The sequence below is a fragment of the Varroa destructor genome, unplaced genomic scaffold (assembly GCF_002443255.2).
Source record: "Varroa destructor unplaced genomic scaffold, Vdes_3.0 BEIS01000001.1, whole genome shotgun sequence".
NCBI classification, from domain to species: Eukaryota; Metazoa; Arthropoda; class Arachnida; order Mesostigmata; family Varroidae; genus Varroa; species Varroa destructor.
The window spans coordinates 5670926-5815104 of NW_019211454.1; the positions used below are offsets into that span (position 1 = coordinate 5670926).

At 40.8% G+C, this 144179-nt stretch overlaps 2 protein-coding genes across 14 annotated transcripts; one reads left to right on the forward strand and one right to left on the reverse strand.

The window, feature by feature from the left end:
- Positions 1-18432: 18432 nt before the first annotated feature.
- LOC111242938 (uncharacterized) lies at positions 18433-110657 on the forward strand. 13 transcript variants are annotated; one of them, XM_086993016.1, is made up of 8 exons: positions 18433-18680; positions 61139-61490; positions 72980-73072; positions 73697-73804; positions 83122-83361; positions 108219-108319; positions 108907-109038; positions 109677-110657. In XM_086993016.1, exons 7-8 carry the CDS (start codon positions 108984-108986, stop codon positions 110150-110152), a joined length of 531 nt encoding a protein of 176 aa, XP_086849142.1. In that variant the 5' UTR covers positions 18433-18680; positions 61139-61490; positions 72980-73072; positions 73697-73804; positions 83122-83361; positions 108219-108319; positions 108907-108983; the 3' UTR covers positions 110153-110657. The 13 variants fall into 13 exon arrangements, 9 of the variants coding, with proteins under 9 accessions (XP_086849142.1, XP_086849145.1, XP_086849138.1 ...); XM_086993012.1 differs by lacking the exon at positions 61139-61490 and having other exon boundaries at positions 18435-18680; XM_086993002.1 differs by lacking the exons at positions 18433-18680; positions 61139-61490 and adding an exon at positions 69630-70550 and having other exon boundaries at positions 108844-109038.
- On the reverse strand, positions 68264-70051 carry LOC111242936 (uncharacterized). The gene is made up of 2 exons (XM_022787888.2): positions 69662-70051; positions 68264-69220 (listed from the first exon to the last, which is right to left on the reverse strand). Exons 1-2 carry the CDS (start codon positions 70049-70051, stop codon positions 68468-68470), a joined length of 1143 nt encoding a protein of 380 aa, XP_022643623.1. The 3' UTR covers positions 68264-68467.
- Positions 110658-144179: the final 33522 nt, after the last annotated feature.

Genomic DNA, 144179 nt, shown 5'->3' on the forward strand with positions numbered 1-144179 from the left:
TCAAAGGACGCCCGAAACACTTTCGAGTGTGAAGGCAGGAAACATACAAGACAAATATGTGTACGTATGATGTTGTGGAACCGATGTAGAAGCTCAGATCACCGCGAATACGCGGAGAAGGTTGCATCACGTTCATAACTTTAGCATTGTTTATCTACCTATATGCCATAATGGCATCTACTCGGATCCCATCAAGGGAAACAATTGTGGAAGTTTATTTTCTCTTCAATTTACCCTCTTCCCGCTACTAACACCCAATCAATACAGTTAATAGCTATACGAAGTCATTGAGCGCCTTTCCACTTTCACCAGTAGGAAGTCTGTAGACACCTGCAGGAGAAAGTAAAATCGACGAAACGGGAAACGTTTCTTTGTATCGACCAACTAGAACGATAAACTAGCAAAAAGTACAAAAAAAAAAAAAAAAAAAAAAGGTTTAGTCATGTTTAACTTTGTTTCTAACTATAACAAGTGAGAGTCTGGCTTCTAACGGATCATGAAAGTGATCTTTTTGGCGCGTATTTTAAAATCAATCACATATAAGTCCTTGCAAGGCTAGGCCGGCAATCATGGTTTTTAGCGAAAGATGCCTTTGGCTCGTAGAGAAAACGGGATCTTACTCAGGCGTATGTTTTGTTGCAGTGCGTTTTTTACTATCGATATTTTATTCAGTCATAAATAGATTAGAATTGACAAAAACATGGCCTTAGTTCATATGCTTAAGCGTTTATTATGGGTAACTGACATCGTAGCACACTTAAAATAAATAACAGGTAAAATGGGGAAGTCTCTATAAATTGGAAACTAAATACTAATACTAATTGTATGTTTTAGCCATACGTTTACTCATTTCCACACACATATATATATATATATATATATAGCGAAAGCTAGATATATGGCTGAGAAATATAAACGACTTTCATGTCTGTTCGAGAGCCAAACGTCAGACGCGCACTAAAGCGTGGCAGCTGATTTTGATCGTAGATTCTTTAGGGGGTATATTTAGTGCACCTTTTTTCAACATTACAAAAAACAACATAAACTTATAAAAATATAGCTTTTTAACTTGTGTAGCACCACAGAATTACTATGAAGTGATTGAGATCGTTGCTTCATTGGAATTAACACTGTATATGCAAATAACGCGATGTGCAAATTCCTAGCTTTCCCTAGCTTCATTAGTTCTGCATTTTACGTTCAATGGAAAAAATATCAATATTATTATCGCCATGATTATTATTGGTAATTGTCAGGAAGTTTGCTCCCAATTTTTGGATGATTTGTGCAATTTTTCGAACGTTTCATGATAGAAACTTGTACATTTTTAAAAAACGACAAAATAAAAAAATTGAATTTTTGAAAATACATTTTTAGCGATTCAGAAATAAAATGGTGCACTCTTTGCGATTTTTGCAAGAATTGATTAATTAAGGCTGGAGAAAGAGGAGTGCGGTAGGCACTAAGAGAATGGTTTAGCGGGAGCGGGTGAGCGGATTACTTACTAAGTGATGCCGCAATGGCAACCCAATTCGTTGCAACTGAGCTGTGTTTTTAGGTAAGATTTCAACGATAAACTAAAGACACGAATAAGACTGGCTTTTAACTTACGCATATCAGTTTATTTGCACTCTAAAATAGGTGACTACTAACCAAATATATATATATATATATATACAACGTTTGCAAAAATAGTTATTTTTACGCTCGCGGTAGCCGCCGGTTGTAATTAACAAAGTCGATAGATAACGTGTCTAGTCACTTTATCGTAGTTCCTTCTAAATACATTTTTCCATTCGTGACTTGCATTCCCTTTATTTATTTGATGAAAAAAATTCCTTAACGCAAAGTTGCCTATTTCTTTTAGAAAGACAGGTTCGATGCTGTTTAGCATAGAAAACTGCTCTGCTCAGTATAGCTGGATACCATATGATGATGCCCTTGGTACTATCTTTTAAGGGAAGGCCTTCAGGGCTTTAAATCAATATAGCGCCCACGATATATGCCCTGAACGACTTTACGAGTAGGTCCAGTGTAACTTACAAGTATGTGAATTTGTTTATGTTTGATCGCCAATTGAGAGAAGGACACCCAACTCTACTACCGGACCGTCACGCTTGAATTTCACCGCTTAAATCTTCTGTGAGTCGTCAATTTCCAAAACAATATCTTTTACGTAGAAGGCCAAAGTCGATAACGCTCACTACAGGTAAAATCGGCTGCTAATATATAGGTACAACATCGTCCTTTACCAATGGATACCTGCTTGCTATTTGTTGGTTGTTCAAGGTTGGCAGCTAGTAATGCGATAGACAATGGTCGAAGGGTTCGGAGAAACCGTTCGTTTGGGTTATAGGTTAGTGTTCGGTGATTCAGTCCTTAAATATAATAGCTTTGAATTGAAATACAGTCTTGAAGAAGTTCAGTGTCTTCATGGGAACATCGTATTATGCTAACGTGTCGGGTATCCGGATTTGCGAGCCGTACTTAAAGCCAGTCCGGAAGTCAATGAGCTTAAAGGTATTCTTTTAACGCCATTAGAAACCGTTGAGTAGACCAACGAAACAGATGTTTTTGCTTCGACAATGCTTCCTTATGACTGTAGTATGGGACAAGCTGATATACTAAAAGATTCGACAAAAGTTTATAAATATTAGTTTTATTGAGTATTCCTCATCAAAATAATAGTTCTTAACGTTATGTGGATGAAACAAAGATTCCTTTGTGCTTATATGAGGCACTTTTAAATAGGTCTCAATGCTTATCCACGTGACACGAAGTATATAGTCTGATAGGAGGCGGATTGTAACGAGAAAGCAAGACAATTGAACCCGATGAAGTACGGGGTTGGTCGGACATTCTATGATAAGATCACCTCACCAACAAAGGCCATGTCCTTGAAACGATTAGAACATAACTATAATATCTGGCGTGCATTTGATCCATAGTTTCGATTAGGTTAGGTCTGTAATCACCTACGAGCGAAGTGAAACGATTTAGGTGCGAGACGACGATTTCGCAAGTTTGTTAAGTAGCATTTACATTTATGATTACAACTAAATCTTTAAGAGACATTGTTTTAAACTAGAAGACCAGATAATGAATCGTGCAACATAACCTTTATAACAATCTTTACTATGTCCTGACGTACAAATGTGTTCTTTTTTTAGGGGAGAACGTTCGCATTGCTTTCGAACCTATAAAAAGTAAGCGAACTCTATCAGACCTAAAATCCGGAAGTTGATTCGTTGCGTCTGACGGCATTCAATGGAGTTGTTACCACTTGCGGCAATAAGCGAGAACAGTCATGATAAACCGTACGTTCATCAAAGGAACAACTAGGTTGGCTGGAAGCGACAGCCATCACTCGGGGCACATACAGTCTGCGACATACAGCGCGTTTCCAGAATGCAAAAAGCCCAATAAGTATATTTAATCGAGAATTTATTAAGTTCGAAAGCTATTACATGGTCGTTCTTCCGTTTCAGAAGCAATAATAGAGTTATTGTTTTGAAGGTATTGAAAATCCCCAGCTTACATCCACTTATAAGTTCGACCATGATAAAACTTCAGTGAAGTTATACTACAAGAAATATTCACACTTACGCACAATAATCAGATATTTGAACTTTTTTGAAGCTTGCATTATACGTTATTGCTATTCTACGTTACGACTGTTTTCGCGTTACTATACAACTTAAAACGCGTTTCAATATACCGTAGCCTTGTCCTTTGCTAAATTTCCTATTGTTCACCTTATTATCATTGTCTACGTTTTTCTTGCATAGCTAAATCGAAAAAAATTTGAAAGAATGATTACTATTCGCTACCTTTGCATTCATTCTATGGCTGTGGCATTTGGAGCAAGTTGCCAATTGTGAGCCAAAATCAATGATGATACGGCTATTAAAAAATGATGGCTCGGGAAGTCGTTCGTCGAGTATTGAAAAAATAACAGCTGAAGTACAGCATAGAATAGGCAATAGAAATAGTATAGAATAGTATAGGCAGAATAGAGTCCTCACGAACAGCGTTCGCGATGAGTATCCAGTCCGATTATGACATTTAGGTGTTCGACGAATTCTCCCCTAGCGCTCCATTTTGCCATGCCTATTGGGAATCAAAATCCCCTTATGGCATTGCTGCTATCGGCGCTCCATTATAGGAATATCAATCTATTTAGGTGCGAACAAAACGGTGAGCCTAACGTTATCTATAGTAGTCTATTTAGCAGACTAGTTCGCACCTTAGAAGGCGCCAACTAACAAGAAAATAGAATAATAGGGCCGACAGGAAATACGACTTTTGAGAATCGCAATATCAATGATTAAGCAGGAGCGTTTACCAAACCCACTACAGCTTCGTCTATTGTAAAATTAATCAGAAATAGAGACGATACCTGGTGCGCATTCTGAGATTTTTACTCCGGCTGACATTGTTATACGCTTCGATCAGACGGGAGCATGTTACCAGAAGCGCTGATCAACGTTGCTGCACAAATCAGTCGCTGAGATTAGCGTCACGGACGCGGTGCAGGTTATCATTATTTTGTAGGGATGTTTTCTCTAGTACCCCAGTTATATTTGCGCAAGTATACAGGTATCGCCCTCTTTAGTTGCTTTCAATATTCACCAGCGGAAGACATTTCTCAACATCGAACTTTGCAATATGTTTCCCACCATCATACGTGTTTTCGATGCCAGGGGCATGCGATCAACGTTCGCCGTTTACTGAATTCTCTACGGACAGTTGTGCATAATCAACACGGCCTAATGGCCCGTCCATTCGTCGTGCGTCCCTCACCAGGCGTACCTCTCAGGCTAACTACTCCTTCACCAAATACACCTTGCATTGCCTTGGTCCACCTATAGCACAGGAATATGCCGCCTCCTAAGCTTGTCGTCGTGCTTTTTCAGGAAATCATACAGAAGTAGAGAACAACTTTATACGGCAGCACACTCAGGCACGCATTACCTGTGTGGAATAGGGAAATTTGACAAATGGTAAAACCTACGTTAATTTAGCAGTAATTGTATTTGATCTATGACCGAAATCTGTGTTGTGTTACACCAGTTGATCCCTCAGCCAAGAGCCTTAACAGGGGCACCCCACAATGCAACTGAATTCAGTAACAACTTCACTCAGAATGAGGAAGTTGCATCAGTACATATTTATCGTATTTATTTATTATCGTATATGGTGTCAACACTTGATGAGAGCATAAGATGCAATGCCCGATTTGAATCAGTGACCTTCGGCTAGGAAGATTTCAATGCCAGAAGGGACGACGCGGACAATAGCTGCAATACAGAGTTATTTACGTACGGTGATCTATACAGACCACTATACTTTGATTAAGGTCAAGTAGGACTGTGGCATAGCAGCACGGATGATTGCAAAATATGCTTGAAGAAGGGCAAGTCTTGATCATTTATGCCAAAATCGAAAAAAAAACAAGTGCTGAGAAAATCGATCAATCAACGAACCAATTAACTATTAATTAATAATCGGAACGAATTAGTGAGCGAGCTAACGAAAGGGCATTTGAGTGTATTCGAATGTTTGCTTCAACCGAATACAGATCACTAAGTTTCTTTTTTAAGTAAATTAAATTTAAGTAAATGCTGTTCCAGTCTTACTACTACGAGGCCACACACGTTCTTAAATAAGCGTTAAATAGAAATCTAAGAAGAAACCCCTCAAAAGTATGGCAATAGTATAATGTTAACCTAAAATTCAAACATAGCACATAGGCTTGTAGATAATTGAACAGAATGAATAATATACATTATTTGAACAATAAAGGCACAACCCAACGCTTTTTTGGGTTGCAACAAAAAACCAATGTTGGAAAATCATTAAACTTATATTGCTCAACGTAAATATCGATAGTTAACTTTTTAACAGCAGAAGGTATTTTTGATAAATACGTAAAAAGTAATTTAAATCGATTGTTTCGGGTTGTAGGTCAAGCATGCTTCTATTTTTATGGAGCGCTAAAATCGTTGCGTATGTTCGCCAATGAATAGAACAATTGCGACTGACAGTACCCACATATTTTCTTGTATGTGTAGTTAGAAACATATTAGCTTAAAGCTTAGCAAGGACATTTGTCTTCGGGACCACCTCTAATCGGCCTTTTTGATTTCAAAACTTGGACGTTCAAGTCACAAAGCCGGTGATTCTCAGTAATACGTACGGTAGTTAAGTTTAACGATGGAACGGGCTGCTATAGATGCCAGCTTGTCGCGTCCGTAATTATTTACAAATACAAATAACTTGAAAGAAAGTTGTGAATCGCAAGTAGAAATCGATAAACGCGATAAGATCTATATTTATAAGCCTGATGTCCCACTGACTGTGCCATCGTCCCGATTAATTATTGCTATAATTTGTAAATACGTAAATTTGGAAAGCTCACTAATGTCGGCGCAAATCGACCAAGGACGACGGTATACAGGCACCTTAAGAGATGCAGTACTGTCCCAGGACCATCAAAGCTCATGTATTTTATCGAAATGCTTACAATATTTTTACAATAGAAGCAGCAATAATCTCCCGTCTTTTTTCGGCGACTCATTAAAGAGATACTATTTGTAAAATTCTTACGGCCAGCAACAACTTGACAAAATCGATAACACGGAAATAGCTTTGCATTGGGTCTCTCTACTAACAAGCAGTATTATTTTATAACGTTGTATTATAAACAGTACAATGATATTCATTAGTAATAATATCATAATTTCGTTGATCGTACTGAAAAAGCAGGGCTATCGTAAAAGAGATATCAAAAAATGTGTTTTTTTTTATACAAGAATCATTGCCAAAACAGGGTCATGAGCTTTAAAAATCTGTCACTCGTAAACCTAGCACATGACATGTCGGCCCTTATTCCATTCGAGCCAGCATTATCAACTATCAGAATCTCTTAGAGTGTGGGTTGTGTTCTATATATATATATATATGACGATATAAAGTACGATCGTATAGCTTCACATGTGTGAGGGTATATATATCTGTATGTGTACATCGTCTCCGCATCAGCTTGATTCTGCAGAGAACTAAGCATTATCCGTAAAGATTGTCGCTTCTAGCGACGTCTCATCCGACGAAGACGACGAAAGCACAGCGGAAAAGATGGAGCAAAGAGGGCTGAAAAACGGGTCGTAGATGAAGCCAACCCGTATTGTTAGTGACGGCTTCATGCAAAGAGGCGCACTAGCCGACGACAGGACTGAAAAACTATTTCGTCGCTGGTCCGTTCACGCATTCATTCGGAACCGACTTTAGACATTTTCAAGCGACTGCCGTACCTCTAACATCGGCAGCAGCGCGACCAGCTAAGAACGCAAACAGACGACAGCTAACAGCGTTTGCTTACCTGACGCTAAGCTGGGCTGAAACGGGAAGCTGAGCCTGCCTTCAAGATATTGGAATCGGCTTAGATTCTCAAGCGAGCGGGCAGGACGAGGCGTGGATTAGGTGTTGGGACTGCAAGCTTGTCCCACCTTCATACCCATTTGCTTCTACCCATTCGAGGCCCATTTTCACGGGGCCACCAAGCCAACGCTGTTTTCGTCTTCTGCCACCATCCAAATTTGCTGACGATAAACGGATCTTTAGAATCTGTGTTGCACTAGATTCTACGCTACACGATTACGTCGATGAAAGCTGTAGCCTACCAAGAAAGAAACGTGTCACGTACTTCGTCTGCTACTCGTCTCGCTTCTACTTTGTCTCCCCGTCCTTAGCTAACAGTCAATACAGAGACGGTGTGCAGAATTTGCCGAATCGGTTGTGACGTTGTCATTTACTCTGTCAACTGGGGACGGCGGAACATTATGCAGAAATTTTGCATAAATTTCGTGCGTAGAAAACTTACGGGCTAAGACTCTCGACTGGTGCAAAAGTTTAGTAAAGTAATTGGTGGTGATGATGATTATTATGGTGACAATGATAGCAGTCATCATCAGTATCGGGAATGGATTCGCAGGCTTGAACCTGCGAGTGTGTTACTATTGGTTTAACCGATTTGTTAAACGCCATTGTCAGGCTAGAGTAAACTGTCGTTTCAGTATACGCGAACCGTTGTCCTGTCCCTGCTTTACGTTTTTCTATTCGAATGCTTCAACGAGACTTACTTTGCTGAAGCTTCTTCGTCGTCCTGCCATAATAAAAAGGAATAGGACATCTGCAATAATTTTCTTGTCTACCTTTTGACACCTTGCCCATTCCGTTATTCATTATTATTACAGCTACCCAAATTTTTCTTTAGCTCGTATAGTCGGTCTAAGTTTCGGCTTTGTACCAGTTTGTTTTTGAGAAATCACCTGGGCGATATTCCAGTCCAGCTGGAAACCTATTCTTGTGTACCGTCTCGTAATCCTGCTTGTAAAAGATACCGGTTTCTCGTGAAAATGTTCTTATAATTTCTCTGGTTTTTCGATTGAAATTATTATATACATATATATATATATATATAATTTGCAAAAGCTTAACAGTATTTATAAAAATTGCCATGATTTTCTATAGCGATGAAAAAGATTAGAAGTTTTGTAAAGCTGAATTGTCTACCTATTCTATAAGAGCATAGCAACCATTTGTTAAGGCAATGACGGATGAATGACTTTTCTTGGGTATCAGAAGCTACGCTTATTAGTACTTTCTTACTGAATTAATCTAGATAGTATGCGTAATCCTACGTTCTACCAATGGCGTATAAATATTTTCTATTGTTGAGCCAAGCGTTCACAACAGTGACAAGACATAGCCGTACGTAAAAGCCAATGTTGCAATTTTGCCATTCACTCATTTTCATCAGTCGATCTCTATTTACCTGAAATCCCCTGCTGTCCTTGGTACTTACCAGATAGGCCGTTCGACAGGTGTCGTGGTTATACTTCGGTGGTTATTTTGGGCCTAGAAAGCTATTGAGAAGCTAGAAAAAAAAGGTAGTTTCATCGGTCAATCAGTCGAAAAATATAGCACCAGCGCTACTTTATTGTCAACGCGGTAGGCCATCTTCCGAAGTTTGTTTGACACTTTGCTATTTACGGTGCGGCTGTACTTTTTTTAAGGCCTGCATAATTATGAGACTGGACTTCTGCTTCTTCCTGTTGCTATATATTTTCTCTGTAAAATTTCTAATGGCGTTCTCTCGTTTTTATGCTATGGTGCTCCACTGAGCTGCGTTTGACGTTCTGAAATTGTACCAGTAGAATAGGATAATTTGAGCATTCGTCTACGGCGACGATTATTAAGGACATATGGAAATAAAGAGTAACATATCATAGCCGTATAAAATTTCGAAACGATATCAGTCAGTGAAGATCAGCTTGAATTTACAGTAAAACATTGAAGAGTAGTCTTCAGATTATATTTATGAGTTGAGCACTTTTTCGTTTAAACAACTTTCTTTTCGGGTTTTTATTCAGCATACTTTTTTGGTGACAACAGCATTAGGGATTAACAGTGTTTAATGGCACTAGAATGCTCTCTTGTGAAACCACTTTTCGTCCGCAGAGCCAGCGTTGGTGTCTGACCCTGTGCGGTAAACTGAAATCCAAATATCACTGCAGTGGGTATAAATAGAAGACGTAGTAAATGAACCGCCATGGCAAAGTGCCCTTATTTTATATTTATATCGATACCTGGTAAAAGATGCGATCCGGATCAGGACTGTCGATTTATTTGAGTGCCAGGTCGTCGATTATTTTTCTGCTGGCAGTTGAGTTAGCTGTAGGCCCGGAGTTCGTATTCAGGCTACTTGGCCTAACTTCATTGCCTTTTATTAAACGATTTGATGCCATGGGTTAATTTGCTGGTTCAGAGGTTACTCGTAGCCTGTTTATAGGACTTTTTGCTCCCAATACCTTATCCAGAATAAGCACGAATATAGTAAATGATCGGTAAGGATTCGTGGTCCTTTTTACTTCGGTTTTCACTTTCTGTTTGTATATTGCGTATTCGCGTAATGAATTTATTTGGGCCAATTCGAATTCTGGCAATTCTATAATGCGACATGCATCTTTAGGTGAATGTTTCAATTACGTTTCAACTGCGTACACCCTGGTATAAAATAAAAATCGATGTGGTTCAACTGGGGATTTGGAATTACTAAGGTTAGATACGAGGCCTGTATTAAAGAACCCGAATATATAGAAGGTAAATCATCCCCAGTATTTGGCAAACGATACAAAAAGACGTAACGATAATAGGGGCAACCACAAGGAAGGTCCACGTTATTTTCTAGTCTAATTTAGGCCAGCTTTTTTCCCATATGGCCAGAACGCCAGTAATTACAATCGCAGCGAAAATTAATACCAACCATATTTCAGAAGTAAAAGACTTAGCAGGTTTGACATAGGTTGTAGGCTTACCTTGGCGCAGATTGCTATTTCCACTATTGAAATAAGTCAGATCCCTTTGTTGTGCACTTTTCCACCTACTCGTTGGTAGTATACCTGTTCGCATGTTAATGTCGCTAGGGTTCCGAGATTGCACCTAGAGCCGCAAGCGTAATTAATCAACGCTATGTTGAGACACGATATTTACCGACATAAAAGTACGTAATATGATTCAAGCAAACGAAAGATGACCTTTGTCCATAGCTGACATAGTAAGCGGGCCGCATTTCTTTTAGAGGAAGTCTGATACGTACCGGTCAATCTGGCAATCAATTGACGGCGGTGAAATCCCTGCACATACGGATTCCGCAGAACGTTTATCGTACGTAGTTGGTAAACTTATTTGAGATGTAAGTTGGCTGATAATTCTCGGCCAAATAGCCAAATAAGAGCAAGTTGTTATCGTACGCAAGTTGTATAATACTTAAAATTGTAGTTACTGAGCAAAATAGGCGCAGAGCTTAGTTCGAATGCAGGTAACTTAATTTTCATTGACCAGTACTGCTGCGGTCAGTATTTGTCTAAGCTTCAAATAACTTGAAAAAGTTGGAAAGAAACTGTGAAATTACATTTGCTTTACTTTATATATATATATATAGTCGAAATGACCCACAGGATGATTTTTCGCCTCTTCTCGAAAATCAAGGTCGACCGCAGACGACTTACAAATTAACTTAACAGCTCTGTTATACTGTGGTTTCAATGATTTTATTACGGTTGCAATTGAGTGGTAAGTTAAGAGTATGCAGCTACACTTGAGTTTACTTTGATCCAGTTGGAATAATTTAACACGCACATTGTTTGGGTAATATTTAAAGGTAATCGTCGACAAACACTGTCTTATTCCAGTGATGCTTAGCGGAGACGACAACTAACCGGAAACGGATATTCTAGTGTGATGGTCTTCATAGCCTCACATATATATTTTATGGCGAAACCTTATAAGGCTAGACGAATCAGTTATAACAATCATTCTATAACAGTGCGCATTACAGGCCAATGGGCACTTTTCACTTGTCCTTCGCCTTTTCTTTATAAAAGCACAGCTCGTAGGGAACATTCAGAAACAGACAAAGCTTTATGGAAGCTGATAAATGAATTGCGCTCGGATAACTTAGACAGCTGTGTTGGACGTGGAGCGTCATTGGGCAGCCGCGAACAAGGAATAGCGGTTTTACTTGCCGTTTGCCCGCGGAGCGAAATGAGAAGCCGACGCTTTAGCCACTCGGTCAGATTGTGCGATGGATGGCATCATCTGGCCAACTCTAACATCTATACCCAAAGATATTAGCTGCACAACCCCAGAAAAAGACCGGGTTAGCCAAACTATTTATAATCAATATAAGTGTGGCCAGAAAGGGGTTGGAAAACAACAGTGAAGGTTGACAATGATAACATAGACGACGAAACTGAAAGGAAACCAGTCGGCCAATAATATCAACAAGTTACCGTAATGCCACGAAGTCCGTGGGGTAAGCGACCATTGCTGTCTTAACGATGAACCAGAAGGAACTATGAGGCAATCCTACTGAGTGAATTGCCGTAACGATCATTTCTTAGCCTTAGGTATCCTAAATTAGTAAATAACTATGCATATATATATGTGAAGCCAATGACAAAGTAATACTCGCTTTTTTTAAACGCCTGCTTTCCACTTTTTATCTCTACTATCTGTGTACTTTTACATATCATCCAGAAGCTGTTATAATTTCATTATTAAGTGAACATAATTCTATCTGTTCTGAGTTCAGACTTCAAAAGAGATGTTTCTGGTGGAGAGAAATGTAACAGAAGAACCTCAGAATTGGGAAATCTGCTAGAAAGAAGTGCAAAAAGCATTTTTGATGCCTACTATACTACCCCTTTTCCCTAAGCCAAAAAGCTGTCGAAGCAGCCGGGAAAATTTATGCTTAACACAGCAAGAACCTACTAACCAAGAACATCGCCCGAAGGTGTTTGCTAAATCCCAAAATGGGATCTTGGACCTGAAAAATACACCCCGTCTTGGTCATTCGATATTGATGAGAACCGTGGATGGCAAACCGCTCGTCACTGTCGAGAAGATAAGCTGCGAACACTAGACTACTGCTTGATACCTTAAATGTATGGGATTTCATTAAGAATGAGGAAGCCTGGGTATGGCCTGACTTCTATGGAGTGTATAGTGATGTATTTGATGAAGCGCATAGGTAAACGCAGTTTCTCGTTGGCCTGTAATATTTTTTCTGGCACCGGTTTGTACACAGCTACAACGATAGATTTCTACGCAGAATTCCTACAGGTGACGCGAAGTGCTGTCTATACATCTATATTTTACACCGAAAGGAATGGGTAATTCCTTCAAAAATGGCTAAGCTCAGAATTGAGCCAGATTTTCATCCGAAAAATAGCATGATTTGCATTTAATAGGACTGAAAGCACCAGATACGTTACAAAATATGTCCAGTTCCCTCTACTGGACGATGCTGTCTAACAGGAAAGGCCGATAGGCACGAGGGGCAAGAGAACGTCATACAGCGAGGGCCGCTAAAGCCGCTTTGCAAAAGCTATATCCAAGATTGTTTCTCACCCTCCACATCTTCCAAGCCTCGTGCTCGTGGAATACTACCTTATTCTATCACGAAAAAAGTGAAACTCGTATTCGTACATTTGACAGCGGGGACGGCCTCAAAAATTGAATGGGCTTTAATAGAGTTCCTCAACACTAGACCTTATTATTCCTGCAAGAGGAAATAACTAGGTTGGTTAACGAATGCAGGAAGGATACGAAGAGTGACGACGAATACATTTTCTGTTAGGTGGGGAAACAGCTCATAGTTATGTTTTGCCCAAGGATGCTGTCTTCTCTAACGGTTTAAAAGCTGCCGCGTTTTTGAAGTTGGCCCGCACCTGGGTGCTAGCAAACACAATAATTTGCGTCTTGAGTGCAACACATGCTATGAGGTAATCGTGTTAATGATTCCGTCGTTGTTGCCTATTACATTGACACCGTCGTGTCAGTTATATGGGTCGGCTGTAATTTTGGGTCACTTTAGTCTTTGTTGTCTAAATCTATCACCGTAAGGCGATCTCCTGGCGTGTCCGTGAAATTACACTTAGATAGAGAGCCATCGGTCCAGTGACCCATTACACACCATTGAAAGGGTCGTCATCGTCAGAGATACATTTCTCTTTTCATCCCAATCAAACTTTGTTATCAAATACGACGCAGATGTTACATTGTAATACCATGTATCAAAGCCGAGCATTTTGATTTCTTTACCAAGTGGTTATACATGAACGCTTTTTCCTTACGATGCTTTCCGTTCCCAATCCTGATCATTGCTCTGAGCGAAAGAGATTTTATCAGAACAATACACACACAACCTACTGTTAGCGTTCAGATGTAACTCTTCAAATTCAGCTCGTGTTAGTAGGCTTGCCATCATTCGTTCTATTCCTGTTTAAAAGCGCTATACGTAACGCGGAGATTATATAAAACTATGGAATACTATTCCAACTTGCCAAACGAAAGACGCTGACATTAACAACTGCGTTCACTAAATTATACAGAATTTAAATTAATCTTTTATTGAAGTGTTTTTACATTTGATTTTCCAGTAGCATCACACATTTCCGCGGTAGTGTCTTCACACAAACAACTCTGTTGTAATAGTTCAGAGCAATACTTCGCTATCGTTTGTAAATGCAAAACACAGACTAAAAACCATTAGTTTTTATCACATGTGCAAAAAACGCTTAAACAGGAAAACTACCAAAACAGTAACACAACTAGCATACATCTGTTATATTGTATAATACGTAATAAAAACCGATGTTTCCAATAGACTTTGTCGATCTATTACGGTAAACTTTAGTGTTAGTTGGCCCATATTATTCAGCCACTTCAAAGGTACTCTATTTCTGCCAGACCTCATCTTAATAAATGTCACAATTTTCACCTCTGTGTTTATTTTTGTTCAGCTTTAAAACACTGTTATTTTAGGGGCCTAATAACCCCCTTCAGTACATAACAAGGCTTCGTAACTATTATAGATCACCTTGTTAAATGTCCTTAACTTTAGTAGACACATACCTTACTTTGAGAGTACTACGGAGCTAGGATACATCGGGCACCTTCAAAGATAGGATTTTTAGTCAAGTTTCAGGATTGGCTTTCCATACGCAAAAAGTTCTTCACAGTCAAAAACATAACTTTTGACCAAGTTTGAGAGCAAAATTTCCGCATACGAGGAAGTTATTGGAAGTCGAAGATTCTACCTATTTTTTTATGAAAGCCATATCGTAAAACGGTTGTAATTTTGCAGTGCGAACACCTAATGTCAACTGAGAGATGCCATTAAACCCCTACCGCTGAATGCTATATGGCCTTTGCTTTGACCCCAACACAAAAATTAATTCTTACGTTGTTCTTTCTGCTAGACCGAATATTTCGCCGCAGACTCTTTCTCGAATTGCCTAAAAATTGTGTATCTTTCACGTCACGACCGACGTTTTCCTTACCTTACACTTCTCAGATAAGAAAGTACGAGATAACAGAGCATAACGAGAGCCTGTGCAAAGAGAAAAAGAGACAAAGAAAAGAAGAAAGACGAAGTGTGTGTATTGTCTACTAAAGGAAACTGAATTGAAAGGGCGGTACGGCGAGAGTGACAAAATAACGATGCGTCTGCTATCGTCACTCAGCACCAGGGTGCAGGGAGCCTCACCTGTGTTTGCGTCATTCTTATCGCCGGTACCGTCGTCGCCGAGGTTCTCGTTAGGGAAAGATAATCCAAAGGCAGTCCAGCGGTCGCCAGAGGACCGCCGAGTCGCCGGGGTCTCGGGCTAAAGACGGGGTCAATTGCTGTTGCACGCAGCAGAAGATTTCTAATAAATATAATCAATAAAGGCACTCCGGCTGCAGTACGGAGTCGGCCAACAGACAGACCTTTCCGGATGAATTATATACTCACTCACTATGTTTCGTAAGCTATCCTCACCCGTTTCCCTTTTCCGTCTACTTTCCTCCTCTCCTTTTGTGTCTTTCTTTTAGCTGGTTGTTTCACTGCTTAACGCTTGGCACTCGCCGAATCCGAACTAGACTGCGACGATACGAGGCGACGCTGGGCTAAGCAAGAAGGCCGTTTTTCCTATTTTTCCTCCTACGGCCTTTTAAAGCATGACCCTCGGTGTGACGCACACTTCTAGCCTTGTTACTGCTTGCGGCGGCCGCGTCGAAGAAAAAGACCACACTGTGAGTTAAGGAGAAACGTTACGACCACTCGTTTCTTTCTAAAGTGTTCGGGAAAACGACCCCTACTCGCAGTCTTTCTGCTCTTATTCGTTTCGGGGTTTCGTTATAACTATTATGGTTAGGACTCAGTCGTAATTGCTAGACTATTTTTTCGGACAAGCTGCAATAGGCTGAACACATACCATGTGGCGATAGTGCAGTAGATAGCCCGGAGAATACACACTTGTATTAATTATATCGGTTTAAGAAGAGAGAGATAAATAAATTGACCATTGCTGATTTTTTTTTGCTTTTTTTATTCATTAAACAGCTGTTTAAGAAGGAAATGTGTACTCATGTATACAGAGTGGTCGATGTTTATACAACCGTCCCCTAATGATTATACGTGGGCTTAGACTCCGAATGACTCCTGCAACGTTTGTGAATGGTGATGACTTGCTCATGTTGTTTAGGTAGAGTGTCAGACTATACAGTCGTTGATCCGTTGTACTAATAGACGAAAATTAAGGGTTCACTTCTTGATCGAAACGGACATGGCTATAAATTAAAGTGCTCGAGAATCTTGTATGAAACAAAATGCAAAGCTGGGATAGATTTGCCTAATGTATTCACAGCAGCTATCGGTACAAAGCTGGATCTCTAAATCGTAAAAGCGAGAAATTTTGATGTCTGGGTGGGTTTGCGCGGGCCAACATAGTGTTGCAATATCGTTACTGTATAACTAAAACATCCAAAGGCGTTGGGGCGACCTAGCACTAATGCGAATAGACGCCTCGTGCGGTCGAAACAAGTTCAAGTAGAAGTTTCAAAGTTTATAACCACAATATACCTTTGAATCCTAGCGCGTGAGTAAACCTTTCCACCTAGCAGAAATTTCACGAGCTATGCCGGTTCTTAAATATGACTTGAAAGCTGCTGATCGTTTGCCGATAGACACACGTCATACAGCACATCTACAAATTTCTTGGATGAATTATGTTAGAAAATTAAAATTTGGGTAGATATGAAGACGCATATTAAATCTCTAGCTAATTGATGATAAAAGCCATTGCAGACATTTTAATGAAATTGATCAAATCGGTAAATCAGATATTAATTTTCTCGAGATTAAATTTATGGTGGTAATTTATGGATTATGTCGACATCCACAGTTTCAAAGGCATGGACAGTGCGTCAGTAAACTTAGAAAAAAAGGTCAAAGAGCACGAAAATGGCGGTTCGGCTAATTATTGAAGGCAAGCCGTGCGAGGCGCTCATACTTCGCTCCTTTTTGTCTATAAAAGTAACAGAAATATTTGCAACGTTTCATCATGCCTAAAAATGATGAGCAATTAATAATAGGAGAATATTTTTAATCTTTCGAAACTCGAAAACCTGTTTTTCGAAATAATGCTAGAGCTACCACGGCGCCCAGTGATGTAAAATGATAACAATGAAACGTTGTCTCTCATTGCCAAGGCATAGTTTATTTTATACTGTAAAGCCGGTTGGCATATCTACCCTAGCATTGGAAATCTTTTTGAGCCGCTCTGGTCTACCTAGAGCTCTTTAGTGTCCTCTCCAGCAACGCAACCGAAACGCACGCTCTACTTGTCCGCTTCGAAAAAAGCTAGACTACTGAAACTAATTTAACTAGTAGCTACTTGGTCGTTTGTTGGAATAGCGTAACATCAATGGGGTTGTTGGGAACGACAACGCCTCGTGGTGTGATTACGTGCCGGGAATGTCAGACAGATTTTTCGCGAGTGCCCAAAATCGCTATCTGTTGACACACGTCGGTGGGTTCCACCGAGAGACATTGTATTACACATTAGAAGCCTAATCATCTCGACAAGTTAGCAGCCTAGAACGTCTGCAAGATGCTTTTCCCAAACCGATTTTTCTAGACTGAACCAGCACTCTCTCAATACAGCTATGGGACTATAGAAATTGCCGACTACACTTGAAAAGAGATCATTGAAGACGCTAAACTTAGCTTTAGCGACCAATTTGTTCGTCGGCATTTTTCCCAAAATTCAAAGATTCGGGTCTTATCACATGGAGATTGAACTTTATAGTATCGAGGATCTACATTATGGAAATAACAACAACTTTGACCGGGCGCGATGAGGAAAAAGTTTACGAGAAGTATCGCTGGATTTGTGTTAAATGTTGCCATTACGGGATACAGTAATTCTTTGGAAAATTTTAGGAGTCTGGTAATATTTGCTAGATAGTGTAAAAAATCGAATGTGCATACAATAATCTATAATAACACGCGGGAGTAAAAATTTAGATTAAGTACGGCACGTGAAAAATTATCGTTTTATTATACGAATTCCTCTAACTAATTCACTAGACATAACAAACGCTAAGTTAATATCGAAACTTACTAAATTTACGCGCACGCAATATATCACTGGCCACAAATCGCTTATATCATTGTTCATTTTTCACTATTTGCCATTCGTACTCAACGAAACTACACTGAGTTTTACGTCCGGTACTGTCCCTAAGCAACGCACGTAATAACCTACAATTGCCTTTGGGCATCGTTCTCAAACGAGTATTCCATTTGAACTAAGCGAAGTCTCTATATGTGGTGGCATCCTATGCTGAGCCGTGCGTGTCACTTAAGCGTTCACCTTTTAATCATCAAAGGTTCAATCAACTATTTGTATGGAAAGCGAATAATTATCAACCAATCGTCGTTTATTCAAAGATAAAAAACAGGGGCAGGCATACATCGTCACTCTGTCCTCTTGCCTTTGTCGCTCGCCTTCTCTCGCGATCACGCACTGTCTTTTTGTTTTGCCTGTAAGCGTCTGTCCGCTTCGACGTTTGAACAAAAGTCATTCCAGCCAGTTGCAGCTGTAGTGAAAATAATCGCAACGGCTTAGCAACTGGAGCATCGTAAGAAACGGGCATAATAAGCCCATAAAAACGAACAGCGTGTGACCAAGAGATGAGACAAAACGACGAGACACCGAAAATACGAGCAAAACTGTAGCGTTCGTTTATCGTTAATGCTGGATGTACCCATTGCGCATTTTCTATCGGTATGTATAGCCAATTATTTTCGTGTGTGTTTTATCTGAACAGGACGCCTAACGGAGTTGGCCATTCTGCTGGCAGGCCGTGTGCCAACTAACCATTTTCGGCAGCTCTTTGGTCTCTTCCTAGTGGCTAGGGGGCATGACAATGGTTCGGGCGTCGGCCTTCGATAACGGGCGGTATTCTAGAAGGCCGTTACGCTTCCACACCGTGTGCCTGGTCACTAGGCCAGGGAAGAGCACAAGAGCCTGTAAATCCTATATGGCCTGTTTAGAGCTTATAGTGGAAAGCTTGGAAAGAAATGGATATCGGCAGTTATCTGCATTTGTCGTGTGACCTTCAACAGGCCCACGGACAGAGGATCCCATGGGCTGCCACCCATGATTTCCCAACCCTGCATAGTATTCAGTGTGTTCTCTGCGAGCTCGCATAGAAGAGGGAAAAATAATGCTCTGAGAAAGAAAAGCCTAAAGGAAAAAATGGGCGCGGGTGGCCAACGTTGCTGCCCTCTGGGTTGCGTTCGTTGTCGGTGGGGAACCCGGCATGGCGCATGATCGCCATGGTAACTGCCACGAGAGTCCACTAAAGAACGATGCCGTTCGACCAAAAATTGGTCACGGCAACCCACAAGACGCCCGTGCGGGCTATTATCTATATGGGTGTGCAATATAGATAATAGCCGGCCAATATAGATAATAGACCAAGGGGAAGAAGAGACGAAGGCCAAATATAGGCGAGGCCTGGCAGAACACCCGCTCTATAGGCCGACCTCGATGGCAATTGTCATGAGCTTTGTTTAGCCTTACTATACATTGCCTTGTTTGACTAGCTATGTTAACTGACCGTCTTGTTCTATAGCTTGCGGAAAGTCAAGTTAACAATAAACGGAACCAGGAAACAACGTAGCCTACGAGAGGTCATACAGTCGACAATCCAGTACGTCAGAAGCAGGAGAAATAATATATATATATATATATATATATAACTAAGCGAGAGGGAGCAGCACATAAGGCTGAGAGGTTTTAAAAATAATTGGGTCTGTACGAGCACTTGATAGCTATAGTACGACAGTTGAGTAACAACGTGAGCATTGGTCGTTTTCGTGGTAAAATTTATGGTAAGGGTATCTTACCTGCGGTGCGTGGTTCGTGCGCATTCGTCAAACTCATGCAAAACGGCATTCGAAATGGCAGGGCGATAGCACTGTTACCCACCCCTTTGCTTTTGAGTTTGCAAAAATACGAAAATCGACAAAAATCTGGATTAAGGACCTGGCATTGTTGCTGAGTTCAGTCTGGTGGCTTAGTCTGCAGCTAACGAGGGTATATGAATATGTTTAGGTAATTAAAATGCACTTTAATTATTTAGAATATATTGGATGAAAAATTATTCTACCACGTATTCTGTCACAACTCGTTAGAAGAGACTGGGTTAAAAGTAGTAGCAGTATAAAAATTAAATGAATATTATAATGCTACTACTTCAGAAACGTCACCGGCTACCACTGGCCCAACGGCCCTTGCTAAGTACACCTTTACCAAGAAATCACACCTACACAGCGCACGGATACGAAAACAATGCTAAACTCTAATTTATCCTGCCCATTGTTGGTGAGCTGCTTAATGATTTATTGAGAAAAACATGATTTGTTATGGTTTTTTTTTTAATAGCGGTGCAGACGGGGAATTATACTAGATTTCCAGGAAAGGGTATGTTTGTCTAGATTTTTTCATCCTTTGACCTTGCTGGGTTAACATGCGCAGGAAGTAACGAGTTTCAGCGGCGTCGCATATTGAGTCATTAATTTTCTCAATTCTCTAATATGACTTTGTGCGATGATCCATTTAACTGTGAAGTATTTTGAATGTGTTGCGTTCCTGTGGCTGTTACTATCAGCATCGTGGCCTTCGCTCGAAAACATCCGTATCTAGATTTCCGCACGATTTTGGTATGCCAACGTGTACACACATCTCTTGTACTTACGTGTTGAAGTACTTTTGTTGTTAGAGCATCAGTAAGCTAATGCGGGTAGTTTTGCAACGAGAGTAATTCATCGCGAATACTCAATAGCCTACGGTGAAGTCATACCGCGCGAATCTCCAGTCCTCCACGATTTAACGTTCTCTGGCAACGTGTCTGCTTACTGGACTTGGGGGCATGCGGTGGTCTAGGCTCGAAACCTAACGTAACGACACTTCGGTTTATGCTGGGAAGGGTTTGCCGTCAGTGGCATTACTACTGGACGCATATCCTGGAACAGTATCATCTGCGCCGACACGAAATATTTGTGTCCTAATACTCTGTTACATTAATCGTTTTACAGGTCCTACGAAAATTTTGATTCGGAACTTATTCGCAGTTACGGTGTAGAAATTTGAAGTTATTCAAAACTTCTTGGGAGATCAATGTGCGACAGTTTAACGCGCTTTACAGCACAACATCATCACGCGTATGAACAGGAAGCGATGTTATACGTCCCTGGTTAGGGCTTTGCTATCGAAGAGAATGCGGTTGGTCTTTGACAGGCCCTCAGATGCATAAAAGAGCTACATTTTTCCACTTCCGAGCCGCAGCTATTAAATGTATAGGTTGCCGTGAAATCATTGACAAGACAAAAAAGAACTATTAATCCAAATTCTATAAAGCTTTCCCGGAATTCTTTTAAGATCTGTAACTACTTCTTTAATTATCTACCACGGAAAGAAAAGCTGCGAAGTGGCTTTCTAAGCGTTCTGGAAACAGAAACGTCGATTTTAGACGGGTCACTCTATATTTATTCATTAATTTCACCTTTATGTTCTTTAACTAATTACACGATTGTAACATTGTTGCAGTTTAGCTGTGAATCTACCGGTAAGTAGCCTCAGGTTGTTCGTATCGTCAAGACCCGAAAATTCACCCGTTTTTAGAATGGGCTTTCGGATATATAGTAATCATTATAAGTACATCTGAGATAATTAAATATATACGACCTAGTATGTCTTTTTCATACAGATCTTTATTAACGTTATGTTACGTACTGCTGGCATTTTTGCCAAGGTGCACTACCGTAAGTATTTTGAAACCCAGGAGTTAAATCTAGCTCTCTAAGAGTACCTATGCTACATGAGCTAAAAACGTCTTTTATTTGACTTGTAAAATTAAGTTTGCAAATACGCAGGATATTCGGGACTTCAGGCAATCCTGTGCTTGTGAGGAAAATACATAATACGTTGTGAAGACACAATAATTGAAGCTCAGGGTTTCGTCCCACAGCGTTCTAAGCAGCGCAGTGACGCACGATTAAGTTGTCTATAAAAATATGCAACTTTTTACATGCATACATGATCCTATTTGACCATGCTCAAGGTTACTCAACACTATACGCATGTGTAAATGCTTCTAAAAAACTGCGGTCTTTATTCATAGTTAAGCCATTCGAAACTATATAATCCGAGTATAAATCCACTTGATTGATACTCGTAAAATCTCGACAATGGCCTTTCAATGGTTACAGTTCCAACGGCTACTAGCGACAGCCGGCAGATTTACAATGTGCTAGCTTCGGTGATATGCTATTCGGATTACACGCAAAGGTCTCCTATAGTTAGACAATTAAAAAAAAAAAAGTTACACTGCGTAAATGATCACAGTGTTAAGTAAAACCAAAATGAATTATGCTAAAGTGTATTGTACGCCGATGCAGTCGTTGAATTTATTGTGGCTCCATCTATCTAGTCACAGAATCACGTCTATAGTAAATAAAATAGACAATTCGATTAGGCGGGAAAATTTGAATCCTTTTTTGCGCTGTAGCCCGCACACAGCTTTTGTATATCGATTTCTTCAAAACTAAAGATTTCAGGTGTAGCAGGTGATTATAGGACGAGTGGCAGTTACCGCCAACGACAGTTTGAATACGAGACAAACATTTCTCCCAGCGCCCAGTGTTTTTCAGAGATATCTGCGTTCTATTCTAATAATTGCATCGCAAGTACGCAAATTAGTGAAAATTGAACAGAAAATTAATTCGTAAAGTATAGAGTGATCTTGCTTGTGGCTTGCATCCGAATCAAATTTTAAATATCCTAAAAGTTCAATTAAACGTACGTGTGCGATTCATTTGTTTACACATAAGCTTCGCTATCGACAAGTGTTGATTTGCAGCGATCTAAGTAGTGATTGATAATTCTTGACGGACATCTGCAGAATAGACATTTCGATCCGGATTCGTCGTAATGACAGCATAGCTTATACTAATTTATTTAATGAAATTCTAATTATCGTACAGATCTATGGGGCGTTCTTGCTTCGTATGGTACCGTCATTATGAGTTCGCCTTTGGCTCAAGGGGATGTGGCATACACCCTACAGGCAGAGGGTTCGGGAAAAACTGAGGCACTAGAAAAAGGCCAACGTCTTATCGATCGTTGCATGAAGCTCACTTCCGGAACACGAAAAAAAATTATATATCGTTCAACGTTTTCGCGGCCAATTAATTCGTACCAAGATAATCAGCAGGATCGAACGTCTATGTCGGCGTCTTGAAAATTCCTGTCTGGGCGAGATCTTAGCTAGTACTATTAAAAACTTATACGCATTTTTAAAAACAACCTCTAAGGGCTTCTTAGGGCTAGGGGCCAAGCTAAATCAAATCGAATGGCAGTTACATTTAACGAACAAGTCCGTCAGATATGTTCCTACCAGTACATAGAATCCGGTAACTATCTGTTTATCGATGGGCTGGGGGCATAAATTTTACTTTGATCTATTTCGGACACTTTGTGCGTGTAATGACGAACTTCCGCGATTTGCTATTGGTACTGAGGTTACCTTGGGAACACCCTTAGCAAATTTACGTGTGACGCTCTTTCAGTTACAAGTTCATTGTAACAAAGCATCAACCTGCTAGCATGGACGATCGAAGAAGCTGATTTTTCGTTTGGTGCTCATTGGTAATGAGAATTGGATAAGTTAAGAATAGATCCGAATTCATAGCGGATAGGTGCTTGGCTGGAAAGCAGTAGACGATGTCCACTAAGGAGAAGTGGTCCATACTGGACGAGTGCACAAACAAGGCATTCCCCCATTGATACAGGCACCTTCACTTTCGGGAAAGAATCCTACTTTTGGTAATCCGCAATTGTTCCGCTCAGAATTTCGAGCAGAGGACGTTTTTCTGTCGGGCATATTTTTTAACGGGCGTTGTATGACAACTTTTTTATGGAGCATTTTTACTTTCTGCTTCTGTAGTAAACGTGGAGTGTGAAGTGATCGCCTTTCAGGAACACGTTCGTTGAATAAACCACGTTGTATGCAGGCCACGTTTTGCGGCCTATATTGCTTCCTTCATTTGTTTGTCCAACAATTTATTTGACCACCGTGTCAGTGTACTGCGGTAGGCTACAGTAGTTGAAGTACATTGGGTTATTAGATCTATTCTTCACATTTATCATAAGAACGGTGAGGTATCTCAAAACATAAGAGCATAATCTGCCAGCAAATGTAGGCTCGACGGGGATTTCGAAACATTCGGTAGGTCTCTTAACTACAGGCATTTCACTTGTTGTATCTTTGAAAAAAATTATAATTATCTTCGTGTATTCTCCATAATAGGGTTTGTTTTTCCTATGGCTATGTTTAGCAATTTGTCTCGAAAAGCAATTTACACGAAAATGCATGCCATGAAGTTGACCCGTCTTATTTGTGTAAAATTATGTTTCTTTTAACGCATTTTCTAGCTAAAGATTCGCTAAGATTCGAAAGGATAAAAATTTCGCTATGCATGGATATTGCCCGCTGATAAACTATAACGAAAGCTATAGAATACAGCCGTCATGAGGGTCCATCTGTGAATATACTCAGAAGATTGACAGCCAATGGAACGAAAACAACCAGGTGGTGATAAAAATTATTGTATCAACAGCATAGTGGTGTTTACGCTTGAGTGCCTAAAAAAAGAGGTGTAACAAAAAAATGTTTTTAGATGATAAAAACCATATCGAAGAACAATTTATTATTCTCTACTGTGTGTACTTTTTATATCGCTCGATAGCCTTTCTATGCATAAATGTCTAGAAAAATTGAGTCAACCAAAAATATTATGAGTAATCATATTGACAAAAATACACACAGATATATGATGCGCTCAAGTAAAAATATATAAAAGTAAACCTCAGGAAATATGAGTAAAAAGGTAACATAAAAAATAATTCTTGCATATCTGCGAATAGCAAGCGCCTTACGCCCTGTGTAGCGTTTCGTACCTTGGTATCCAGGTAAAAAAACAACGGCAAATAATTATGTTTTACTACCGCTGTGTCAGGCGGGGCATCCGTCGAGAGAGATGACTGTTCGTCTTACAGTCATCAAATTGTGCATCCGTAGGAAACATAAACTACTGCCGGTGGTGGGAATCAGGATGCTTGACACAGAGAAAGGAAGGATTCAGCTCATCGGCAGTAAAGTAGAATGGGGGCGTATTGAAACGGTCCACTGTTTATTCCTCCGGCACGTTCCGTATCGCCTCTCATTCGACTCAGGTACCCGGAGCATCGAACTCGAAATCGATCGAACGGATAGCTGACTCCGTTACAGCGATCCCATATTACTAAGTAAGAAATACTATCATCTAACAGCCATGCAGATATAACAGCCTGTAGCGTGTTCGCATTCGTACTAATGACGGGCCTACCCCTCCTCTGTGCCACTGACTCACCTTCAGCCGTTGTTGCGAAGAAAGAATGAACTCAAAGATTGACAAAACGTGATAGAAAACTAGAGACAGTGAAATACAGCATCATCTAAAGCCACCCGATAACATCGTCTCGAGGGCGCACCATTGTCTCATTGTAGACTATCGCATTGTTCATCGTTATTTGCAGGACTGAGCCTCCTCTGAGCGTCCGGAACACGGGAGCATAAAATACACTCGCCTGTTCCCTAGAAGATATTTTTAGTAATTTGGCTCGACGCAAAAGGGAACCAACGCTGTTCTTGGTCATGACAACGACGACGACGACGATGGGGTAGTCGCCGTCTGGCTGTCTGTCGGTCCGTTTGCACTCCGTAGCCCCAACTACCATATGATTCCCTGCCCAATTCCTCCCCCGTCTATATGGCCGTAAATGAGAGTTATAATGACGAGTGAACCGGCTCAGATCTGACTCAGTCGTTGGAACTCGATGCCTAAGACACGAAACGTGATAACCGAAAAAGTGGGAGACAGGACAAGAGAGAGGAAGAGGAAGCGGGCAGGAACGAGACCTTGCCGACGGTGCCCTGAATAACTTCATAATGTCACATTGCTGTTATATAGCGTAGAAGGGCCCAGTCCTTGCGCATTTTAACCCAAAACGACTCAGTCCATTTTCGAATCGGTTTCACAGTTAGTGAATTCACGGTGAAAAAATAAGAGCAAAACGAGCTAAATGAAGTGTCATGGAACATCGAATTGATATCCTGCGGAAAACGTTCTTAGGTTGACGATAGTGAGACGCGGGCTCGTCCTAGGTTTTAGCTTCCAGGCGGATTACAAGACTCTATACCTCAAAGGTGAAAGACGCTTTGAACTTTAAGAAATATTAGGACAAAATATTTATACTGATGTTAGATTACATATTAGATATGTTTAAGCTCTGATTTGATAAAACGTTCTTTATCCGAGTACCCAGTCTGATCTAAAGGATACGAATAGTGCTTACAATTCCAATAAAATAACACTATACACACGGAGGATTTAAAATCGAAAGATATAAATTTGTCTTCAAACCAAAATCGTATTACCATTATTCGACGTAAGAAGAATGGTGCAAAGGCTCAAATATGTGGTCCGGGACACAGCCTATTTTTATGTCTCTATTTAGTCTATATGCGTCGCTATAATGATCGACTGCCTGTTCACTAAGATATGGAAAGAAAGCAGGGTATCGTCTCGTTACATCCTTTCCAAAAATTTTTTGCTACGCTATTCCGCCTACATCGTGTGCATCCTCTTCTTTGTGCGTAGAGCGTTCTGCTGCTGTATCGTATCCTATAATGACCTGGCCATTTGTGGCATTGTGACCCATAGTTCCAGTTATGGTTGTTACTGCCCTTTCGTTTAGAGGCATCTGTTGCGTCAGAAAAGTGCTATTCTTCAGGTTGGTAGCGCGTGAATCAAGAACCGAAGCGGGATGTCATGGCAAGGTTCCAGAAGCTACATCGCGCGACGTCAGTGTCAGATAGAAAACGTAGCATTAGGGAGATGGCGCTATCTTTACTCGACAAGTGGCGTTCGATGCCCTATTGGCAGACCGCAGAAATGCAGATGTCGAAGCGCCGCAAAGAGATGTCTTGTGAAGACCATTTATGAGGAAATGAAAGTACGCAAAACTAAACTTTTAACGAGAGGGGCAAAAATGCACTTCCGTTTAGCGCGTCTGGTGCAAATAGGAAACAAGCCGTTTGCTTCAAGATGACACCCGACCAATACACATTCAAGGATATGGTATTGTTTATAACCGGTCAGTGAGAATGCATTGGGTATGCTTCGTAATGGATGAAAAGGATTATGGGTTACTTGTATGTATTGAACGTATATATGTGCATTTCCCATCGATATTTTTGGATTTATACTCATTGCCGACGTCCGTTGAAAGTCAGACTGGTACATTTGTCCAGTCAACTGAATGTATCAGTTGGTGTCTCTAATATTATACTGCATGTGTGTATTAACATACTCATACACTTTGAGCCTACATCCCTCTCTGCGGCACCATCACGAACGAAAACCATCAAGAAGATCAAGTATTTGTATCGTCTGGGATAAATGGGCTTGTCAAGTAAATTAACGCTTTTCCTAGAAAAAAAAAAACTGCCGATCAAATGAAACACTGTATAGTGTTACAGTCGTAAAGAAACTGCTTTAATTGCTGAGTTACTCTTTACTAGGTAAAAAATATGCCTGTCTGCTATCTCTTTCTCATTGTAAGTCTACTTTTACCTTGATTCCCTACACATGTTAAGCATAGGTAATCTTTAACTAAGGTCCCTAACACAGGAAGATGAGATGTGTTTTTTTGTGTTGTTCGGAAGTAAAGGTAAAACAAACTGAAAACACAAAAGAAGCTTAGCAATTTATGGAATAATATTTTTATAGTTGTTTTTTTTTTAAATTTAGAAGTAAGCCATTTTAGCATTCAGGTTCAACCGTAACTCTCTGCGGCTGCATATTTCCCTCATAGAGTTTCATAAAAGGCTGATAGACATCATATATTTATGCAAAGAAAAAAATTACTGGAAAAATGTTACTCGCATGCGCCAACTATAGGGTGACGGCCCACATCAACGACCTACTCCACCAGTTGGTGACGCGAATTTTCTAAAATCAGGTGGAAGCTTCTTCTCACTTGGGTATCTTTCTGTATTACATGGGAAGTTGTTACTAGTTCAAGTCTATAAGCACGACGCAATTTCACTAGATTTAATTTTGTCACGACCTAATTAAAAATTGTGTGCATATACCCCGTGGAGGGCGTACGTCCGTCGAAAACTAACATCTTACAAAACAAGTTGACAAATGAGTGCAAATCAACCCAGCCCCTTAGTGTCCTCTTGTTTATTTCTCTGAGTTTCTGCAACTCAGTGTCTTTTTTTCAGCGTCTAATGTTAACCTGTAAATTTGTCTTTTTTGTACAACATTTTTTCCGTATGCAGCAAAGCAAAACACGCGAAAAACTATCAATTCAGGCCATCTGTGGCAAGATATAAAAATTCTAGAAAGCAAATAGTTGATTTCTGCGAAGTTGGCAACGCATGGCGTGACCTACGTTCAATAACGTCCTTGCCGGTTAAGTAATTGTCTACAATTGCATTTTACCCGTAAGAATGCCGTCCATGCCCACTTTACACTAAAAGGCATACAGACGTCTTTCACGTCCTACCCGCTCTTTAAACTATAAAATCAATCTTCGGTTACGACAGACCATCCGATGCTCCTTTGTCCCTATCTTCATTTTCCTCTTGAGTTTATAATATTACTCTAGGATAAAAAAACAGATTTTCCTTTCTGCAAATGAATATTGCACAATTTAAGACGATTCTCCATCAGTATACATATCGCGTTTCGCTTTCCGATCTCCGTATTATAACCGAAAACTCGTCTTACGGTTTATACATGCGATATCGAGGGTTCTATAAAAGGGCTATCAATTGGGTCATTTGGCTTTGATTGCCTGGGTATAGGCCAAATATCTATAGGTCACGCGTAATGTACATACAATTTGTTTTTGGCCGACCCCTGAATGCTTGAAGTGCCTCACAACTTCTAAGTTCGTTTGGACATTATTATGACAGGCGTGAGGGGTGCGCGCATTCGGCCTCAAAAAGCTAGGTGACGTACATCGTATTCCTCTGGCTTTGTAACTTTGATCCCTTACAGCGAAGGTGCTCTCTCGAGAGAAAGGTCTCTATAAAAATGTTTTGCGTTCTGTAAAAATATCTAGGTTCAGGCACGCAGTTTATGTAAAACTGCTGCATAATCTCGTAGGGAATGACATGTATGATCAATAGTTTAGTTATTTAATGTTTACTATTCAAATTCGCCATATCCAATTCAATATCGTTGCCAAAAATTCATATACCGTACATACAAAAATACAGAAGGATCGTACAGTCTTGAATGCATCGAAAGGTCAATGAGGATTGAGAATATAGCTTGCATTGGGAAAATGACGTTTAGAATGAAGGAAATAAATGGTGTATGTCCATAGATGGAGTCCGAGAATTACAGCACTTATATTCTAAATGGTTTTCGTCAGTGGATACCTGCGCTGAACATAATTGTGGGTCAGCATCGAATTATTAAGTAGGCCATGACTGGTGCCTTTCAGCCTGGTGAACTCCGGTTAATGATAGTGAAAAAATTAATAACTGGAAATAATGCTTTACCGTTGTATCTAACGTAAAACTTAAAGTAGCTGCTTCCAGCAACAGAAGTTGTCACGATTTACGAAGGAGGAAAGCTTTACAACGCAGTATAATTGGGATTGCTCTCAAATGTTTTTCTTTGTATAGCTAACTATAAATGATGGACCTTAGAGAAGTATACACAGAGTAGATGCGGATCTATTTCACGACAGTAGTTGGTATAAATGTACGTAAAAAAAGGGCACATCCTCGACTACTAACAGATTGCTGGCACACGAAATATCCACAATCCCTGGATCATTAGAGGCGATCCGTGGCCAGCGTACGGCAAACTAGAAATGGTGCGGTGCTCACAAAGAATGAAAGCAGAAACATAAAGGAATTACAGAGTATAGTGTATATCTAGATCATTGCTTCACCTTGGAAGACTGGCTTGCGAGTTATCGAAATCGACAGACTCTAGAGAACCCTAAGTTGTAACCGAACCGAAGACGTTCACTCGATTCGACTATACATAAAATTAGTAATCGCTGATGCTCTCGTGACCCCACGACGAGAACGGTGCTCATCTCCTGCTTTTTTTTGACACCACCGCTTCTCTACATACTGTGTGTCGAAAATTTATATTTATAGTACAACCTCTATAACACCTACATTTGATAGAAATCCGATTTTCTATATTCGTAAATTTCAATTATACAGCTTTGAGGCTCGCAATAGACCGTATAGAATAAATATATTTGACTTAGTAGCTAATGCACACAATTTGACCTGAAATAACGGCAGGACAGAGCCTTACGTATCGCAGATGTACACGTCTCTATTTTGCTGGCCGGTTCAGAATTTTCTAACCAGGAGCGCGGTTTTTAGAACGATGCGCAAAGTAACATCCTGCATAGAAGCTATGCTTAATTGAGGTGGAGCTGCCCACGTACGTGTGTCTGCTATGACACAGAGAATTTGCTAGCTTAAAGCCTTTGAAGTCGTCATCTAAAACCTAAACGCGAGTGCGATGTGAGAGAATCTCAGCTTTTCGCGAGATCTTCGCGCACGGATCGACTACATTTAATTGCTGACGACTCGAACGTGAGCTATCACAGTCCTAGAAGGAGCGTAAGGGCCACGGAGGCTGCAATGAGCTATGCCGCGCAACGGAAGAACAATTTAAGGCACAATCAATTCCAATGGGGGATCGGCACATCGAATCTCGCCGAGTTAGCCCAGAAGTCGTCAGGCTTTAAACACGGATCAGGGACATCATACTACCTTTTGCGTTATAATGATATTTATAATGTGAGACTAAAGCAAGCAACATGCTCGTCTCAAGTGTGAATCAGTATCTGTAGATTAGATTAAAAACTAGATAGGCAGCATACGCGCCGAATGTTTCCTGTGACCTCTAAACATCGATGGTGACACTTGATAATAGCGTTTAACAGGATTAAACGCTGAACTTTCAAGGTATTCTTATATAGGTAATATATATTCTTTACTGAATAACAATACTTGCGCATCTAAAACGATTCACTATTGTACTCAAAGCTATTAGTATTAGCTAGTCCAAACGATCCAAATACCTTATATGAACCTTTTGTTCAAGCTGAGGTAAATCGGCTCGATAACTCGTGGGCTGGGCTCACTCGGTTAGTTTGCATTTTGTTTTTAATAATATTTTGCCACTTTAAGTAGCATCAATTGTTTCTCTGATCGATCGAAAACAATCATTCTTTCTTGTTTTCCATTTCCACCGTTTTTTTTCTTGTAATTCAAATTTCCCTTTCGTCACAAGGTTAGACGTTTGTGGCCAATCTAGTGGCAACACAATTTGACGGTGGAACTAATCGTCCTATTTTCGTGTTCATACAACCTTCCGCCCCCTTGTAGCCTTAAATAGTTCGACTACGACGTTTGACCAATATTGCAATTTCTCACCTGTCCACCCACTGGCTTATCCGTGGGCTCACAAACGTCCTTAACACGACTTCAACGAGGCAACCAAACAGAACCTCGGTGTGTCATTTGTCAGCTTGTTATATCAATCTTAATTTCTTTTTTTCTACTCCTGCTCAAAAAAAGACCAAAGGTAACACAAGGAGAAAATAAGGTGCGTTTGTTGTAGATGCCCAATAGCTAAAAAGCTTAACTAGAGTTGATTGTAATCAAATAGCTTATTAATACGGACAGAGAGCCATTTGAGACAGGGTTAATTGGATAACGCAAGGCTGAGAGCTTAACAAATAATGAACATTCGATTGGAAATTTTGAAAGATGCCAGAGGCCATTGATATCATTGGCCGTTTTATTCTTTTTTTTGTCTATAGAATAAAAGCAGTTCAATCGAAATTATTATCACGACCTGGCTATATTCTTAGACTGTCCCATGTCATTTCTAGTATAGCCTTAACGACTTGAGCAGCTACCGAAGATCTGATGGCTGGAAAGGAAGGTTCGCTTGTCTTTTGCGTAAGTTTAATCCGGGAGATTTTGATTTAACTTGAGCAAATGGTGAAATATCGACGAGTTAGATTAAAAAAATACGAACAACTGCAATTCCCGAGCTAAATTAGATTACCGATTAGGTCATTGTGGAGTGACACGAGAGCTGTAACCTTCACGCCTCTCCACTTCATCTCTTAGACAAACGTTGCTTAAGAACAGTCCTGACGTATCACGGTCTGTGATATTATAGGTAAGTGCTCGTTCTATTTTGTTCCTTCAAGTAAACCGTCGCAATTACCAACGGGTGAAAGGTGATGGCTAAAGAGCAGAAGCACTTTCCAGCGAGACAGCGATCTCGGAAACAATTGAAGTATGCTTACGATAGGCGCAGAAATCTGCGTCTTCCAAAAGTTGTGCCCATCAGGAAAGATAACTACAACAACAATGGACTATTATGGGCCGATTAATTGGGTAGGTTCTAGAGACAAAAAAACTGCCATGTTGAAAAATAACTTTTACTATCGCCCGAGAACGATAATTTTTGTGACGAGCAAAGGAGTGGCTAACCTGTAACAACACAAGTAGGCAGTTCTGGAAGCCTTGAAGAGCTTAACGCTTGTTGTTATAATCCTCTAATAGAGTTATTCAATGAAGAGATAAGGTCTGCTAAACCATTTACGTAATACGACAAACCGACAATGCATACTATTAAATGAGCATATGACGTCTTGAAGTCTAATAAACGTATTAATATGTATATTTCAACAGACAAACGGAAAGCGCACATGAATAGACCGAATTTCGATTACTTTTTACATCTTGCATCATCTGTACACGCACGAGGTTTAAAGCTTCACAGACTTTTGGTCCAACGGGTTTCATTTCCAATAAGTATTCTACACCGTGCTACACATCAAGCTTGTTTTGTCACCGCTTATGCTATTTAGTTATTTTTCTTAGTGTAACTCTTGGTATGATTTTCTTTCGCTCAGTACCTAGATAGCTTATCGGACTAACGAATAGACGTTCAGGCTTTTTGGCGCAACAATGGCGTGCTACAAAAGGATTTACGGCCGCCCGATTGCAAGTAAATAAGGCCAAGTCGGCATTTCAACTCCGTATGTTCTATGTGGACCTCGTAGAACTTCACCATTAGACTTCAACAGCCCTGGACGTGTGCGATTCATAGACTCGAGACATATATTTTTTTTACTGCAATGGCTCGAAAAGACGAATGGTTCCTAGTTTCTCTCAACTTCAACGCGTTTGTTACATCGTAATAAGACGTATCGCACAAACTGACACGGTTTCCTGTGTAGATCCCGTGACGAAACAAAACAATGCGTTCACTTATATAGGAACAGCGATCATAGTGGTGACGATGCCAGTGGTACCTTTTATTGTGGAATTAAAATGGCAGAATCTGGTTCGTACGTTAATGCGAATCTTTGTTGTCAATAAAATTCATTCAATGGATAGCAACAGGGAAAACGTACGCTACGTCGATACAACAAAAGCATTTCCGTCATGAGGAAGTGGTAACATGTTTGCCGAATAAATTTCGGGTTGGTTTAGGCTCGAGTCACATGTTATGTCCCGGCTCTAGCCGCCTGAGGCACTGCTCTCCATCAATATTGGGCGTACAACGCGAAACTCTTATATAGATGCATCAAAGATAACTGTTAAATGACGTACCGATCATGAACAAGTCACTGAGATAAAGACTAACTTACTAGAAGTTAGTTTAGTTAACATTGTCATCAACAACTTGGTATCAAGTCACAGATCTCAAAACCCATTGCAAAAAGTTGGTCTGATCAAATGCTGTTTAATAAATAGCTAATAAAAAAAATTAATCAGTATATAAGAAAAAATTTTAAAAAATAAAGATTTAATAATCAGCAAAAATAAAGTAAGCTATAAGCGAAAAAGGCTCACGTGAGAACTAGGTAAGGCTTTCAAACAGTTTCCTTTTGTGCATCTTGAACGCGTAGACGAATTACCTAGTGAGATGGCGCTTGGTTCCTAAGACAATTTCAGCAAAGCTGCCTCTAAGAACATCACAACTCCACCCTGTTCTATATTTCCAATACATATAGTTTACATACGGTAGGTAGCTTGGAGAGGATGTACGTATCGAGCTTCCGCGATGCATTGCCTATTGGCTAGATGATTGTAAATCGAAAACTTGCTTTGGATGACCGAAAAAGTGAGCATCTTGGAGGGTTCTCGCATACAGGAACCGTTCAAGGTACAAATGAAACAATGTTCAAAAAAGAATTTGTATAAAATTAACTGAGCCCTAGTAATGATTCATTCATTCATTCAGATCTACGTTCTATGAATTGTGATCCCGCTGAGATAATATTTCTGACTGAAGTGTCGTTTAGCGCTGAAGTATTCACGTTTAGCGTCACTAGAAGATGCTGATAGAACAGTTTGGCATTAAATAATAGTACATCTATCAGAAGCAATGTTTTTGCTAACCACACTCCGATTTTTCTCTCGTACAACGTTCAGTCTAGTAAGTACTTTTTGTTCTCTCATCACTGAAGCTGGATAGAGAAGAATAAATGTATGATGGGTTCGTAGCGATTCTCACCCATTTCTAGTCCACTAAATAAAATCGTCACCGTCGAATTCTCTATTGTACTGCTTCTACATTCTGTTGTAATTAGCCTTTTTACATGATGCTCTTGGAACTTTTCGATTAAGTCAGTGTTCCATCCTCTCTCCTGATCTAAAACGATTGGTAGGAAATTATAGCTAACGCGATAACACCTTTATATCAAGCCTATTGTTGGCGTAGGTACAATCGTGGTATAATCTTAAAAACTAGGTGTCTGTGTCGACAGAACCGCGTCATGTCCACTTCAACAAAATACCATGTCAATACAAGACCCGACCTACACAAATGCTGCAGGTCGAATCAGATCAGCTGAATCCTGTATTCCCAACATCATCTCAGACTAATCGAATAAACAACGGGGCAGTTGTCGATCTGGTGGCATACCTGTATCTGACTGGCAGTTGGCTTCGCTCCTAAAAAAACCGCGTATTTTTTATACGAGCAAGAGATGATGTAAAATACTGACAGGAGAGCAAAAAGGCTGAAAACTAAAAGGAGGGAATTGTTACACATGATAGAAGAGAAATATTCTGAAGATATGTCCATGGAACGCAACTGTTCTTTTTATAATGCATTAGAACCACAATAGGCTCTCTGCGCATTATAGGTAGCAATCTTATTGTTCCGAGAGGAATGATATTAGGAGGTGGTAGTGCTTACAACGCTAACAAAAGGACTAGGAAGAGCCTATATATTTCGGTGGTTCCGCATTCCCGTACTTATTTACTATTCGCCTCTATATCGATGTGTGTGATATCGACGTACTAGCTATATTAGGACAGTCCTTTGGCCGCTGCGCACCTTCGTTGAGACACTTTGCAGTCAATATATTTCGATGGGCTTCTCTTTTGTATAAATACTAATTATGTACGATAACATATGAAAACAGGCGTTTACGATAATACGACTGAAGACGTAAAGAGACAGGGTTCCGTACCGTACAACTACGATTACCTTGTTTTCATTATATACACAAGAAACTTTGAAAGTACATCGTTGACCTGTGCAAAAAGCATTTTCGATTCATTTCAAATCGAGCAGATCGCAGCGACGTTAGATATTTCGGCCGACAAAAACACTGCGTTAGTTATATGTATAGGCAAAATCTAGCATCGATTGTGAAGCGTTTGACTCATTGCTATTACAGACAAAAGCTTGAACGGCTTAAATAAGCAAAGCTTTATCAAACAAGCAAATAGATTTTAATACCATATTTAGCACCATTTTCAGTTTCTTTTCATCTAAATCTTGATATATAGTAATTCTGCAAATGAACGTGGCCGTGGAAATTCAACGACGTACGGCGAGAAGTGAGCGTTCTGAACACCGCTTCAAGTCCGAAGCATCAGAACGCCTAAATGAGGTGGGCGTGTAAACATAGTTAGATGTCTAGTAATGGTATCTTTATTTAGAGCTCTCACACGCAGCGGACAAGGTGGACTAACACGAATGTCCCGAATTCTCCGTCGTCACTGAAGGAACCGTCCCGCAACTTCATTGTCTGACGACATGAATAGGCCATGCACAGCTGCGAAGTATAATATTGACTTTTCTTTAATATGCATGTGAAGAGCCCACAATGATTTAGTATGACGCAGCAAGCAGCTGACAGAATTCTATTCAGACTGAAGCCTCAGGATGCCAGTGAGTCTATCAGGAAAACACAGATATAGTTGTTTTCTCTAGAAGCGAAGCGACACCACGGATTCTTCATAGACCTATGAACCTCTAGTTTTGCATCGAGATGTTAAATGTCTCAGTAAATACTATATGGATATACAGAAGGCGAACAGTATGCAACTTCGACAAGCAAAATAAATAAATGTGCATAAGCGATTTAAAGATGAAAGAAATCTTTTAGCTACTTTTTAAATGATTCCGCCAACTGATGGCGACATATCTGTTTAGCACTGCGACCTTGATTTCTCTACAGTGAACCGCCAGAACACTGCTGCGATGCGTATAATGCTTTTTATAGGTCTTTATTCAGAGTTTCGCCATGCATCCTGCCTCAGTCTACGTAATGCATCCTCATATGGCACGACTCAGTTGACCATTGAATTTCCAGCAATTTTTCGATTTCAATCCGTTCTTTTCTCTCCCTTAAATATATCGAAATCTCTGGGAAAAATGCTTTGTTACCGTCTGTACATGTCGAATGCTGGTTCGCCAAATCACGTTGCGAGCCTTTGAAGAGCTCAGAACGGTACAGCTGTTCCGGACCTGCATAGCTCCTATGAGCTATTTACCGGTGGTACTTCCGTAAGGCATGCCCAGCGTATTAAGTCGGCTATGTCCATGGTTCGGGGAACGTTAATCCCAATCGTGTTCACCCAGCTTTCGGGTTTCGTCACAAGTTACAAGGCAATCATTTTCTCGCTTTGTGCACTTACCGACAGGCAGACGCTTTATTTCCATCGTACTTTTCCTTTGACTTGCTTCTGGTTTTTGCGCGTTCCGATGCGTTTTGTCATTTGTCGCTCCCAACTTAGCGTTTCAGGCAGGTACGTACTAACGCGACCTGGAAGCTCGCGCAGCATTTCTGAAGTAAACCTTTCGAAGTTACGCCTTGTCTGCATTGCTTCCAAAAGCTTCAGATCTATGTTGCATTTATTTTAACGCGTACGCGGCCATACTCAACAGGCGAATGTAACTTCACCCAAAAGCGTGCCTATGCTTCGACTATGTGATTTTTGTCTTCATGGCGTTGTTTTGAATCTCGGAAGCAGGTTCAGGCCCGAAGCTTTTGCAACATGTGTCATTCTCATTCCCTGTATGTGCTGTCTTTAGGCCTGGGTTAATTTGAAGTTTTTCCGTTCAGGCGATCTCGGGGAAGTCAATAGGCGGACGGCATAGATGTTTATCTATTGAGGCCCACAAGTTCGTAGTAGCCAAACAAGGCAAAAGAAAAAAGCAACATTCATTACTAACACATTCAGCTGGACGTTTCATGAATTACTATATAATTGATTAAACCTCTCTAGTATTGTGACATTATAGCCGGAAAACCGTTACCCGCTAACATGATAAGCACTGCGATGCGAAACATATGTTGAGCAAAAGGAGTGAGAACAGAAGAGATATCTGTTGCATCTTTAGAGGAACGACTAGAAGATTTTTCCTATGCCCATATAGGCCGCTAAAATCGTGTATAATCTTATCATAGCTCAAGCTCTAACCCGCCCTGCCGATGTATGGGGCAGTGACTGTTCAACACGCTAGGTCCAATATTACTTTTTTTCATTAAACCTGTTTCGACGCGGACTACCGACACGCAGGTAACTGAATTCAACATAATGCATTGCAAGAGCCGCTCTTCGGAAAAAAGAGCTCTTCAATTACCAGAAGATTTTTAAAAGCCCAGCTTTCTACTTACGCTCTAAAGAAATTAATAATAGATTCAGTAAGTTCCTATCATACCGCTTATGAATCTATACGACGGGGACAAGCGACCGAAATACTTTTGTTGCAAATTAGCCATTTGGAGGATAAAAGGCTCAAATTAATTTTCATCTTCGCCCGTTATGTAGAAATATATGGACAACAAAGCGATGCTTGACAAACGAATTTGATTTTCCCGTATATGGGAAGCACCTTTTGAGATTTTCGATCAGATCAAGAAATAACAAAGTAAAGATACGGTCTGATCTAAAGCTGGCGTTAAAATCAAACATCTTCAAAAATGCTGCTTCGAATGAGAACCTAACGGTTATATGCGCTTAGAGCCAAGCCGTTCTGCGCCTTTGTGCGCTACAAACGTACTTTCATCTCGTATTCTCACGACAAATACCGTAGAACACACGAACCGTCTATTCGACACTACGTTATTTAGTCACGCATCATTACAGCAGGTGCACCTCTTGCTCAGACATTCACGGACAAGAAGGCTTAATATAGAAACGAGCATTTCTGTTTAAGACTCTTTCTTTGTTAGCGATGCGTTAGGCCGCATGTTCCGTTACCTCCTTCAAAACGGCAAGTTTCATTCGACGCTCCAATTACGATGCCCACCCATCGCAAAAAAACCTCCCGATCCTGATTGACCAGCACGGGCACGTGCAGCAAAGGTCTCACCAAATGCCGAGTTGGTTTACTCCCTTCCGCGCTTTTTTTTTTGCTGTTGGCATTGTCATCGCTATCGCCGAAACACGAACACGATTTCATTCTTCACCACCATCGACTACTAACCGAGAATATACTCGTCGTCGCAAGTAGAAGATATCGCAGATGCATAGTACCGCGTTAAGGTTTTGCGAAACACAACTTCGAGCTGTAAACTACTCCGACCTTGGTCCTCTGGCCCACGTTTCAACAACGGGGGCTGAGTGCTTGTGTTCTTCGCGATATCTCGTAGCCCTCTATTACCATAGATATGCGTCGGCGCCTACCTAGCATGTTCGCCTGCTCACCCATTTTCCAAGCCTTAACAAAGGAACCATGGCACGAGAAGCGGGTGCGGCTGCTTTCTCTCGGCGAACGCTTGTTCTGTGCCATCATGGGACCTATTGCTTTTATGTGCACGGAATCGTGGAGAAGAAGTCAGGAGGGCGAAAGGCGAACGCCACAACTACAACAAATTGACAAAGCGCTCGGTGATGTAGATTGCAAGGCAAGAAGAAATGCCAATGTTCGCATGCGCTATAATAACGACAACGACAACGACAAAAGGGTACCCCGTTGTGTCTCTATCACGTTCGCGCTTTTTTTCAAATGCTGCTCTTCCGTTTTTCCCGTTTTCTATTGCCCTCCTTTTTTTCGTTGTGTGTTGCGCTCATCTTCATTTTCTCCTCTCGCATTTTTGCCTGACCACTCCCAGAAACCCCTAGGGACCTCCAGATCTCTCTGTTCTACCCTGCCGCGCTATCTAAAGACATCCTCTCTCCCGTATCGCGCATTACTCTGAATCGCGTGTGGCCCTGCGCTAAACAAGACAATAAAAACAGGCAACAACGGGAAAGTAATGCGACTCAGCGACTTCGTAACAGAACAGAGTTCTGTGGAAATCGCACACATTTCTACTTTGTTATTTTTTTTTTAAATTTTCCTTCTGTACGCCTGGCCTGTAAATAACTGATTTGCTACCAGAGCGCTGGCCATTGCCATCAGCGTCGGACGCGAACGCCAGTATTTAGCTACGGTACTCCGCCTGTCCATTTTTTGTGCTGTTCTTGTTACGTCTGTCGTCGTCCCTACTGCTCATGCTACTATTCGGCATTGTTGGGTCGGATATTGTTAAGTGGCAGCTGTCGTTGCTTGTGCTTCAGTTATTATTACGGTCCTAATGAAGACACATCTCGCAGCTGTATTTTATTTGGTATCGTCGGGACAGCAGCAGGGAAATGGGGAAAAAAAAAAGTGCAAATAAGAATAAAATCGGCTCGACTCCATTCAAATTTGTAGCGGGTGTTCAACTATGTTAGATCATTTTGCAAAACATTGGCTTTTTCCACGATATATGCATGTTGGAAAGTGTTATGCGGGGGCTTTTTACACTAGAGTATTTAAATATGTCCAATAAGACAATAAGAGTTGACTACAAAACTGTTGTAAAGTTTTCAAGTTTTACGTCTTGAACCCTGTATAGGATTGTTATGGATTGCTAGTGGTTTTCCGCATAAGAAATCATCAACAATCGACAGAGATATGTATAAATATATGTACGGGTGTATATTGTTTTTGGGTTCGTCACCCCCAAGAACTGAGTTTCCGCTCTAAATTTAATAACCTTTATAGAGCATAAAAATATTACTACGTTGTTAAAGTACATATCTTAGCATGAGAATAAGTAACGTAATTTGTTTAGGCTTCGTTCTGTCCGATGCTTTGTCCGGAACCCGCTATTGCTATATTCTTCGACGTTTTTCCCATTTTAATTCAGTAATTTATGTGTTTTATGCCAAACAGCGTTGATCGGGGGACACAGCCTTAGTCAAAGCGTTGATCGTAAATCGATAAGTGGAATATTACTGAGCAGACATACCACGAAGACAAAAGTCACTCACGTATATACACGCGACTAGAAAGACGCCACATCGCTACTTACTGGCTATAAAATAATTGAAGACAACCAAAATACGGTATAAATAAAACAAGCTTGGCCGGATGCCGCCCCCTATAGAGCTATTGTGGTCATTGTTGTCATCTTTGCAGGGCTGTTTGTACAGCCTCTTTTGTTCGCTAGATATGATAGTGCCTTAGCAAAAATTCGAAGAGCGACCAGACGCCTCGGTTCCCACTTTTGCAGGACCTTCAATAAAGAGCTCAGAGGCATTCTGCCTAGAAAACACCGTTTATTTTGTTAACTATTTCTATGTGGCATGCATGCATATAGGTATTAGACAGAGAAAAATATTACTTTTAGTCCTATTATAGATAAGGGTGACTTTAATATAACATGAAAAGGAAAGACGATACACTGTTGTACTAAATACAAAATCCTACATTTCGACACTTTTATTATAAACATACATTATAAATAACATATTGCGGTATTACAAGCACTGTGCAATTCGAATCACATCGTGTCCGGAACCGGACACACACAGCCTTAAGCGCCTTAAAAAAAGTAGACGATGCGCTTTAGCTACTTTCTTCGTTCTATTCCTTGCCCTATCACGTGTTTCGCTATTCGCTCCTTCATTCGTTCCCCATGCCAGTTCCTTTTGCTCTACCTAAGTGGCCTTACCGCGACTGAAAATGGTGGTTATGACTCCTGCCACCGTCTCTGTTCCTGGTGGTCAGCTGCTTGGCCAGACGTACGTGACAAGGTTATAGATTGTCGGCGATCCACAGCAACGCCGAGGACTACGTTTAGCTATTTCTGGGATCGCAGAAAGGAGCTACAGGAAGGTGCAGATATTGCACAGACCAGTCGGGGACGAAAGACGATGCCAAACGACTGTGTCAACATCTAACGGAACACTAAAAAATAAGCTCAAAAACATATTTCGTCTTTTTGCTTTAGATCTGCTAACTGCGTGACCGTGTTAGCGGTCTGCAGGCTTTCTTCGCGAATGTGTTCGTTACGCTTTTCGGCAAAACGTCCTCTGCCTAATCGCGCTTGATGTGCTGACCAGACGCTTTGAACAGATTTCCAAGGCCTTACTACTTTTCGACAAGCGTTGGCAGGCGGTGCGATCGGCAAGGCCAAACTCAGGGCGAACGTGGCAAGCCTCAGACCTATGTAAACAGCAGTAAAGTTAGCTAGCGTGCGCTTCTTGTGCCTGGGACATCTGGTCTACGACAACGATTTGTTTAATCGTGCGCCTTTTTCCGACGAGGACGAGACCTCCGCACGGCCTTTGGATTTTTTTATAAGTCGTTGTCCGTGACAAATGCTGAAGGAGGATTAGCATCCTTGGAGCGGGATTTCGCTGGTACCTGCTGTTGGACTGCAAACAATCGCCGAGGCCGCCGGCAGATATACAGGAAGCCATGAAAAGCCCTTAGTTGAAGCTGGCAATGAAAAAAATACTGTGTCACGACGCGACATCAGCAGGTGATGGCTATATCGGCTTTTTGGCCTTGGTTAGAGAGACTATTTGCTGAAAAGAATAACACAAACGCCTGAGTACCAACGCAGTCCAAAACTTTAATTTGGCGTAAAGTGACAGAAAAAATTGGCTATACACGCTTATATAGCATTACGCGAATATCAAAAAGAACAATGCGTACGATCAATATTATAATTAGCAACCATTATTGTCCTTTGAAATTACCATAATGCGCAAAGCACGCTGCATCCAATGAACGCAAGAAAACACCAACGTAATTATGGCTCAATGTTGGTTTGAAGTTCGGCCTTCTTCACTTGTGCACTTCATAGCGAGTGCAACGTTCTCAAATATTCACAGACGACCTCGTCGCCTTACAGCATTACGGACTGATGCAGTAATCGATTTCCAATTTAGCAGTCATCAACATAAACTAGTCGACACGTGTGATTAAATACACACATATATGGGCTTCTGTATTTTGTCGCAGCTGTCGTGCAGTCCATGTAACTAGCAGAGCTCAAACCAGCGGCTTCCGACATTCAGATGTAGGTTCAGCCGCTCACTCCATTACCCCCAACATGTACGTTCCATATGGAAATTGGCGTGCATGAGATAGATGTGAGACCGCTAAGAATAACTGTTGCCACCATACAAATTATAGCGCTGTGTTCACCAAAGGCTTTTCTATCTTGTCCCGTTTCTCTGGCTCACTACTACTAGTCATTAATTTTCGAGAAAATATAAATTAAACACAGTTGGTCCATGTAGCCTCACAAGGTCAAGTTATATAGGCGAAAAATAAGGCTATATAGACCACTAACAACTCCGTGAAAAGACGAAGTCGGTCCTTGAACAAAATTAGAGGAAGATTGCTCGTTGCCGGGAAAATGCTGTGATTAGGGTCAAAGAAGACCACCATTCGTTATTATATATTGTCAAACTAGTTAATTTCCCTGTCAGATTAGCAATAAACGGCACCCTAATTCATACATGCGGAAAAGCTGTAGCCCGTTTTTCCTAACGTACAAAGCGCTAATGAATCTCCTACAATATAATATTGCATGCAGCCTTCTTTCAACTTGTTTCCGAAATTGTAACTTGAAAATCCAGCAAAAAAGCAAAAGTTTAAGCTGCCCCAAATAATCGATGTATTGAAATTTTGTTAAAAAAAAAAGCTAGTGGCGCTAATTAGCCCCATGTACATTTGAGACAAGCTGAACATTTTTTAAAACAACGTAATATACGTAATTTGGCTTACACAATAAAACCATGTGACGTTACGTCCAGCGTTCGACATACAATTCAGCTTAACGAACGGGCAAAAGACAGAAAGCAGAGTAAATTAAACGGCAGTTCGTAGTGTTACGCTACGCTGTGGTAATCAACTCATACTAACACCCTTTTTTCCTCCTACCTAAAAGGCGGGATAGGTGCATGATTAAATGCAGGTGTGCTTAATGACAAAATATCTGTCTAGTGTACGTGGGGCGAAAGATGCTTATGCATTCCATGTACGTGCATTTACGCTTACGGAATGAACAGACACAACAAGCGCGTGCTGCAGGCAACAGCCAGCAATCGCCACTGCGAGTGCAAAGGGTGGTAAAGTTTCTTAATCGTTTTCGTGGAAGGATCCACTTGGCGCCTTCAGTCTCTTAAAACACCGCTGAAAGTCGTCTGTGAGCATGAGGTAACGTAGCGGTTCGTCGCTCCGTCGCTGGTGGACCCATTTCATGAGTGAGCTTTAATCGAAGAGAGGAGACGCACAGAGGAATACGTTTCAGAACCTATTTGAACTTCAATGAAGCAGAACATAAAGGCAAAGCGGCAATAACAGTAAAAACGTCGACAAAGATATAATCGCAAACGACTACGGCAATGACAGTAAACGCGACAGAAAAAATAAAGTACAATGCAAGAATTAACTGTTATTCAATGTTGCTGTATAGCGGATACGGCTGTTCATAGACTTCACGGAGGAGATTCAATTGCCTGAGCACTCACTCAGTACATGCGTCTCTCTAAAGTAGCGATAATCTCGATACGGGAAATCAGAAGGCTTTGATCCCTGAGTCGATATGGAGCACTTTATGGATACATCATATTGTTTCTTTGAGTTGAACATAGATGTTATAAAATATAAAATTGGTAATGCAGTCCTAACTAGCTGATAAATCTCACTTCGGATATTTTTGGCATCGGTTAAAAGACAAAACAAAGAAGATAACGAATTTGCAGAACTTACACGGTTTTGAGACTGAATCAAGAAGGATGATGTAGCGAGAAATCCCAGCTCAATGTTCACCATCGTTTAGGTAAATAGCATTTTGCAACTGCCTGAAACAAAACTTAAACTAAAATAAACCGTCTACTGCAAGAAGGTCTACAGTTAAGTTGATACTACTAAGGGTCAGTTGCCTTAAACTAGGCTCCGTCCATATATAAAGTGTAGCATTTAATCAGCTTCGACTCTAATGTCTTTTAGCAACCTGATATTACAATTCAATTTTTATCTTTCTGCGATGGAAAACAATGCGACTATGAGCGTATCATAAACAGTCGAGTGATTATCACCTGGACCTGATACCCTTTCCAGCAAGGTAAATGTTTATGTATTTAAAGTATTACGCGGGTTTGATCACAGCATGTTGTTGTCTAGCCATAAAGATAGACTACGGCTACACCGGAAGCTGTTGCGTGGTGCGCAAAGATCATTCACTTTCACATTGCTGGTAGCCCCTCCCGGTGCGTCTTGCCAGGCGATTGAAATGTTTTCTTCAAACACCGTAAAGGCGTTCATCTGCTTGCTGACTCAAAGACACTCATTCACATGCAGATGCACTTATCACTTTAACTCTAATGGGCGCGCTCGAGATGCTCTTCCTTTACATGGGGCGAAGGTGGAAGACGCGGACAGTCTTTTAGACTGTCATTTCTACCCCTTCTCTACTCCTCAATTTTTCCGTTCCCTTTCTTCCTCCCTCTCCTCCGAGCCAACAGAATCCCGCGAGCGGGCCGTTCTCTCTCTAGCAGCCCCGTCGTCTTTCTCACAAATCACTTAGTGCTCCATTTCACTTCACGAGTCGTTAATTCGTAAACTCCCACGTAGTAGTAGTAGTTTTGAAAGCTGTTGGCCCCATTACCGGGATCCATTCCAGACCCCGATCGGGACCATATACCCCATCTCATTCGCTTCCACAATTCTCCTCACCACCTATCCCACCGTGCATCGCATAGCGCGCTATGCCATGTCTGCATCTCATCACGAAATCTCCGTCGACTGTTAGCCAAGCAGAGTTGCGGGACGAGCCCCTCTGATAGTATAAGGTATGCTATTTCATAAGTACGTAAGTTTGGAAGGCAGAGAGCGATGCAACTGGAGTATCTCGCAGAGCACTTCAACGGGGGCTTTACCTGAAGAGCGCCCGAGGAAATAAGAAAAAAACGAAGAAACGAAGCAGTCAAACATACTTCTCTTTCTAGGTACCTAGAAATCCCCGTTTTTCCATCATTGCTTCAAGTCTCTTCAGCCAGGGTTTAGACTAGCAGTTTGGGTTTCTTTTAGGGACTTCGTTGAACCCTGATTTCTTACCATACTTTCGCTTTCCACGAGGTCCATTAGCAACGATGCTGTCGCTATCCTTATTACTTTACCACTTTTTGTCTACATCTAATTTACACAATAACTTCATATAGTTACAAAGCCCAACAGGAAGTTACGACCCTATTGAGCTTTGTACTGAACTGCACGTTGCTTGTTGTCATACTTTCGTTTATTATTTGCTGTATTCCAGGTGCTCCAGGTGTTGTTATCCTGCTTGCTCAAAAAGCTAGCAAGAAAAGTTCCGTGCGATACGCATTTTACTCACATTAGGGCTAAATTATCAAGGAAGCCCAAACTGAACTTTCCCAAACTGAGTTGAGACCGCCATAATCTTCACCTTGATAGGTGCGGCATTTGTCCCGATGGCTCATTGACCGGGCCCTTTTCCGCCGTCAATTGGCTGTGAGGATCTTCTTCCGAGCTGGACGAGCTCGGCTTACTTTCCCGGTATTTTCAGTCACTCGCTCGCTGCTGCTCTTCAAATGCCCCATCCTTGGACCATTGCGTGCGGTAACTTTGAAGCGGCGGCTTGCTCTCGTCTCCTTAGGATTAGTAAAAGGAGGAGTTTTTTTCGAACTTAGAAATTAAAATGGCTTATATCTTCTATATGTGTATGTAAAAAGGATAGCGCGCAAGGACTATTAATGGCCATTTTTTGCCATGGTGGCTAGGACTTTACCAGGCGGAATCTACCACACAAGTAGCACGGATTGTCGACAAGGTTCATAGATACATGGACTCATACAGATATATATGTAGCGTCGGATATATATAGGATTTAAAAAATTTTCTATTTGAGGTGTTGTGTCTCCTCATTTGATAGGATCATTGATAAAGATAAAGGCGTAACCTGGCAAGTTCCTATAGCTTAAGTGTGTTTCTATTCAAACCGTAAACATTTTACCTGCGTATCACTGGGAAGACGCTCATGAAACAGATGTCCCGCAAAACCGTGTATGGGCTATATGTGATATATGAGGTTTTTGAAATATAGCAAAAAAATTGTACAAGCCTTTTTCTCTAATTAGTCTTTGAAGTAAGATAACATTAACACCTACAATCTGTTACGCGGAGCCAAAAAATTGTTTTCGAAAATTTCTTAATCTCTATATATCTCGTATCTATTCCAAAGAGTGAGAATCAGTATTCAGTGTCGTACTGCATAGGGACACACCAAAACTCGACAGAGCTCACATTAGGGTGAACCTTTTTGTTGTCAACAATACGGTACGGGCTTCTAGAGCCTAATCTTGCTTGTATGCATATAGAACTATTCACGCCTATTCTCTTTTAATCAACTGATTGAAACAAGAAACATGTATCGAACTAATAATAATAATAATTGTTACGTTTTCAATTTACGCGACCACAGTTTTCAACCGGAGGACACTTTAAATTTTACCTTTACCTTGAGGCTGTAAATATCCAACATAGAGATAAAATATCATTTCGTTTCATTGTCCAGTAACTTTGCACTAACCGAAATGGAAAATCATAAGGAACTAAGGGGTAGATTATTTTGACAATCAAAGCCTGTGCCGTCATCCTAGGAAACTACCTAATATCGAGGTTTCTCAGTGAGCGCGGAGGTGGTACTCGGACGCTGAGTCTAAAGAATCGCTAAGGCCCAAATCGATTCAGCAGTATGCTCACTGTCTTTTTCTTTTACGGATTTTATGTAGATTCATATAAGACTAGCCTCCATACATATCCATAGACAGCAGAAGTTCCGAACTTGATGGCACGTAGAAGTTCTCTTGTGCTATATTTATTATTAGGATGAGGCTGACGCGGCTTGGAAACGTAACGTATTTATCGCTATCGTTTCGTCGCTCAATAGTAAAAGGCAACAAACCTCAAACTTGCAAAGGTTGCGCAATTTAAAGCGGCTCAATCCAAAAGATAACTGGCGAAACTTTTTGGCCAAATAGAAGAATATCAACCGAGTCTATTTTAAGGACAACTTCGAGCACTTCGCGCTCCCAGAACCCTAACATTATTTTTTAATTATAGAAAGAAAATATTCAATAAGACTCTGTACAATAGATCCGGATGCTAAGCGGAACGTGCCTACCAAAATGGTAATAATCTTGCTTTTTTGTTAACTACTACAGATATTTCTAGGATGGTACGTCATAAGAAAAAACTAAGGCTTTTTAAAAAAATCTGGAAAACACCTTCATGAGTGTTAATAAATGTATCAAAGACAAACATATCAGTAACTCCCAAGTTATGAACCATGCATAAAAGCACTTTTCGGTCGACCACGATACCACTGTAGATATCTATTTGTAGATAAAAGAAAATATCAGTCTAGCTTTAGACTGTTGGAGTCCTTTTGTATCTCGTTTGCTTTGAATCTCTTCGTTGATGTATCTTGTGTTAACAAGACTACTGAAATTGTTCCCGAAAACTAGATAGCATTGCGCAAAACCTAGTCCTGTCTAGCGCAATTTTTTCCTTCCAAGGACACTAGGTATTATTATCCTTGTGTCTCCGCATTATTATGACCGTCTGTCAGATAATTTCGGCTAAACAGCACACCGTTGTTGTCACAAGAGGTTGCTAACCCCCTGCTGAACCATCCACCCAGTTGAAGAGATTCCCTTCAACAGCCTAGCGGCAATAAAAATCGGTGATTTTTTAAGCTTATTTTATTAAACTCTTCATCCGAACGCTAAACTCCTCCTACCTTAAGGACCCCGACGGGATCAAAGACTAGCTAGAAAATAGAGAACTCATTCACCGTATTGAACGCGTTACTTTTGTTTCTGGATACACCTAGTCGCGCTATCTTCATTATCGCCATTGTGGTTTATTCCAACTGACTCAAACTCAACGGAACTGATGACGCTTACTAGCCACGTTTAAAGCAAACGGAGTATTAAAAACGGAAAACAAAGACCAGCAAACCTGTGATGAAATTCTAATATTGCAAGTAATGAAATCTTCACTGGCATGGCGTATTAGTTAATTATTTAGGCACCCTTGACGAGGTGAAAACAGTGAATCTACCTGGCACTGCAGGTACCGGCTTTTCAGAACTTACCTTCACTTTCATCCTGAGGTATGGCCTCCACACACGGGCTTACTAGCCATATTAGTGCATGAAGGTTTTGAGTTTACCGCTCGGTTTTGCGTTACTCGGGCACTGCTCCAGACAGCTGGCCTTCCCAACACAAAACGACAGTGCGCCTACGTCTAGTTTCGAAAATAGACCTTTTCACGGGTCCCTGGTTATAGTAAGCTAATATATTAACGCTGGTAGCAATAGCAAGCTGGAATAAATTAGCTTTAACGGCAATGTGATAGCAATCTTCTCTTGCATTATTCCTCGTCTGAACCTCTGAGTATACCCATCGCTTAACACGAACCAAATATCACAAGTCCAATTTTTCCACTAGAAAAATTCTAAATAGGCTCAACATTGCTTCAGTAATCAGAGGAGCATAGCTGTAACGCAAGCCTAAAACCTAAGCCTAAGAATCTATTCATAAAAGCACATGACGTATACACATATATTTGGGCGCATCACACAGCCATATATCCAAGCGAAAATTGCATCGGTACACATCGTTATGGATGGACCTATATGATAAATGAATTCAAAATGCGCGCCAATTTTTTTTCGATTTACCGAATCGGCTACGTCCCCGGTCGACAGCTGTCAGCCTGACCGTCAATGTACTACTAGCAAATTAACATCTATGATCATTATGCCTACAAAAATTCATTCTTACCAATGAAATACGGTTCTCTTTTAAACGATAATAGTCCTTTGTCAGATTCTAAGCTTTACCAGAAAATATAGACCCAACAAATTCGCACAACATAGAAAAGGATACGGAGAATTTATGACACATGGTCATTTTGACATTGAATTATGAATATTTGAACTACGAAATTTAGATATTCGACTTTAATATTGAATGTATGTTTCAAAGTTCTTCATTATGTAAATAGCGGGTTATTAATTAATTCATACTAACAATCATGATTGGTACTATGGCCTTTGTAGATTAATGCCATGACCTGACTGCAAGGCACGATTCGTGCACTCCAGAATGCCCATTGACGGCTATGTTGCATACTAATGTACACAAGTTCCCATAGATGGAAATGGTACATTTCTAACATGTATAAATAATCTAATACGTGTTCGCGTATGTTAGTGCGTAGCATTATGTTTCTTCTACGCACCAAAGCATACGGTGGGAGGGTGGACATCAGCAAGTTGTCCTTAAAAGATCTTCATGATTCAACACTTCTATAGACCCACCTCGCCTTTAGCCCTTATCACTTCCATTTCGTCAGACGCTATTACGATAATTCGAAGATCGCCTATTATTACATGATGCAAACCTACTATTATACTCACTTGTGAAAGATCCCCAAACCCTCTAGACTAATGTCGACTTAGCCGTTGAGTTCGATTGTACCCAGACGGACGCTCCGTACGCGCACACTCCTCTGAACGGCTTGCGGATGGCACTGATATTCGGGCTGTCTCCAGGGGCAACGGCCTATCTCACCAGCCAATACGCGTTGTGTCTTGGATCGCTGTAAACAGCCCCAGGAGCTATCCGCAAGTGTTCATGTAAGAACGCCTTAGCAACGTAAACCTAGCAACTCGGCCCTGTTTGAGTCCGAGTGTAGACACGTTTCGTTTCGTGCCGGTAGCTAGCAGTCTGATGGAATGCCCAACGGTGATGTCGGCTGTAAAACTCTGAGCATTTAGTTTAGTTCTTTGAACTAGAACGCGGACAACATTCCATTCACCGATGCTTCAAATGAGCTCGCTCTGGCCCGTTTCCTGTTTCGTTATCATGTGTCTGCACTGCCAAACATACCCCCTATACTTCATCAGGCGAGTGGATATAGAGGGCGCGACCGCATTGTCGACATTTCCGCGTTTCTCCGTCGGTTGTTTCCATCGAAACGCATGCTTTGGTTGGGCGTAAGCCCCAGCACTAAACGCAAATCGTTTCTGATACAATGGACAGACATATAGGTATCAACGAGTACTGAGCCGGCAGAGTTGAATTGATTTCGCTTTTTCACCGTATCATTGAGCTAAATTCCTGGGCTTGCTAATTATTCCCGCGGAGGCTTCTGCCCGTTATCGAGGCTACATTTTATCGGAATTTCAGAAAGCTTCAGAGAAGTTACCAGGCGCAGAAGTTCTAGTTGGCTGTTTTTCATTAGAAATTTATCTATCGAGAAAGACTAAAAAACGAATCGCGTGACGAATAGTAATATCATTGGCATTGTATTATATAAGACACATTCGTGTCGACATGGCAGTGTATAATGCTCTTGCGACACAGTCAACATCGTTAGATTGTTAAATGTGTGCGCTGACGTAATACGAAAATGCCGTGCTCGCCCGTCGCGCACCACGAAATCCAATAGGAAGAGGCAGGTCAGATGGTGGAACAAACTGAATCTAATATTAAAATAGGGGTATTTATCTCATAGACTCTGAATCCATCTTTGAGGACATCTTAGCTCTGGAATTGATTTTCCGGAACTGTGTGGATGCTTGTATCGACCAATAAATATGCGCAGAAAGCCAATGACGTCTTACTATGTTGATAATCCACGATATGATCATTTTCGGCAGCTATTAAACTATAGAGAATAATGCTGTACAATGGATAATTATTTGGAAAACTTACCTGTTTTAGACACCGTAGCTTCATGTTTCCCTTGAGATCATATAGATGCCAAATGAGCCTTCTAAATTCATACTAGTTTTATCTCTATAGCGTGAAGTGCTTCGACTAATTCTATATACTCTCTCTAATATTCGAGTATTGTGTTATTGAATTGTGTATATTAAGTTTTTGGCTACTATAAATGAACTAGAAAAATAAATCAAATTTAATTGATTGAGTTGCGCCATTTGAAGATGGCATATTGAAACGTAAATTTAACATCAAGAAGATAGCAAAGAAAATAGTTAAGTAATAATAAAAATAGGTTTAACCTGTCTACTATTAGCTAACGCGCGGATTGTGAGAACGCAATGAAGTGTTACAAGAGCTGCCGATTCCTCTCCATAATTTTTACCTACATTAGTGGCCTTAAGAAATATTTTGTTTAGTCTATTTACTACAAATTCTTTTTTCCTGAGGACCAGATTAGCCATTAACCTTCACAACCAGGTTTAGACGTATTAATTTACTAATATTGATCAGACGGAAAATCTCCGAGGTAACCAAAAGACGTGCAGACAAGAAACTATAACCCTATTCATAAATAGTTTAATAGCATGCGAACCAATTAGCTGAAACGTATGAGAGTACAAGGAATTCTTTGCGACGTCTTCATTGCTGTCTCTTCGACTAGCCTCATGTGTCTGTTATTATTACCCCAGTAACCCCCTAGTGACCTGTTTCAGCAATCCTCCTTCCGCTTCTATGCCTTTGCTTTGCTATTTGCGTCAATAGGTCCTGCCGTGCTCCTCAGCAGAATGACTATGTCGCGACCTAAAAATACGTCTAGCTATCTAAACGTAGAGGCAAAACTATAGCAGGGACACGGGAAGCTTATGCCGTAAGACAGGACATTTACGTGGCAGGGAGCTTACTAAAATTCCACATCTGCAGCTTTATTTGCTTTGCCAAGCCAGCGTCTGTTTAGAAGGCGCGACCGATGCCTGAGACCATTCACGATTCCGTAATAAATGATTTCAGGATACGGGTTGACGCATCGCTGCTTAAGTTTCGTGGTACGGATCCCGGAACCTGTGGATATATTTCCTATGCGACATAGGAACTGCGTAAGCAGGACAGCAGTCACAGCTCGCGGCACCGGAGAGGACATCATAGATATACGATAGGTCCAACAGCCTTGAAGCAGATGCGCCTTAGGGGAACATAGTACTGCAATGTTGGGTCGGGTGGTGGCGGTGTTGTGTTCAAGGTCGCAACGCTAAATCTGTTACTGCCTATCAGCCGATTCTGTTATTTCAAATGTGATGTTCGCGCAACCAATATGATAATATAAACGCTGCCGCACAGATCTAAACCAAATATCTGCCGAAACTGAAGGAGCGCAGGGTTAAGGGTACCGAGGGACGCGGTTAATTTATAAAAAAATCTGTATGGGTCGGATAGGCAATAGAAGGGCGAAAACCGAATGGTAGTGAATGAGCCGTGCATGTGGGATAACTTGCCTCTATTTTTCTTTTGCCTAAGGGTAGGAAAGGTATATGAGTCTCTTAAAAAAAAGGTTTTATCGATTCAAAAAACCAATTCTATCGATTCATTTATAAAGTACTGCAAAGCTTTCTATGAGAACACCAACCCTACGAAGACAAGCTATGGAAGTGGCTTGGAATAGGAAAAAAAAAGTGGCTTTATTTTTACTGAAATGAGGTTATTAAGGAGCTGAATAGTTTGTGATTTTCTTCTGGGTTATTCATGTATTTAGTTAAAATTCCCTTCGATGGCTAATAAAAGTCTCAGATCGTACACCCTGTTCGAAAAGCTATGCGGAAGTATCGAATCGAGTTCCCACTTTTAAGCTACAACGAGATTGTATCAATGTTGGAGAGTCTTGCAAAGGAATAATTGGCTAACTTCATATGCCGCCACAAAAATATATAGCACCTTTAATCTACCGTAATCCAACATTTTGTATCTACGATTTTAGTCAATGGACAGACAACTCGAGGTATTATCAATTCTTTACAAACCATACACCGAGCCCCAAGCCGTCAAAGCTTGCAGAATGTGTTAATCAATAGCAATTACCAACTTCGGGTTAGATTATACCGGAGAACATAATAGTTACTAGAAATTCATTTTGCGAAGGTCCCATCTCTGTTCAAAGCTAATCATCAGGAAAGCTCAACTTAAACATCATACACAATCTCTTTATACTGTTAAAGCACAGGAAAATTTTATGGAGACAATTTTGAATAATAGTTTTGAGTAATAAGAGAAAATGAAATTACAGGATTTTTTTCATTCGTTTTTAAAATGAAGATGCAGCGAAAATTTGCAGGATATTGACGTAAAGTTTAATGAAAAACTAAAACATGTTTCTATATTCATCTCATTCGATAATTCGTAATTTTTTTTTTTGTCGTGTTATTGGAAAATTCAAATATCATTTAGGGTAATTGAGGATAACTATAAGATTTAGAACTTTAAAATCGTTACCCCTCATTTCTGTGCAGATCGATAGATCGCCGTACCTATATTCGCCATTGATAAATATGTATGTATAGCGGCTAAGCTACGTGTGTCATAAGTTAATATTTCAGCCAAGAAATTATTCAAAGTACAGTAAGTTACGGTTATTAATAATAAGTCTTGCCCACTTAACACTTAGAGAATTTGATTCCGGATCCGTCTCCGGTTTTCATTCAGGTGATCTCGGCATAGCTTCACTTTAGAGTCATCTTTGACGAGTTTTAATATTATTTAGACCGTTTCTCGAAAAAAATACGTTTTTCTCTTGTCGACGCTATTTCGTCTTACATTTGTTTAAAGTGACTTAGACATCCCTTAGATATTGAACATCGAACGCGCCAAATATGGTTATGTTTACGACATCTACAAAACCTAGAATCATCATGAGGCTACCTATTTAACGCATCATGTCACTCATAAATGATACAAATTAAGCTACATTTGATTTCTCTATATCGTTTGTTTGCCCAATATATTTATTGGCTTCAGATGCTTCACTGTTTGCTGATCGACTGGGCCATTTTGTTCTGGGCAGACAGAGACAAGCGAGGCTTGACGCAACAATCAGATATCCGACTTTCGCCACCGTATAACGGCAGCAGGAAGATCGTTCAATTGGAATTTCGATCCCTTCAAGACGACAAATAGGACCATCTCTCTTTACCAACAGCTACAAGGAACAAGACAGGCGCCAACTGGAACATTACTATAGGTTATCCGCTTTGGTAGGCCACAGCCGACATGAAGAAAGGAAATACGAACATAACACGCTTTAAAGGTTTTCTCAAATAGGCCATATTTCTGTGTGATGAAAGGACTCGGGGATCTGGCTGTAACTATACACAAAGGTAATTCGCGATAGTAACATAAGATACTACTCTTCAAAGCAGATTAGAGAAGACAAGGAGATTACAAAAAAAAAAAAAAAAAAACAGTTGGAGCAAAGCAATAAAACGTTAAATCTAGTCGAGGCGTATGCTTATGTGCTATGATCGCGTAGCAAATTATAAGTTAGTCGTTCTAATCTGTACGTCTGTCCTGCTGTTCAAATGTTTCACTGGAAACTGAGTATATGAGCAAGGCATCGATGTTTCCTTGCTTCAAAACAGATATATGTGTCCGCTTCTCCTTTTGGTTGGTTGTTTATTACTTCATAAGCAAAGACCACTGCACTCGTCATATCTGCTTATTGTAACACTTGGTAAGTCTCTGTCCTACCGATGCCGTCAGTAGCAGCTATTGCGCGGCTCGTAAACGATCGCAACGTTAGACCAGACGTTGCAAATTGTCACCACAGAGTCATTCAGACGGCTTCTCTTTGTTCACCGCTGGTTCACATAAATTGTTGGCTTGGTGTGTCCCAGCGTCTTGACTCAGCCTGATCTGACTTCAACGTATCAGAAACAGGCTCGTTCCGAAATTACGTCTCTGCGTCTGGAAAAAGATAGTCGTAGCAGACGCGGGGTTAATGTTGTTGAGTGCTTTGATGTACTTTGGAAAAGCCACGCTGACTCTCTTTCCCGTTATCTAGTTTGTGGTTTGTACTTTTCTGTCTTCGGCTGATGCGCTGCTAGATGTTTTCAACAAGGATTCGCGAGAAAAGCAGGACGGATAGCCACAAATCGTCGAACGTTGCTGGTCTGAGAAGATGAACACTTTCGAGCAGAAGGGAACTTTGAAATACCGCTAGTCATTTTATTGGGGCTGTTTGAATCGCTCGGGTCGAATCAGTTCCCAAGGAAAATCGGCTTTGTAGTAAATCGCGACACCAAAGTTAATAGGGTAATGCTGTGTATACCGTGCTGTTCTGGCTTGATATCGTATGAAACCATACACGCATGCTCCCCACAGTCGGAGCTAAGGGAGAAATGTAAATTGCAGACGAAGTAGGTCGAAATTCGTTGAGATTAAGGCGCCGACGCCATCGTTAGTTTTGTTATTCAAACAAGTGCCTACTGTCCTGTAACCATGTTGATCTTTTGCTCACGCACCTTAGGTAGGACCAGCTGGAGAACCGGTTACAGGGTAGCTCTAAGTACGAAGGGACAAAAGAGAGTTTGGCGCACTTAGCCCAAGTATACCGGAAAATGGTGCTGTTTCATAAGTCGCTGGAGAGAAACTTTACAAAAGTGCTTGATATTGGATGCTAAATGCATGCTTGTTGGTACTGTCAGACCTTTTAAAACGGTAGATAGTTCTGATGGCAAACCGATACGATTGATCTTCACTAGTGGAAGCCGGTCCTCAGGAATGAATTTTGTTTGTGCCAGTCAGCTTGATTGCGGGTACAGATCTCGGTCGAATTCGCATAGAAGTAAGACCTTGCACTGAAACGCATATTAGGGAAATAGGCTAACGCTAATTGTCTATATTGAGTTTCTGGAGTTTGTATACTTCTTAGTTATTAAAAAGTCTTATGAGAAAGTTAGGAAACTATACTAATTATCTGACACCCATGGCTGGTAAACGTAAGCTGATTGAGTTTATTTCTCTCAAAACAAGCTGAGACTTAGCTCGAAGGAAATGTTGCTCAGGCCAAATAAGTCAGCTTGTAGACACGATAGGGAAAATGTATTCGAGTGTGAGTTTCCATATTTAAGAATTTTAATGAAACTCCATTTTCTCCGATGTTGTAGGGGAAGGAACGGGGAGGGGGTCCACAGCAACGTTGGGCGCAGCGGCTCCAAGGTTTACTTAAATCATAAACTTAAATCCAAGTGAATTTATATTTCACATTTCTTCATAGCAGACCTAAAGAGCTGGTTCCTGACTAGTCCTGACGGCTATTTTAAAAGTTCTTTACCGATAAATGGTAATTGAATGTATGCTTTAAAACAAATGGATAATAGTATTTTTGTGATATAGGTTTTGCATAATTAAATAAGGCACCTTGAAGCAATATGTGATTTTTCCATTTTATTATACGATAGAAAATTTCTAGTTGCTACTGTAAATTTTCCCTTTTCCTCTGGAGTCATAGTCTGTTAATAGCAGATGCTCCTTGCTCAAAACACACTCTCTAAAGTAAACCAGTTTTTGCAACGTAATTAAAGGCCGCCGACTCTTATTATTTTTCTATCTCGTTTTTTTCACATCGGACCCTACTGAGACTCTCTATTCCTCTGTATGCGGTGCCTCGTTCATGGTTCCTCGAAATGAATCTCCAAACGTGTAGGTAATTACGGCTATGGTATTCTTTCATGATGAGATATATGATCGATTTATTTGTTATAGGTATCATATGGTACAAACGTTTTTTTGTCTTTACAACACGTTGCCACCAAGTCAACTAACTGACAGACTATAGTAAATGTCGGTTGGTTGTACGGTCGGCACTTCCATGATGGGTATCTAGGTGTATAAAAACCTACGAGTTTAGTACAGCCAAGATGACAAGCTCATCAAATGACGATGGCATGAGGACCAAAACATAAGAGCAGACCTCGGGCAAGAGCATCGCTGATCAAAGCGACTAAGAATTGCGTATTTTTTGCGAAGGGAAATATCATTTACACGACTGCTCCGTCGGCCGCCTATGTGATTGCTGGGAATAAGCGATCCGCTGAAACAAGGAAGAACGGACGCTCAAATGTTAATCTAAAGAGCTGGATTGGGGTTATGCAAGAAGTCACAAAATTGAATTGATAAAGCACCAGTGTTTCTTGTAATAGTATCGACGAGCAGATACACAAGACGCGTCTCCGACAATCGCTTCCTGATGAATGAGATACAGCTGAAAAGCGTTGAATTTCATGATCACATTCGCGTAGGAAACTCGAGATCGACTTGCAGTGTTTATACTGTGCTGCAGTCATGTATTGGTTGCAGGGAATCCAGCTAGGTTTATTCTGCCCCTTTAGGTTTGTAGAATCGGGAGCCGATGACGACCTCCAAAACTGACCGTATAAATTTGCTATTCGGATTCAGTGGAGTCTACTTCAACTTTGAAACTTCAGAGACTTTGCATATGTAAAATTAGCGTCGTAATATCCATACAGAAACGATGAATTCATAATAGGAAGGTGATTTGTCCTGATTTTGTAATTTTGTTTTTCTTGTCTTGATTTTGTAAGACGCTGTTTTGTAAATCTGTGTAACATAAATAGCACATCGTAAGCACTACATAAGCATACATGTCATATTCCGCAAATCCATAGGTTTACACTGCGTATATACGCGCAGGAATGCGAACTTCGACTTTATTCTTTGTACCGTAACTGCGACCTTAATTACCTCAATTTAACTTGTTTCGATGTGACCTATATAATTATGACTACTTGTGATTACGTATGGGTCAGATTTTTATGGTTGACATGACATCTCATAGATAATATAATAAGTCCGTTACGAAAAATTGACAAAAGTCCATTAAATTAGAATTGATTGTGTCGTTTTTGCTAAGTTAAAAATTTGTCTATGAGCTGCTAAAAAAGATATAAAAGGTAGTCTTTCTGACAATGGAGTTTGACTCGTTTTGTCGCTCTGATAAGTACAAATCATCTAATAAATAGACGATCCGCACTCGTTTAAACATCAACGCGAAAAGAGGTCGTCTCAGAGTTGTTCCTACCTGACCCATAATAGCATTTTTACCCTACACCCACTTTACACATGCTCACGAGCACGAACCGCTCCCAAAAGTCATGTGTCACAGGTACTACAACAACACCACAGCATGCACACACAACTCGAGCTGCCACGGACTATTCGAAATACAAACATTCGGCGCCAAAATGCAATAAGTATTGCTGTTTTAGACTTGTTTACAACTCCCCTTGCCATCTTTCTCCGCGTACGATGCTGAAATATAAAGCAGTGTCAGTGAGTGATCAAGTTTAATACAGAGAAAAAAAGCGATATAATCTTCGGTCTTGTCCTCACTCTTTTCTCGCTTTCTATAAGTTGTGTCCCTTTCCCTCTTGTTTTCTACGAAGGGCAAAAAAATTAAAGGAGCCAGACCTTTGACTCCACTCACAGTTAAACCAGCCACACTGCCTCGGGTTGCACTGCAAAAGTGAACGTGGAAAAAGTACGAACACGCCATTTGTTCACAAATTCCACGACAAGCCGAGCATTCGTGGCCTCCGAAGCTCTTTCCTGTTGTCGACCAACCGAACGGGTCTAGTCAAGCAGAGTTGGTGTGCCCAGGACTGGGTTCGGAACCGGGCCACCCTGAACTGTCGCTGGTCAGTGGGACCATCAATCTGCTTCTTACAACTAGAGCAAAGGGAGGATGCAGCAGTCGCCTGTTCGTTTGCTCTCATCCTTTCTATTGTTCTTCCGCCTTTTTCCCGAAAGAAAAAACAACGTTCTTGCAACAACCGTACCGTAGCAACGTCTTCTTGTCCCATATGGTAGCTCGTGCTCTCTTATGCTCCAGACAAGGGGAACTCTGTATGGTCTTGAAGCCCCGTTCTCGTGAACGCTGGACGCTCGAGCCATATATAGGCAACCTTATATAGGCTACAAATCCATCGAATGCTGACCCAATCGGAGAAAGAAAGGCAACTATATGAGACAAGTATAATAATAATAACTTATTAACAAATTTGCAAGTACAAGATTGTACACGGCCCAGACCAAACAGACACGGTTTGCATGCAAATAGAAATAGATAGAACATGCCTGCGCCAAGGAGCCTAGAGAAAGTGACTATACGAGGATAAACAGGCGAAAATGTGGGTAAAAACTGGCGCCGGACTAGGAACAACCTAAGCATAGCCGGGCTATTCAGAAAGGTACGAGGCATGTAGAACATGCTACGAATGTAGGCAAACGGCTAGTGAAGATTATAAGAAGATCAGACGGCTCGACTAACTAGTTATAACGAGATCACGTGCTATAAGGAAAGGTCTGGAATTGTGAATTTTATGTCAGTAGAGAAAGACCAAATGCTTTTGTGGGAAGAGAAAAATCTAGATGTTGGTCAGACTGATGCCTATTTCCTAAACCGTTCTAAACAGATGATTCGTACATTTCAAAAATTCAAAATGATGCAAAATCGTCTTGCTTACATTTAATAAGTACTTATTCATTATGGATATTACAGAAATGAATGACATAATAACAAGTTAACAATGACACACAATTACGAACAGATGGAGTTCTATAGTGTGTAGCTATAAATATTTAAGCATATATTCTCCTCTAAGTTACAGCCAACTTAAACGTGATTACGTTATCCTGTTCTGTCTTGTATTGTTCCAAAGTAATTTTGCGAATACGCTTTTCTACTGCGCCTCCGACAGAACGTCGCTATAACTCCGAATTTGACCGAAAGGCTGCTGCAAAAGCAGCGCTAATAACAGACATTTTTCTTCGTCGTCCTGTCACCTACATATCGGCAGGTATGATAGCCATTCTCTAATCCAATTAGATAGTATATTCTTGTAATTATGCGCGCGTCTATTTTCCTAAGTCACCCACGAACCACAACGGACAGAATTAGGTTCCACTCGACGGGCTGTCGCCAATCAGCTGAACCGGCCTGGTCTCAACCGAAAGCTAGGTGCGTGTCTACCCTATGAAATAGCAACATACTAAAACCTTTAGAAAGAGATAGGTTCTGCGTTGATGGAGCGCACTCATGAAGACTGCGTCGGTGCTGTCGTGGAACGTCGAGCTCATAACGCGACGCGAAGGCGGCCATGATGGCTCGTCTTCGAACAACTCTATTATTACTCATTTTATTCCACAAAAGTTGCTGCCCCACGCCACCGCTACCGTTGGTTCAGGTGCTAGTGACTTGCCAACGTCAAGGCCCAATCCGATCTCCTTCGGAGTTGTTTTCCTCCACCGAGCTGGCCTTCTGTTTTCGACGGCGATCCTAGTTGCTCCTTCGCACTAACCCTTTACTTGCCCTTTCAATGATGGGACCCCCCGCTGCGTTCAACAGTGCTTTTCTTCGCTTCACGAGTCGTTAATTCTTAGACTCCATTGCGCTTTACCGCTGGCAGTTGGGAAGCAAAACCCGACTTAAAAACCATCGCTTGTCTGTGACAACGCAAAAGGATTTGTTCTACGGTGCGAAGCTGATCGGAGCGCAGGCGACTTGGAACATTTTCTTAAAATGTGTAAAAGCATTGGGGGCTAGGCCAGTATTCAAAAAGAAGATTCTGGACCTACTGCTTTCGAGTGCATGAGCGAAAGAAAAGGGCCACCTAGAACGAATTTCATTTATCCCTTTCTTTGTTTCTTTTTTTAGATTACGATGTCACTCGGAACGAGCAGAATTCTACGACGTTATTCATCTGGGTGTTAAGCGTTGTGGATGGCTCGTTTGCCCTTTACGTCGCTTACTGTGCCTGGCTATTGCTCGGCCTTCAGCATTATTTCTCACCGCGCAGAACACCGCTGTTGTCTCCCCCAGGAATTGTCTCGAAACGGCTGTCGTTCTGCCATTTCGTACTGAACTCCGTTAGTAACTGGACTGAGCGGCAGACGTTAGATCAAATTGTCTCTTTAAATGCTTATTTGGCAGACAGGAAAGGTCTGAGGAGTAGATGTGAAAGAGAAAATAATAAACTATAGGATAGGATGGCCTGGTTGTTGCCCTGGTAAGTAATGCTAGGTAAGGATTACCGTTAATAAATAGAAAATATAGGGACGAAGGAAATCGAATTAGTAAGTATTTCAAGACCGTCGAGTACGGTTGCGTAAATTGGCTTTTATAAGCTAGTATTTAGGTGTGATATTAGTATGTTTTGTGGAGCAGGTTTTTTATTCTAGCACAATTGGTTATTATGTCTCACGTAAAGTAGTCCGCAAAATCAGCATTTTTTAGATCACCTATTAGTAGTTTCTATCAGGACTATAACTGGAATAAGACTAGCTAAAAAACTAAATGACGATCCTATAAGCAGCTATCTTAATAACACTTTATTCTCCTCAATTCTATATGTTCTAATGCTGAGATTTAAACCAGTGTTGCAGCATACTTGCCAGTTGTGACTACCATAGCAATGCCCTTGAAAACAAGCGCATTAGTCGCCCAGACAACGCGGCCCTTTACGAGAGGGTTGGAAGTTACACTTTATTGCCAGGTCACGGAAAGTTACCGAGTGTCCCTTCGCTTTTTATCGTACAAATACGGAGCATGCGTCTATAAAAGGAAAAGTATAGCATATGCTTGCAAGCTTCAATTAGCAAAAAATAGGCATTAGTTCTTTCTTACAATTGTTTCAACTTCTGTAAACCTGCTAACCTTTTCGTATTGTAACCCAATGTTTGAGTACTTCCTTTCAAATTATCTATTGTGACTCTGGCTTATTATAATAGTTACCACCAAGTGACTATCTTGCTGTCCGGCGCCCTATTTAGCTAACTAAATTTGTTGGGCTATGAACGGCGCATGCTCAAAGATTTTTCGCTAATGGCGAACTTGAACCTAAGCTGATAAAGTTCCGAGAAAGACTTTGGCTGGCTGTATATGTGAACAGTTCTAAAGTTTCAAGTCCGCAGTACAGGCACGTCGTCTGTCAACCTATTTTCTATTTTTTTTTCTAAATGAAGCAAGGTAACAGCTGAGCAAACTGATAGAACGGCCCTCGCTGATTAAATACATGTAAATCTCCTCTATCGCACACATTGCTCGAGGCTAATAGCTTCCTTCGGACCTTTAACCTTGTCTTTATTGTTTTCCAATCGATTTTCTATAAATACCTGACGTCCCATATTTCAACACATGGCTTAGCCACCTTGATGGAGGGGTCCAAACAAGGTAGTTTAAAAAAAGCTAGGAATGACATTACTGGCGTCACAGCGTTAGCACACTTTAGGGCACCAGTGGCCAGTTCCTTCACCCTTGAGGGCACCCGGCACCCCAGGCGCATTGTTAACATTCTGCCTAACCCTGTGTATATGCCAAACGTTCCTGTATGCATAAAGTCAATACAACGCTCATGACAGACGTTTAGCCGTACGATCTAATGCCAATGATAGAGTGTGGCGCCTGTATGAATCTAAGTACGCGTCTGTACGAGCAGGAATCTAGGAGTCTTCGATATTTGGTCATGTTCGCCCGAGAAAGGCCTGCTACTTATTGCGACAATGGACTGACTCTAAAGGAATTGCAAAAATAATGTACATTTCGTCTGCTTCGTCAATTGATATAACAGCATTGTACAGTCGAAGATACCTACTGTAACATTAGAACCCAGAGCTACAAAAAGGAGACGCAACTTGGTGGAAAGAGCGTAGTTGGACGTAACAACACTGCACACGTAGAAAGACGTGGATACCTCCGCGCACGATTGTCATGTTTATAGTTTAGCTTGCTACCGGTCTAGAAATTGAACAAAGACTATAATATTTGTTAACGACATATATTTAAGTAACTGGAAATTGAAGTAGGTGTATGTGAGGTATAACGCCTCGTAGAATTAATCAACGAACTCTTAGTAGCGTAATGACAAAGTGAAAACGCCAGGGTAAGACAAGATTTATTCAACCATATAAGACTCGACAGTAGCATCGATTGGAAGAGACTGGCCGCTACTCATAATCATATATATATCCAATGAAGTAAATTCGATTAAAACTTCGTCGGACTGTTTGTAATATTGGGCCTCCGGTCATCAGTTATTTTTTCTTTATACTAAGGGAAAGGCAGTTCATTCTGGAATCAAGTCACGCCTGTCATGAAAAAGGCAGGAGGTCCGTCTTCGAAATGTGAGCAAGCATCAACTGGTAGTATACAATTTGTTCGCGCTGAGCGGATCTCCAATAAGATTAAAGGCATATTTTTTTGCTCAAAGTTGACACTCTTTATTACGGCCAGTTTTCACGCGGCTTCCGAAAAATCCAAGGAAGATTTCAATGCGGCAAGCCGGAAGATTCTCAACAAATTTCCAGGAGGGCTCTAAAATCCTTTCAATGAGTCATTTTTGATAATCTAGGTTTTTATATAGAAATTAGCAGTCTCTATCGAGAGGAGCTCCCGTCAACTAGGTGGTGCAAATAAGCTCCTACGGGTAGTTTTTTCAAACCTGTTTTCATATTTTAGCCTTTCCGGTCGTTTCGAACCCATGTGTTTTTGGGACCTTTGGCCTGCGATCAGCCGGAAATTTAATTCGGTTACATTTTTTTTTGTGTATAACACAGTTGAGTAACATTTGAGCGTTTCTACAATTACAAATACTTCGTTTGGCTCATGCTTGCAAATAGATAAATAACTGCTTAGAGTGGGAGTATTTTCGAAGTGACTAGTGAGCAGGTTAAGTTCCGATTTGAACTTATACATCGAGTAAACAGATTACACTGAAAAAAGAACGTTCCCATCAGGATTAATGCTTTTAGCTCACGAAAAACATGTTCGGTAAAGTATCTGTTTTTGTTTAGGTAAGATCTTAGAAACAATATCTAATGATATGGGTTCTTCACGTAAAGATTCAGGCAAACAGGCCCGCCTTGTGAATGGGCTTACTGCCGCAATTAGCCCGCAGCACAGCGGACACAAAAGCAAGCGTTATAAGAGAACGCGCACAAAAAAAAACATTGATCTGTGCTATGTTTACAGGGTATAGTTAGAAGTTCGTTCTGGTAAAATCTCATTAACACGTCTTAGTCATGCCGTACTGAATAAGGTAAGCCAACTGTTTATATATCATTCCGCTTCACACTTACACAAACATGCATTGTTGTGACGACACTATGCCGAAATGGTGATACAGCCATGTTGTTTATGGCACGTCGAGTGTCCATGACGACGACGCCGATAGATCATTATGAGATGCCACATTACGGAAATCCTCGGGGCCGGTGACGACTCGTAACTTCGTATTCTTTAGCTGCTTGTATTAATGGGATGATCGTACGCAACGCGATGTAGCTTCACGAGCGACACCAAACCATCAGCAGAACTTTTGCTATTTACACAATAACAAACGTTGAGACCCGTTAATGAAGTCCTGTAATTAAAATGCAACCTTCACGTCCGAGCGTAACCAAACACGCCCGCGTAGGCACTGATTAATTTACATAAGCATTTTTACCGTACTCATTATTACACGAGAGTAGAAAGCTGTAGAGCTCATACATTGTGACACGTTCCTACATGTCAATGAATAAGTTGGTCAGATATATGTGGATCATATAGCCATCAATAATGAAAATAGCAAATTTGATTGGTTATATCGGGGATACGTTGACGGCAGGGCGAAGGGTGAAAGTCAATCCAAAATTGCAGGCTTCGGTTAAAGAAGAAAAATGCTATCACTGCTTGGATAAACTATCCCTAGAAACTATACGAAATGCATTTGTCACTAATAGTATTTAAGCACTTACCGTACTTGTGATTGTCAATCCGTGGCGCTTTGTTGATTAACGAAAGACCAAAATCAACACTTAATTGTAAGTACCAGTAGACAAGGTGAGATCTTCGAGTACAATACGGCAAGCTTGCTCATAGCAGAAGCCGAAGGAAATTCATATTGGAAAGTCCTACAGAATACACCCAAGGCATAGCGCTAGATGTCGACGAAAAGCTGCACCCAGAAGTCCTAAAAAGCCTGGGAACATAGTTATGGAAGCCCTACAAAAGAAGTAATGTAACATGGCACAAGCTAAGTACTGATTTACCGAGTAGAACTCGACGCAATATCATTATCGATTATAAAAAAAAAACTATCATTCAACACAGAACCCTATACGTATTTGTGCACACAATGTATATCACCTTTGCACCTGCAATTTGGCTTTTTCGTTATGTTCTACCTAATCGTATTCAGTGAATAATTCTGTTCCCTACTCGGGTCATCTTTCTTCTGTGCCGCCCCCTAAACCCTATCCTTCAGCAACTGTCCAGCCCCAACGGTTCGTACTGCAGTATATTTGACAATTGGACTAAACGCGATCGCTCTCTTGTTGGTAATCAGCACGACAACGCTTTGTCACCGCATCTCCCTCGACAGCTTCGGTGACTCCGAGCTGTTTGCCAAGACCCTGAACTCATTCGTGAGCCTCTGACATCCCCTCGAGTAGTGGCCGCAACTGCCTGTCAGCAACCGAGTGCGTCTTTGAGTACTGATGGGCTGTTCTTTCGGAACAGGGACGTATTTGCGGAAAGGAGGGCTTGGACATGGGAAGAGAGGAAAAGGCAGGAGTACGACGGGAGAAAAAGGCACCCGTCGAATCGTAACGTTGGACAGTGCTGGAAAAGCTAACGAACATTGTAGTATTGCGGTGGTCGGTGTTCTTCCCATTGCTAGACACAAAAAGACACACAAACCACCTGATCCGTTCCGGCTGAACCTCCGCTTTCTAATCTTTAGCCTTAGCTAGGCGTTGTTGTCGCCGCTGTTGCTACTAGAGCTAACGTTGTTGGGACGTACACTCAGACCGTTCGCCTTGTCGAGGAGCGTGCACTGGTAATGAGATTTGCTTGTGGTGTTCTCAACAGTAGACAATACGGGAAACCATCGTAAAGAGGCGACGCGAGCTTTCGGCCCTGTCACCAAATTAAGTTAGCTTTTGTCAGCTAATGATCACACCGTGACTGACTACCCTTGTGAAACGAGGGGGGAGACAGACGTGAGAGTCTGCGACGGGTAAAGATGGGCAAAGCCCAAAAATTGTATGTAAGCAGGCTACAAGCGGGTCTTCAGAGTACCTACTCCGATTAATTCAACAGTGGACCGGCAACCTGCTTTTACACTAATCGCCGACCTAATTTAAAACCAACTCCACCGCCTCTCGTTTAGCTCCAAGCGCACGCCGAATGTGGTGACGTGATAATATTTGTTATTATGAACAGTGACGAGATAGTAATTTTTGACGGGAGCTACCGAAAGGAGATGACTTTGTTTGTTGCAAAAGCAATGAATAATAAAATTTAGTATATCACAGCCTGTCATCGTGTGCATACAGCTGAAGATTGACTGCAAGCAAGAAGTTAGACGAGCAAAGAAGGTGCTCACTCATACTGCTTTACTCGAGATCAAATTATCTATGAGCTGTGAAAGCATAAAAAAGGAGACGCTTTTGAAGCCGCTAAGACACTCGATGTAGGACAACCTGAAACCTCTATACGTATGTATAGCTGAACTAAATAATCCAAATAAAATTAAAAACAGTGATAGCAATAAACGTATGATACCCAAACGCGTAAGTACCTAATAACGTATCACTATCGGCATAGAATGAATCTAATTACAGCCTAATGCACATTTTGATTAAACCATCATTTAGGTTCAATGTTCAAGCCTGAATCATTCAATCATCTGAATCATCAGGTTGAATAATTTTCTTCAAATTACGTCGAATGCTTCGTGTTTACTACCAGCGGCAAAGAGTTCGCCAAGCATCCTCTAAAATCATCCGAACAGATACCTTCCGCTGAGCATCAGCTAATCGAGGTAGCTTTTTGTTGAGGTATAGCGTGATTGGTTTCGAAATATTCCCCAACCGTTTAAGCTAAAAGCGCATCCAGAGCGACCTGCCAGATTCATGTAGGCCATGTCCACACGTTTGGGCATAACCCCGTCTTCGCGCCATTTGCCACGCCTTGAACACTGCGCTGTTTTTAAACGGCAACTTTAAGCGCGTTCACTTTCACTTCACAGGAAGCATACCATGCTTCTTTTTTGCACGCTACAGTGAATACTTCAATGCCTCGATACCTCGAGGTTATCGTTAGCTCTTTTTCTACATTGATTTTATGATGTCCTTTCTTTACACTAGATTGGTTATAGCTAATTAGAACCGTGCCCACCTGGGCTATGTCTGAGCAGATTGTTAATGCAGGTCCTTGCCCTAAAAGCATGTCTCGCAGGCAAAGGACACAGTGACTATAACTAATTGTAATTCACATTTATATTGACCCGAAAGTACATTCTCATCATGTAGCTGTATATTTTTGAGACATTACAAAACGAGTGCTTTAGGCAAAAATGTATCGGGGATGACATCAAATAGTCTTCAAATGTCTGTCGAACTGTTTCAGGACTAGGTGCTTCAATAGTCACTCTCTGAACTTCCGTTTGACAGGTGGCTTAATTTTTAAAAATGCGATCAGTGGACCTACTATCTCGAAACAACGTAATAGTACTCATGCTTGTTTTCTACCCATACATACATACCCTACTTAAAAAATTATTATTTTCAGTTGTACGTTAGGTAGGCTCTTAAGCAATAACTTCAGATGTCTGGACCCTCCCAGCAAAAGCTCGATTTGCCTACGCTTTGTTTTGAACCTACGCCTCTTTCAAGTTTCTCGCAAACACCTACACATCTATTACGCTGAGTGTATTGGACCAGCTTCTTACTCGAAACCGTGGACTGTCGAATGGCGAGGGTTCTTCTGTAAAACCAAACGTTCTCTATATGTAAAGAACAAATTCGCCGTTTTTTTTAGACAACCTTGCATATATATTTTTCAACTGTCATTTTCTGTGCTATTATAGCTAGTTTACAGTTACATTAAGCGATAGATTAATGGTCCTTTTTTCCTTAGCAATTATCCAGAAATGTAGAAGCGAAGTTAGGTTCCTCGTTAAATCTCATTGAATATTTGCCATGATATTATACAGCATTCTCATTACATGTGTCCTACTGGCGCAAGAATCCAGATCCTACTTATGATCTTACTCACCAACGAAAGCTCATCTGTCTCACTACTGGGCTTAGAGGTCAAATATTCTTGTATTGGTTTGGCAACCTGCGGTACTTCTATCTGTGGTGCAGAGGCTTCAGGTATGTCTTCTACCGTGCAGGTCACGGGTTTCTCGATCAGTTCACATTTAACGTCAACAGCGACTGACCACTGTTTAGGAACCTGACCTGGACAATCAACGGCGATAATTTGTTGTGGCGGGGCTTCACTGGCTGCCTCGACCTCACAACTCTCTTCTCTACCATTTAATATGATGCGAAATACGTCTAGGTACTCGATACGCTGCGCTTCGCTAACCTCCATTTTATACTTATTCGGCCCATATTCAATTTCTGCAACTAGTTTTTGAGGGAGCCCATACACCCATTTCTTTTCTAGGCTCTCTGACCATCCGTCGCTTTTTATTACGAACCTTTCATCTCCATCGAATACGACAGTCAAAATGGCTTTGTAATCTGAAGACGCTAACTCACGACCGTCGGCTTGTGCCCCACAAATACGGAAACGCAAATTTGCCACAAGGGACTTGAATAAATCCAACACTGACGATACTAAGAAGCAGCCCGCAGGAATATCCTGCAAAGCCTGTACCACCTCAAGCCTATATGCCTGATTTCGAAAATTAAAGGCCTTGTTGGGCAAGATCTCCGTGTAGAGTTTCTCGAATATTGGTTTCTCCTGTGAAAATAGTTACGTCATTGAGGTCATATGGTTACATCATTGGGGGGTAGGCAAAGTCGAGTTCTGTATCTTACTAAAACTGTTTTATTCTTTGGCTGCATTGGCGAACTTGTTTTACCATTGTTAAACCTATCGGACGTACCAATTTTATTAAACTCAGCAAATTAAGAACTGCGAAAATCGTGTATTTCCATCCAAATCAACACGCAGTACTATGTACTGTAAATTAATGCACCCGATGCGATTTCCTGACAATTCGCGTTCCGCCGTTAGGTCTCTTGCATCGCCATTTTAGGAAGCTTGGAGAAAAACTATCAAATTGACTAATTTGCACTCTACCTGTATAAAGGTTAAAAAGTTCAAGTGTATTTTTTGTACACACTAAATTCCGGCCCTCATAATTTCGCATTCACAACTTATACTATGAATATTACGTACCTTAATGCTCTGCCAATATTCAACATAGTGAAGCCACACCAGCTCTTTGACGATATGAGGAAACAACTGGATGAAAGCAGAGATTTCTTGTTCTGTATTTGCCCCTCTTTCGGTCTCTGGAAACCGTAACGGACTCGGATCAGCAAGGGGCCTCCTTCTTTCCAGGCCTTGAGGGTCGATTTTGAACAAATGATCTATCGTTCGACGTTTGACTACTATCTCGTCTTCACTATGCCCGACCAGATAAGAGCTGCTTGGTTGTTGACGGACTGTTGGATCTGTCTTAAACGCAGCTACATGGAATTGTTCACTGCCGCCTCTAAGCAGTCTTCCAACCGTACGGTCGTACAGGCCGGTGATAGCGCTGCTCAGGTTCCGAAAGTATGTCATACTTCACTTGTTCTAGACAGAATACACAGATATTCTCGATCCACAGCGGTTTTTTTAAAACTTCAGTAGTACCGCACAACGGAGTACAAGCTATTACGTGTAGTAGACAAAAAGTACTCTACAGCTATCAGTACTAATTAACAAGTGTCAGTAGACAACGTTAGACCACGCAGTTGCTCATTAACACGATTTGTTATTGCCTCGTGTTAACTAACTTCGGCGGAAGTTGGATATTCCTAAAATTATTATATGGACTCTAGCCATTGTGTACCTCTTATTCACTACCACGCGTACGAATTAACGGGAACATCAACGGAATACACTCATCAATAGGGTGCGACAACGATGAGGGACTCAACTTTTTCGAAGTGCTACAGCAACTGTATCCAGCCTAGCATATTCCAGATAGAAAAGTACGGTCAGACTTGTTGTTTCTTGACGCTCAGCTAACATAGCTCATCTGAAGTGTTCTACCTGAGGCGGAATACGTTCACCATAGGTTTGTAAGAAAACGAAACTATTTTCAGCAGGCAATATCTGAGGAGGGGAGGCAATTGACAAAAACCGAAATAACTTATGTTGGAACCTAATATCTAGAACCTACGTGTTACTAAACAACAAAAAAAAAACGTATCATTCTAGATATTATCAGTAGTGTCTAGGTACCGATCTATTTTTCACAGTTGTGCGCCTCGTAGAGGTTGTAAGAATTGTCGGTAAAACGAGACATTCTTCACACGAAAGTATCACTGAAAATGTTCTTAAAAGTTGGGGTGTCTAAGTAGTTCCACTGCTAGGCCAACGCGTGACTTAAGTTATCAGCACGATCGCTGGCCGGCTAAATGAGACATACGTTTCACCAGAATTAAAGTAAATAAGTTCAAATATACGTAGATCATTAACCATGTTCATAATCGTTACCGTGAATGTGGTGACGCTGCGAAACACTGCTTGAGATATATCTAAAAATAGCCCTTAAATCATTTTTATCTGCGGATTGTTAAATCGAGTTAAGTGGGCGACAACTTCAGCCATTACGTATTTGCTGTATCTTTGAACGTGATCGCGTTAAAGGTCGGTATCGCCTGACGAAAAGTAATGGTCCAATTCAAGAGGTACAATTCAAATCTACTATTTGAGCTGACAGGACCTAAGTTCCATTGTGTCGTCAACTCGTGGCCGGTTTGTGAAACCTAAATTAACAAGTTGTTCTTAACAATATTCAAACGTAACCATCCGCTCCCTGGCTAGCGGACACTACGCCATTATAGGTTTAAAAATGTATTTAAAATTTAAAAAATACTGCATAGCGATAGATTGAAATTTCGACATTTATTGTCGTTGGTTCGTAGAGAATCCTACAGTATTTAAGCGCTTGTGCACGCTGCGATTGTCGTTCTTTTGACGGCATCTATAGAACGATACGTCAACTATGGAGATGTTAAGTAAGTTTCATACTAACTGTGTAGCGGAGCAGCTTGCAAAGACCAAAGTAATAGCAAAGCGAATCCTATCAATGTTCGATTTTGCATCTGAAGAGGACTGTCCTCGCATAAAGCAAATTCTCATCGATAATCAGCCATTTCCGTTCTGAAAACTCTGAAACTGAGAAAAAAACAACTGTCCGTATTCAGATAGTTAAAAGGAAACGCACTGATCATTAGAAACATCGAATGTCTGGACCTATACGACTGGAAGGCTGTGCTGCCCATAAAAATTTAACCAAGAAATATTCATCCGTCGAACGAATTTCGCAGCCAGCACAAAACCAAATAGACAACAACGGGTCGTGATTGCTAATGAAGGAGTTTTAAGGAGTCTGGGAAAGATTAGAATGGACTCGTACGCGTTGCCCAATGTTAAACTCTAAACTGTTAAGTTGAAGGCCCAGTTCAGAGTAATTAAGGAGTTTCACAACATATTTAACCAGCAAAGATATCTGCGGGTACAGACTGATCTGGGATCGAACCCGAGCGTGCCCACAGCGCTTAACCTGTTAGAAAGTACTGAATAGAGATCAAATGTTTCGTGGGGAGAGAATGCAACGCTCAGACTTCAGGAAAAATTGGTTGGGATCCATAAAATGCAATGAATTTTACATTTTGAATACACGAGTAACAATACTGTGGCGTTCGTTCGCGACTAACTGACCAAGTGGGGTCCTGGCCAGCGGAGCCACTTCCATTACCGTTTTTTACGATGTCAGCTATTCGGGAGTCAATCACGCATCCGAAATAACAATTTGTTGTTCGGGCGAGTTTCTTATTATTATCTTAATCAGTTTTGGTTAGAATGTACGCCTCTTCGAACGTCATTTGTCCACACGAGTACTTGACAATGTCATTCGATTGTATCGTGTTTAAACGTAGATCTATTCGCTACACCCTTAATTACCGATGTACGGTTTCACGATATATATAAGTATGAACTGATCTATATGATTTTATTAAAACGACTATCAGTTCGTGAAAAAATACGGCGAACATGCGAGCTATTTACGTGCACGTAAAGGAATATCAGACTCACGGGGAAATCCGTTGGCTGATTAGCTTAGATAATCTTTCCGTCTCTTCAAACTAGTGGTTTTGATGCTTTTGAACACTCTAAAGGGACAATTCTAGTGAGAAGTCGTGCCCTAAACTCTTCATCAGCTTCATAAATAGGTCGGAAAGTTTACCTTTCTAAGACCAGGCGCATAGCAGCTGCAGCCTACCTATTGGTTATACAAGACACACCACAAACTTTGTGTGACGGTTTCATTCTAACTGTAGAACCAATTCATTCCGATTATACGATACCAGAAGATAGCCTTCTACGACGACCATTGATCAAGGGCCCATTCGATTTTCCTGCAACATTAGTAATAGTCGCGTAAGTAATACTGGCGCTTCAAGTTCATACAATTTGTGTGTATGTGTTAAATTCCAGTTAACGCAACGGCGTGTACATCACATAGAACCCGGTTTGTAAATATAAGGTGGTAAGCTAGTTGGCGAATAAGCCCAAATTTGATTGAACAAGGTAAGTCCCGAACTTATCATATTGCTTCGTACAGATACAAAGATGTCTGTCTAGCTATGGATTCAAACCTCCCTCTGCGATACTGATTACCATCGTGGTAGGTACTTAACGTAGATGAATGATTTTTCCTTCAAGATCCGCACATCCTTCGCTGGCTCGGGCAGGCAACGGTGGTAACCACTGCAAAAGTTTCAGCAAGAAGCGAGTTGTGTCGATTTTTTAGGCCCTAACCTCAAACCTATGCAATTTATTTATTTGATAAATATGGTAACCTTGATATTTATGTTTGAGAAGTCGGTCCTATCGAAATTCGCTTGCCGAGACCATCAGTAATTTCTATGCACCTGCTTTTTATGGCGCGCTCTGCACTGCGCATGTTGTACACAGGCATTTAGCCAATAGCAAGCATAACGATCAGCTCAATGTTAAAGAGTACTTGTTCTATGATTCTTCGTACTTATTACGATTGTCGAATATAGTCTTCATTTTAAACCGGTAAGACTGTGTCGGCTTGGAACTTTTGCTTCTCCTCCATTAACTTAAGTTTAACTCAAATTTACACAGAGGTGCTAATAAATATTCAACACGAATGTGTTGCTTTATCAATTTATTTGAAAATTACAGATTGTGTTTGCACTTGTATTGCATCTCGTCCTTAAGCAACCGCCGTGGCACCCCAACGAACAGGCTGCCCCCTTATAACGCGGGAGAAAATGCCAGAAGTCGCTTACAGTTCGTAATGTCAAATTTTCTTTATCATACTTTTAATTTCTGTATGCCAACACCCCGTTTCCTTCTGCTGAATACAATGAACCCCCGTACATATGTAACGTTATTCTGCTTACTTCCACTGTTGAGTGCACTGTTGCCCTGTGACTAGTTATTTTTGTAGTTTTTGACATGTACGGGAATAAATACGCACAGTGACGGCCCGTTCGCAAGCCTTTAAGCGCCCATAGTTATATGGGTGCTTTTGATGCGGCCATAAGGACGCCTTCGACGAGGTCCCAGTAGCTTCGCTATCGGAGTTATGAACCCGTAACCGAGCCTCGTAATGGAGCAGTTCAACATTATCGACGAGTGCTCTGAGCTTTTAAGCGAAAGCGGTTGATTAATCGGTCGACATAATGTAAACGTATGGTGCCTTGATCATAACTTAACCAGCATAGTTCATGGAATTGCATTAGTTACCGACTGTAATTTAGCTGTTTAGACTAGCTACTTCACTATCAGGAAATACCCGCTTCTAGAACAATCCGATAGCTGACTTCTACGGACGAAACCCAGAGCCTGAACTGAGATACTAAATAAACTATTTGCAATTTTATTCATAATTAAGCTCAGCATTGCTTGATGTCGAAATTCGAAAGTGTGGACAACGTAAACGAATGCAAAATTGGTATGTAAGTGTATTTACCGCAAGTTCGTTTTCGTGTATTTAGATCTCTGCTCTGAACCTTTTAGGACCTTAAAATCGGCTCGCGTATCTTGGTAATTAAATTTTAAACGGCAACTCCTGGTACATATGTGTAGTACAAAACAATGCCTCAGCTGGTAAGTAAGTTGACCAGTAGACAGTTGGTCATCAAAGGAATACGAAGTTCAAGCTAAAGGGAAACCGCTCCGGAAACTATTTCCGGATATATCTAATTTGACACAGTGAGAGGAGGATGCGTTTGTGTATATTTTGTCTTCACCGTTCATTTCTGAGATACTCTACCACTTGACAGAGGAATCAGTCAAAACGTTGCTGGAAAGCTTGACGTGTTCATAGAATATGGAAGACCGATATCTCGGACTTGGGCGTTTCAGCCGGCGCATTGCGTTCTAAAGTCGATTTTTCGTAAGGCATCAGAGATCATCTCCATCGGTAGCTTATGAAACTCTGCTTTGTTTTTTGAACGGATTTTCTAGTGCAGGGCAGCTCGTCTTAAAATGATCTCATAAAAACAAGTATTTCAATGACATCGTTATGACCTATACTATGGCGACACGGACGATCTTGCGCGTAAAGCTCCGTCGCAATTACATGAAAGCTATCTGTCGTCTCGGATCAACAACGGCTAGTGGATGACTGAATCATTTGTTCCGGACGTTATATAAAATAGTAGCAGTAAATTATAATCATAAATCCACTTCATCTTGGGGGTGCCAGTTCATCCATCGTACATTCCGCAAATTTACCTTCCACTAGTAACGAGTGGTCCAAAAACGATTCCTATCGATATCAGTGTGGCAAATCTATCGCGGTGGTCTCCCGACGATATAATATCACTACTTGTAACTAAGTTCAGTAGGCAAACGCGTGACAGTAACGTGTGTCCCTTGAAGCTCATAATAATCGAAGCTATAACCAATGATCAATCTAACATCGTTCAGTTGATGACTGAGAACAAATTGTGGTAGATTGCTGACGCGCTAAGACGCCTGGCTCAGTATGATACGTACGACGTAAACTACCGTATCGCCGCGGGTACAATTTAGAACCGTATCGCTTTTAAACAACGCTTGTACAATGAGCATTAAGATCTACATCAAAGAAGGATGTGGGAATAATCGTAAACAACATTTTGGTAATGTTAGTTATTGGATTTCCCTAGAAATCCTCGAAAGAACTTTCAATGAACACGATTTTTCCCCCATGCAACTTCAATGAATGATTTAGGGACGACCTTTGTCCATTCTTGGGGCAGCTTTTCAACTCAACTTTTCTAGGAGGTAATATTTTTAGTTACGATAAATTGGTCATTATGATCTTTTTTTTCTTCTAAAGGTATAAAATTCTCCCTATTAAAGGGTTTCTACCATACATTGGGAAAGGAGACTGTTAAAAAGAGCGAGATCGAAACCAATAACCGCAGCCGGACGACATGTTTCAGTGTTTTGCTTGAACGGTCGAGCTGTTTAGAGAATTTAATCGAGGTGGTGTTATAAGTGAAGCTTATTGAAGAACTGTCTATTAAATGTACGTAACCACTGTTTTTGAATAGGGTTTGGCTCTAGCACTCATTTAAAGGACAGCACGACGCTTGGACAATGATCTGTTCTGAATGACGTTATCATAGGTTATCCAGTCATCGTTTTTCATCATTTGGGCAAGAGTCATATGTAAATGAGGATTCCAGTGTCTTCACAGTCAGAGGGCCGAGCTGCGCACGCCCTGTCTTCGATACTGAAGTCGCCACCTCGAACATAAGCAAACCAATTCCGCCTTCCAAGCCGTACGATCGGATATAGTGTTTGGCCTGGGTAAATCGCAAATTTCCTCACGACTCTGGCCCTCTTCAGCGACAAAATTTTAAAGTCGATGTCATATACACGTTTGGAAGTGTGTGCAATTCACCTGAACAATGAACTGTACAATTTAAGCCACGACGATGTCAAAAAAAAAGCCAAAGATGGCCTCACATCAGCCGCCGCCGCTCCGTTTGCTCACCCAGCATCGTTTGTAACGCCAAAAGTAAATCGACCCGAAACACTTTGCGAACATATGGGATAACCGAATACTATGCTATAAAGGAACACTTACGTCCTTCAATAACTTACCAATTAAGTTAAACGATTTTACACGTGCAGCATCTGTTGGATATGATTACTTAAGCTACAGCAGACAAAAAAGTCATTTTGCTACCTTCTAAGTGTTAGCCTTCGGCAATGTGTAAAGGAATACATTTTCAAGCAATACAGGTGTACGTTAACGTAGAAGTATCCTTTAATCATTAAAGCGAAATCGAAAGAATGAGTTTTTTTGCTCTGCTAATTGTATATTCAGAAAACCGTGTACGGAGGTACATAAATAATGTTAGATTGTTAGTCCATTCGAATAATAGAACCCTAGGATACATGAGCCCAAGGCAAATCAAACGCTGAGAAAATAGGCAATATCATTTTTGGGGGTTTTGCATAGTCACGCATTCTGACCCGAGCAGATGTTTTTTTACGCAGATCTTTCCAGCGGTGCGTTTTCATGGAAGCTTTAGTTATAGTGGAAGTTATTTACTCTTGCTCGTAAATTGAGCAAGAGTAAAAAACTCCAGATCAACTTAAAGGCGTTTCAAGTGCGTGACAATTTACACTCAACAAAGTATTTATACGGCAGCCTACAAATGCGAACACGCCAATGCTATGGAAGGATATAGAGAACCGACGGAGATCAGATGAAAATGCTAGCCACATATTAGCGATGTTGGGGAAACTATATATATATATAGAGATTACGTGCTATTGCTCTATCGAACTGCTTGATGGAACGAAGGTCCTTGCGATGGTAGCACGTCCGGGCATTCTTCTTTGAGACGCGTTGCGTTTTGGGATAGACATCTCTGTTTCGCGTTGGTGGTCATCCGTTTGATACACAGCCAACAGTTTTTTTTTTTCGAAACGTATCAAAAAGAAGTTTCACGTGGGAAAACTGCGCGTGAGATAGACCGAAAATGTTGACGCCAAGCAATCTCTGGATTCTATACTCCTATAAATTTCTTTGCGTAACCATTGTTCGTACACGTACATCAAAAACTTTTTTCTAATAAGCTTATAAGATAAGCAGCATATTATAAAATAATACTAATGGTAATAATTAACTTCTTTTAACTCAGTACAGCTTGGTAGTGATGTGGTGTGATGTACAATGACTTTAGGGGAGTTTTATTCTTAAGTTTTGCTTGTCACGGATTTAGTAATAGGAAGAGCTTTTATTTTTCTGAATTGCTATTGTAAATTATTATGCCCCTGACGAGTGCCACTTCCTGTCCAAATCACCGGAGCGCGGCTTCTTTCCAGTCAGTCACTTATCCTGTGTAATGAATCTGACTACAGAGGGCACGATTGCCGAGTTTTTGAATCGCATGTATCTTTAAACGCATAAATAATTGACCTCTGTACCTATTTTGGGGTTCTTAACTGGCAATTGACCTAAACTTACCGACCTGATTATGACTTTTTTAAAAGCTTATGGAATAACTTAAACCCTTTCCGAGCTAAGTTGTTCTATATTGTTACTTTTTACATGTATCGTGTTTAAATTGTCCAGTTGCATGCTTCCAACTGCAGACACTAGACGCGGTTTGACCACAAACTACCGCTATAGATATTCTAGAAAGCTTTATATCTATAATGAGATAATTGTTGCTAACTGTCTCCATGATGCGGAAGGGAAAACACCTTGACAATTGGATAAAGCCTAACCCAATATCGGTGCTTCGTTGTGAGACTCGTCTGGCCTCCCAATGAAATCGCTCATTTCTCTCCTGTCTGTTCAATTCTATATGAGGATATGTTTTCCCAGTGGTTGCCTTTTTTTGGCATGAGAAGCCCTGTAACCACACGTATTCGGAGAATAAGTGGGTTGAGGCCGATTTTTGATACTCATTTGTTTGATCCAAGAAGTAATTCAAACGTAGCAGTGAAGTTCTTAAATAACTAGACTTTCGATTGGCGTATCGATACATGAATCTCCTGAGGAGCTTCACTTAGCGTATTGCATTTATTGTTTCATTTTCGGCGGGTATCTCGTAGTAGCAGCTGCCCCTGATGCTCACTGCAAGATTATCATCATTTTACGTTCGAACCTACCCGACACTGCTACCGAACTTTACCCACGCCGACGGCACTCCTTCACCTGGCCTTCCACCGGCTGGCGGTAAAGATTGAACCTCTGCCTTATAAACAGAGACCGTATATTCCAAACGTTTTTTTTTGTTTATTCACGTTCCGTAAATTACACATATAATACATTCACACGCATTTCCAGCTGCCTTGGAGTCCACTTATGGGGGGGGGACTTATTTCTAACTTAAATTTTCTAGTTTTAATATTTAGGTCATAATTCGTTATATATGAAATACTAGTTTTGGCCGATACGGCCTGCTTCTGTAGAAAGCCTCCTCGAATGCGGCAATGTGTTTTTAAAACGTTTGTACGATTCACACGATACGCTTTGGCTAAAGCCTTTCCGATGGTCACCCTCTTCAATCGTTTTTTAGAAGACTAAAGTATTTACCCTTCAAATTTCGTCTGCTAGCGGCGGGACGCGCCCTTAACAATGTAATATTATTTTTCCCAAATTGAACAAAAGTTCCATTTAATTTCAAGCGCAATATACATGATACCTAGCTGCGTATCAGCATTAAGTAACCCTATAAGCAATTTCGACTAATCTGTTGACGCGAAAATGACTGTTTATCTCAATCAGTTCCCTTATTGAAAGTACTGACTTTAGTTTTGTGATAATATCAATATAAAATTAATATTCAGTTATTGATACCTTGAAGTAACGCTTTACCGCGACCACGCAATGAAAAACACATACAGATGCATTTACTTTGCATATTCAAAGTTTAGAATAACCCGGATGTCGATGTTAAAGTTTAACTTTCAAAGTTCCGAGAAGATTGCTCAACCAAATTTCGTCTACTTCAAAAGTAATTAAATTTCGAAGTCCGTCACATTTGCTTAGTATATGTGTGCACTTAAGTTTGTCGTATAATATCGAATTAAAACATTTCCTTTGATATGTCATTAACTAGCATTTGGAAATGTTATGCCTGCAGAAGCAGAGCGGTGCCTGAAAGATCCTATTTTTTTGATCCATGACTTTTTATAATCACTCTCGTGAGAGGATCGCTTCTTGCACCCGTGACCAGGACCGTACATACCGTAAATAGGCAGATTCTCCTTAAGTTTTTCTAAGCTAATTATATTTCGCTGTAAGCAATAATAACCCAGCTCACGAGCAGCTAACTGCGCAAGTTTAACTATTCTGTTGGATTGGATCTACCTACTGATGTGACACCCTTGTGATTTTTCACCATAAGCCACAACTCAATGTAGGAGAGCTATAGGCTGGTCATAATTAGGACGTGGGAGCGCGCAACGACGAGCGCCTCTATCTTTCATTTTGATCCTCGTTCAAATAACGTGACACTTTTCTGTATTTTGATGATTTGGTCGAGGTAAACTTACATTAAACCTGCCCGCTAACACCTGCAGGCCTTGAAATAAGTCGGCTTCCACCACAGCTCGTCGATCACTTTTGCACGAAGTATCCTGCACGACAGTTCCTGCTCGAACCGACGCTTTACGTAGTAGATCGTTCACATCCTGTGTCCAGTGCTATAGCTCCAAGCTGGAGCCCATGTCTGCAAACCTAAGTCTAACATTTTCGACTTTCCCTTAGAATTGACTGCAACTCTTCTGCTAGAAAGGTCGAATCTCAATACCCAAGCAAGCGTACCCAAATTAGAAAAGACACAAGTGCATTTCGATAGCAAAACCGTATTGCGCCATTATAGAGTACTGCCATTTTAATTACTCACTAGTTGTCGAAAGCCGCCTAATATTAGATGCTTATTATAATAGGCTTAATATTAGGAGCTGGCTTCGACTACTAGCTATCCTAACGTCATAAATCAAATGTATTTCGAATTTAATTGAACATTTCTTGCATTTTATACCAACTAATACTAATGTTAACTTGAAAAGCCTTCAGAAGAACAATACGCCTCGATGCAATAGGTTTAAAGTTAGAAAGATGACGCTGCGCCAACCGCAATCATTTCGATTAATATCAGCTGGCAGAAACGTGTTTTCAATATATTGTTTCAAACTTCTCGAGAGCATTGCAGTCCCTAGACACACAACTTACGCAGAAGCAACAAAGCGCAGTTTTTTTCAATTAACTTTCGGAACTGAAAACGTCGGCTTGTCCGACGGCGAGTTGCATTCATATTTGTGGGTGCTACCTGATTAATGAGTTCATTGACTGAGCGAAGATTCTTCAATGTTAGTTTCATAGCACTAATGTTATGTTTCTTCATCAAAGAAATCATTTGAAGGGTGGAGGTTGTTTTGGAAAAGAGGTGCAGCGTCGACCTAACGTACCGTTTCAGCGCTTCACGTTACGCTTCATTGAGACCACACTGGCCCAATCAACTTCGGAGGTCGAAACTGGCCAACCATATCACTTCCTAAGACCTCTCGGTATTTTGTAAATATTCTAATACTGCAAATGCTTACGAAACTTAATAGGCATGTTAATAGGCAATAACTTAATAGGCAAAGCTGTTTTGTACTGCACTTCACTGCTATTATACCAACCACAAATCTCCATTTAACCTATCACATTCTCAGTCAAATAGGCTCATGCGTATCCAGCGTTGTTGTTTTATTATCCGCAATAATAAACTTGCATTAATTGAGTGTTTCTTCTCCAGTAACTAATTATCATCTTCTATATTATCATGTTAGAGGCATTATATAACCATTTTGAAGGCAAAAGCCTCATTACGTCTGATTAATTCCAGACAACGGGAATCTTAAAATGCATCTCGCACAATCCGAATGATGGGATGAGATTTGAGACGGTAAATGACTTTGGCCTAAGACAGGATTGCTGTACAACTTCATTAAAGATGAGTTAGTCTCCGTATGGAACTTTTCCTTACGGAAGCAGTGTACGCGTAAGGACAGCTAATGATAGAATGGAAAAATGACATTATTTAGTGGGACCGAGGGAAAAGCTTTGCCTTTGTTCATATAATGTCTAGGTACTATTTTCCCATGTAGTGGAACAACCTTTAGCATAATCCATATAATAACATGCTTAATTTTAAATTCAAGGACACTGAATAGCTTCAAACGGGCGTGCTCCGGTAACAGTATTGTTTTTTTTACTAACTTAATTAAGAGCATATTATATTTCCCAACGGTATATGTCGGGTAATGAGCTCAAATAGTATGCGTCATGCCATAGGCCGGCAGTCGAAACGAAATCTTGCTCAGCACACCAGAGCTTCGAGGTTTCTAATCTCGATAGCACAACATTTATTCCTCGGCTCTTGTTCATCAAAATTTTAACCAACTTTCATTTATTCGAATATCTAGTTAAACTAAATATATTGAATTTTTCGGTCCAGCGATGCTGTATTGACTGAAACGGTCTCATACGGCCTATTTTGTCTTGCGCGAAACAAACCGAGTGCCTCGAAACAGGTTTCGAACCTAGGCCGCATCACCTGGTCTCTAACTTCAGTAGGCAGATACGCATAATTGCACCAATACGAGATCAGTCGCAGTAGTATGTTTGACATACTGATTCCTATTGGTTTCATACAAACGTCTCGGCTCAGCGTTTTGTTACCTTTTTGCATGTACTGCTTCCGTGCGTAAACTCTACTACTAGCTATGGGTCACTGCTCATTATTGATTTATTTTACATCTTTATGAAAAAGTATTTTCTATACTGATTCCAAGGCAGCGAAAACAAAGTTTTAGCGCTTGATAATCGAACACGCAGCCTCTACTGGTGTTTTTCGAAAAATCTACGGGAACACGTGTGTTACATCTGACATACTGTGTAAGGCTGGTGATACTTATGACTTGGGGTTAGCTTGGTAGTAGGACGATTATCATACATCATTGCCTGGACAAATCGTTTCTATGTCTAAAATTTTATTTCAGAGAACTTTGTAACTGTTTTTCTTTAAACGTGAATAAGTTATGCTTGCACATCTACTGGATACACTGGATTATCGGGTGGCAACGTTTTTAAATAAAAACATTTTTATACGAGTTATTGGTGAACAATCATTGTTTGCTATTTATCAATCTCTAAATCACTGTTGTTTATAGATATAATAAATCAAGACAAATGTAACGTAACATGGGTATAGCTTACGTGTTACTCATTGATAGACTGTAGCAATTTTGATCAATGGAACATACGACAGCAGCACCGCTAAAATTTGGAGAAAAATTTAATACACCGAGACTGAAGTTGAGGCGGTATCCGCTGATGCAGGATGTAACTAATTAATTACTCCGAACCGTGTTAGAATGTACTTCAGAAAAAACGGTAATCTGTTAGTATGCACTCGAAATCGTCAAACAGACCACAGATAACGGCTGCGACGTCGTTTCCTCCGGGGCGTACTGATTGGAAGACTGATAGTCTATTTCGGTATGACATCTTCACGTAATAGCTTCCTTCCCCGATAACGGGTTGAACTTTGCGCATCATAATTATATATGTGAATTATTATTATATGAAATAGTTGCAGTCCGATGATCCATTGCCATTATCATTGGAGACATACAAGGTAGCCTGCGCCTGTTCCATTGATGTTCGTGATACATACGCGTCACGCAGTTGTACGTAGCATTTACGTAACGGCTATAGGTAAGAAGACATCATCTTCACCTGGCTGGCTTCTGGTCACAGCGGCTATTAAACCAACATCGGAAACGATCGTTGAACAACCCATCGCAGAAGACCCGCACATAAGACACCAAAAGTACGTATTCTGTTTGATTTATCTGAATATTATGTGCGTCCATAAGTTCACCATGCCAGTCCATGGATAGAGCTTATAGCTAGTACCTGATGCTGATGTTTTTTTTTCCCGCAATACTTGAGGTCGATTGATTCGAAAATTTTCAATTAGACATTTTAAAATATGTCAATATTATTCGGGCTAGCATAGACGCATGCAGCATATCGTAAAATCTCCCGTTTCGAGTGAAACCGATGTTCTACTGATTGATATTGTAGAAACTGATGACCGTATCACCTCCAGATAGATCAAGCAGTGTTTTTGATGGCTACGGAAACCGAAAACGTTGCAACAGCAAAACGGCGCAACTGCCCATACATTTTAAAGACATTACTAAAACTGTAGTATTCAGTAAATGGCGTACTTGAAAAAAATAACAATTGTTTTTCACGAAACGGTAAAAGCTATAAGCTTCAAAGAAAACTAGTCAGTATTTTAACAATTACATTTCGTATAATCTAAATTCATTCTTTTCTCTATTTAAAAATAACGCTAATCTTAAGACAAACAAAACGAATCAACTGTCAAAAATATATCTCATGTCAAACTTCCTTGGAAAGCTCAAATGGCCAGTATTTTTAAAGCTATTTTTAACTTCTACGCATACTTCACGCATGTTGTAACATTAATTTTTGATAAGGCAACATGAACTCACTATAGATCCACTTATTCCTACTTGGAAATATAGGTGCTAATTTTGCTTGCTGGTTTTACAAAGTACACCGTAATTTTTACGGTTGAACAGACAATACTGAGTGTTTGCTACCGCGGGGGTATACGATAACGCTGATCTCCATTCAAACTTGCTAGTCTAGATGTTAAAACTTTTAATACTAACATACGAAGACTGATATTCACTGCGACTCCTACAGTTTCTTAGAATTGTTAGATTGTTACATGCGAATCCGCTTGACTTTAAAACCGCATGACTTTTGAACTCGTCAGGTTAGAACGAAATTTTCAATATGTTCTAAAAGTACCTTACGTTCCACCAACCTGTTCTAACGCTCCGGCAGTTTCTACAGTTCCCGTCCTCAAATGTAATTTCTCTTTATGGCCTCTCGGAGTAAACCGATATTTCTGCCCAACAGTAACCTATTTTAGGGCATGGAACGCTCCGCAATCACACGGACCAAGGATCAGGGGAATAAGCATGTTGAAGTCGACGTTGGACATTCCTTTGCTCAATCCAGTGAATAAATGAGGCATAGTGATGGAGGCTGGCATGGGCATCAAGTAACTCGACTGCGTACTTTCGATTGCCGTGTCAACGGTCCGTGAGTCTCTTGAACCCGAGACAGCGGACCGTATCCATTGCTTCAGTTTCGGCAGGTATCTCAAAAGAGCAGATGCCCCTAATGTCTATTGCAAGTGTTACCATAATCTTACGTCCGAATGTACTTAACACAGCCGACGAACTCGATTTTGCTAAAGAGTGACGCCATTTTTTCGCCTGGTCTAGCTGACGGCCGAGATTAAACGATGCCTCGTCTATGGTGACGGTATGCTCGAGAGGGTTTTTTGTTTACTGATGTTCCGCAAATTACACCACACCCATTTCAAACTAGCCTAAGGATCGATTCACGGAGAACTTATTTTTAGTCAGTTCCCGCATTTTCAGTATGTGGGTTATGATTCCAATAACACGTTGCACCTGAAATGCCAGTTTTGGCATGCAAATCCCTTAGAATAGGATTTTGCAAGCTCTGCGTTCGTAAAATCCTCGGTTACAGCTGGACAGCTGGTCACTTTTTTCACTGGCCTTCAACACATCAGTCTCCGTTCTAAAAACGTTTACATCATTCACGTACTGCGCTTTCACTTAAGGCCTCCTTGCCAATCTTGGACGAATTTTTGCAGTGCTGTCGCTTTCGTGGACCGAAAACTTGAACTTGCTGGTGTTGATGTTCATGATTGAAAAACGTTTTTTTCCTTTTTTTTTTTTTCTAAACTCTGCTCTTTTGAAGTAAACTCAACCGTTCTTTGTCAACAATTTCTAAAAGACTAGAGTATTCATCAATCGGAATTCGTCTACTAACGGCCCGTGGTCGAAAAGCTATTGAATTTCAATGTCCGCCGGATTCGCTTGTAACAGGCCAATATTAGTTTTTTTTTTTTCTTTTATCTCGGCTCAATCTCAGCCGCACTCTATGCCATTACATGCCAATTGGACGACTCACCAGAATGAGACAGCTTGAACTTATCCGCGGCTAATGTAGAAATGACTGCCTGATATCTGTGTTGCCTGGCTCGATCAAGGATTTGCCGATGGTGCTCTTATTTTCATTTGAAAATACCGTATTCAGCTATATATAATACCAGATTAAGATTCAATTGACATTTTCTCTCTGTGCTCAGAACTAAGATTCTGTTTACCGGAACCGATACCTTCAATGCCTACATAATATCATGAGTTGGTGAAGTTGTGCCTGACATTCAATCGTTGGTAGGCTATTCATTTTAGCCACTTCTTATAAGCCAGGAGTCACTATTGTATATAGTGCAAAAAAAAAATAAACATGAGCTACATGCAGTACTTGAGCACTGCTATTGTTATGTAGATTTGTTTGTACTACTTATAATATCAACAGGTGCAATTTTCGATTGAATATTTGAGTACATACCTGGAAGCCTTTACTATATTAGTAGGAAGTTACCCTTAAGGCTGAAGTTTGCTGCTCTTCCCACCAGCTCTGTTGCTTGGAAAATTTCGCTATGGCCTCCGTGAGCCATAGTAATCAATTCAGGACTTTGGTATTTGACGACGTTCCCTCTCGCAACCTGTGTTTTGCTTGCCAAACGTTGCCTTCTTCAGGCAGACGTTGTCCTCCTAAAGGCTTTTGATAATGGTGTGCTATTCAATTGTTGTATAACGTTTCGGTTGACGTAAAATTGCCGATCTTCCTATGTCTTTTAAACGACATTAGACCATCTGTAGCTATGATTGTCTACGATATCCTATTCACTATGCTGTTCCAAATTGTTTTGTTTTTTCTTTTTTGACGAAAGCAGTTAATTACAGTAGCCAGATCGAGTGAACTCAATAACTGAAAAAGTATAAGTACCGGTTACGTAACCTAGACTACTACGATGAACAGCATCGAGCATTTCACCCCCATATCTTCGACAAGTTATAGCTGGAAGCAATTGCGATAAGTTTGTCCTTAATTATTCCTTATTATATATATGTCCTTATTAGTATGAGCCGATAACGCTTCCGTTGAATGACTTTCTTTAAACTTCGATACAATTCAGGGCTATGCACGATGCGCACAATACTAAAATGTTAATAATGTATTTCTCATACTGGCTGTTGCAAAAGACTGGTCGTGACCCATCACAGACATGTGTTTGTCTCCCTTTTACATGAGAACGGCATATTCATCCTTAGCTATCTTGTACCATATTGGTCCGGGAATGAAAGTCTGATGTTCCGTTGCTATACTTAATTTATTCTGCCGCACGCCCAGCGTAAAAGCGGTCAGCCAGTTTAACGAACTGTTTTTTTCTTTGTCAATTGTTAGCCTTATCTGGAAAGCACGACCAGTCAAAAAGTACTGCCGAAACGCGTTTTTAGTAACGTTAGGATATCAAACATGTATGTATGTATGTATGTATGTAGGTATGATTAGGTAGATCATTTCGACATAGAAAAAAATACTCACATAGAAACAAATACGTAAGCTACCAAATGTAGCCCGTGACGATAATTGTCCTTGGTCCCTGCTAATCTTAAGGAACAGCCAAAAGTAAAGTCTATTTGTAGGGTCATATCTTCTGTTAGATGGACTTGGCAATATATGGGTTACGATTTCGTTCAGACAGCGCCTTACCTAGTAGCCAAGCAACATTTTCAAGACGAGGGGTGAAAGCAATACTAAAATTTGAGCTGAACATGTCAGCGGCTCTCGAAGCAAACCTTGATGCTCTAGTGCTGCTGAAGATGTCATCTAGCTATAGAAAGATCGAACATTTACCTGCTGACACCTGGTACTCTGCTAGATTATTTACTAAGGATGAATTGTTTATAAATAAAGGTGGCGTTATTTCTATCCAACAGGGATCGTATAATCCGTGGCGATAACGGACATGGTCACGTATATAGATCCGACGCTGTTTGCTGATCGTTGATTGTACGAGAAACTCTGTGCGGTGTGAAAAAAAGATTCGCAAACCCAGAATTCTATTCGGAGAGTACACTTTCGTAATACGATCTCGCAGTAGAATTCTGATTATGTTAGTTACGTTTAGGGAACTTCTTTCAATTTGGGGAGGACTAGACTAGACTTGTTTCGGGCGTTCAAGCGTAGACGCTATTTTGTTACACAATGAGCGTCAATGGTAGCGTAATTAGCAGTGCGTGCCTCGCGCTGATCGAGTCCCCAACTTCGGTTATAGTTCAAAGCTTTTATTACTACATTGTGTTCGTCGCAGTCTACAAAGAAGCCGAAAATTAGGTGTGAGTCGAGTGACCTGCAACAGTTTATACATTAAGTAAGTATTCTCCTCAAAGCAAAGGCCGAATCCGATTGCCTATATTTGTAGGAGTATTACGGCCGTCAGGCTTACGTTGGCATTTACGTCTGTAAAGATTAAAGAGAATTACGAACTGGTTGAAAAGGGAAGGTTCTAGATCAACCAACCAACGATGTTAAAGCCCCTCTACCTAAAGGAGGCAGCAGGTCAGCGGGAGGCTAGTTCTAGAAAAAGTGCTCAACACCTCGATGCCATAGGAGCCGAAGCAAGCCACTAAACTTTGAAAGGATTTGAAAAGGAGCATAAAAAAAGTTGGCCGAAATTGTTTTAAGTTGAAGGGCTTTTTTCCCGGACAGGACCTTTTTGAATGGATGAATGGAAACATATAGCGAAATCCTTTTTTCCCAGAAGCGGACACTGCCGAAACTTATTTGAGCAGTCGGCGACTCGAAACTCTAAAATCATCTAAATAAGGATTCATATGTTATAATTTCCTGCATTCGCTGGTGCAATCGTTAGGTTGAATGATAGTCAACTAAATTTCCCGTAAAACATGGACATTTACCAACAGTCTACGAGCGTTGGGCATATAGTATTACGAGAGTATTGTGTATTATTGCTGAGTGTTTGAGTTAATCTTGTTTGCATACCACTACGTTCCCTACGGAACCTCAAAAAGAAAAAAAAAGTGTAATTGATTTCCCAATTGAAAATCTAGTAAAAAAAAATTTAAAAAAAAAAATATGAATCAAACAAAAAGCATGCACTCGTACTGTATATGGACGAGAACGCTTCGTATTATGTCGCGTAACCGTAACATAATTATTTTAGGACGGCTCTTTAATAAGTGTGATAAACATAATGTTATTTCATGTCTAAATCACAGAATCACTATCTTCACTTCTCTTTTTCAATTGAGAAGACAAATCCGACTGCTTCGTTGTACATTGCGACGCACACGAATAGTTCTAAGAGATCTAAATTGATTAGATTTCAAATGGAATCCAATAGCCCTTATAATAATTATACTGACTTTATGAGTTCATCGTTCTTTCTAAATAGAGTAAATAGCTAAGCATCTATAATTTGCTTTATAAATTTACACTGCTATTCAGATTGCTCTCCAGGGCAATGCCTAAAATCAGGCCTCCGGTCAGTGCAGCCACCTTTCCCGTCGTCTGACCCGATACGCTGTCTTTCTTACAGCTTAGATGTGATTCATGTCTATTTGGACGGGAATTGAAAATCGTTTCGTTCGTTCTGGTCTTCGCCTCGCCTTGCTGTGCTGTGGCCATATTGTTTCGCCACTCTGCCACTAGCATTTTCCCTATTTACTGCCTCTGTCTTTAGTCTTGACAAAAGCTTTAGAACCAATCGAGAACCCGGCGAAGGATGTTCATCTAGGGGACGCTTTACTTTAGAGCTTCGAGTTAAGTCATGTGTGGACACGGGGTCAGCTTCACGGAGAATCGCACTATCGCTGGCCAAGTGAGACGATGATTAAAGCAAACAACGTTAGACAACTGAAATGGCGGACAATTGGCGCGATATTTGGATTAGCTTGAAATTTTACTTTGGGGACGGTGCTCCATTCAGCGCACGCTAGGAAAGCCAATAGAGAGGAAGGGCAGAAACGTAAATAAACACAGTAAACCGTTGTGAAAGCGTCTGCTTTCAGTGCGAGTTTATTCGTTGAGTGAGTTTTAGATCCACCATCAAGTTTCGCGTCCGTTTAATATTTACGAGCTTTGGATGCATATAAATCCTGCATATTAAGAACTAGAATGGGGTGTATTTATGGGACGTTACCCGTCAACATAACCGTGACAGTCTGGGCCTATTGCTTGAAATTAATGTGGGTTTAAATTTACTAGTTATAACGTTGTATTGTATCCTTTTGACTTGATTAGCTAGACTTTTCAACTTTATTTTAAGAAAATAATGAATTACCTTAAATAAACACCAATCATGCACTGAGATATTTCGTTGAATAGTACGTTCCATACCAATACTGTTCCTTCACATCAGGGTTATATTTGAATTTTCTTAGAGAGGCCGTGAAAGCAGACAGCCATTAATGAAAATCTTTAAACCCAAAGCGATAGGTGAGCGTACAGAAAGATGAATATTTAATTGGTACCTAGCTGCTTTTTTTTTTACTATACAGCTGTTAGCGGACTTTATCTTGTACCCCTATGATACGCTTTCATATATACAATACCAATAGAACAAAGCGGGCAATATAGTCTAACAGTATACTTTCAGACAATGGCCAAAGCTGCACTCTAAAAATCTCTAGACGACTGCTTTATATTGAGGAACCTCGATATTCGATAATTTTCAGCTAAAAAAATAAATAACTGCAGAAATATAAACTGGATTTTACTCGTATATATATAGTTTTAAGATGCTGAAGCTAATTCCGTGCAACTGTAGTCAGCGCCTAACATTGGACTAAAAGGAAATGTATCTTAGCATTTCATCGAACTTTTTGGGTTTGGGATTCTTTTTTAATATGTATATAAATCGCTGACATCCTTACCACTGTGTTGAAGTCGTTTGCACGGAATATTTCCAGGAGCACATGAACCTTTAGGTTAACCTTATGCACCTATTAACCTCAAACCTCTGACCCTTCTCACGTAAAGGGTCATCTAATGTTTGCGACGGAAGATCTCAAAAACTTTTGCCGATTGAATTAAGACGCTGAACCTTCAGTCTCATTTAGTTGATGCTTAAATGAAACACCGGTGGTAAAGTACGTTCGGAATGATCGTTGCGCTTACGAGCCTCTCCCGCCGAGATGGCAAAGCCCTTTCCGAAATGGCGTCGAAAGCGGCTCGAACTCTATGAGATTGATGGGAATACCAACAGCCCTATTTTGGAGCCGATCCTATCAGACCACAACAACAAGACGACGTTGAACGCAAATCCTACAGCCAGGTGCCAGCAAGCGGGTTTCCATTCCCGCTCCACTGTGTTTACGGTCTACTCTGCCAGCGAGACTAGACTGATCGCTCGAGGATGACTTCTTCGTGTCACTGGCTGTTGTGCTGGAGTACCTTGTCAGTAAGGATTTCTACATTCCAGTTGCATCACCAACAGAATAGACTTATCGTTGGCGACGCCAGCTGACTCGTCACGACGGTGCTGACCTGTAAAGCTCGTTCAAAAAACGAGAACTTGTAGCGTCAAACTATGTTTCGACCGACAGTTTTCAGGATGTATAGTTGTAGATTAAAATAATGTTATTACTCTAGTTAGTATAATTTTTTATTTATATTGATGTTATATTTATTATTGTCATTTATTGCATAACAAAGACAAAGAGACAAGCTTGACAAAGAGAAAAAGCTTTTTTCCGGGCCATCAGAGTTCGTAGGATCGAAGCATTGTATTGTAAGCGTAGATTAACACCGGTTTAACTCGGTATTCTTTTTAGACTTATTATCTTAATTATATGCAGCTTCATTGAGTTCGTCAAATCGATGAATGGACATTGTTGCTTCAGCGTGAACGGGCTAAACTTGTCAATGCTTCCATTGATTTTTGAGTATTATTAATCAATGACTTCAGATGGCAGAAAAGTCGACCACTGAAAATGAAAATCGTCTGCTTACCCAATAGCTGGACTGCCCAGATTCAAGTACACATAACAGACTACGGTGAACAGATTTATTGGATAATATCATGCCAATAAAGTGATCGGAACCATTAATAAAAGAACTGCTATCGTTCTACTGGTTAGTTATGCCGCAATAATAAAATCGTGTCTACTCAAATGTAAAAAATCGGTCTAACCAAGCGGGACTCTTGCGAAGCGCAATTGTTGCTATAACAAATATGGGCTTCGCAGATAAACAGTGACCTCTCTGCGTCTTTATCTAAAATGTCTGGGCTTAGAAATTAGCTGGAAATTGTTGGTGCTTTGTCTATGGCTCAGTTGAATTAAGTAACGTGCCAATATTTCATCACAGCAATAGAGAACCGTAATTCATTAGTTGCCGTCTTGGAAATGCAAATTAATGTAACGACATTGTCACTCGACTGGACTCCATGGCTTCGGCTTACTTCAGACACGATCATGACAGATCGGAGCGTAAAACATTGTATCCAATTGACCGTGCCCTGTTTTAGAGGAGGCACGCAACTTCGTGCAGGTTTAACATATCTGAGCTGTAAATCAAAGCGAAATTATTCCACCATTTCGTTTTTGCTACGTAAGATGTTCACGCTGTAAATAAACGGCGATGTCTTCGTTACTTCGGTATGCGCTAAGATCAGATTTGCTGTTCTACGCTGAACTTTACCTTGTGTAAACTTATATTCTTGTCTTTCGTCTGATATCGAACTTCTAGCTATTGAACTTGTTTAGGCGTAGGGCATATCGTACGAAAGCTATTGTAGAAAAAGCTATTTCACCATGAAAACGGTGATAACATAGGAAGTGAGGAAGCGCTTCAGCTTTGCATGCTTCTCTAACCATTTAAGGTACAAACAATAATACGTCGATCATAAACGTTACGTACTGTCTACAGATAGCTCAAAGCATAATCGGTCATGATCTGCGTGAGGGAAAAATTATTGAATCATGTCGCTGTGCGAGGCCGAAAGCAAGGCATACCCTTTCAGAACAAAAAAGACACGTAGTCATAATCAGAGAGTCAGCTTATATATGGTCATTACATGCGATCGCCGCTGGCTGAATCATCTTTATGAAATACGCCCCGTCAAAACAATGTCTTACTGAATGAAGCCTGGCGGTCTTCAAGCTGTTGCCTCAAGTCGGTCTTGGCATTAGGTGACAAACTTGGTACTGGGTCAACAACAGCTTTGATTGAACTCAGCGTTGACAAATTGTCATCTGCGTGGCTAGTCACTTACAGAGCAGTGTGGACGTGCGGTAACCTTTGTGTGTATGCTTGTGTATGGGTCTTATCCTAGCTTATCGGGAATTATCTACCCCAGAGAGCAGATGGACCGTGGGGCAATCATCGGCCTTCCGACTACATCGGTTTAGCTGTGCAGCTGCAAGAAGCAACACGGTGTAACGGCCTCAGAGCCCGTTGTAAACTGTTGGCTATTCGCTGGTGCAGTGTGAGATTCTGCGTCCACGTACTGGTGCTGAACTTGGCACCATGGAGCGCGATATACAATTCGACCTTCAGCTACTCCCAGATATTCGTTCTCTAATATATATGTACATATACGTGGCATAATATGTACTTGACGTTATGCAGATTAAGGCATGGAATCCTTTTTCTGGTTAAAGATTTTTCGATGTATTTTAAGGAAACGCTATATAGAACATAGTACACTATTTACGTTTTATTTACATTATAGTTTTTCATAAATATCTACACGGTGATCGCGATGAAGAATCTCAAAACGCCTTAATCTCACTAACATCTTAGACAATCTTCATTCTCCGCTAACGAGTTCACTCAATCATTTTATAGAGCGACTATCGCTCATTCAAACAGCGTTTCAAAGGCCCTTGTATCTTCACCCGCAACCCATACCATATTTATAGAAATATATTAGAATGATAGTGTTAAAGGCTACTTACAGCAGGATATAGGGGCACCGGTAGACCGTTGCACGAACAGACCCCTTCCTGATGACCCAGCTCTAGCCTCTTTTGAGTCACCGGCTACCTTCCCGTGTGAATAGTCATCGTTATACGCGTAAAGTGCGATTCACTATAATAGACAGTGCTCCACTGCCGAGTTCAGGCCATTAAAGACGTTAGCGCTAGTGTTATACTTCCGTCCTTCGTCGCCCCGCTCTCAACCCTTTCGGGAACCCCGGTACAATTATGTCTGTTTGTCTGTCTGTCCATACAAAGCGGTGTCGCCAGTCTAACGGGCCGCCATCACTGTCGGCAGGCTGCCCCGGTTATTTAAGCAGAATTGTGAATGGCGTCATAAAAATGTCGGAAATTGCCTTCCTATTCCAACGCCGAATTTCGTTGGGCAAAGGCAAGGGGACATCGAGCGCCTTCAGACACTCGGGAACCCCTTGTCGGTTTCGGCCTTGGCTGGCTTCTTTAGGCCTGGCCAAAAGCACACGGTTTTACAAACGTATTTATACAGGTGAGTGGCTGCTTTGGGCAAAAACAGTTGCAGCGATAGTCGGTCGGGGGTACTAAGGGGTGATGGTAGACAGGGGGACGGAGAGCAAGATTTGTTCTGCTACAATAATTAGATCGTTGTGAATATGGGCTGTCTGACGATGCAAGAAACTGGAACAATTCGCTGCCGAGAGTCAAGCACCTCCATAAACTAAAGTAAATCCAAGTATCATTATTATTATTATTATTATTATCAAGGCTGTACGGTTGACTCTAGCAGACCTGTATGGAATCGAATTGCGCTAATTGCCCACTATACAGTGGCAAATGTAGAGTATCTGCTTGCTTTACCAATGAACATCTAGACCCATCATATTATTTACCCACTTCTTGCACATGGTCCTTATTGAGTATATATACTAAAGCAATTTTTTTTAATCTCACTTCAGCCGCGTTCACCTTCTTGGTCGAGATTAAAGTTCTGGGCGCAAGCTGCAGTATCCCCAGTTATACGTATTATTGCCGTCGCGTAAAATTCAGCCTTATCACTGTTTCAAATCCAGTTTATTGAATTGTTGTACTATTCCATCAGTCTGTTTCAGCAATCGGATCACATTGCTCAAGTGATCCTGTTAATTTACTTCGATTATTCACTAGGTCTGATTTATACATTCTATCGTCATGTTCTAGACCCTGTTCTAGAGCTCCAAGAATGCATTACCGGCTACTGTTTAGATAACTGCTTAAGTAAACTTTGTTTTTAACGATTACTCGTCAAGCCACATTCGCACGCAAAACACGGCTTTATACCGGTTTTGGGATGTTCCGGACATATGCACATACATGTAGACGATTTACAATAACTAAATCCACGGCATCAGCGGGGCAGTAAATTCTTGTTCGCTGAGTGATTTAACATTTAATACGTATAAATAGCAGCAGGCATTTTCTATAGATTTGAACTTTGTGTATGGAGATATTGTTAGATGAGTCGAATACTCGGATTAGCCTTAATATAAAGCCAAAATCCATCATTCCTCAATTCAGCTCTTCGAAAAACGTTTTTTGCGTCCCTCGATCACAACCTGCCTTCCGACGATCTTTAGCCTGTTCGTAACGGAAAAGGGGTGTCTTACACTGTAAGAGTTTACGGGACGGCTCTTAGTTGTTAGTCTCAGCTCTGCAGAATCCAGATCGTCATGCCCGGGTGACGCCGTAAACGTGTTGTTTTGCGTCTGACCAATTTCTGATAGGAATGTCGAAACCTCGCAAGCCAGTGCTACGGCCATGCATCGACGGCTTCCATAGAACGATCACTCTACTTGTTAGAATAATGAATAATGCAACGCCTAGATTGCCCATGAGGTATTCCAAGACGACGTGTTCCCAAAGAAAGTGGAGCGTCCACGCGTGACCTTCCGTGGTCCGTCATGCTCACGTAGGTTTGAAACCTAATCAGACCTAATTTCAATAATAATAATAATAATAATAATAATAATAGCAGAAACGGAAAACATCGCTACCAGCGTGTGTTACTAAACGCGTTCACTATTTGTTGAGCAGTTGTTATTCTAGGGGACGCTCGAGCGCTGAACCCTTTATAGATCCTCATATTCAGCAAATTTCTCTAGTACACTGCAATGGTTCGCGATTGAAAATCTAATTTTCTATCGAATTAGCCATGTATATCGAATTGCTCTAATAACTGATACACGTACATATGTATGTGTAATGGTGACGATCCGGTCCTATACGCCCCTGGTACACTTTCAAATTCTATCCGTGTTCGCAAGAAGACTTCTTACTTTAGCATCCGCTGCCCAGTGGACATAGGCAGCAGGTTACAAACGCGTTGCGTTCGGATCAGCCACGTACGTCTGGGTCGTCTGAAGCTGATATTTCTCAACTTGCTTCTCTTCAGACTAGCAATAGTATTGAGTTGAACGCGTCATCATCATCATCATCTGGTTCCGGGTTTGTTTCGCCTCGCGTGGGCAACCAGACTCGACGTACGTCCTAAAGACAATGACTATAACAAGCTGCGATCCTCCGCTTGGACTGCTTGGATATCACATCCCGAGCTGATTACCTTATATGCAAATGGGTTTGTTTCGGGAAATTATTTCTCGAAAAGCGTTTTATTGGCATTCACTCGCACTGGCGATCAGCGCGTATGTTGACAGAAGCGAACGAATTATCAATGTAAAAGAAAAACAACAGAGAGACCGGGTTGCTGGACGGAACTGGGACTTATTGTAGCAAAAATCTCTAACTGCCATTAAGACTAGCCGAGGTCGTTCGGATAGAGCACCCAACTAGATTTTCCGCTACGCGTGCACTGCACACCTACGCTGTAGGAGATCCGGTGGCAAATGGTTCCTGCGACGACCTAGTTCGGACCGAAATCGCCCATGTAATGTTCATTTTTCACAGCTGAAATCACGAAAGAGTGAGTATATACACTGAATAACAAAAAAAAAAAAACAACCAAAAATAGTACAGCCAGATACATTTGCAGAGTAAGTCAATACAAATTATAAAATAGAGTTCCGACACATGAAGAGAATATTTACATCACTCCAATCGACGAATGGCGGTTCTTCAGCTAAAGTCTATCGGAACGCCGACATCTTCGCCACGATACAAACGACTTTAAGCAAATATCCTATTTGATTCATGCTAGTAAACTTTTCGGTAAGCCGTTTAAGGTCCATCAAAGAGAACGATGATTTCATTCTAACTACCAGTAGATAACTACGTACATTAGAGAGATGACTGTTTACTGTCAATAAAAATACTGAATTTGTGCACGACATGAAGGGCTCTAAGTGCGTACACTTGTGAAGCTGTACATAGAAGAAACGGTCAGGTGTATTGGTCCAGCTTAGCACTAATCGTTAAAACATCTCTCGCTAATGAAAAACAATTATTATTAACGTGTTTGTGCTTCTTCGCTTCTCTGCTGCTCTTCAAAGCTTCCTAGGTAATTGAAGTACCGCTGGGTGAATTAATCCTAACTGAGGTCATCTTGATACGAGTAGAGATTGACCACTTCAAGAACTCGATTAGCGCCAAATTAGGCGGACGAGTCAACAGATGACGGTTAAGTGTAACGACGACATTTTTAAACGAGTCTATTTCTGCATGAACAGAGTATTAGTAGTAACCGTAGGGCTGAGGAAGGAATAAAAGACAACTCATGAAAACTTAGAAAATAGCTGAAGAGAACTCTACTGAACTAACGTATTACCATGTAGGTACTAAATTTCTTCGTAAGCGGTACGTGGTCGACCGGGCATTCGATGTTTAAGCCAGCTTCGAATGATAAAGTGGCCTTATAATCTTAGCCCCAACAAGATTATAAGGCCCCTAAAGCAAATCCACATAAAACCCATATAAACTCAACTACCGTGTTGAATCAATGGAGTGTTCAGCGACGTAGCGAGATAAAAGTTCGTAAAGAAACAGGTGCGGGCTCACGATAAAACAGAGTACAAATAACAAACTTTATAATAAATATCAGCGCTACCGGCTTGACGCAAATAGGCCAGCGGTTGTACACTTTACGTCAAAGCCACAACATACCTATAATACGTTTAGTCTCTTGGGGCACAGTAGGTCGAGATTATTTACACCTACGAAAGAGATCAAACGTTACTGTCTACGTAACGATGGGTCGACCTTCACTAGTGAAAATATCCACAACCTGAAGCTGGACAGCGAGCATATTTGGTGAATTGATTTAAACATAACGTATTGACTAAAAAAGGTTCAATTTCACGGTTAAAGAAAGCTTTATATGCTCTTGTTAAGGACATATATGCGTATGGCTTGAATGTGACATAAGCTAGATCATACACGATATGATTAGCGTAAAAATGAGATCAAACTCCGTTGTTTATATTTCAATATTATTTCGTTTTTATAAAGGTATCCTTCAAAGATCCAGTGAATGTTTTGCCGACACTAATATATATATATATATATATAATTGCCGAGAAATTATTGACTGTTTTCGTTATGTTAATTAATATGAATTATTTAAAAGCTGAAATTTGGCAAATTGGCAAAAAATTTGGCAATAGGACATGTGTTAAAATTGTTCGAATGGCTTTTTTTATAAGTGAAATATTTGCAAAGGTTCGTTAAATTTTACAGGTTCATAACGGCAAATGCTTAAATACCACCCAGGCCCATAACAAATGTCTACTACTTATAGTCAAGAGATATATTGTCGGAGCAAATGGCCTAAAAATGGTTTTCCTTCTGGAAAACGTATGTAAAAATGCTTTTCAAAAAAATTGATGAAATAGTGCGACATCTGAGGAAAATGTACTCGTGAATAGTCATAACATTGCTAAGAAAAACCATACAAATTTTAAAACATTGCAAAAAAAAAAAAGGTAATTACAAGAAGAGCTCGAATCAACCCAAAGATTTTACCCAACTTCTTTTCCACCTGCATAAGTTTACAGGAGCACAACGAAATCAATACGCTTGTAAATTTACGATTGATTACGGATGATAGAAACTGATTCATATATAACAATAACGTTCAAATAAGAAAATCTGGTCACGATCCGTGGCAAGGCCCAGACTGACGCTAAGTAAGGTCATACAAAGCGTTTGGTCGATTTGAAAGTCATATATGATAAGTTGCTGCCGCCTTATAGAACGATTCCTGTTCTCTGTCGACAGCTACCCACTGAGGTAAATCGAGTGGAATTGATGAACGGATTAGGCGTCATCTTCCAGCATAGCGATGCCAGCCCATACACATCTTGAGTTGACTGGCAAACTTGGGGGGAAAATTTTATTGCATGCGCTGTATACTATCAGGGTATGCGTAAATCCCTTTATAGTGTTAGTACAATTTCAATGGAAGGACACAGACATCACATGTCACAAAAACAGCCAACACGTTTTCGAAAACGCAGTATAAGCTATGTATTCATTTATATATAATTCTGCAAGCATGGGTGCCTATGTAGTTTTGCCCATACACCGTTCTTCCATGCTAACAACGTTAAGCCGCGCATCTGATATAGTATGTGAGACTCTAAACAGTCTAACGCTTTGCAAGTACAGATTCGTCTTTCATCCTTCCTTCTACTCGTCTAGAATAAGTTTACAACAGCAGGTTTCTCATTTTGGCGATGTTTTTGTACGACACTGCTCTCATGCTCGTTCGCTCGGCAGTTCACTGGAGCTTGGCTTGAGCGCGCCTCATGTATTCCTCGTACGAAACTCAAGAGGACCCAGCTTTCAAGTTGAAGAGCCTAACCGGCTGGTAGCCTGTCTAGATGAACGGGAGGGGGCCACAGAGCCGTTCCTCACCGTTCCTGCTGCCACGGAAAGATAGCGAGACTTGAGCTAACGTCGTACAACGTCGCAGAACTAGCTCGACGACGCTTTAACTTTGCTGCTCCTACGATGCGATCTGCAAGAGACTACGAGCGGTGTCGTCGACAAGTGCACGCAGCGGCCCGGCCGACCAGCTTGCAAGCTCTTTCTCTTGGTGTTTCTGTATCATTCCCCTATCTCCCGGCACTGCTGCTGATGAAGGTTTTCATTTTTTCTGACAGCTTTTGGATTGGTTCGCTTTTCAATCCGATAGTAGTGGGAGAAGCGTTTGGGTGAAGGCAAGAGCCTCTCTGCTGGGGTTTGGATGGGTGGGGCAACATGGAACAAAGTGTTAAAGGACCGTCGAAGATAGGGTCCCGTTTGCAGAGGTACAAGTGAATTATGTCGTATATAGGCTATGGCAATATCCTAGTAGTTACATCATCGGGGTCTGTGACGAAAATTTTTTGGGGGTAGTTGGGGAGCGTATGTGAGAGAAATAGAGAGGGGAACATAGACCACTATATATTATTTAGCGTGTGGAAAAATGTCCTATTCAAGGTCATAACTATACAGCTACATAACTAAGGTGGAAACTGTGGATAACCTTGAAATAAAATATGGATTTTTACAATTGAATTGCTTTTTGCTCACGTGAAAGCGTGTTCAAAATAGTGTTTGACATTTAATTCACGCTGATCAGGTATGACACACTGCTACTTCTTTTCTGATCCTGCGCCTCAATCACCAATGTCATAACCTGGCGTAATTGCGAGAAACCTTATTAATATAAGATCGACATATCTCAATGCACGGTCACTTAGAGCTCCTACCGAATTGAATTGTATGATACGAACAGATATTATCCCGACATATTTAATAATTAGAGTGTAATTATTTTTTTAAGTTTCAGTTAACTGTAACCGTTAATCGTAGTAATAAACACGAATGTACCAATGCATGTGTTAGATTATAAATGTAAAGCAAATGTGGCTGGTTTACTTAACCAATACAGACAAGAACTTTATCAAAGGAAACTGAACAACTAATTACACATCGTTGAGCAGTACCACGACTTCTAAGCGTATTCATTTCACTTATGTACAGAAAGTTCCCCTTGAGGAATAGAACAGTACTTGACTCGACTGTGACTTACGGTTCGAGTGACGCCGCGGGGGATTCGCTTCAAGTGATCGAACCAAAAAGGTCACAGGAAAAAGTTAGGCAAAAGCTATCTACCTCAAAAATCAATAGTCTCCAAGTAAGTAAAAAGACCTAGAAGCGCTGCAAACCTAGACACCGAACAAGGCTGACTGTATTCCACCAGTCTGCTCTGTGGGCGAACGATGTTCCTCACGGCTACTTCAACCAACTCAACTGCTGCTGGTAGTACTGGCACAACTAAAAAACTAATGATTTATCCAAACATTTTAGGACAACGACAATCAGGGACAATGGGGAAATTTGCGGAATGAGAGCGTTTCGATAGAAGCAAGACGAATGTAAATGCACAGCTGTGCAGCGGAGAGAGGAGACCGCAAAGGAGCTGCATGATATTTATTAACGGTTTACATATCCTTAATTAATTCATTGTTTGCCTGTGACATTGTTATTTTATTCCGTTGCACGATGATCCATGGTTACATGTCACACTTACAAAAGATAATGTGACACTCTTTACGATCTGGTGAAATAAAATGTTCTTTTTTTCGCTCAGATTTTTATGATATTAATGCGCTCTCAGCGTATGTTTCAACCCTAGTTTAGACGGCCGCATCTGGTATCGCAATATGCGATCAGCACGCGGCGCGCTTTTTAGACGTTGTAGATAATTAAAAAAAAAAATTGATTAAATAATACCATCTATTCAAAGTGAGTGCAAGCGCACGTTAGGTGGCAGTCTGGTAGAGACGGTTGATAATAATGTTGACTTTAGATAGGGCTGCTGGCAAAGGCCAGTGATGTCCGGTAACCATGTGTGCACCTTACATTGTGTGCAAGCCATTGAGTTTAATACAACATAAGCCTGCAGCTGACGTAATACGAACAAACGACCTTAGTTGTCGGATAGCGAAAATCGGGTGGGTACGGAAAACCTTGGTTACAGCCAGCGGTCAGTCTTTCGCTGTATGGGGCAATTGCGGACCACACAAAAAGAACATACCTACCCTGCCCTTCGATGCTTCTTGTACAGTATATAAACTTTGCCGATATTTCTATCGATACGTCAGATTGCATCGCATGTAAACATATAATGATATAGATTTCTATAGCTGAAGCACCCTATTTGCTGCTCGGTCCATATGTGGACAGGTGATGATACACTGATCTGGCTCTCGTCACATATAAGCAGTTTCTGTTTTAGACAAAGATTCCAGACTTCTTTTGTATTGGGTTGAGTTTTCATTGAAGGAAACATGTTTAAAGTCTATATCGATAGCGTTATGATATGCTGAATGGCCAGTAGACAAGGCTCGTTATGAACAGCCGTCAATTTCGAAAATTAGCTAATCTGATGGCCCACTAACTTGTCAGCCGTATTGTGAAACGGGCAGGAAGTACCTCTCTAATACACCGGGGATCTCAAAAGGATAATGACAAGATAGCCAAACGAAAGTACTTGCTTCTCAGTCATGGACCAAAACTGTTCCGTAACAAGGCAGAGCTAACTAACCCTTTAGGTAAGAGAGGGGTCGTACGTACCCATTTTTCTAGATGAAATGATCGTTGGTGACTGTACTGCGAAAACTCCAGTCTAAATAGACTCGATTGAAGTTTGTAGTTACATCCTTCAATTGTCATCCGTATTTACTACGTTTAGCTGGAAATGATGCTATCTATTAGTTAAGATAAGAGTCTGCTGCGATGATCATTTGCGTTCTTCTAAGATTTACCAAACACAGATATACAACGGCAAGTACTTTTAATTCAATAAGAAGCTGAAAATAGAAAATAAATCGTACCTTCACCGAAATGAATATTTTCTAGTAAGGATACGAGAAGCGTCGTGTTATTTTGATAGTTCCTCTGATCAGCGCCTTATCAGCAACTTTCGGAAACTACTCGCAATTGTAGATCTCCCCGAAGTACTTAATCCCATTCCGCATTCCGGTGAAAAGATTAAATCGGGCACATATCGCGTCAGATAAAAAAAATATGTTTATAATATAAAAAATAATAAAACCTTCCAGATATCTTTTCATCGATCTCGTCTACCTACGCCACTGTGTACATCATTTGTTATATTTCCAATATATACGTCTAATATTATATTCAATCTGCCCTTTCTGGCAGATAGCAACAGCCCCCTACTACACGACATCTACGAATCTAGCACTTCAATAACTTTACTTAATTCTAACAGCGATACGCTCAACAATAGTTTTCATATCAGAGAAGCTCACAAACACGAATTGTTTAATTGATGCAGTGCTTTTTGCTTATGATTCTGGTCAGTTGGTTGCCCTTCCAATGCGCGGTGGCTCCTGGCCCCCTGGCCGAACGCAACGAGCACAAGATAGCAAAGCAGACGACTAACGCTATCACCATATCCACGGTAAACGACTCTATCTATTGGTTGGCAGTTCATTATTGCTTAAGACAGGGCGTAAGACAAATGAAGATTACTTTGTCTTCTACCAGTTCCACATGGCAGCAAGACGAAAAGTACTGATACGATGGGGGGTCTCTATCCTTCTGTTTATATCGTGGCCATGGCAGCCATCGGTGAAAGACCCATTCTTTTTTCTGGGTTGCCGGCCCAGCAGTGCAACCATTATAATACAATATACAACACACTTGTTATCCTTTTTGACCCTGTTTTGTGGGGGACCCCTATAATATAAACCCTATTTATATTCCTTACGAAGAAAGCTGTCTGCAGAGTGGGTGACCGGACCAAGTGTGACGTTCGCAAAGACGGAGCCAGAGCGCCCTGACTAACCCATTGCAGTTACGGGAGACACCACGAGAATCAGCGAATCCTATTAGAGCGTCACTTAGAGTAACTTAGCCTAATATATGCCCGTAAGGATGTGTCTGTATAAAAGTGCGTATATGTAAAAAGCAGCTCATAGGAAAAAGACTATTTGTTAAAAAGAAGGATAATGATGAAACTTGGAACAATGAATCTGAGAGATATTATTGTCATTGAAATCTATAAAGTTTATCATGATCCATGTGTATGGGAAGGAAGGTATGAAGTTATAACTTGGCTTTTAATTAAGAAATATATTTTCATCAACAGTATAAAACTTTTTTCAAACCGACGTAAGGCATATGACGATGGAACGCAGAGTACTCTATTTTAACTGATCCCAAAAACTGGCTCTAAATATTACGGAAAATTATTATATAAATACTCAAGAGCGTTCAACGTATGCTAGCAAGAAGGATTGCCTCGAGAGGCTGATTATACGAGCTCATGAAATGTCACGCCAAATTTAAAATAGCAAAAAAATCATATTTAGCTTAAAGAATCTCAGCAGCAGCAATAGAAAGACGCCATTTTGAATGTTACTGCGAAGAGAAAAAGCTAAGCCGTACCAATATGAACACGATAGGGATTAGCCATTCACCAGCTGTGTCCCCACTAGTAATTTTTCACCTCCGCAGCAACTTATGGGGTGCTCCGACAACTTTCTCCGCTTTTCAAGTATACTTACCGCCCCGTCAATTTAAACAACGTAATGCCTCATTAAAAAGAATAACGAATGGATGATTATTGACGAGCAAAACTGTGTAACGATCATAGCTTTTAACGATGTACAGCCCTCTTTTTTGCAGGCTCTTTTTCTCATCCCACTGTCGTAATCCACTCAGCGATTTGCTTCATTAAAAGCACACGGGGCAAAGGGCGTGTCACGTTTAATATCGCCACTGATCTACGAGAACAGGTTAAATAGACTTCGATTATATCTCCACCATAGCGTCTTTGAGCGTATCTACCAAATGTTCAAAAATTCAGCGCTAAAGTGGGTTAAAACCAGTAAGCTAGGTATATTTTAAGGAGACGTTGGCCCCATAGCGTTCCAATGATGTCCCGTCGTTGTTTTTTTTTGCTTAACCTAGACATGTCCATGTTGTTCAGGTATTTTGAATGTCGTCAATTTTTTACCCGTCGATCAAAAGTAGCTATATTACAGTATATTATTATAGTTTAACTGCAACTTGTTAACTTGGTTTATCCTGGACATCGATAACGACTTAGCTAAACCACTATTTGATCCAAACTACCACAATACAGTGAAATTACGTAATAGTTTGTATTGTTGTAAGAATTTGTATTGTCTGACTATTTATTGATGGACGATTGATTTCTAGGGTCTATTAAGAGACAAGAAAGTTTTCATTAGAAGAAAATTCAACGTACCGCCTAAAGAACGAAAGGCTTTGACCGACCCGAACAGAGCATTGTATTTCCATAATCGATCGTATAATCTTGTGGCCTGTCGTATACTTTAGGCAAACTCATTGAATCCAATTGGAATCGCAGTCTAGTTCCAGCCCTAATTCAGTCTACACTTATACTAGGCGTATAAAGCTACCATAATATCGATAACTCCATTTTCTCAATTTAGAACCTTTAATAGTAACCACGCTAATTAATAGAGATATTACTAATAATTTTTGTAGAAAAAAGGTCCATAGTTCTATCGGTCCTGACTTTGCGTTATGTAATACAGGTTTCTGTGATTTATTTGTACAATCATTATAAAGGACGGTGATCTTAGTCGATAACGATGATCGAACTCTTCCGTTGCCGTATAAACCAAGAACGTTGATAATTTGAGTCATTTTTAACACATTTGACAGGGAATGACGATTCTACATTGGCGCAACTACTACCCCAATGGAGCTCGATTTCATGTCTACGAACGCGTCCATTAAATGCAATCATGACTATACCGTAGCATACTAAATTTCAAACGCGGAGACGAGTAATTGTTTATCTTTTTTCAATCGTCTCGCGCAAATGGGCTTGGCATCGTTACGTGTAGCTGCGGGCCTTTGTCACCCTATTTCCGTCATCAGTTTTCCATCCCTGTTTGGCCTTCTGACAAGTTCGTTTAACTTATCATTGAAGCAATGACAACACAAAGCCAGCGGAGAGAGACTCCCAACGTCGATCTATTTGTCAAAACCGACTTATTCGGGATAATGCGTGCATCGCGGGTTAAAAAAGCCAGTTTCAGCAAGTGCCCGTACTGGCTCCATTGATTCATCATGACAGCTACATCCCAGCTGAAGAATACACGCGTGCCAGGACTACCGTCCTTAGCACTCCTAGCGCATTCTCTTAAAGATGCTTCCCGTCACATCAACTGGGCGAAGTAAGAAGACACTTTGATCCATTGCAGGATTTCAAAACTCAATCAAAATCTAGTGCGTGCGGTAACATGACTAGGTGGATATGTTCGATAGCAGAACAGTAATCGGCTCAGATCAGTCAACAGTATGTGGACAAGATTTCAACGACACCTTGACGCGAGCAGATAACGGGAACTTATTAAGTCAGTCACAGCATATATGAACTCCTGCATGCATCTCATTAGAGTTATAGCGAACCCTAATCCACATATCTATAGGTCGTCAAAGGAAAGATCCAATTTCTGTCACTATAGGATTTAGCCAATGTGTATGCCATCATTACTATTGCCATATACTTTCCTAGCATATTTTGCTGGTATGCATCTACGATAAACAGCCCTCAATGCGCACACTTGAAGGATTGTCTCGTTTGTGCTGTAGCTAGTTGTCTTATTATCGATAAATGGCTGGACAGCGAAGACAGCCATTCTTGAGGGTAAAGAGAGCTCCTGAGGTCGTCTTCCTGCGCCGGGTTGTCGCTTCGTATCGCCGGTTGATAGCTTGGTCTGTCATCTACTAGTAGTCAATAGGATGCCGATCATTTTCTATGGTCTAAGTTTTGTCGATGGCCTAGTCTTCACCAGACTTTTCTGTTGACGCTTCGCTTCGATCTGATTAGTTCTCAGTGTTTCCGTCGCCTCCGGCTTTTTTTTGACTTTTCCTCTCGCGCTTTGTTCCATTCTGCTTGGCCTTCCACAGGCCTCCAGGGGAAAAAAGGAGGATCTGGAGCAACCTTCGTATGAAGCGATCATGGTGATCGCCTGCAATAGCAGATCGCCTCCCGGGTACGCAGATCGCGGAAACGCGGCTTGCCTTCGCTTTTTTTTTGGCCTTTTTAGCCAGACCCACTCTCTTCTTCATACTTCACCCTATGAGTCTTTCTCGTTCGGGTCACTGCCTTTATTCTAGCCAGCTCTGTTCTGCTAGTGTCCTTAGTTGGCGCCGTTGCTACCGCCGCTGTTCTTCCTGCTAAATCGACTGTAAGGAGTTCAGATTAATGACACGCCTACCCTCCGAAGCTTCGTGAAGGCTGGATGCTCACTTGCTTGCTTGCTGGCCTTCGGCGGCTCAGACGCCGGCGTTCGTTCCTAGCTTGGTACTTCTACTAGCAACTAGCTAACCCACTGATCGCTGACATTCATCACGTTTTTCGTTTTACGAAAAAAGGGGTGAAAGAGAGCGAGGTGACGAGCGGCCGGCAGACGAACGGGGCAAAAGCGAATAAGGGTAAAAAAATGCTTAGTCTGCTTTGAATCTCTGTCCAGCCATCGCCCGCCCGCGCAAGATAAAGGATAGAAAGAGTATGATGACCTTGAACCGGCAAGCGGCAGTAAAACTGATCCCCGGGGTAAGGAGGCGTAAGTCGGAGATTGAGGTTGCAAGGCGGCCATAAGATGAAAAACTATCATCGAGAACATCGAAGTGAACGGGATGTCGGATTGGGAGGTTGTTATTAGAATAGAGCGTTGTGGCTCAGCAAATTGGAATGACTGTCCGCTCTAACTACCTAACTTTTGGCGAAAGGGGAATACCAAAGGAAAAAGAAGCGGTTAGATGAAAAGTAGCAGTTGAATGACTTAGCAGGAGGGGCGATACGACCAACCCGGTCCAGAAAGTGGATCTAATGTTTGAGCTTTAGCAAAATATGGTCCATACAAGATTAGAATCGTAGAGGAAATTTACTGAGCTTCACAGGTATAGTAGTGGGGCTTACCTTTGCTTGTTCTTGTCTGTTTGTTCCTGAATAGCTTAGCACCTGATAGACACGTGTTTCAAATTTTAGGGAATTTATCAGTCGTCATATTTTTTAGCGGATCATAACTTTCTAAAAGTTCTTTAATTTAAGGGTAAAACTAATTGAAAACAACGAGTGAACCCAAATTAATTTGAAAAAAATGTGTTTTTTTTTATCGGAAATATAAAAATGTAGCGGAACCACAAAAATAATATCGCAAGGAGCTTCAAGCATATCCACCTAGGCAACGTGCAATTACTTGGATAATAAATAAATAAATTTGAAACAGATGCAGCTCTTTAGAAATTCATATACAATATTCCGAAAGACCAAATACGTCAACGAGCTTCGTCAGCCAAAAGAAGACAAAAATAACAATAAGATAGGCCAGCAATCTGTAGGACAATCAGGCCGTGGGCCTGAGATAAGAAAATCAAGTGTCCATCGCATTTTAAGGTTTTGCTGATGAGTTACATTTTCAGAACAGTATACGTTGTCAATGAAGGTGATCCGAACCGAATAAGAAACGATTTTGCGAATGAAATTTAGAGAAATGTGACCAGGATGCACCGTTTCCGGAGGAGATTATGTACAGCGTTTACTTATATTCAGAAAAAATGGCACAATTAAGCGGTGTAATTGCGCCTATAGGGTAACCGTAAATCCACATTTTGTTTAGGAATGGCGTGTAAATTTACCAAGAGTTAATGAAGTGCAGCAATTCAAGCAAAGGATTTAATTGAACAATTTTTTAACACTACAATGACTTATGCCGGTTACTGAAATAAACTGCGAAAACCTTTTTTACCACGTATTCTATAGGAGCTCAATGAAGATGGCAAACTTCATTTGTAGCAGGGCGAAGCACCTTTACACTATCGTCGTGATCCACGAGCATATCCTGATGTGAACCTTCCCAACAGGTAAGTTAGACAACGAGGTCCCAGAAAATACTCTGCTCGTTTCCCGGACCTGACACCAATTGGCTTCTTTCATGGGGATACCTTCAAAATGAAGTCTACGCTAGAAAACTGACGACATCGCTAGATTTGAGAACGCGATTGAATGAAAGTATGTCACGACACTAAATATTTTTTAAAGTTTATGCATCAATAGCGTGCCGTTCTTTGATTAGGACAGTAGTATTTTTCAATGTCTACGGTAGAAGAAAAGTAAAAGTTTTCTAAGGACCACAAAGAAAAACTTTCAGAATAAATTACATAGAGTTTTGTCGATAGCCAAGAAATTCAAACTAGATTCTCGTTGCTGATGTTTACAATACGGTTACGGAAAGCGTTCTCAAGCCAGCCGAAGCGTTGGTATTAATATAATGAAGCGTTTGTCAAGACGACAGGCAAAGAAACAACGAACTTTCCTTAAAATAACTATGTAGTAACTCAAAAAAACCTTTGCCAGCCCAAAATGCACCAATCCTTCCTTTACCTAGGTGCCATCTCGAATGCACAGGCTCATCCATGATTCTCATTAACATCGCGCTCTCACCTTTAAGGCCGTAGCGTCCCCGAAGGCCCGTACACGGTCACATACACAGCTGCTTAAAACATTGAGCCGATACGCAGAGTCGGAATGGATTTGCATTTCTTGGTACTCGAAATTATACTCAAATGGACCTTTCTCAACCGTAAGTACGCCCGGGTTTAAGGCATTGACTCTTATACGCATCCTAGGAAATGTCCATCTATTTATTGAATCGTTGGAGTGAAAACAGTCTACCTATGAATGTAAAATAATGATATTGTGTTTCTTCTAATATACAATACATGTAGAATCGATTCTCTGAGATGTACTATGTAGAGCTCGCTCAGAATTCTGGCGTCATCACTTCGTTCTAATTCTCGATAATGCCACGTAATTTGCGCGAATACCTTCCGATCCCCATACAACAATGAACCCTTGAAACAAGAAGAGGCCATCAAAATGGCTTTACGTATTGTGAACAGCTACATGCGCCCATCAAATGCTCATCGAGGTTTCCTTCGCAGCTGGTCGATAGCAACGGTTTATGATGCTCGTTTCGTAAACTAGGACAAGCTGGAGATAAGCATCGATTACTCTGGCAATGAAGCATATTAGAAATTTTACCGGAATAAACTGTACTCGGCGGCTTTAGGTAAATGCATCTGTTTTCTGCGCTAAAAGGAGTTTAGAGGGAGTCTCTTAACGATGAATGTTAGGTCTATAAACATGCAACTAATCTCACTCATAACAGTTACTTCATTTTAATGAGTCTATAAGGGTTTTTTCTTTTTTTTTTTTTAGATCAAAATCAGGCACTTGTGCTCGTCGGCCGGAGTTTTTTGGGGGGGGGGGGGGTGATCTTGCGACGAGAAATCGGCAGGCACTCGCCGCTGCCCCGAGCTAACGATGAATCGACAACTTGTCAATCAGCTACAAAACGAATTGATCGAAACACAGAGACGGCAAAACCGACGCGACGTGTCTCCTGTTCCCGGCAAGCTGTAGCTGTGAGAGAAATGAGGAAAGAAGTTCAGGTACGAACTCTGCTAAAAGCCAGACTGCCCAGAAGAAGGCTTCAGCCTAAGGATGGAGACCGAAGTAGTGATGGACAGAGGCAGCTCGAAAATACGCGCACGATTTCATTCGCTAGCGTTAACAGCGCGCCTCGGCTTGGCGTTTCGAGCAAAGAGTCTTCGTCAGAAAGCGATGAGGAGCCGTCTTTCGTAACGTTCAATATTCAGCCGTTGCTTATGCGAAAACAAAAGCGACGAAGCTGATCGAGGACGTCAGCTGAGCGATCAAGCACTTCGAGCGACGATTCAAATGCAGCTCATGCGTCAGCATTTGAGTAGACGATGACCACAAAAAAAGTTACACGTTTTTCTTGGAGAGGTTTTTCAAGTGTTTTTTTTTGTCATAGCTATGCACATACGTATGATTCGATGACTACCTGGCTGTATAATTTGAGCAAGACGGTTCACAGCAGAAGACTGACAACGGAATATTATGAACTAATACAGCAACGTGACATATACGATTGAGTACGAGATAGTATATGTATGGTATCTTGTTCACTCGCAACTTATTCTAATTTAGTGCACTCACAAAAAGGGCCACTGATTGTTTTTATTTTAATTTGATCAGATTTTGGTCAGGAGCTGAAACTTTTTAACATTAATGTATTTGTTTTAATGTGCTTGGCAACTTCCACTATTTTGGAACGTTTACACACGTTACACCGTTTTATAAATGTTATCCAAACATAACTGCGTACTAAATCAATTCCAGGAACTCTTGGTTTGAGCTAGGTACTAAGCTTCATCTGGGAACTGAAACGAAGGTTCAGCTTATTAGTGACATACTTCTCGTCGCCGCCGTGGCTTTCGTCACGTTTTTCAACGACATCTTCCGAACTTTAATCGCTGCCTATTTGTGTATAAGATAAAGGCACTGTCTTCTGGTGAAGCTGTTGCTTCACTAAAATACTCCCTCTCAATGAGATAGTAGAAATAGGCCTGTAAATTACAAAGTCTATCAGAGTATAATATTAGATATTAGTATTAGACGATATCCAAGATCTTCTCTACAACAGCTGGAGACTTACAAACGTTGAAAGCTGATTAGAAAAGACTTAAGTAAAAGCCGACAGCCTTTACGTGAAATGACAACGCCAATACGATGAAGATGTAACTGTACTGACTGGTCGTTAAGTTTCTAGTCAATTTCTATTTTTTTTTTTTTTCTTTCATAAAATTGCCCTCGATGCGTCTTTTATATATAAAACGATACCCTGTTAATGAAGGAAAATTACTGCACACTAACCGTAGAGGCATATCTCGCGAGTTGAACGTCAGTATTTTTACAGCTTTTGGTAGTGTCGATAACGAGGTTACCGCAAATTACATATAAAGTTAGTTATAGGCTTTGGAGCGTTTACATGGATCCCTTGCGTACAGTTTGTCTATGGCTCCAGAAGGTCCATCCGATTGTCTGCATAGTTACGGCTTACGCGCGGTGTGACCATATGTCCTTGTCTTGTTTCCGCAGTATATGTGCTTACCGAGAGCTTATAGAGTCGCCTAAAAGCTTCTATATTTCGTCGAAGGTACTTTTTCGTAAGGTTTTATTTCGTTCTTGTCTCATTGTGCAAGATATACAAGTACGCTGATTCGCTAATACGTAACACTAAAGATACGCTTTATATTGATCCCCATACACAGTATATATATCTATATATAAGAAAATTTATGTGAAGTGCTTGCGCACATAAGTGGGATCGGGCGTGAAGATTGTAACCAAATGGTTAGTTTTTATTATTAGAACTACACAGTGAGTAGTTCTGTAACATTACGATATCAGAAAGTGAGAATAGTTTGGGTAAAAATTCCCAATTTGTCGGTCCTACATGGGAATTTATGTTTTTCATAATTGAAAAAGTACACCTTAATTGTGCAATTACAGACAAAGCTTTTTACTTTTAATTTTTACAGTTATAGCTTTTCTTCCTTTAATAAGTTACAGTCGCCACATTGACCGTTTGTATTGACATTTAAAGATTATCCGCGGAGTAGCTTAGCCATCTGCCAAGTGTTCAGAGGAGAAACTGCTAATGATTTGAAGTTCAGACGATAGTTATAACAAAGATTTTGGCGATTTAAAGGCTAACAAAGAACTAAAGCGTTTTAGAATATGCCGCTCCGTTTATGGCGATGCGTGGATCCTGTTCCAGCAAATGCTGCAATATTGGGTGCCGCCATAGTTCGATTTCCCAGCACTCAGTTCCAAAGTGTTTCAAAGCAGTTGGAGATAGATAGGACCTAGTAAATATATGAGGCCATCTCCACAGAATAATACGCGTATCATAGATATCATAATCGGATCAACCATCATCTTGTGCGATCGATGGTGGAAAAAAATATTTAGAGCAGGAAAATCTCTGCTAAAACGGTGACAGAGCTGTATGATTATTAATTGTTGTTGCAGAATGTTGAACGTAAATGGTAAAAACGTTCATATTGTTTTTAACAGCTGGAAGAGATGCAGCCATGTCCAAAAAGTCGACGTTAATTTCTATGGTAACAAAGTGAATTGTAGATCAAACCCTAATACGATACTCATAAACGACCCTTGAAAAATCGAAAATTTACTTCACTAGCATCGATTGTTTTATTTATATGATTATTTTTTTTATCCTATAGATGTCGAAAGCGTATCCAAACAACTCTCCGTAGCTCTTAAATGATTTATCTGATTTTAGAACAAACAGCATCTCCTGCGTTCATTTATCAATGGAAGCACACTTACGTCTTAGAGACAACTACTGCAAATAAAGATCAGACAACAACTCTAATAGGATAGGAAATTATCTTTTGGTTTGGTTCCATCTGACAGGAATCAATAAGCGTTAGGTGCCTCATTACAGAAGTTTAGCCAAATGACTTTCATTTTGTCAAATGGAAGACACCAGGTCATAAAATCAATGTTTAATAGGAAAAAACAATAGGGAAAAAATATTCTAAAAAAGGTCTGATAGTATGGCAGCAGTTGTCGATGGATGGACACGAGACGCCGTATCATAGGCCATTATGGCCACACATGCATGTGAATCGCGGCCTATTTCTGCCCCAGAGGGAGCTGTGGAGGCTTTCTACTGTATTGCACACATTTACTCCCCAGAGTTTTGAGTGCAACTTTTTTTTTGGACGTAAGTGACACAAATGCTATTACATTTATCCTAGGCGTCTAATAATTTTGCCTACTATTTCCCCAGGAACTACTCTCCATTTTACCTTCCTATTTACTAAATCATCCCATATGCGAATCATGAGGTTAAAACGGGGGTCATTCCAAGAGGGGGCCATTCGGGTTACATCGCTAAGTATCGGTCCCAGTGCGAGGCACCAGTTGCTATGTTACTTTCTCTCAGTTGTTGTCAAAGGCTCCTAGAACCTTCCGGGAACATTCCCGTATATTGGACAAAATGGCCATCCGCTATACATAGTCACGAGATCCACCGTACTCAATGGTCCGTCCCAGTTCTGTCGTGAATATCTTTGAAGTTCCTTTAAGTTAAAGTGAATATGAGAAGGATACGCTGATATTAAATTAGACAAAACATTTCAGTTTTAGATAACAAAAGCTCAAGGTAACCATAGTTGATTCTCATTGTTGTCAACATGTGTGATCACATCGAGCCATCGGACCGCTTGGTCCTGCTCCGAAGCCAGTTTTCATCGTTGAACGCGATGTCCGTATCATAACAAAATAAAAATCAGATTCAATACGATCTTTTATATTGAGAGAAATCTGGAAATGGATACCTAATATTGTTTTGCTAGACTTCGTTCAAACGTTTGCAAGCCTCAGATTTAAACCGGTCTTCCGTAAAGAATGATGTTTCTGTCAGTGGAAATACGACCATTCTGTTACGTACGTTATCATGAAACCTTCCTGCAAGCCTGAAGTGCATGAGCTTCAATCTATGAAATGCCACCGAGTCTTTGCCATAATTGCCTGCTTTATCAAGAGATAGCATCAGCGAGTCGAGATTACCACTAATACCATTTTGAACCAGTTAATTACTGGTTAGTCCATTAATTCAAAGTAATTGAGTCATATATGAAAGAGCATGGATTTTATATTATTGGTAATAGTGTTAAGTCAACCCATGATCACTTGTTTATCTTTAGCGGCGCATACGGTGAAGCTCAAAGTAAGTTAGCCTCGGTATTCCATCTCTTCTCTTAGATGAATTGGTTATAATACGCCAATAGCTGCGCCAATAGACCTTCTGTCCCTATATGTTTCGTAATAGCTTGGAAGCAGACGAGAAGAGTAGATCGTAAAAACTCGTACAAAGAAATACGACTTACATATATGACCAAAAGGTTTTCAGTAATTGATTTTTTGTACTTTCATTACGTCACCGCTTTAGGGAAGTCAAGACGAAAGACTAGCTGCAATCTAAAATTTGACTTGAATTTTAAATATATATCAACACCTGTCATGTTATTACGTTTTGAGTAAATTATGAGCTCCTACTAAAATCTATGCAGGCGTTTAATAGGATTCTGAGTTTTTTTTTAATTTTCGTAAGAGCTTTTCCCTTGAGCAAGGTGCGTAGCCTGTCTATTATAATTAGAACCTGCAAATTTATATTACTAAGATAAGCAAAACGTTCCTTAAGACCCAAACCCTATAGGTTGGCTTTGAAGCCGTATAAAAGTACTTTTATCTATTTATAGATAATTTGCTCTAGATCAGTTGAGCTAATATACCTAACTGTTTCGATAATTACATCTATTATTGAAACCTTCGATTTTCCATAAAAAATCTCTATTATATCATCATCTAGTACTCTGACCATGTTTAGCCGTAGCTCGACTTCCTCTGGCCTTTAACAGAGCTAACTCGTGGCGTACCGGAAATGTGGCCGATCTGCTGATCCGCCTTTCTACTCTATCCTAGCCGGTGAACAAGACAATGATCGACTTTAGATTATCGGTTAAACATGGCCCCTCGCCACCCTTAAGGATGGTTTTCGATCTTCCATATTTTTATAGAGCAGTCCCATGTGGCTGAATGCCTCCTCCACCATTTTTTACGCTGATAAAAATTAAACTTGCGACATTTGGGCACATTTGTACCGATTAGCCGTGTATATGGGCCTAATCTATGAAAGTGGAACGGAAGACCTCCCACAGGTACGGCTAACGTGGCCACTTCAGTCGAGCGTCCAACAGTAAACCGTTGTAGGGGGCAATCAAACTGAGAAGACGGGGCGGTGAAGTCATCAAACCCGATCACAGGCAATAGAATCACACATAAAACGGTGCACTACGGCTGAGTTTATCTGACGTACATGTAACACAATCCGGTTAAAACGGCACAGTATGGGTCAAAAGAAGAAATCTTTGAATTATAGGGCGGGTATGGTTTTAGGAGGTAATACATGCGTCCATCTGCCAAAATTAGAGAAGCTCAAATCCCTCAAACTGTACTTTAAAACTATATCGTCAATCTCCGTGCAACGTCTCTACAAGAACGTCCAATCAGTGACACCTGCTTTCAACATAATGCTTGCTTCCTAGGGTATCCACTGAAGAACTACGTTTATCTTTCTATTACGCATTTCAACTAACTGGGCTTAATATAATGATAACACTCTAAACGAAAGTCAATCGCATATAATTGGAATAAAACAGAAAGTCTTCGTGCCGCTTTGAAGGAAACGACATGATCCTACACTGCTGTGAGGTAGCATCTCTGATTATAATGTCAGTGAAAGGTTGAATGGACTTGGATCGGTTCATATCCATATCCTTTACCATTGAGGTTTCGTATTGTAGTCAAACGACGTACAAACAACATAAATATTAACTGTTTTTATAAACAGATTCTATGCGAAAATATTCTGTTGGGTCTCGTGTGCGAACTGTTCGATAAATAATTACTTAATCTTATTATAATGTTGGATCAGTTTGAAGTCTTTAAAAATGGCTGCGTTTTCACCGTTTATCTTATTCTATAGTTTTCCTGACGTACGGGTTCCGTGTTTCAAATGGATATCTATAACCGCAACGTCTGACGAATGGAGTGACCAGTCCCTTTCGAAGTTCGCACCGCTTTAAGGAAAGGACGCCGCTTGTGCTTATGTTATCATTGTCCAGATTTTACTGAATCGTGTTCGTCTTTGGCTAAGCGACGCAGTGTAGCAGATGTTGCAACTGAAATGGTTTTTCGGGTTATATACAGCTGAGGGTTGTTATTCATCGAATATTGCGAGTTTCGAGTCCTGATGGCCTTTCCGCCTGTGACCACCCGGACGCGGTTCTTTAAACTCGATGTGTGATACATGTAGAGGATGAGCTTTCTACACTTACTTTTGTTTTTTTCAATGTGTTCACATATATTGTTTTTATGCGACATGGGTACACGTTCGAGTGCTTTAATTTTTTAAGGTGGCGAAAATTTTTCTTCACCGTTTTTACATTACTGTTATTAAATACGCTTATCAATTTCAAAGTATTACGTTCAGCTGTGGCCCCTGTTGTGTTAATGGCGAAGCCTGCCGGGTTCAGAGATAGTGTTGCGGATGCCTGCGCGATAATTAGCCAAGACCGCAGCTCGAATTATGTCTCTGAGCATTGCGTCGTGGTGGAGCCATTTAAAGGCCCTTCTAAGGAACACTGCATAAATGAAGTTGCCTGAAAGATAATAAATGTTGTAATCTTGGGCCGAGATATGCTAATTACTAAACGTGTGCTTAGGCTCGGAAGATGTGTACAAAATATGAATATTATTTCATCCGAAACAATGCATGTCAATCAAATAACCTCTGATTGATAGAATTTTTGTTTTATAAGTTCGTATCTCTTAGTATCTGTCTTCTTTTTTATTCATTTAGCGTATTCTGCTAATTGTATTTTTCATTTATAAGCGCAGTCTAGCAAAATTGCCGCCTGAATCGCATTTACTAGGCTTCGCATTCCAGTCAACTATTTCATTCACGTCAAATCTAACTCCTGCTGTCTTCAGTCACGGCGGCCGTTTACGTGCTTGACTTCACATCGCCTAACCCTCGGAGGTTGTCCAGAGTCCCTTTGTTGATAGCTCGACTTGTTCAGTGCTCGCTCGTGGCTGCCCATGTCGGCGTGGTGCGTGCAGCGGTCGTTGCGGCACAGAACCGATCTGAGATTTGCCAGCGGGAAAACTTACACCCAGCAATACCCTATAAGCCTTCTTTTCTCTATTCGCGGGATCCGCAACTGGGTCGCCATGCCGGCGAAGTGCCGTTTCAAGACAGCGGAGATCAGCAAATGCATGAGGTTAGTTGCTAATTGGCAGTGCGGCTACGGATGCTGAGACAAACTTCCTTGCTGGGTCGTCCGTGCTGCTAAATCTATTCATATCACACGGCGTGTGCGCGCGGCCAGTGTGGCGATTCAGGGTTCACTTCTTCCAACTAGAACGGAGCAGTTGTTGCCGGTTTCGCCAAAACGCACTCCCAGGCGCCATCGTAAATTATGACGTTTATTGGATGACAACGCTGTTGGCGGACGCGAAAAAGCGACGCCCAAATGCGACGCAATGACTGAAAGCGCGGGGACATCCCACAGCGGGAATAGTCTAAAGGCGGTCGCAGCAATAGCGGCAGGCTGGAGTGCAGTACGAAATATGAAATGGATCTACCATACTCACACCCAATTCCAAAGTCTGTGTCTTGTAAGGACCCTGTGGCGAAAAGGATAAGTTTGCGGTCTGTGGAGCACAGCCCGGCGTCAGCTTAAAGCTCGAACAGCTACAGGCTAACCAACGAGAAGATGATGTCACGAGGAAATCAAGAACATTCTCGATAAGTATGGAGGCAGACGCTACATTCGCTTGTCGTTTCCTGGTTGGATCAACCCTAACCCACTTCAAGTCGGCTCGTGTAATCCATTTGGCTACTGAAAGAAAGAGAACGACTCAGGGCAGAAGTGCGCGATCGACTAAAAAAAAAAAACAGGACGAGCCCGGAGTTGAAAACCGAGTGAGGCCGTGGAATGAGGAAATATGGTAGTCATATGAGTCGAGCGATAGCTGAGGGATACAAAAAAAGACATGTAAAAAAAGTGGCAAATAGACGACTAAAAGTTGTTTGGGGGCATGCGAAAAGTGAAACTTCAGATGAGATGGTACGGTGCAGGGTGGAACGAATCTTGAAATTGAATCAGGCGGGCCGGCTAGGCATCATTGTCGACGTAGATTTAGGGGGAGACAAAAGGGGAACCGGGAGTGAGACACAGCTTTACGGGTCTTCTCCTCTTTTCTTGTTTTGCCTCACGAAAATCGAATTGTGCGCAAAGAAATGCATAAATAAGACTTGAGACAGGACTTGTAACGGGGTGAATGTGGGTGGCAGCTGCCGCAATGGAAGATCGAACGAGAAGCCAATGCGAATCCATTTTCGTGTTTTTTGTGGATACCGTTTAAGAAAAAAAAGAAAAAAACAAGACCATAATGTTGATAAAACGCTCGCTTACACATCTAGCGAGACCTCAAAGAACTTTCGAACATACTTTTTAATCTGCCCTAGATCGGCCATGGGCGTCCACGTACTTAATGCGGAATCAAGGCCTGGTCAAATGCCGTTCAAGAGACACCGACAAAAAATGTGTGTGGGTCTGAAAAAACGAAAAAAGTCGCCAGAGTCCTGGCAAACGGGACGAGAAAATATCGCAGAGAAGCAAAACGAGCGATAACCGACGTTGCTTGATTGGGCCTGAATCGTTGCTTCGTATATCTATGGAAGAGTAGCAGAATGAGTTTTTCAGCTGCGACATGCTATTGATGAATTGTGTGCCGGATACGAAGGTTTTCAGAGTAGTTAATCGAAAGCGAAATCGGCACTGATCGAAAGCGGGAAAGACAACATAGTTAATAACATAAGAGATTTGTTTGATTTACGTTGATCAACGAAGAGGACTATTGCACTGTCCAGGAGAACGGCCTCTAAAACAAACTTACAATTGCAATTGCTGAGTGATAGCATCAACGTTGGTTTTGTAAATGTAGAATTTACTGCAATTATCAAGACCACTAACATTTCTATGGAAACACCCATTACCCCAGACACTACAGATATTCCAAAAGATAATTCGATATTCTGGTAAAGTTATATAGCATGGAGTATAACTAAAACAGTTCAACCTAGGAGAATCATTCGCAGACGTAAGGCTCTTATATAGTAAAATAAGGCCTACCTCATCAAGTGCTCAAATAGCCATTGTCAGAATACGCATCAGTGTTATTGAGGCATTTTTTTTTCTACGTTGTGTCAGCAAAATCTAATAGGAATCTGACATTGGAACCTGCACAACGCGATATTACGTATGAAGGTTTTCTCTTCTGATGAATCCTTTCACACTGTTAGAACAATAGGAAGAAGAGATGAGCTCGGCTATTGAAAACCCATTGCTTCAGATGGACTACAAATTTTATATCTAACTAGTCAATTGTTTTGGTCATCTATAAAATATACTGTTATTATTACCGTGTTCAAAGAACTAGATCTTTAGGCTCATTTCGTCAAGGAACTAGGATAATTTAAATTCAACTTTTAACAAATGAGTTATTTTAATGCAAACGTGAAAATTGAACTATTTATGTGTCTAGTTTTTTCGTAGCCTGTCGGCGTGGTCTTAATGACGCGTATCAATACTAATGGGAAACGCGTAAGCTAAGTACGACTACTCTGGAGTATCTACTTTTTAGGTAAGAATGCAGTTATAAATAACTTTGTGTTACTTGGAAATATGGAAGACTGGCTGGCCACATTTATGAGGAAGCAATTTCATGCTTCAACCATGTATACTGGTTTCAGAGTGAGAAACAAGCCACACGTCTTGCGGTGACTCTTACGTATGCATTATATTGTTATTGTGCCTTACGGTTCATTTTTCGAGACATAACAGAGTGGCCTTTTCGTAATTGTTCTGCTCAGAGTAAACCGAGTTTCAGGTCACTTATGTTTCAGATTTGTAGGGAGAACAGTCACAATGAGAGCTAAAATCAAGCGTCGGATCCGCGTTGAAAGCCAATACGTACACCTTGTACTCGGTACAAATATAGAGTAATCAGAGCTTCGTTCGAGGCTATGATTGCTGATAGAGAAGTGATACGAGCGAGATTGAGGATTCACCAATAGACTTGAGATAGATAGTACTTTTGGCGAGCAAGAAGCTATGCCGCTTCGACGAATGGCTTTATTAGTGGTTCATCTTCATGATCAAACGGAACGGCACATCTTATAGCAACACGTGGGACTATTCAGAACGGCCCCTGCATTGTAACGGGGACATTATTAACGTCTCAGACTTTCTACGTTATTTGAAATAAGCTGTTGACCTGAACGCCAAATTTTCACTGGCAGACAAGCCACATCTGCATGAAATCAAGAAGCCATTCTTAGGGATTCAACGTATTTCCATTATCGTCGAAAATAGATCAAACGTAGCGCCGGTTCGGCATTTTTTTCATGCCCATCGCTGTCTTTTCGAGCGACTTTCATTGTTAAACAACTCAAATCATCATGATTTTATTCGATAAAAGATAAAAGAGAATTACTTGTCACTTCTGTAGAACTTTAGCGGATTATGACTCAGCTTGATGCTTTGCGGGAACGAATCTATATATAGCTAAGAACTATAATAAGAAGAATATAAGAACTAGACAGTTGAATATAATTAAACACAGTTAAATATAGGTATTTCGTTACAAGCAAGATATAAGGGTACTTGGACAAGCATGTCCTTATGAACGAAAATCATTAAACTGATTTAAAGTGACCGCAGTTTACAACTGTTATTTTCGTGTATGATTTTCTATATCTGCTTTTAGCTAAACACATAGAAAAAGTTATGTATACCGAGAAAAACCTGGGTAGAACCAGCAGCGTTATCGAGCGAATGAGATAAAACAAGAGACTCTATGGACTAATCGTACGATTCAATAGCGTACCTTAGACGGCCGAATTTTTTTTTACTAATTAGATAAAGGAACTTAACGTGTGGCATAATGCAAGTGCATAACGTGTCCTAATAGATAGCGTGATAATTTTGCCCACATTAAAACGGAAAAACTACACTCCTATCGAAACATCCTAAGGCAGTTTTTTTATAGCTCTTCTTGCATTCAGGTGCCTCTGCTCATTAATGTATTATCCAAACGTCTGATCATTTGAGCCGTTCATGCGTGTATATATATATATATGTGGAATCTGCGTAAATAAAGTTTCGTTCAAATTAAAATTATACAATTGTGTAACTTATATCTAAGTTTAGGTGCGCGCATGTATTGAATGTAGAGACTGAAATAAGAGAAGTCTAATACGTTTAATCAAGAATCCTAGGCACTCTGATAAGGCATGTGTAGAACGGATCTTCTTTTTCTCAAAGCGAATATACGAAATGGTTTCCTTAGCGTTTACCCTGGTCGGCTTAAAATAATTCGATTACCAGACGTGTGGGTAGCCCACCCCTGAACTCGGTCTTTCCGCAAAGGTTTTCCGCAAATAAGTCAGCGGTAAGCAGCGAACAATACGAGTTGACAAACTGATGAGTACCATACGATATTGAACTCTTGCGTTTGGTAGAAACCTGATTTAATCTTGGAGCGTTTTTCGACTCAACGAAAAAAAATGGCTCCATGCACGCACGTACGAGACTCAAGCTAGGCTTTAAAATAAAAGGTAACGCCGCACTGAACTTTTATAGCTACAAAGCAGGAAGGAATATTAAAGCTCGGCATTGTTTGGCCTAGTGCATACAAAAAGTCTTGTTCAGATTTCCTATAGCTATTGTAACTAGTCTCCACTGCTTTAGGCCGCGGGTCCATACGGCCCGATAGAAGCCTCCGCAAGCCGCCTTTTGAGTTTCACAGAGGCTTGTGATTTTAGTACGCCACAGTAAGCATCATCCTAGTTCCCGCCGATGTTGTCGTTGTTGGACACTCTGACAGACAGGCACGGCGAGTCTGAACTCCCCCAGCTGCCACTGCGACTTCCCTGGTTTGATGCCATTTTCCACCACGTTTCGTTCCTATAGGACCCTTTGCGTCCGTCCAGCGCAGCCAGGCACCTCGCCATCCAATCTCATTCCTAAGGATCCTGCGAAAGGGCCAATCGGCTTCCTTAAGTGTCATCTTGACCTTGAGAACTTCTTCGACAAAAGAGTTTTGACAAGCTCATTTGGAGCTTATGCTAATCTCCCGGCAGAGAGCGCTCGATGGAGGTGCTTGTAGGAGCCGCCGAAGGAAGTGGCGGCGACAAATGGAAATGTTTGCTTGCTGACTGGCTAACTCGCTACCCAGGACCGACTGAAACTGACGGCGTGTTACAGACAAAAGAAATCTGCGTGGAAAGTGCGCTGAAGAGAGAAAAAGATAGATGCGATGAGGCTTCGTCTCACACGGTATCAGACAGCGAAACAGGAAAAAGATGATTTCGAGAAGCTGGTCTGTTCAGGCCTTGTTTACAGTAGTGAGAACACAACGGATGATAGAAAATGTTATTCGAACTAGAAATTAATCCGAGGCCTCAGCCAATTTGATCTGAGACCTTCGTTGAGCTGTAATATAGGATGCGGGATGTGGTCGCGAAAAATGGTCCAGTGTATTATCGAAATTGACGCTCTTAATGATGTATTTTTGTACTAATCTATATAATCGATTAAACGTGTAATACACACATTAATTAAATGAAGGTTTTATTCTACAGTTCAATGAAGGGTTCGTATGTGTATACACTCACTGTGTGGCCTGTCTTAGTACACGCATAGCAGCACATGTACGGTTACGGACTGAGATCTGCAAACCAGTGTTACGGGTTACACATTCGTACACTGCACATCTTTGCCCGTTTCACAGTGTTTGCCTTTTTTTCATATTGATTTTACCACGAATACCAGCAGAACACACAAGACTCATCATTACCTTTGCCCGATTCAAATTTTTCTTCTTCGCACACACCTTTATCGAATACGAGTTATGGCAGTTACTCAACCTCTCAGTGTATTAGTTTACTAAAACTAATTAATTAAAGTTAATTTGTTTATTTAAACAACAAACATACACTTCGACTCAGTACTATTCCTTTTCCCCTGCTTGTATAACAGACGTCCTCCACGCACATACATTCTTGGGGGCTCAAACTGTTATGTTTTCTCGACAGCAGATGACAGGGGCGCTACTGCACGGCGGACTGGTTTGCAGTCCTGGACGGCTACATGGCAGCCAGAGAGCAGTCGAGAACTAACGAACACTTAGCTGTACGCTGGCCTACCCAGACTAATGCATTCGCATCTTTACGTTGTTATTGCCGTTGCTGGTGTCGCTGATGTCACCAACTCGGTTTCCGTAATACTCGGATCCCAAATGCCCCAACAGTCTTTCTTCTATGTTGGCGTAGAGAAAGCTGGCAGCTTGCTACCAGCCTTATATTGGCCTCGAGGTGTCACGGCAAGGCGAAGGAGCCCTGTCAACGCTGGAGCAGCCGTTGGCTAGTTTAGTAGAAAGCTTGCCATAGCTGTTTCCAGGGGCCCAGTAACCTTCAACCCAGTCCAGCCCAGCTGGAGTGATGCCGCCGCGTGGGAATCGACAGCATTTAGACTCCCCGTACGTAAACAACCGCACGCACACATCCACGCGACTACGACAGCGCGAACAAATAGAATGTTCTTTCAGGGAGACGCCATCCAAACCCTCTGCGCCCGTGTTCTATACGATTTGCAGAAAACATTTTGCCTTTGCATGGCCAAGAGGATGAGTTAAGGGGAGTTAACACGGCTAGTGAACGGCGGCTGAGGGCGTGCCCCAGAGCGAGGGAGGGAGGGAGGGAGGCAGGCGAAGAACAGAGCCGCTGCGGATCCTTGCAAACAAGGAGAGCCTCAAAAAAGTGACAGCAGAGTGACTCGCGCCCGTCTGAACGGAAAGGCTACTGGCTGAACCCATGAGACCAGTACTGTCTGCCGACTAAAACAGTTTAAGTGCCTCATAGTTGGCCTCCGTTGCTAAATAGAAGCGCATGTCGTGGGAGCGCTGCTGACTTGAGAAGCAGCGAACTCTATGAAGAACGCTTTTGTAGGGTATCCCTGCTTGCATCGACAGTTCTTCTGTATGAGCACCTATGACTGCTGTTCTGTCGTAAAAATGTTTTACTCCTTTAACGACGCAGTATTCGACCATTGGTAGACATACCAATGCACTACTACGTTTCAAGAGAAGTCAAGTAAGGAACTTGCGTAAAAACATACAGCTGAATTCGTTTCTTAACGTTATTTTCGTGACCCTAGTTTCGAACCGGAAGAGAACGGCGCCTTGCTACTCTGAGAGGTGTGGCATGAGGAAATTCTACCTACTTATTGTCATGGAGAGATCCCATGACACCTGAAACGTTTTCTGCTTAGGTGACAGTGAGCAAGAAGCTCCAGGCGAGCTGTTAAAATATCGTCTTAGCAACTGGGTTTTCATTTGCTTAAATTTATTTGATAGACCTTGACGAAGCAAGGGCGGGCTCATGTTTTGATAATTCTGGAAGGAGACTGTGGGGGGTGTAATTGGTTAATTTGGTTTTTTTTTTCGGATTAGCATTTGTATAAGCCAGTGTAAAAAATTACGGGATTGTTGAAATTTAAGGAGATGACGAACTTGGTCCGTCGTTTTGTTTATAAAAAACTATCATACTATTATTTTTAGGGATTTTGCACGTCACCTCATAAATGGGAAGGTCGTGATGACTCAAGATTTGCATAGGCGTTTAGAACATATATATGAACATGTATATATAGTGTACACACATTTTATAAATATAATCAAGAATGTCAGTGATGTGCGGCGATCGGTAGTCGAGTCTTGACATAACCCGTACACGTACATCGTTGAAACAGACAACGTCGTACATTTATTAGGACGTCCAACGTACCAATTAGTAAACAACGGAAATCTTAATTTTCAAAAATTTCTTTGAACGCCATATTCAACACTTTAGTATAGATGAGAAGAATTGCTTTTATCAAATAAAAACAACCTGGCATCTGCTATATAACTGTTACATCTGGATGCCTCTTCCCGTCATGTTGCTTTTTCTAGTCGAGAACACGCGACAAAGCGCGTCGTCTCGCTGAAGTTTCTGTAAGAATATTTTTCTACTAATCCTGTTGTAATTTGTAGGCCACCGTTGACGTCAACGTCTCATATGCCCGATTCCTTTAGCTTAAATTTGACTTTTAAGACATTTGCAGTTTGGCAAGAAATAGTTTTCTCGATCTTCCGCAGGCCTTTCTGTAACTAGTTTTTGTTTTTACTATGACAATATATATATATACAGCTTCGTATAAACAGTTTCCACCTCTCTGCGAACTCTGGACGTCAGATGCGATTTGCTATCTTGCGTATATAATTTCAGTGAGGATTTAGCTACTTTCCTTAGAAATAAATCTCTCTCGTTAATTCGACATCATCATCATCATCGCCGTAGCGAAGTGCCATGTTGATCGGAATAATACGGTCCTTCTGTGTTATTCTGCCGTGTGTTATACGGCCCTTTTGCTATTAGGACAGACTAAATGTCTACTCTCCACATGGTGTCAGTATAGAAACGTCAAGACCAACGAGCACTAATCGTATAACAAACCTGCCTCTAACACTATTTTAATTGATCTTTGTGTAGTTCTGTCGTACTGGTAACACACGGAGGGTAAGTGACGTACGAAACCATTAAGCATTTCACTTGAAAGAAGATCTATGCCGGCAATGTACTAAGTAAATAGACTTCCAACCTCTCTATTTGTGAACTGTGTACTACGTGAAAGAACCTAAAATCGATATCAGACTAGGACTGATCCGCCTTAGGGGTAGAAGCTCGTAAGTGAGCTGCGAGGAAGTGCGAATGTCAACGGACCCCTATATTTTCTATTCTTCTTAGCGTCGCAATAGCTTAAAATTCAAATACACGATTTCGCCGGCCACAAGGACATTTGGACAGAAGGACGAATTATTGGCTTCGATAATTTCTAAGTATGTTTCCAACCAATAATCACTTTATTTATTTATCTATTAAGATCTTGTGGCCAAAGTACTTTAACAACATTACGAAAGAATAATGTAGAAATTTTATTGACTTAACGAAAAGCACGAAATGCGTACGAAACAGCCGCCACAACGCGCCAGTCGCTTACGAACACGCATTTTTATTAGTATTAGAGTACTCAGTCGAACGATCTTGTTTGCCGCCAGTAGCACAGCCTAGCACGATGACCTCGATATTTTTCCTTTAAGCACTTTAGTAATGACGAGCTTTTCTGGCCTGCGCATAAATCTCCGTTTTTTTTTTTATTTAATTTTAAATTGCGTTTCAGTGGCCTAGATTTCTCTAAAGTAAGTGTCACTACCATTCATATTGGCAGATATAACTGAACGGCAAAACAAAAACAAAGAGAAGATAGTAAGCGATATGTGTGAGATGTTCGAGGCAAACAATGATGAGATGTTTCATGTTAGAACAAACAAGAAAAACAATTTTTTTGACGACAATGGATAGCGTGGTGTCGAGAGATGCCATAAAGCATCCGAGTTTCATCAGATATTTAAGGAGCTCTTTATGAAAAAGACGAAATTAGAGGAAGGGTGGTGTGGCTTGAAAATATGATACACTTTGCTGAAACATGACTGATTTCATTGCAAATGGAGGTTCAAGTAGACTGTGGAATCAGTATGGACACTCAAAGGGAGCTGGAATATTTAATATGTTCGTCGTATATGGAAAGCAGTTACCTATCATTCATTGGTTGTGAGCCTGTGTAAATAGCAATGCGTTTATGTGATAAACACCTACTGTAAAAAAAGCATAGCGGCATTTATATTTATAGCTTGCATATTTAGAAATGCCATAAACTATTAAAAACAAAATACACCATAGAATCGATAAAAACAGAAAAGAGTACAGAACCTTGTAGAGTAAAACTAGCTTTTTTAGTAAACTTGTCACTGAAATGATTTTACTAAAATGAAAATAGCCATACAATGCTAAGCTGGTCTGAAAATTAGGCTGCAATTGAGTGTACTTAAGTGTACTGTGTACTACTATATACGTGCGTACCAGTAACTCTCTAAACGCTTAGCTTTTATTTATACTAAGCATTTTTTTGGCACACTTTCTGTAGCCAATAGCTGGCCGTAGACGCTCAAAACTGATGATGACGATGAAAGAAAGTTTTTCTTGCCCAGCAAGGACTTAGTACGTCGCCAAATTTCACTGATTCTCTATGTTCATTTTTTCCCATTTTTTTTTTACCTATATCACCGAAACTTCCAGCGTCGCAGTCAATAGGCCTATCTCGTACAGAGTTCTTGGATGACCTGCAGCACAGTACAAAAAATAGTAAAAATAATAGTTCAAACGGCATAAGTCGAGGTTTGTCTGCTGATCGCTACCGCACTCCATGACCTGAATGAAAATCAAGTGGGCCAAGTGAGACTTGAAAAGAACCAAGCACCAAGCAAAGGGGAAGCATGCAATGCCTTTATTGCACCTACTACCGGGCCTGGAGCCTGAGAAAAGCGATCGCGGAAAGAAAGTATTAGGCAGAAATAAAGAGAAAATCAGCGTTTAGGCAATACTTACAATAATGCTCTATCTGAAATTTAAGCCAGAGACGCCGTCACCGTCGTTTTGACCCCCCACCCAAATGCTGATCGATCTTTTCCTGCTTCGTCAACTCGTGGTTGTACTCGTGGTCAAACTACATGGTTTTGGATGCGCTGGACGTCCCTATTGAGCTACTATAGTTTTTTGCGTGGCTCGTGGAGTGCTCGCATTGCCATCCCTTGCTGGAATCATCTCCGATTTACCCGCAAAGTAATGAGTACTGTTGGTAGCTTCCGTTCAGTTGGGATTGGATTCGACGTTTTGTACCAACGAATTCTCTCACAAGCCGAAAGAGTTACATTTTTATGTCTCAAGTTTAGGCAAGGTCAAGAGCCCACCTTCATTGCAGACGAAAAAATCTTATTCGCAGATGCGCGATGCGTTTCTGAATAACATACTATGATATATTTAGCAATGCGCAACAGTTAAAATAGGCGTTCCAGTCGGTATAAGACAAACAGAATAGTTTTTGTGGTCCGTACTTACTAACATGACATCATCATAACAACGGGCAATAAGCAGAAAGGTCACCAACATACTCACAGCACAATTCGTCCATCGTTGTCGTTTTGTTTTTGCTGCTTTCCCATCCTCGTTTTGCTCTCTATTGGTGGAAATTGATCGGATTATCTATACGCTATCAGAAATAGTAATAGTGTATAGGGGAGGCACGGGATAAACACGGGGTTTCCTTCTCCCAGGACTCTGTTCCGAGTTTAGCATCTTCTCTGACCTATAAAAGAACGAGCAAGAGGAGATGCTTCAAGGAGGCCTCTTTCTTGGCTTTTCCGCCTCCTACCTTGGAAAGCGCGACACAAACCTGGTGCTTCCGCCTCCTGCAAGTAATTTAATAACGTTTTGCTGGCGAACGTCTATTACAGTCGTGTCCGCCTGTTGCCTTGCTTCCTTAGCGTCGCCTGACCATATAGCGCTTGTCTACTGCTCCACTCGCCGCCCCTGCCGAGACAGCCACCATTACTCCACTTGCTCGCTTTTCTAATCCAAACGGACTCGATCGTCCTGCAAGCAGTTTCGGTCTTCTGTCTGCTTTTTACCATGCTTGCCACTCTCGAGCCTTTCAGCTACGTACCTAACAAGCAACTTCTGTTTCTCTCATCGTAAACCGTGTTCCCACGTCGCATGTGAAATCGTATTTCGGCCACTTAACCGCTAGGGCAGTGCATAAACCGTCTCTTTCTCCATCTGCTTTTCGATCTTAGTCCCCCTCTCTACTCCTCGCCTACTCCGTGAGTCGCACATTGCCCTGCCGAATTTTATCTTTTCCTATCTCTGCGTAGTGGAACGGCCTAAGGAGCTGCTTCGCTGCTCAGGATCTGTCGGGACTCGCTCGGAGCTCCGGCAGGTGCAGGAAGGTGGAAAGGGTGGGCAAGAGAAGCTGACGCTCTCTATTCATTAGCAGCCTGAGCAACTGGCTACGGATGCAACACCTGCTACACCAACTCACCCAACTTGTCACTGGTAGCCGCTGGACTGCCCTTTACTGAAACTGTTATACTGTCTGACGCTTTCGCTGTCGACGAAACTCTAGAGAGATCTTGCGGAAGGTAACTGAAAGCCATCTAGAGAGGAGTTGCTATACGAAGCTGGGGAATGCTAGCACCAGGGTGCGCAAACGCCCATAACTAAAGTAAAGCATTGCGACTCTCACAAAGAAGCGGTAGAAAAAGCTCCGTGCAGCTCGGTAAGGTTTCCCCTACCGGATGCTGCAGGCGAGAAAACTAACGACGGATGCTTTTAGGCTAAATGGGTTACGGGATATAGGCATGGTACTGGCCACAGCGGCGTGGATAACGCCTGTCGCCGAAATCGCTGTCCCTAACAGCTTAATGGGGTAGACGTTGCGTCGCACGGAGGACGTTAAGACCATTGGCAAGAAAGCAGACCTTGGAAGTAAACTACGAAAGGCCCCTCACTACCACATAGCAAGAACGAAGGCCCCATTTTAGAATTGTCTAGGTTCCACAAAATATCAGCACTATATGTTGTGGTAGAATTTTTCGAACCAGGCGTGCAGTACGGATTTTAACGTTTCCTTTGGATTAGACAAGGGGTACGAGACACCATGCTCGGGGCTGGTCTTTGGAGGAACTTCCACTAGAATATATATTGCATGAAATTTCTCTGCCCTGCAGTGTCAAATTCTTTGTTCTCGTGTACTCCTGCTATTTAGGAAATTTGGCCAATAATCAAGGAAACGGTTGCCGTATACAATGGTTGTGAACAAACCACGCGTCGGATGAAATCCGGCTATATGTTAACTTACCCAAAGGTTACTTACGTAGAAAAAATTTATTACTATTTGTTCTGTTTATAACCCTATAATAAGTTCTAATTGCTGATGAACTTATCATTATAAACCTTGACCAACACATAAATACACGTCGTCCAACCTTGAAAACTTCTGTATAGCTTGAACCTTGAACTTCTATCGGTAGGAAGGGGGACCTATCATTAGAAGTAATAGATCCTTGGTGAGTGATAGTACAGCAAAAGCTCCGTATCTCCCCAAAAGCATGTGGTTAATCATATAGCGAGTGTGCTGTCCTGCTTTATGTTGTAGATATTGTTATTTTTAATTCTTCCAGTTAAAATCAAAGCAGAAGAAAAAAACTTGCATCACAGTTATGATTAAGGCGAGCTTGGCCTTTGTTTGTGATGTGGAACATTATAGTACAATAAACATTGTAGGGTTTTAATAACAGCATTAGCCTTGAGCCTTTATGCTAAGTTACCCTCAGGACCATCGGCAGCGCAAATTCAAACAGGGACCGATTCAGGAATGAGGGAAACTGTCGACCATTAGCGGATCAAATAGCAAATGGTTAAAGTGGAATCTCAGCCTGGTTCTATTTCTGAGGTTAGCATTTTAATCTGCAGCAATGACAATTAGAAAAACAAAAATCATAATGATTTTCCCCATGCTTAATTGCGTTGATGAAGTTTTTGAACATATAAAGTTGTCAAGCACTTAAAAAATATTAACATGATGTCGTCATTCCGGGTAACATCCGTTATGTGTATTAAGGAGAGTCTTGCTTGAAAATTAGCCAATTCCGTGGTATCACTGTGGTTAATAGCCCAAAAACAAAGAACGTACACACTATGCCTTTAATTTATTTTAAGCTTTCCTTTTTCTCAAAAATCATTGAGAGTATAGGCATTTCGTCATTTTACATTCTTATTTTTTCTTACATGAAAATTGTTTAGCTCCCCATTTTGCTACAACATGCTTTACTCTAAACAGACAGGCAGAAAATACCCATTAGCGCTCAATAGGTGGCGCGCACAAACTACAATGCATTAGATGTTTTGATACAAAAAGTGATAAAAGAATAATAATGAAAAATAGTTTTCCCTAATATCTTTTTCCTTTTTAATTTAACCCATAAACCCTACCAGAATCAGTTCAGGAGCTGACGTAGTGATGCATATAAGCGCGCAATAATTTGAATAATAATAAGTCACAACTCACTTTAACCCACTACGCCCCCTTTAGTTTAGGCACAACCATATGGTATTGTATCGTGCTGTACCGAAAACAGTTTGCGTGCACCCGTTCATTTACTTCATTTTGTGTAACGTAACTCGAGTCGACTGAACGTCGCTCTTAGTCCAGCTTTAAGTGCAGCTGCTTCCCTAGCAGCTACACCAAGCGACTCGCCCCCGCTAGCAAAGTTTCCTCAGAAAGACTCTGTTAGCCAGTACTCCTTCTTTGGTTCTACCCATAAAGCCTTAACATTATTATTGTTGACCGCCGCGCCGAAAGTAACCCCACTTTCCATCTGACCCTTGACCCATCACGACAACGGGAAGTTTACGGTGCCTTCATAAAAACCTAAGTTAAATACCCCCCTCTTAAGGCCTGATTTGTGCAATAGGACCGAGGTCGAAAATGTCGGAGGCGAGATAAAGATTTGTCGAGACGATCGACTTCGTCAAATATATACTATAGGCCTTCTGGTGTTCAGCAGGGTGCACAAACTTTGGAAAAGTTTCCTCTATAGAAACGACAACGTAAATATTTAACAAAATTCTCTAAAGCCCAGTTGTTGTTCATAGAAAAGCTGTATGCGCCTTTGTGTTCGTAAGTGATAGTATATCCCCTTAGCAGTTCGCAATTGTACTGTATTCAGTTGAAATTAAGGCACGTTAAGTAGGACACGGATGAAAGTGAGTTAGTTACATCTTCCTGAGACAAATAGTAGAATTTCTTTACTTCGGACGTGTCTATCGCTTTCTTGCAGGACAATAAGTGTTTGACATATATGCTCGATCAGGGAAATTGTCCATTTGCATAAATCAAGAAAGCAGAAGTTATAATTGGTTACTGATGGAGTGCTATATCATGCACAGTCAGCCAAAAGCAAAGGAACCTATATTAAATATTAGGTATTACAAGGACCGTTTGTTTTAAATCAATAACCACCTTAAAAAATACAACATTCCCAGCTATATAAAATACACGCGTCAAATTCGATCACTAATACAACACATATGGAAGCCAATTCAAAGGTATATCTAATTCTGTTAACAGGGATATCTTATCGTCGATTGCTAGACAAACATTTTTGCAGTAGCATCCAACATCCATCTAACGGCTAAATTGTAACATTGGCTGCAGGCTCTCATAAGTGGCTGATCATTCAATCCTTGGCTCCATGAAGCCCTCTTCCAAGCGCTTTCCCTCACGTGTCAACTGCGGCCTTAGTCACATTCTCATCATAACAAAGAACAATCTTCGACGACTATGACATTAACCCCTCGTCCGCGTTGCTCTAAAGGGAAACTCGTCGTCTATGTCACTTGCTAAGGTGAGTCAGTGGTGTACTTACTGACGTTTTTTTTGGAAAAATGGTGCACCTTATAGAAACAGTTGCCGATTCATCGCAGCCTGAGTTGACAGCTGCTGTCGTTAGAGGCTGGAGAACGTCTTAAAAATTGCAAAATGTTGTCATTATCTTGTCCAGAGTAATGGGGCTTCGTGACCAAGGGCAAAGCTCAGGCACCGCGCTGCGTGATGGCAAGTGATGAACTCCGAAGAACGAGAGGAACGCGGGTTCTAAACGTGCCCTGCAGTATCCATTTAGCCAAGTGCTGACCAGCTTGTCGAGAAGATCTTTTCAGAGTTGGGGCAGATCGGGAACAAGGCACACACTCACTTAATGAGCACTAGCGCTTCGACGCTATAACAACCGGGTCACGGGGCCTTTGTCAGATTTTAGGATAATGTGATGTAACGTGCTTGAGTATGCAGCCGAACATTTTTGAATGTCGGAGATACCAGACAAACAATGCCCTACAGTCAATTAATAGTAGGTGGAGGTCTTGTTGTGTACATACACTTGCATTAGGTTTCGTTCTTAGAAATGATAAGTTCAAAAGTCCTCGAAATATCGGTCTTGTGGCTCGAAATTAAATTCGCAGGTAGCTATAAATATGTAATAACGAACGGCTCACAATAAATTATCTCAGTATTAATTTATATACCAATACGATTTGTCCTGTAGTCTTGTAAGGAAGAAAGGGCAGGACAGATGATGTTCTGACAAGCTTAAGCCTATACAGTGAGTGAGGCAGGGCATTTCAGCCAACTCTTTAAATCCTTTTAGGGCAATAAAAAAAATATCTGTGAAAAAACATTTTAGTAAACAGCCCTGCCTTATTCGTTCAATAGTTCGATGAGTTGGTCTTGTATTTGAGTGACTAGCCAAAAAGATTATTTTTTTACGCAGAAATAACTTGTATTAGATAGCAGTATTCTAATTGCACCAATAACCTTGGAAAAAGCCAAAGCGTCTCAGATAATCATACTCCGCAGTTTCTTGTTGTTTTCAGTTGCCTTCTTGGTTGTTTTACTACTACGAATCTAAGTCACATCTCTAGTACTCGTTGGGTGCAAAAAAAAAACAAATCTATGTTGTTATTTAAAGGCTGGTCGTGTATCAGTAAACTTTGCTCCAAGTGCTGGGCTCATAAGTATCATAGAGGAGTGTACGGCCAATATTATCTCATATGCTGGAAATACTTCTGGCCTAAAGATACCGGTTTTATCCATAAGCGCCGTTCTTAACCCTGTGAACGTGAACCCACCCCGTGAAGCTCAAACTCTCCTTTTCTAATAAGAAAGCCGTCACATTTCATTTGAATAAAGAAGAATACTATGTTTGATGTGTTTGTGCTCCAGTAACGATAGCTCAATATAAATGAGCTATCGTTAGTGGATGGGCTAGAGAAATCGTCCTATATTATATGATTCTTTTACTCATGTGAAATGCCTTTGGCGCTATAAAATCCTGGAGTATCTCAACCTATGCGATTCTATAAATATGTGTACACATATATCTTTACCTTGCGTCACTTACATCTGTGTACAGTTTAGTATTAAAAAGATAGTCTCAGCACTTTTTAACGTCATACGTTTCACGGTTTAACTTACGACGAATACATACCAATATCGATACGCCTTTAGTGACAGTTGCAGGACGAAAGGATAGCTCGTAATATGTATCTTAGACACTAACAAGTAAGTTGAAGAATGCCGTATCTATGATAAATATTGTGCATATTTGTTACCTTTGGTTCCGCAGGCAGAATATTATCTTACGAATATAGTATCTTTTTTTTTTTTTTTATAGCTCGTAACGGATATCGCTTGTAGAACTTACCGAATTTTTTTTGTCAGGAATTAACCAAGTAGTATACATCAATAAGCTGAAGCTTCAAATCGATAAATTCACTATTATATATTCATCGATATTTTTCCATGTCTATTTGTAGTGTGCTGTAGGCTGTGCACAAAACAGGTGGTGTCAAGATTGTCGTGAAGCATCTCTTCAGCCTGACAAGGGAAGACTTGCTGACACTGGTATTTAGGTTAAATTGACTGTAAGAAGTCCCGATTAATGAAGGCAGTCAAGCGCAAAACAGTAGCAACAGGACCAAGACTAGCGACTCCGTAGGAAGTAAAGGTCAAAAAAGCTTTCTTCACTTTAGGATTGAAAAAAACGTTTGCGCTATGCGATTCTTTCGAAGATGTTCACACGGTTACAGCCACTGCACTGACTTGTTCAGGTCAACTGGATAACATGTACAAAAAGAAAGGACGGAGTAGGCCTCCAGTTTTAAAAAAAATTCCGATAATATAAGTAGGCTTAGAGTTGTGACAAATAGATCCATACACACAAAACCACTTGGAAATAATGATCATAACAGCAAGTTTGTTGCTTCACCCCCTGAAGACGTTAAAATAACGATCATGTACAGTCGCACGGGTAATAATAAACGAGCCGTTATTAACGTAGAGTTTCAAGATATTATTAACCTTTTGATATATCTTGTTCTCATGTAGGCTTCTGTGTTTCTATTTTTCGCATAGGTTTCATTCTCATGTAGGTTTTCTATTCGTCGAATGCAGCTTTTACCTCAAAATGTCTTCAGCCAAGCATAGTTAAGTGAACTTTTAATACAAAACACCCGTTATACATTTCTGTAATTAAGCACGCATGGTTCAGTCGCGACTTTTGTCACCCAAGAAACAAGTTCGTCGCGCTTAATAAGCAATAAACTAGGTGAACATTATGTAAGGCAGAAGTTTTTATTATATATTATAAAAAAGAAGGCAGAATAATTGACTAAGAAAGGCCCAAACCTGTACAACCAGCGCAAAGTGTTCCTTACGTGTTTGAGTATCTGAACGTACAGACCATACTCATACGTATGCTCAAAACGGGCCATAGCTATATTCAGACAAGTCGGCAAAAACTGCATCTAAAAAAAAAGGCACAATTATTTTCGTTTTAGGCAAAGCGCCTAATATGGGGGAAGATAGAACTTATTTTTAAGACGAAGAGCTGGATTTCTTTCTGAAGGCGCCTTCATGAATATATATATATATATATGTATGTTCGTATCCGGTAAACAAATACTTATGGAAGCTGTTATCATCCGACGGCATTATGGGCAATGCATATTAATAAGCAAACTACAGCCGGAAAACTACGTGGTCAAAACCATCCAAGAAAGTTCTACTCGAGTGTAGGTCATCTGTGTTACGGTATCATCATTAAGGAACATTTAACACATATTAGTGATCGTTATCTGTCTACCTTCATCGTAAATCTGCTGCCAACTACGTCAACTTTAAATCTGCCTTTGCCCCACCTACCTTTTTGCCGGTCAAACACATTAGTACACCAGCAATTGATACGAGAGGCATATGTTTGCATTTCAAACTTCCCAAATAGAAGAACACTTTGATTAAGTCAAACTTAAGAGATACGCTAGTTACCTGGTGTGGTCAAAAAAGCTAAGTTCAGCTTAGTCTTCAAAGTAAGCTTGTACACGTCTCTTCTACATGTCAAGGACCAATTTAGCGAAACTACAGACGGGACCTTTAGGCTGAAGAACAAAAAGTCTAAAGAAGCATTATAGAGTTGCTAGTTTTAAGTCGAAAGTAATAGGTTTTTCTTTATGTTCGATATTCTTTTAGCTCCTACGATAGATAACAGCCTATAGAACCAATGCACCTAACATATGTGCGAACGCGAGCAATCAGATCCAACAAAAATACTAATTATTTAAAAAAAAATATGTAGATTTTGAAAGGGTAAAGTGTATCAAATATTGATTTAAGCATTAAAAATAAAATACGCGCCCGCTTTTAAAATCGTAACTTGCTCTCGGTATTATTCTCAGTAATAGTAAGATCTCTAATAATCAGATTCTCAGTCTTATACTTCTTAGTAATGAGACCTTAGACCTTAGTAATGAAACCTTAGATAAATGACTGTATAAATTTGTCAGTATTATCCCGTACTCAGTGCACTTTCATAATTCATCCGTTACAGATTTTGAAGCCAAAAATAATCAAAAGTACCTGTAACGTTGGACAGGGCGCTATTAGGCCTTCTGTTTGTTTCAAGTGTAACTTTCTAAGGGAGGTGCGTCTGCTGTTAGCGTATCTGGATTCACAGACGCGTAAGTTAAATTGGGATCAACAGTACGCACGAAAAAAATTTTGACAAATAGGAAAATTCATGACCTTTAAAAGTTGGTCAGGGTGCTCGTAGTCTGGTAGTTCGATTTGCTGATTACAAGGGAATAGACAGTCGGGCTGAGAGGCTTTAACGACTCACGAGAGCCTGTATGTCTTACGCTTGTTAGCAAACGTTTGTCAGTTGAGTTTCTAATAGAAAAGGGTAGTGGAAAATACACAGGGTTGTATGAACATGGCATGAAGAATTTATTGAATTCGATGTCGTATCATAAGGTAATAATAGCAGTGACTAATAAAACATTTAATAAAAAAAAACGTTTGCCGTACATTTATGTCTGCATTTTTGTCAGTCTTGTAGTAATTGAAGCTTGTATGCTCCGGGTGGAACCTAAGAGGTTTGTTGCAAACATGGTCCGATATTACCTGCATACACTGTCATGTGTGCTCCTCAAAGACCGGAAAGCGGCCCGTTTCCCCACCAAGTTTCCCTAAAAAATCCGCAGCGAACAAGGCGTCGTCGAAGAAGCAACCATCGTCTACAGGATTCCAAGGCATGCAATGCACGCAAACTGTTTTGTTCAATCAAAAAACGCTTCGTAGCGTCAGGTGGAGTACGCATTATAGTAGAGGTTCTATGAAGCTTCGTTATGAAGAACAACAAAGCTGAAGGTTCGAACAGGCGACTGTAATGACATGTATTATATAGACCATAAGACGCGCAGGCACTCCTCACATACAACACCAGATTCTCACAAAAGCGCATCATATGATTCATATAGATCTTCGCTAAGGAGCGTGTGTGGCGAGTGAAATTGTTTTTGGCCTAGCAAACCTTGTAGCAAAGAAAGATATGCGCATAGCGTTTGCTGTATCTAGAATTATACTTCTTTACCGCTTAGATTATGAGTAGGCCCTGTTTTGACTTTATTGTAGGCTGTTTATATACAAGCGCTTAGATACCCTGAGATGAGCTTTTGCTGGAAAAAGGTAAGTTCTGCAGTGTTGCTTGAACTACATATATTCGAAAAGTTTATCGAAGCGACTGAAGGCAATATCGGTCAATACAAGATGCCGTATTTCGAGTTCGGTCTTTTGTAGTAAATACAGTGAAAAATGTACATTGGAATAACGCAGCCAAAGCTAATTTCTGTTATTTGATTAAGGAGATCCTCGTAAATCATTGTATCTAAACCTATAGTAAACCAAAATTACCAACGGGAAGGGTGCATAGCGGTTTGTCTGCTCAAATTAGAAAATCATTGATCGTTAACTGCCTCGTCTTTTTATGTTTTGAGTTTTTATGTTCAGTATCGTCGTTGGGCATTCTGTCAGACGGCTGACTCTCTGCACCGTGTCCATGCCGGGGCGAGGAGGGGATCAAACCTAGCCCATAACGTATCTCTGAGATTAGAAGGAAAATCTCTACCCACTATGCTATCATGAATAGTGCCCCGCACTTGATTAGCGATTAGGACTAATAGAATAGGCAGATTTTAGACACCAAAAACTACGTACTTTTGCCACACATTGAAGATATAGCTGATATCAGAAAGAGTCGTAATCTAAGTTTTGATATTGAGAACCAATTTCATTGTGTAGTATATGCACCTTTAAGTATAACGCCATCGTATTTCAGTGATTAGGAGGCATGTTATTAACTCAGAAAAGCCTAGATGTATATATATATATATATATATATATATATATGAATCTTTTCAGATATTATTGTCCCATATATATCCCTACCCCATCACGGCAGAGACAAAAAGCCTGTTGCAGGTATTAGTTTCGATAATCCTTGCAGCAAAAATTTAGTACGTAGATAGTGATATATTAGATAAATAATCTTCGAAGTCGTAGGTTTATCCTTAGGCATGAAATGCTCTGAAAGTGTTTTTGAGAAATATATTCGTCGTTGGGAAAAACGGATTCCCCAAAATCATTTATCTTATCATTGTTAACTTTTATTAACGTCGAATATGACCTCGTCCTTTTTTAATTTTTACAGAGGGTGCTTTTGTTCTTTTGATTATAAAGCGAAACCTATATATTTTTTCTTTCGCCATCATTTAACCGGTTAACATCGGCCATAAAATGACGCAGCTAAAAATGCTGGATCTTTCTTAGCGCTTTTTTCTACACCGTTAGCTCCTCTAAGCAGATAGAGCACTGGTTTCCCTCACGTTCGTATTTGTCTCCTCTTCCTGTGTAATTACTTTTTGCCCTCTTGGCTCTTTTGGCTTTAACGAAAATGCAAGAAACCTGTTCGCAACCAGACGTAGTACAGCGTTTTCCTTGAGCGCCGCAGACCAACATATAAATTGGCTAACCGAAGGGCATCGTGTGCGCAAAACAGAATCATCGACATTTTATAAAAGCCTGAAACTTAAGTGCAAACAAATAATATGCGCAGGCCGAGACGCTGCGGTGCGACGTAGTTACAATGTTCTTAATCTTTTGTCCTTTACCGGTTAAAAGCAAAAAATAATTATTTCATCGTAATTTGTTTTTTTTCTTGACTAAATATCTATCGCATATAAAGAGTGTTTAATTCACTGTACAAGTGAACGATGCGTATAATCGACTATGTAGGGGCTACTCTGTACGAGCTTTCCTTGTGTAAACTCCTGTATAACCAGAATAATAGTACCTAGTACTTCTTCAATGACCCTTTGAACAAAACGGGAATCGACGAGACTCATCAAATTTGCCTATCTTCTTCGGTATATTGAACATGCTAAAATCACGCGGAAAAATTATTGCGCCTAAACCTGTTCTAAAAAATATTTTTTGTAACTGGTGAACATTGCATTACTTTGACCTCCATCGTTGGCTAGCGTCGCGCATCCGTTAAAGTAGATAGATTAACATCTATGTTTCGAGGTGTACGGCCAGCATTGCCATTTGACATTCAATCAGACAACCGCCTCCGAGCACGAAGCAAACTCTACGTAAACGACAGCTTTTCCTAAGGCTAGCGGGCAAATATGTTACCCATTGAGCCATTACGTGAACATATCTATCCTAGAATCAATCGTTTTATTCCTTGAAATCTGTTGATTCGGTATTATAGCTTTAAATTGTTGTAATACAACCATTGGTAGATTTTCCTAGCAATAATGTATTAGCCTACAAACCAGAGGTACACAGAGCTGGCATGGATCCAAATTTGAGCCTTGGTGCATTCAGGTTCTCCCCTAGCAATTTGCCTAATATATAGGCAGTAATCCCTTCTTCTGCTCAGCCTTGCTAGGTTGCTTTTGTCGGATCTTCCATACTGACAGGCTTTAAAATCGTAAAAAGGGTTAGCTCTCACTTTTTCAATGCAAGAAGTATCGATTATTTGTCGATATATTATACGATTAATTGACTATTCTGGTAACTCATACTATATTTAACACGTAAATAGTATATCATTTGTGCAAATGAAAGACGTGAACCTGTATTCAATACATTTGTGGTAGGCTAGCATTAGATACGCTTTCATTATTATATCATAATATATGTCGATAGCAGATCGATGATGGGTTTACATAGTACTATAGCACTATATCGAAAATTCACAGCCACTTTCTTAACCAATGACTAGGAATATAAAAGCGTTATCATCGATGCTGAATCTTCATTCGAAGCATTGGACCCTGCAATCTCTGTGAACGGCTTCTCATGCCCTGCCGGCACGTGGCCTACCCGAACAAGTCTACCATAAGGGTGGCCAGATGGCGCTAGTGTTTCAAACATCCGTCAAACTCTTTTTTGCGCTAGTTTTTACAACACAATAAGGATGAGTAACAAGTTAAATACACTGTATTAAACACAATAAATGGAAAAATAACTTCCACTTTGATTCCTTTTTCGTACAGATAAATGTACTTCCTTTAAAAAAGAAACAAGTTGTTTATGAACGTCAGAAAAAGCTAGCGGGATCACGATTTTATCGAACTTACAAAGCAGTATTATTTGATAAATTAATACAACCTTTCTACCTGCGACCAATGCAATAACCGATATAATGTAGATAATAGTAGATAGGCAAGAAGTGTTATGTCCTCTCTCCACGACGAGAAAATATTAGGGACGTCCTTAAGTATATTAGACCTTTTCAAGCAGTGGTGGGGTTAAAATTAAAAAAAGACAGCGCACTTGTCCCCACAGGTATTCTGCCTAGTCATAAGTTGATAAACTATGCTTAGCCCCTTAACTATGTTCTTAACTTCAGCTTCTTGCTGTACAGCATTTACGAACTCACGAGTATTAACGGACTTGCCCTCAAGGGGCAATCATTCTGTTTTCACCGTTCAGGAATATCATACGTGTGGTCGATCACAACTAAAAATACAGTGTCTAGCAGAAGTATGTAGTAGCAAGAGCGAAGGTTAAATCAGGAACAAAATACACTGGTGGCATTTTAGACGGGGTTGTCTGTTCATTTAAGTCAGGCCCGGCCGGTCAGCCCACGGACTTTTCAGGTGTACCGGTTCTAGCTATTAACACTCGGTGCACAGCTTCAGTGTCGTATTTTAGCGTATAAAGATCGAGTATAGCTTGTGTGAGGAAGCTTCGTGCTGGCACCTGTACACGGCCATCTTAACAAATTATGGTAACACAACAGTGCTTTCTAGTAAAGAAACTTCTTCCTACAGGTTTGTAAGAGGATGTGTGGCTCGCAATAACTACCTCGCTTAAGGAGCAAAAAAAACGAAAAAAAAACGTGCATATATATTTGTACATATGATGACTTAGCTACATAAAGGGTGAAGTGCGCCACTATATTTAAAATGTCTATTTGATATAGCAACGAATTCATAATGAGCTACCTGTTAACTTATTAAACTACTCAAACGAACCTTAGTAAACACATCCCGGTACTGTGAACATAACACATATCTATAAGAATAACAAAAAAATTAGCTTTAAAAATTAGCAGGAAAATTTGAATTGTACTCTTGCTTCTGGCAAAAATGCTAACTGGGTGAATTTAAATGTGGTAAATTAGCCAAGTTGGAGTTATTAACAAGATTTAATACCATTAACTAATTTCATTGGTCATTTTTTTAGCAAATACAAAAAAACTGTTTGCACTTTTACATTATCCCTAACTAAAAACTGTTCTCCTCGGATACTTTATACTATCATTTGTGATACATCTATTTCTAGTATGCATTTAGGAAACTTTTCACACGTTCAATTATCTCATTGACCGAACTCAAGCTTCTTTGGCTCCTTGCCTTTTGTGGCCATTGAGGACAATACCTATATTTGCCCACATTCTTCAAAAATGCTTGACATCTTCTCAATGCCACTGTTAGAGCACTGGCCCATCATCCTCTGATACGTACACTTTAGCGCTCATATTCCCTGGGCTTGGAAAGAATAGCAGTGCGTCTTACTAGATCAAAGTAAGAAAAATCCTCCATGAGCGGCCTTATTAGTATCGCTCCCCCTTCTTCTTCGAGACGGTTTGCTTGTCAAAAGGCTGTTGGCACGTAAATTGTTTTACGCTTTACCACCGCGATGGCTCGTTTGCCAATGCCTTGCATAGCAGCGTCTCTCCGTTCTCCACCCCCGCCTTCATTGACTGCTTCGCCAGTCATAAGCACGACAACTGTGCGCTACTTGTTCGATTAGCAAGTTCGACTAGTTTTTCCAGGCAAAGGACGACTTCTGAGCAGTTCTCGCCTCCTGAGTGACAGGCTTAAACTGCCCCTATTTCCCACAGCGTTTCCGTCCGGACGCGATTTTCTGTTGTGAAAATCGCGGCGCATCGTTATCACGCCATGGGATAAACGATGCGGCAGCGAATATCTAGGCCCAAAATATTGCTTAGAGAAGATTAGTCAAAAGAGCGCGTGTCTGACAATGAGGTAAAGGTCAACGTAGTCTTGAAAAGGTGATTCATTTCTCAAGCTCGAAGACATAGCCATCTGAAGCGGTGTCTTCAATTTGATGTGTGACATTGTGATTCTTACGCCGTATTCTAGATTTATCTCTGACAGTTTGAATAAAATGTCGAATCTCAAATGCGATTGTGCATCTGAGAACGACAACCAAAGTATATGCTTTCTTGATTTCTTCTAAACTTAAGGTACTATATAGTATAACACTTGACTACAAGTAGTGCTTGCATAATACTACTGTGCCTGAAGCGAACATCCACAGCAAACAAAAAAGTGTATCGGGAATGGATGTCCTCATTGCCTTTCGTTACTAACATCAGGCCGTTCAGCACAGAGGATCACCAAACAAGTGCTTGACTTTCGGCCTCTTGATGGTGGCAACAAAATCGAAATAATCGGTCCACGCAAAAGGGCAGGGAAATAAAGAATGATTAGCTTTTAAGATGGTGTTTTTTGGATGTGCGTCCAAATAAGTTTTGGCGTTTCTGTCCATCTGCAGCATCAAACCTTCGGCAGCCTTGCTAATTTCATAATGTGCTGCGATGCTTTCCGTCGGAGCTCTCGGCAGTAAAAAGAGAAAAATCAGACTTACGGAGCTATCTGTGTTTGATGCGTTCTGCCTGACAACGTTCTGCAGTACATGAGAACCATGCTGCTTGATTGAAAAAGGAAAAGAACGGAAGGGAAACAAACACTCAGAAAGGCGTTGCGATTATGTTTCGGTTTTTTTCGAGACTGGGAAAGAGGAATAGCTGCTACGAGGAAGACAATTGTACTTCTAGCGAGTTAGCTAATTCCTAGGCGGGATTTCACGCGCTCACGCCAAGCCTTCTATGGGGACGGGCTAGCTTTTTGCGCGATATACGATGCCCGTTTGGAATCCACCGCACTCCACTCTCCGTGGCGACCTTGCCGCCCGCCGACGTCTTCTGCTTCCACTCCAGTAGTGTTTCTTGGCGGAGGCTTCCTCTTCCTTCGTTTGAGTCGTGCACCCCCAAAAAAAAAGGAAAAAGTCGAGATGATGGTGCTGCTGGTTGTAATCTTCTTCCACAGTTCTTCGCTCTCATCTTACCTCAGCTTCTCATTAGTGACTATACGATTTGCATTTATAAATGTCGTCAGTAGCGAAGCGACCTAATTTACGCACGTCGCATTAGGTTTGTTGTCTCTCAAAAGTTTATAAGAGGCCGGCAAGTCCGTCGACTTTGAGAGTGGTATATACACTTCTAAGGAACTTAGATGGTTTTATTGCTGCAACAGAAAATACTTGAGGTCAGGCAACAAGCGGAGAACAAATAGACCCGGGTAAGCTACGCGTAAGTATTGTTGATATACCGAGACTGACTACGATCGCGGTCTATTAAAATAAGGAAAAGCACAATAAAAAAACCAATTACTTGGTAGCCATACACATGCGAAAAGCACTACTAGCGTCAATATATATTGAATCAATATTTTATGGTTGTTGGTTGGTGGATGGAATATATATATAGATTCCGCTGCAATAGTCTTTTTTACCGTTATTGACTTTCATTAGATTTGAGCCTAAGATCTAGGTCAACAGGCGTTCCGGCAACTTCGTGAAAGTCGCAGCGAAGTCGATGATGAAACTTTAAAAAAACGCTCTTCAAAGATTGCACGCTTCGGTTGTATAATGCAGCACACTGGAGTAATTCCTAAGTAACTTCATATTAATGGTGAAAACTTCG

Bases quoted from the DNA above. Each gene is read 5' to 3' on its own strand.
- LOC111242936 (XM_022787888.2), bottom strand. From the start codon at position 70,051: ATGACATACTTTCGGAACCTGAGCAGCGCTATCACCGGCCTGTACGAC. The intron at 69,221-69,661 runs GTACGTAATATT...CTATTTTCACAG, and splicing joins AATATTGGCAGAGCATTAAG to GAGAAACCAATATTCGAGAA.
- LOC111242938 (XM_086993016.1), top strand. From the start codon at position 108,984: ATGGATTTGCATTTCTTGGTACTCGAAATTATACTCAAATGGACCTTT. The intron at 109,039-109,676 runs GTAAGTACGCCC...TTTTTTTTTTAG, and splicing joins CAAATGGACCTTTCTCAACC to ATCAAAATCAGGCACTTGTG.